Source organism: Besnoitia besnoiti, chromosome VIII, assembly GCF_002563875.1.
Source record: "Besnoitia besnoiti strain Bb-Ger1 chromosome VIII, whole genome shotgun sequence".
NCBI classification, from domain to species: Eukaryota; Apicomplexa; class Conoidasida; order Eucoccidiorida; family Sarcocystidae; genus Besnoitia; species Besnoitia besnoiti.
The window spans coordinates 1,236,785-1,360,582 of NC_042363.1; the positions used below are offsets into that span (position 1 = coordinate 1,236,785).

Sequence of the window (123,798 nt, forward strand, 5' to 3'; positions counted from 1 at the left end):
TCTCCAGCGCTTTTTCAGCCGCCGTTGTCGAAGGCGACGTGTCAAAGGAAACCATTTGTAGCTTGCGCGAAGCAGCTCTCTGCCTCCGTCAGAGCGGATGAACTCAGAAGCGAAGTCGCACTCTAATGTAGGCTGCCTCTGCTATCCTCGTGATTCCCCGCATTTCGCATATTTACGGCGGGGTATGCAAATATATACATATATGCATTTAGATGCTTTTACATGTATGTATATGTGCATGTGTGTTGGTATGTAATGTTCTGCGTCTATCTGGCGAGGGTCTAGGTTCGTTGGAGCGCACTGAATAAGGTGATCGTAGCGCGAGAGTTGCTGGAGCAGACGCTTAACGTTTAGTGTTGGTGGTCTGGAGCTCTTCGAAAAAAGATACGCATGCTGAATGACCCGCTCACAAAAGTGAGCCTTTTATCTGAGCGAAAAATTAACGTTGACAGTCGCACTCCGATTCCTGCCTACCGTGTCACGTTAAAACTCTCCTAGCGACTCTGGGTTAGACTGAACGGCCGCCCCTGTATGACGTCCCGCGAGGCGGTCACTCACTTACGGGGCTGCGTGCTTGACACTGCAGTGCGGCAAGGGTATTTTAAACCCCTAAAGCAGTGCATGCAAAGCCCGCGAGCACCGTGTATCGGGTTTAGGTCTGCTTTCGGTTTCCCTGCAGCAGCAGCTGCGTGACGCGCTGGGGCCCCTGCGTGCTTCGCGGCGTAGCCGCCCGCTACAGACTCGCACGCCCTTCAGTCATCGGCAGGGAAGCCGCGCGGGAGATATGAATCGAACCGAAAAAAGCATTCGAACGGAAAGAGTCCCCCTGCCTTCACGACAGCTGCGCAGAGGCAGGATGGCCATAGAGAGAGGCATTTTGCAGTGACCTGGCGCTCTTCCAGGAGATGCGACGTCGCGAAAGAAGGCGACAGCCGTCAGGAGCCGCCCTGTCACGCCCCCTGGTGTACGACGGTGCGCAGAGCAATAAATATATTACGAGAGAACTAATCATAGACACTAACAGGTTCGGCGGATAGTACTAACGGGTTCGGCGGATAGTACTAACGGGTTCGACGGATACTACTGACGAGTTCGGCGGATAGTGCCGTGAACAACGCCAGGCGCGAGGGCTTGAAAGGGCTCTTCCGCGAGGCTGCAGGTTGCTTCTCGACACAGATGCCTGTGGAAGGGGGGGTCGCCAAACGGCGGTTCGCTTGGCAGAAAAGGCCTGTCTAGCAGAAGAGTATCGCGTGCGCATCCGAGGCCGGATCATCTCCGCAGATCTCGGGTGTCGTCATCCTCAAAGCGCAAGGGCGACAACGGCCGTCGAGGGGCTCTTTGGGGGAGAAGGCGCGCTCTCGAGACTAGCCATCGCCTGCAGAAAAGCACGGTTTTCCTTTGCGCGTGTCTGCTTTGAGAGGCGCTGCTGTGCCTTCCCCTCTCTGCTGCGCCTGCTACCTCGCTGAGGCGGGCTGAGGCGGTCTGAGGCGGCCTGAGGCGGTCTGAGGCGGCCTGAGGCGGGCGCGGCAGAGCGAGGAGGCCCGGGGGAGCGCGAAATGCATCGCTTTTCACTCTGCTGCTCCAGCTGGCAGCCAGCCGCGCCTTCTTCGATTGTGCGTGCTTCTTGCGCAAGTCTGTTCTGCGCAGCGGGTCGTCGACCCCAGCAGCGCGGAGTGATTGGGCGACAGCGAGCCGGGTCACCGTTTTGGTGGCAATGGCATGCGGGAGATTTTTGGGTGCTTGGGGGCGTACCGGTTTTTGGCGACAGCCGCCTCTTCGTTGTGCTTCCACGACTGGAGAAAGGGGATTTTTGAGCGCGTTCGCGTCTCGATTGCGGCGGCGTCTTTCTCTGCATTTCAGGCGGTCTACAGAAAGGTGCTTGTAGATGCTATCGATCGAGTTGTAGGTTGAGACACAACCCCGAGCAGATTTGCCTCCATGTCCACAGTGTCACTTTTTCTTTGCAGCTCGCCGTGAAGGCCGCTGCAATTCGTGTCCCAAATCGTGTTGAAAAAACTGCGTCACCAGATTTTTCTGCGTCGCGCAGAGCGCGTTTCCGCGACCTAAGCGCCCGGTATCCCGCGCCGGCTTTCTAGGGTCACTCAAAAAGCGTTCAAAGCACACCGTCCGTTTTCTCGTCTTGTCTGGACTGGAGACCCACACGACTCAATCTTCTCTCATTTCCACGTCCTGCGGTGTGTTCGCGAGGCCGTTTCAGCCCCAGTTTGCGTTTCTTATGTGACATACGTCTTCTTTGCTACGCGTCCGCGTCCCGCACGTGTCGTGACTCGCTCGGCGTTGTGTCTTCTTTTTTCGCGAGTTTCGAGAAAGGCTCGTCTGCCTTGCAAGCGTCGCTTTTCGCGTCAACCGTCTGCAAATCCGAGGTTTGGTCGGAGGAGCTCTGGCTGAAATCTCATCGTCTTTTCCCTCGTCGCACGCTTTCTTCCGCGGGCACACTGGCGTGTCGCTGGGTGACTGTACAGTTTTTTCTTTGAGGTCGCGGCAGAATTCCAGGGGAATTCCGAGGGCGAAGCCGCTGTCACTCCCGTGCGTTTTTCTCCGCGCCGCGGGGTTCCGCCGTGTTTTCGCGGCGGTCTGCGCATCCATCCCTCTGTTTTCTGAGGCAGCCTGGCGTGGAGAGATGCGTTGTTTCGATACAAAGACGCTGGGACAAAGCGTATCCGTGAAGAAAGTGTATGTAGGTATATACATGGTATCCCAGCTACGCCAGGTCAAGCTTTGTCTACACACACCTCAGCAGCTGCGTGCATAGGCGTCTTCCTGCACTTTTTTTTCACCATTCTCCGCCTGCCTTGTTTCACGCGAACCTGCGGGTTCCGACCTGCGTGGCGATGTCACCTCGAAACGCGTTTTGCATCTTTTTTCTTCACGGTCTGCGCGCGCACACGCTCCACGGGGCGGCCTTCAACGTAGGGCCCCAGTTGTGTTGCCCTTCCGCAAGTGTCTGGCTCGCGCGGCGTCGGCGCGAGGATGCAAACCGTTGCACAGCGTTGACCTCCGCGGAGCCTGCCGGGGTCAGTGCTATGGTGTTTTGGCTCTTCGTAGTGCCGCCGCCCCTCTTTTCGTTTCGCCAATAATGCAGTTCGCTCACGGCTGCTACGCTGCGAAAGAGGCTCGTGTTCTTTCCTCTCCCGTTCTCGAGGGTCCTTCATCCTCCACCCGAGGCTCGCGCAGCGATGAGAGACTCACGCCTTCCTGTCGAGGTCTTCCTTCCTCGCCGCCCAGGGGCGTAGTCATGGCACACGGGCCTGAACGGTCCTCTGCGTCCTGTCCAGTCTTCTGTCCCTGCGTTTCGCCGTTCTTCACCTCTGTCGTGCCTTCTTCGCCGTCGCTGGCCTCTACAGGAGAGAGAGGCGGAGGGATAGCAGACCCGCCAAAGCGAGGCGCTTTCGCCGCACAGGCATCTCCGGAATCGCTGCGTCTATCGGCGGCGGATCGCCCTCCCGGCGCGGCTCCCTTTCCAGCCCCGCAACAGAGCACCAACTACCTCTTTCAGGCTCCGCAGACGGAGCCCCAGCTCCACGCGCAGACGCCCTCTCCGGGCGCGAGTTGGGCTCCAAATCCTCCGGGGTCGGCGTCTGTCGGTGGGGCATCTTGCGGCCCCCAAGGACCCCCGTTCGTCCAGTATTCTCTCTCTTCTGTCGACGGCTCGCCGGGGTGTCTGGCCTCGGCTCCAGAGGCGCTCCCAGTCTCCTTGGCCAGTGGCGTCTCTGTGGGCTCCACGACTACGGGCGGAGGGGCCCTCGGCAACGGGGGCGTAGACCGACACCCTGATCGGGCCGGTCGTCAGTGTCCGTCACAGGGCGACGCCTCAGCTGTGCCCGCGAGTTTGGAGAGCAGCGGGGGTCTGCCCCCGTCATTTTCACCGTTTCTCTCCGCACCTGTGTACCCTTTTCTTCCTCCGCAGCAGCTCCCGCTGGTGGTCGCCCCTGCGGTGTACGGACAGCCGATGAGGGGAGCCGTCGCTTACGATATTTTGCAAGCTGATTCGGCCTACTGGGCGCTTCTGTCCTCACAGAGTCAGGCTTTGTTTCCTGCGTCATACGCGGTGTTGAGTGCTGGGAAGCCTGGCGAGCAGCCTGGCACTGGCTTCTTCCCCCCTTCTGGGTGTGAAGGTTCCGGCGATCCTTCCGCGTTTGCTGGAGGAGACCCACGCTCCTCTGCCTCACAGCCGCTGTGTACCCAAAAGCTTCCGGTTGCCTCTTCTTTTGAAGGTCAGGGCGCATTCGAAGGTACAGGCACGTCGGCGGAGGGAGTCTCTGCGTTTTATGCGCCTTTAGCAGCACACTGTCCTCAGCAGGCCGTTTTTCACCTTGTTTGCGGGTGTGGCGAAAGGGGCCCAAAGGCCCATGGAGGGGCGGCGGGGAAGGATGGAGCGGGCGAGCAAGATGGCCGCTTGACTGTGACGCCTTGTGCGATCACGACGACCGCGGGTGAGCTCGGCGAAGACGAATCGCCTTTCGCGGAGACAGGCGCTCATCTGTATGGCGATAAAGGCGAGTGGAACAGAGGGGGCGGTCAGCAGCGTCAGGACCCGTCGAACCCCTCCTCGCCCGCGCTGTGCTCGTTTCTTTCGGGCCCGCCGGTGTCGAGCCTTTCCACGGCTTCCAGCGGCTCAGCGGAGGACTTGGTGCGCGTGGTGGCTGAAGGCGACAGGTGTGGCGCGAAGCCCGGGGCCCCGGGAGACAGTGGCAGGGGGGCTGAGGGACACGGCCCTCGCCGCGAGCAGCCGGCCCGCAACTCGCAGGGGCCTGCCGCATGGCCCGAGCCTCCTGGAGCATCTGCGGCACCCGAAGGAGACGGTCTTCTCGTGCGAGGGCGTCAACAGGGTCGGGCGACAGGGCTCGCGGAGGGGATCTCTGGGGGCTCGCTGGAAGAGCCGCGGAGCCCAGGGGTCGTAGCGGCGCTTTACCGCGAAGGAGAGGGAATTCAGGGCTCTTTGTCGCCAGAAGAAACTCCGGGCGTTGGCGTCACGCCTACGTCCTCTTTGGATCGAGACTCGCCTGAACAGTCTCGTGTGTCGTCGTGCCCCGTCAGTCTGTGTGAAGGCGCAGAAGATGCCCATGTCTGCGGTCGGGAGGGTGGCATGCGTGGGGGCGACGGGCCCGATGGGTCCCTGTCGGGCCCGTTGGGCGACCGCGCGGCGTGTGAAGAGAACCCGAAGGGAGGCGCAGGTGACGCCTCTGGACCCAGCGCGTATCCGGCTCAGCAGACAGCTTTGCCGTCCTTCTCGCCGGGACTCGACGGAGGGGGGCGGTACTTTTTGCCGAATGGAGTTGACCTGAGTGTCCCAGAGCCCCCGGTTCTGCCAGCAGCTAATTCGTTCGCTGCCACGCCGTCCCCCTCATCGTTTGCATCCCAGGCTTCCTCTCCGTTCGTTTATCCAGGCGTGGGGGCGGGGTCGCCAGCCTTCTCGGCTGCCTATCCTCCGTTCGTCGCGTTCCTGTACCCGTCTTTCGCGCCAGTCGCCTATCCCCCGGGCGCCCCTCTGGACTTCGCCGGCGCGTCGACATACGGGCCCTTCGAGTGTCACGGGACAATGCCGTCGGCTTTCTCCGGAGTTTCGTACTACAATCTGTCTGCCCTTCCTTTCGCTTACTCGCCTTGTGACCCTGCCCCGGAGGCGATCTCGGCGGGCCTCGCGGGCGCGAGCGGCGGGGCGTTCTCCCTCGCCTCCCCTCCTTATTACGGATCGGGGGCCGCGCCGCCAGCCGCGCCTGTCTCTGCAGAGTCGTATGGGACTCTTCCGGTCGCGGAGACCGCTGCAGGGGGCGTGTGCGTACAGGAAGCATCGGAGTTTGCCTTGTCCGCAGGTGCGCCAGAGAGCGGGTCGCCGCCATGTGTGCGGCCTCTGCAGGAACTCACGCCCCTGCTGGAAGGGATAGCAGAGGCGGGGGAGAGGGACGACAGTCTCGAGTCGGAATGTGACGACGGGGGCAGCGAGACGTCGCGGGAGAGTGCCCACAACGCAGAAGAAATACCGCAGCGAGGGGCGGGCGAAGACGCAAGTCGAACGGTAACCGCGGAAGGCGAGCATGCGACAGGTGCGTAGTGCCCACATTCTGATTCAGCGCGGTCCTCTCGCCTCTCCTTGGGCGCGCGAGTGTGCTTTCAGCTCCTTTCCGTGTCCATGGTTTTCACCGTGGAACTCCTATGCTTTTTGCAGCTGTGGAGGAGCCGGGGGGGGGGGGGGGGGGGCGGAGGCGGAAGGGGGTTGGCTCGTGTGGTGCACGTTGATTTGGTTGATTGGTGCGTTGGGGTCTGTCCCTTGCTCGTCGCTTCCCCTTGCGGAGGCAATGCTGCCGCGTAGCTCGCCCGATGTGTGTACTTGCTTCCCCTTTTGCGGCCCGAATCGCTTCGTAATCATGCCTCTTCTCTCATCTCTCCTGCCGTCTGCGTGTCTGTTCATTCAGCAGCGACCCTAGGGCCTGCGGCGGGGGTCACTTCAACTCGTGCGGGGCCTGAGGCTGCGACACCAGGCTCCGAGTACCCAGTAGCGGCCGCCGCACCTGCAGACAGCGAGCCCGCGGCGCCTGCTTCCTCGCTTGCCTGGGCGGCCTCGTCAGAGCCGGTAGCGGGGCCTGGGGACGCAGCCGAGACGCGGCGAGGTGCGCGGAGCCCAGTCTACAGGGGCTTGCAGACAGGCGCTGCGGGTTCGAGTTCTCCTTCGGCGTCTGCGGATGCTACACTCGGCGCGTGGCCAGGGCCTTCTCGGGCGCCGGCGTCTCTGGAGAGTGTTTCGCGTGAATGTGCAGCCGGCATCCCGGCACTCCCGCTCAGTCGCGACCGCGGAGACAGGTGTCTTTTCCAGGGGCCCGCTGCAGACCCCAACGCACGGGCGGCGCCCCTGGACTCGGGTGCGCGGTTCGAGAGGCCCGCTCAGGCTGGCTGGTTGCGTCGTGGCTCTGGCGCTGAGCGGCGCGCCGTTGCGCAGTTCGGTTCAACTCCCTCAGGGCCAGACGGCCGCATGAGGAAAGACACGCGGGATCGAGGCCGCGGGAGCAGCCTGGCGAGTCGGCGCGGCCGCGAGGCGCACTTTGCGCGGGACCGGAGTGGAAGGGGCAGCTTCGGCTCCTTCTCGTCTATGTCGTCCGCAGGCTCGGGGCCGCCGTTTGGGCCCCGTCGCGCCTCCTTCACGCCGCTGAGTCACGAGGGGGAGAGACAGCGAGACCGCAGAGCCCCGCAGAGCCGGCGCGAGCCCAAGGGTCGGTACGTGCCTGTCCTGGCGGCTAGGTCGAGGGCGGGCGAGGCCGAGGGAGGGGGGGATGCGCGAGAGACAACGCGGGACGCGCGTCCCAACCCGGGGGAGGAGACATTGGCAGGCGAAGGACGGCAAGCAGAGACGAACGGACCGACGCGCGCGGAACGAGGAGAGAGCGGCTGCACGGAGTGGAAGGAGAAGAGAGGAGACCCGGGCGCGGACGCGCTCGACTCAAGAAGGGCAGGAGCGCCGCCCGACGAGGCCCTGCTTGCTCCGGCGGATTCAAAAGGGTGCAGCCCGACATCTGGACCACGGCGCTCGGCGTCTCCTGTGGCGAGCCGCCCCCTCGCTGCTCCTGTCGAGAGACACCCCGCTGGCGCTGCAGAGAACCAGGGGGCGCGCGGGTCGCTAGGGGCCGATACGGGTGAGACCCTCGGTCCGCAGAGCTTCGCTGGATCCCCGCCGTCGTTTACACAAGCTTCGTCGAGCTTGCCTGTCGTCGCCGTCGCTCCGCCTTCTCTGTTGGCGCCTCCCGCAGGCGACCCGCCAGGCCCTTCTGCTGCGCCGTCTGGCCCCTCCGCGTCTGCGCCGCTCAGCTCGCCCTCCGCGTCGTCGGCGCCTCCTCCTCTCCCGGTCGCCGCTCGCACGCCGCCGGCCGAGGGAGCGAGTCCGCCCGCCGTGTATTCGGAGAATTCGGTAGGGGGAGGAGCGGCGCTAGTCCACCCGCCGCTGCAGTCCTGCTCGGGGGCCTTGAGGTCTCCGTCTTCGGGCTCGGCGGCCCGAGAGGCCGAGCGCGGGCCCCGCGGCCCGCTGGGGCCTGAGGCGCAGAAGGGCGCGCGGCCGGGAGACCCCGCCCAGGGCGCGAGAGAAGCTGCGCAAGCCAATGCGAAGCAGGACAAGCCCGCGCACTTACGGTGGAGTTCGTGGGACTCCGACGCCAGTGGATGGTCTTCTCTCGGTGCCCTCAACTCGCAGGCGCTTGTCGCGGGGTCGACTCAAGAGCTAGGTCCGGGGGCACGAAAGCAGGAGCCCGACGGCCTCCCGGTTGCGCCTCCGCCGCCTCTTCAGAGCCTTCCGCGCCCGGCTTCGTCCGAGGCGTTTGCAGGCAAAGACGGGGAGAGGGGCCCCTTCGGGCGCCCCCGCGGGGGGGGGGGCGGCGAGGGCAGTTGGCCCGTGACGAGGGGCGACGTGAGCGTCTCGTCGTCAGCGAGTCACCAGAGAGGCAAGAGAGAGAACGAAGCGGCGCGCGACGCCCCACGCGCGGGCGAGGCGAAGCCGGAGAAGTTGCCGCTCGAGCAGGAGGCGCGAGCCAGGAGAGACAAGCAGAAAGAGCAGGAAGTTTGCGGGTTCCAGTCTAAGGGAAAAGCTGGAAAAAACGGCAAGGGTTGGCGGGAGATCAGCCAGGGCCCGGGTCCAGTTGTACCCTGCGCGCCCGCGGAGAGAGGCGCAGGCGAGGCGAAGGAGACTGCGCGACGCGCGGCGCCGAGAGAGCGGAACTTTTTCTCAGCCGCCTCTCAGGGGTCGGTGGGCGTCTCGCAGACGCGGCGTCAAGGCGACGAGGGCGCTCAGGCCTCGCGCGCGGAGGAAAGGGAGAGGGATGGCGAGCGGAACGGCGGCGCGAAGGGCCGCAGCGGCGAGGACAGCTCGACTGAAGCGCGTCAGAGCGAGGCGTCATCTTCTTTCTCGGCCTCTCGCACGGGCGCAGTCGAGAAGACGGCTAGATGGAGGGCGACGGCCGAAGCTGCTGCAGGTGGGTCGGCGCGGGGGGTCTCCACGGGCTCGCTGAACTCGCAGAGGGACCAGGCAACTGGCAGATCGGCGCGAGATGCAAGAAAGCAGGCCACGGACGGAGAGCAGCGGCGCACCGCGCCGGTGGCGGCGTCGAGCGGGGGACGCACGCCCCAGGGGGGCGGGGAGCGGCCAGAGACTTCAAGAGGAGAGGAAACGAAGAAAATCCGATATCGGTTCGTGGAGAGTGAGCGAGGCAAGGCGCAGCCACTGGGCGAGCCTGAGCGGGCGGCTCTGAAGGGAGAGGGTGTCCGTAGAGGCGAGGATGCAGAAGGTGCGGAGATAGCTGCAGTCCCCCCGTCGCGGCAGAAAGAGGAGACCGCTCGTGAGAAGCCGCGTCCGTTCGAGAAACGGAGGAATATCATGTTCCCACTTTTGTCTCGAGCGGTGGGAGAGGCCTGCAAGGACGCCACACGTGGCGGCCGCAGACGCCAGAAACGGAGTTCAGGTGTCAGTCTTTCTTCGTCGCTCGCCTCTAGCCCCGTGTCTTCGTTTTCTTCGTCGGCGTCGTCGTCGTGCTTCTCCTCTGCTGTCTCTGCCGCTTCTTTGTGCGCGTCGTCGGCGTCCTCGTCCCGCGCGTTTTCTGCCACGAGTCCGTTGTCGTCTTTCGCCTCCATTTCTTCCCTGCCGTCGGATATCTCGTTCCACTCTGCGTCTTCGAAGTCGTCTTCTCTCTCCTCCTCGTCCTCCTCCTCCTCCACGTCGTCCCTGGCCTTCTCGTTTCCCTCTGCCTCCTCCCCGTCGGCCGTCTCGCTGCCTGCCTCTGCGCCTCTGGCCGCCTCCGCTTCCGCCTCCGCCTCCGCCTCGGCGCGAGGAGACGGGCCGCGGGGCGCGGCGTGCCCGGTGGCGGCTCGAGTTCTGAACGACGCGTATCATTCGTCCTGTGCGTCCGCGCGCCGCAGCAGCCAGCCGAAAGGCGTCGCATCCTCCTCTTCAGCTCCGTCGGCCTTCTCCGCGTGGTCGCTCTCCACGTCGTCGCTCTCCGCGTCGTCGCTCTCCACGTCGTCGCTCGCGCCCGCCTCCACGCTGCCGGCGTCGAGCCACTCGTCTTCCCTGTCCTCCTCTTCGTCGTCGCTTTCTGAGAAAGCCGAGGCGGAGAGGCCGGGGGCAGGCAGCGGCAGTCTCCGCCGCGAAGCGGAGGAGGACGGCGAGTCTCGACGGCGAAGAGACGCAGCGTGCGAGCGTGGCAAGAGAGAAGCGGCGCACAGCCGGCACCCGCGCGTCGCGCATCCCGAGCGCAGAAGAGACGAAGAAAAGGAAAAGGCCCTCGACGAGAAGATGGCGACGATTCGGGAGCAAAATCGACTCCTAGAGAAGAGACACAGACAGGTGCGAGGCAGCAGCGCGAAGTCGAGATCGCACCAGCGAAGCACGAGCCTCTGCGGCCTCTGCGGGCGAAAAAAGGACTCAGCGATGAAGGCATCTAGGTCTTGCGTACATACATATGCGTATATAGATAGAAATAGATAGATAGATAGATAGATATAGATATGAATCTGTAGACGGAGGCATCATTCATGAACGCGCGTTGCGCGGGATGCGTCATGCTTACGAAAATTGCTAGCACGTTTCGTGTGTTGCGCTTTTTTGCAGATTGAAGAAGAACGCCACCGATCTCCCGGCGACCCCATATAGGCAGGAGGCAACGACAAAAGTCATGCAGAGGGAGAGAGGACGAGAGAAGTCATTGTATAAGGACCGAGGCGTGTGGTGCGGCTGTCGCAGAAGCGTTCTTTCTACGCGGCTAGGCGCATGGGCCGTGAGAGGACGCGGTCGCGGGGAGTAGCGGAGACGCCGGAGAGGGAGAGCGGAGCTGGGGATATAGCCGCAGGATGCGAATGCGTTGACGCACCCCGCGGCACTCCATCTCAGAAGCACACGAAGGGAAACGCGTTTAAACGAGGGATGCGCATGGGCTGCAGAGACGCGCGCGTCGCTCAGGGAGGCAGCAGAGGGCGAGAGAGAGATGTAGAGGGGTCGGAAACAGGACTCTGACGGTTTGTTCATAAGAGAGGGAGATGTCGCGGGCGCGGGAGACAAGGCCTCTTTTTTGTCGAGTATGTGGCTTTTTGTCAAGGCAGAGCACCTCTCCTCGTTTGAGACCTTGTGAGAATCTTAGGTGCCGCCAACGCTTCTGCTTTGCGTGGGAGATTTTGCCCTTTTGTCTCTTTGGGTCGTCGTTCCTGTCCAGTCTCCTCGGGTTGGGCCTGTCTTCTGAATTCTGACACCGCTGAGTGACTGCGAGGCGGGGCTTGCGCGCGTCCGCATCTTTTTCATGAACCTGATCGTACAGCGGGAAGTCACGCACGTCTGTTCGCAGGCCTGCGCGGATTTGTTTTTCATGTCACACATAGAAATGGTGTCTCATAAGTCTTGCCTCTGGCGCTTGCTTTTTTGCGATTCTTCCGCTTTCGTGTCGCAGAGCGGTGAGGGGGTGTCTCTGTGGTATGCCGCGCGAGTCAGGTCACGGGGCCGCGCGCGGAATTGCTCTTATTTTTTCGTCCAGCGCGCGTCTGCTCTTCGATATTGTCAAGTCTAAAGCTCTCAAGAACGCGCGAGCCGCGCAGTCCGGAGAGGGCCGTACAGCCGCCTTTTCCTCCGTACTCAGACATGAATATTTGTATATGGATCTGTATATATTATATTGATAAACGTATTTTTTTAGTATATATTAATATATGCATATTTGTATTTACATACATCTACCAAGGGTTTATGGTATACATATGTATAAACATGTGTATATACTTATCCATATTGCACCTGGCGAGAGTCTTGTCAGTTCGAGAAGTCTCTGCGACCTCATACACGCATAGTATCGATAGATGTTCGTCTGGAGTGAACGCCTGGGCACGCGCGATCGACGTGACTCTAGGCGCAGCTCCGATAAACCTCGATGACCGGCGCTTCATCCGACCTGCACCTGCGCGGCTACAGAAGCCGCGCCTTTTCGAAGCTTAAGGTTCCACGTGCTCAGGCAGCACCGACTGTCGCCGCCTCTGCGGAAAAACATCTCACAGCTGCGCTGCATCACTGGCGGCTTCCAGCCTCCTTCCTAAAGTCACCGTGCGTATGCGAGCGAATTGTTTGTCAACGGGAACGCTGAAGAACGCAGGAAATCTTCTTTCCTCGATTGTAAGCCCCTTGCCTGTGTGTTTGCTTTGAGTCTGTCGCCCCCGCTAGATCACCAGCGCACCGAAAAAGGCCTAAATCGGTAGTACATCCTCTACATCTTCCTGCTTTCCTGACGAAGAAACCCGTCACCCGATGCAGCGCGGAGGCAGCGATCTCCCGAGGCGACGCAAAAAAGAGTTTTGTGTGCGAGCGAGGCAGAGACCAAAAGTGTAGCTCAAACCAGGGCGGTTCGCTACGATATCTCTCGCATCGCGGAGAGGAGTTGAAGCAACGAGCTGTGGGTTTGCCCTGCCGCATCTCTCCTACGACTGCTGCCGTCTTCTCAAGAGACTGCGCCGCGCGGGGGAGCGGGGAACCCGCTGCAATAGACGAAACAGCCCGTGATAAAGCACCCCTTCTTACATCGCAAGTTTAACGACCGAGCGAGTGTGACTCCGAGCACGGCAGTGCCTACACGCTTGCGTGCTGGGAGGCAACAGTGACAGTGTGAAAGTAATCGAAATGAGCTACACCGCAGTTATTGTGTGATTCCTGAATCACAGACGCGTTCGGACTTTCCTGGGATCTGTGTCAGGGCCGCATTCGCGTTTCGCACCAGTGAGCAGCGCGCCCTCTGTATTTATCGCTCGCTTTGTGGAGAAGCCTCATGCGAGACGAACGACTGAAACACCCCAGCGACACGTGGCTCATGTCGAAAAAATCCCCGACACACAAGAGAGGGCAAGAGCCACGCGGAGTGCGAGCAGGGGAAGTCCGTGGAGAGGAAGCCGCAGGTATGAAGAAAGAAGCTCGGGGACTGGGAACGGCAGCGCCTAGGGCACGGCAGAGCTGAACTGGCTGGAGGGAGCCGCTGCGTAGAGGCGAAAACGAGGCAGTAGAGGGCGCCAAGAAGAGGAAAAGGAGGTGAAAAGAAGAATGGCAAGGAGAGATAAGGAGAGAACGAGGCGTGGAAAAGGAATCTTGGCTCAAAAACGAAAAAAATGTCTGCAGCGCGTCATCGAGTGCAATTTCCTCGTCCGTGTCTTCTTGCCCGCCTTGGTGAATGGAAGCGCTCCGCTCGCGGCAAGTCACTCGCGTGAGTTGGCAGTTTTTTCGAGGTTTCCTCCTCTGCTCGATGCTGCTGTTTCTTGCATGACATTTTGAACTTCCTCTTCACGTTTTGGCTCGTTTTTTGTCTTCTCTCAACCCGCGTCCCTAGCGAAAACAGTCCTCCACCGGAAACGCCGGTGGAAACGCCGGTGGAGTCATGCTAGCTGGCTAAGCGAAAAGTAAAGCAGGCGTGCGAGTGCAGGGGAGACCTCGTGGCACCCTCGCGCTTCCCGCGCTCCATAAAAAGGCGATACTGAGGAGGTTTTTTGATTTTCTAGCTCTCTTAGGAGAAGAGCTGAGTAGGTGGTTCACTGCAGCTACCTCCTCGATGAGCCGTTTGTGTCTACGGGGCAAGAGCGCGCTGAAAACAGGCTGCGTCGCCCGTCGATTCTGCTCGCGCATCGATGCCCTCAGTCTTCCCTTTTCTTCTCCACTGTCGTGTTTCTTTCATTCCTCGATAGTATAATTTGTTTGCCGCTTTTTTGCCTTCTTCCGGTGTACCTACACCGCAGGGGGGGGGGGCCCAAGGCTTTAGGTCGAACGGGAGAAAAGACGTCCCTGTGTATGCCGCGTGCGGAGAAGAGCTGTAATTTTCTCGATTTTTTTTCCTAGTTGGCCCCTGCAGGAGGATACTTACCCTATCACTGCCTCTGCTGGCTCAACCTCTTCTTTCCATGTATTCCTCACTTGCTCTGCTGCTGTTTGGTATCGCCATCTTTCTGACCCCATCCCTTCTCTCGGCTTCTCCCGTGGTCTCTCCGTTTCCATTTCACCTGCGCCGGCTGTTCGGAAGACTTGCAAAGCCGCGAAGAGGAAGAAGGCGTGCAGCCTGCCTCAAGCGGCTTCTCTTGAGGAGGGGGCTGACGCCTTCCTCACTCTCTTCTCCTCAGACTCGCTGCTCGGGAACCCAGCGCAGGCGATTGTCGTTTGGCACCTGCCCTGCGGGGGAAGGGGACTTCTCTTCGTCTATCCACTGTTTCTCTCTGCCCCCCTGCTCTCCGGACTCTTCACTCGACGCCGCAAGGGGTCAGACCGCGGTGCTGCTTCCTTCACTCTGCTCGTACTCTTCGTGCGCGTCTACCACTTGTCCCTCCTCCGCTGCGAGGCCCCCCTCCTCTTGCGCGGTCTCATCCGCGTTTCTTTCTATCTCCTTCTTGATTCCTTTCTCTCTCTACCACGTCCTGCGGCGTAGGGCTGACGCGAGCTACTCCCTGTGGCGCTGTCTTTTCGGTGTGTTTCGGTCTCTGCGGAGGCGCCTTCCTTCTCTCTCGCTTGTCGGGGCTCCTTGGCGCGCGACTTCGCTCTTCGTTTCCCTCCGTTCTCTGTCGTCGAGCCTTCTTCTCTCTGCAGACTTTCTTTCACCGCTCCGCGCGCTCGCGGCCTCACCCGTTGGCCTCACCGCAGGCGCCATGGGCTCGAAGAAGCGGGGCCCACAGGCCCGCGCGAAGGCGGCGTCCGCGCGGAAAGGCAAGGGACGCGGCGCCGCCGAGCGAGAGCAGTCGACTTCTGACGATGAGCGCTGGCAGCAGGCTGGCAGCGAGGAGGACGAGAGAGGGGAAGGAGAGAGCGCGGGAGGCAAGATGAGCATCACGCCGTCGTCGTGCGCGTCGTCGTCTTCTTTCGCCTCGCACTTGGAGGCGTACGGGCTCGAGCTGCACCGGATCGTGCCTGACGGCAACTGTCTCTTTCGAGCCTTCGCGGATCAGCACTGCGGCCAGCAGGAGCGGCACCGCGACTACCGCGAGAAGGCCGTCGCGTACATAGAGGCCCGTGCCGACGACTTCAGGTGCTTTCTCTCCGAGGAGGAAGAGAGCTTCAAAAAGTACCTCAGCCGCATGCGCCGCCCGGGCACCTGGGGCAGTCAGATGGAGCTCCAGGCGCTCAGCCAAGTATACAAGGTGAACCTGTTCATCCACGTCTCCTCCGCGCCCGTCGACGAGGACGACGCGAGGCCCTGGAGCGCAGGCCAAGCCGGGGGAAAGTGGGGCGCCGCCGCGAAGACTGCGCGCGGCGAGAAAGGTGGCGGAGGCAGCAAGCTCAGGAAGGGCAAGAAGAAGCACAGAGAAGCCGAGGCGGAGGAGGACGACAGAGACCCCGCCGCGCCCGCCAAAGAGCAAGGGTGGAACATCTGCAAAATGGACAACTTCTCCGAAAAACATCCCTGTCTGCAACTCGCCTTCCACGTCCATCACGAGCACTACAACTCTGTCCGCATGCAAGGTCGCGCCGCAGGCGACATGCTCACGCTCGCGCAGGTGCGGCAGATCTTCGGGCTCAAGGAGCGACGCCACGAGGGCGACGTGTTTGACGAGGACGCCGACCGGAAGCGAGCGTTCACTACGGACGCAGACGAGCCCGGCGAGCCCCCGCGAATCGAGACTGCAAAGGAGAAGAAGCGCAGGCAGAAAGAGGAGCGGCGGAAGAAGAAAGAGCTTGCCAAGGCGAAGGCGAAGGAGGCGCGTCGCTCCGAGATCGCCGGCGAAATCAAGGGAGAAAACGAAGACGACGCGGGCAAACTCTCGCAGGAATCAGACGAAGAACACGCGAACTCCCAAAAGAAGCCGGCTGCCAGCCAGGACGAAAAGGGCGCGGACAACAGCGAAGGAGAGAGACAAGCAGCACAAGAGAGAGAGAAAGTGGAAGAGAGGGAGGGGGAAGTTGGAGACCGGGATCACCAGCCCGACGAGGGCGATCAAGAGAAGGAACAGGGGCCGGGGGGGCGGCGGGAGGGCGAGGAGATAGGCGCTCCCGGCGGCGAGGCACACGAGCCTGAGGCAGCAGACACACATGCCCAGGAAGAGGCCGGAGAAGAGACTCTCGACTCCGTCGGTAGGCAGACTGAAGGCGAAGGAGCTGAGAGGCATGAGCCGCAGACAGCGTGGACGTCCCCGCCCTCTTCGGCATCCCCTTTTGTGTCGTCTCGCGCGGCAGCGGGAGGTCTGCGGGTCTTGCGCGATGCGTCCGTAAGGTCGTCCGCAGGGAGCTCAAGACGCTCTCGCAGCGCAAGCGCCCTGGAGACTCGTCGTGCGTTTGGGAGAGATGATATCGTTTCCCTGCCTGAGTTCTCCTGCCCTCCTTTCGCTCCGCCCTTCTCTCGGGTGCACCTGCTCGCTGCGTTCGCCCCTGGCCTCGCGGAATTCCCCCCCCTACTCGCTTCAGGCACGCGCAACGCGATTTCTGCAGCGCAGGACGCCTTGTCGTCTGCGTCATCTTCCTCACCTGGGTCGTGTTCGCCGTCGTCGAGCGCTGCATGCGATCCGGAGTGCGTCGGCGGCTCTCCTGCTTCCGTCTCGACTCCTTTTCTCCTCCTCGCGCTGCCCAACGCGCAGCGTAGGGGGGCTGGCGAGACGCCGAGACTGCGGCAGCGCATGCAGACGCGGCGAGCCAGCTCGAGCCCGCCGCGCCGTGTGCGTTTGTCGTTGCGCGGCCGCCGCCATGGCTGTGCAAATGCTGTGAAAGTCGCGTGCAGCGGTTCGCGGAGTCTCTCGCCAACGTCCCTCGGTCGCTCGGGCGACCAGGGCCTGATGGGGCGTCCCCTGCGTCTCCCTGCCCTTCTTCTGTAGCAGCTCCTTCCGCGCGACCTTCCTGCGCTGCGGCTCAGAGCTGGCCTGTCGCGGACGAGGCGGAGAGCGGAGAGAAGACAGAGAGGGAGGCGAAGGAGCCAGCGATGGGGGAGCGAGCCCAGTTGGGCGCGCCGAGCGACGACGGCAGCAGCCAGGGCGCCTGTCCGAGCGCGTGCGCGCCGAGACATGCGCACGCAGACGAAGATCCGGAAAACCCCCGGACGGCGAGCAAGCCACAGCTGTCGCCGACGATTCATTCTTCTTCAGGCTCGCCTTCTGCACCTTTCGCGGCTTCTGCGCAACTCTCCGGCTCAACGGTTTCCTCTCCTTCTTCTCAGGCCTCTCCCTGCGTGGGTGGCTCTTTGCCGAGCGCCGACGTAAACGAAAAGCGAAGGCAGGGAGACGTCGAGGGAGACTCGTTCACCTCTGTGCCTGTCTGCGACTTCGTCACAGTCAGCGACCGGCTCGTAGTTGTGTGAGGCACACAAGAGTTTTTCGCCTACGTGTGTTGCTTCGGAATCGCGGCCTCTGCGGCGGAAGCTGAGGAAGGGCGGGTTGAAAGGAACTCGGGAGGTCTGACCAGTCAGTTGCAGCGCCCGCAGAACTGGCTGGCAGCGGTCGACGAAGCGCCACCCTAAAGTGTCTGTTTCAGCATGACGGTTCCAGTCGCGTTCGCGCGCCAGGGGGAGCTAGATGAATGGTCGCCGCTTAGAAGACAATAGGACGCAGAGAGTGAGAACCGCGAGTGATTAGAGAAGCGTCAGCGAACAGGCGGCGCCTTGCGCCAGACGCGATGTCTGCTTCTCGCTTCACGCTTCGTATCTCGACTCTCCTAGAGGCGAAAGGGGGAAGGCAACGCCGAGGGGGTGAGAACTAGGTGCCTTGTTTTCTTCCTAGGCGTTTGCGCCCACAACTCCCGCTGATGCGTATGCGTGAGTCGGCCGTATACGTGCATCTGCGACTGGATAGTTTTGTTTTTTTCGATTTTTTCGTGTGTCGCGCGGTAGAACGGGGACGAGGCCGCGCGGGATGGCACATTGTGCCTCCACAGGCCTCCTCGGCGCCTGCGGCTCCGCCGGCCGCTATTCCGCTTCCGCAGATGAACAGAGCGAGGATCCAAATTCCGCATTTTACACGCAGAGTTCGCTCCCGATGCTGTTTGGCATGTGCGGGATAGCTGTGTCGACGCCGATATTGAGGCAGATCGCTGTGTAGACAAGCGTAAGTATGTTTCTATAGGTATGTGCGTAGGCAAGTTGCTTCCTTTGGCGATGTGAAATAGCATCTGAGAATTAGGAGAGAGAGACTCGCAGGCGATTTGAATTGTCCGCCGCGTGTCTGCGCGGCTGCTCGTATGGGGTGGGCAGGGTGTGCGCTTGCCGCAAAGGCGCACGAAACCCTGAACACGAAGAGAAGGTTCAAGTTTGGGGAGAGACGAAACACGACATCGATGCGGCTTTCCGCGCGTGCTCAGTGCCTTTGGCCTCTTTAAACCTCCCTCTCACATCACGTAGTTGATAGACGTTGCCCGTCTCTTTCTTCTAAAGGGGCCGCCGGTAGAACGCTCGAACTCGAATGCGCGCTGGCGGATTCACGTGTGTGCCGGATTCTGCAAGTGAAAACAGTTGACGTTCTGCGCAACACTCTGAAGCAATGTTTCCGCTCTCAGGTAGGGAATGTGAGCTGCATTGTTGCCGCGGCCCATCGTACAGGCAGCTCGTGCGAGTCTACGGATAGATGCTGACACCGAGGCGCGCTGAGGAAGTTAGGTGAAAGCACTACCTAGTCTTTAGCTCAACTCCCCCGCGCATAGATGTCAGGCCTAGATGCAGGATTTGCTTACGCTTCAGTAGGCGACGGGGCGGGACACATGCTCTAAGCCTGGCAGCAAAGCACAGCGACGGCCTGACCGGAAGTGACGTCGCCCGCGTTTGCGCCCTAGCTACGGCGGGAGAAACGGGGGTCGATATAAGTGGAATGACATGTAGGGCTGTTTCCGCAGACGCAACCGCGTCTAGACAGCCGTCTGTTGCGTGATTCACGGTATCGCGATACGCCAGCCCCCTCCCTACGCACTCTCCGCCCTGCTGTGTAGGTGTCTGCAGTCCGCGGGATTCAGCGAGAAGTCTCTTTGGCAACTTGCTGGAGAGTGCCGGAAGCGCACAAAGAGTGGAATGCAAGCTCAATCTGGAGACGAAACAGCGCCGATCCTGCTGCGCGGGGCCGTGGTTTCGACCTGTCTCGACAGCATGTAGGGTTGTATGGCGCGGCACACAGGGCCTTCGCGAGAAGGCAGTGTTTTTTTTTTTTCTTCGCGACCCGAACTCCGCGTATCTGTGAGGTGTCATTTCTCTTTTTTTCCCCGATTACAGGAGAAAAACACCGCAGCCAACTGTTCGCAGGCGCCGTTTTAGAGGCGCGCGTGCGAGAGCAGGGTGGCCGCCAGTCAGCCTGTCAACGCTGCGATGGGTGAGGCTTCTTGTCTGGCAAGCGATCGGATTTCCTCACGCCGTGGCGACCCGGCTCGCATGGAAATTGGATGACGCTCACTGCTTCGGAAAAACGCGAATGCAAAGCGCAAAAAATGTCTACTCTGTTAAGTAGCAGACTCAGGAACTGCAACTTGCACTTTTTTCTGTGTACGTACGCTCAGCGAACAGCTGCAACTGCCCGGGGGGTCGCTGTTCACGCTGCTGTGTTTTTGTCTTGTTCGTTCTCTCAAAAGCGCAGAAGCTGACTTTTCGCTGCGCGCTTCGAGACAGGAAGGCCACGACGTTTCGCAGGCACACGCGGGACAGAAATGGGTCACGAGACACAGAAAACTCGCTGGTGTGCTCCACCCTTTACGTGGTTCGCCGGAAGTTGCCTTTCTGCAGAAAAAGCGGGCCATTTACACTTCAGCTGTGCAACGACTAGTCTCCCGTCCGCGGCACGTCCCAGTGAGCCAGAATGGCTGTAGAAACGCATGACCGCTCTACTTTTCTTCCTTTCGTTTTCCCTCCCCTGGTCTTCTTTTCTTAGAGATCCACCGAAGCTGCTCGTACCCAAATGGGGCTTTAGAAGCGTCCACCTGTCTAAGTTCTCAGCCTGCTTTTCGCTCCGCCGGTCGTCTTCTGCCGTTTGTTTCTCTCTCCCTTTGTCGCGTGTCTGCGCCAGGCTTCCTCGAGGGTGTGCGCTGAACCCATACGCGCGCCTCTTTGTGTCGCCTCCTCGCGCCCTGCTGGCTGAATTTTGCCGTCCAGTTTTACTCGCAGCATCAACGCAGCCTCGTGCGGCACGTTTCGTTGTCTGCCACATAGGTTTTGTCGGCTTTGTTCCCAGCGGTCGCCCGCTTCTGCCTCGGCGTCCGGTTTCCTCGGCTCTCTCGCCTCACCAGGCTCTTCAGGCACCCCCGCCGGCGCGCCGCGGAGAGTCTTCACGTTGTTAACCCCAGCTGAGAAGCAGAAAAGCCAAGGGAGGCGGCCCCGGGAAAGCGCAGAACTGAGGCCGAGTGAGCCCGGGCGGCAGAGCGCACGGAGGGGAAAAGAGGGGGGAGGCGGGGTAGCGGAAGGGGGGGCTGGAGTCAGGGAGGCGAGTGCACGGAAGGAAGCCAAGCCAGAGGCAGCTGCGATGGAGCCCAAGGACGAGGAGACCTCGGCGGTCGCCAAGAAGGAGAGTGCCCCGCCTCTCCAGCGCGACAAGGCCCCCGAGCATACGGATTCCGAAGAAGAGAGAAGGGGATGGAAGGAGGACGACGCGAAGGCGAGTGTGCGCCTGTCTTCGCATTCCTCTCGCTCGTCTGTCACCGCTTCTCGGCCTTCTCCTCCATCGAGCCGCCTCCTCGCTCATGCCTCCGCTGTCGGATCCGCTTCGCCCTCAGCCTCTGGGGCGTCTGCGCTTCTTGTGTGTTCTGCGTCTTCCGCCTCCTCTTCGGCTTCGCGTCCCCTCTCTGCTTCTTGCCCGTCGCCGTCTCCTTCCGCCGCGCTGCTGCGGTTTCAGCCTTTGACGCTGAGCATTGACATCTCGTTTTGGCAGTCTCTGGGCGAGAAGAAGCTGCGTGAGTGGCGCCTGGAGACGCCGTGGATCCCCGTGGTGGCCTTCGCGCTCTCGAAGCACTATGCCGCGCGCAGCCCCGCGGCCTCCTTCTCCGTCTCGCACAAACCCATCTCTTGCGCGTCTTCCGTGGCGGAGGGACGAGAAGACAAACGGCAGCGCAGTGGAGAGGCGGGTGCCGCCGCCTCCGCGCCCTTCGCGGCGTCGCCCGCGCTCTTTAGGCTCGATGGAAGCGCCTTCGATCTCACGCAGATCGCGGCGCCCACCCCGTCGTCCGCCTCTCTCCCCTTCACGGGCCAAGTTCCTCTGCTGGGCTTTCTGTACAACTGTAACTCTCTCGAACAGTTCAAATCGCTCAACCGCCGAGCCGCCATCTCCCAAGTCCTACAGGCGCCTATCGCGCCGCCTGCGGGAGACGCCTCCTCTTCATCTTCGTTGCCATCTTCATCTTCGTTGCTCTCGTCGTCTTCGCTGCCCTCGTCGTCTTCGCCGCCCTCGTCGTCTTCACCGCCTTCGTTTTTTTTGTCGCCTTCGCCCGGAGGGGAAGGGCTCGCGCCTCAGCAGGGCGGAGACGCTTCGGCGCAGGCGGCGCCTTTGGGTCTCCTTCAGCTGCCGATCTACGACGCGGCTTTCTGGGAATGCTGTGCATCCTCCAGTGCTTTCTGTCATGCGACGCCAGCGGCTTCTTTGCCTCCCTCTGCCGCTGAGTCTTCGTCTGCTGCTGAGTCTTCGTCCGCCGCCTCGCCTCCGTCCCCCGCGTCTCCTGCGCCCGCAGGGTCGCGAACGCCGAGCGTGCCTGCGTGGCTGTGCCGCGCGCTGCCGCCTGTCGCGTTGGCGTGTCGTTTTCTCCTCGTCACGTTCATCGATCTGAAGAATGTTCTCGCCCTCTACTCCGTCGCACTCCCCGTGGTGAGGCCAGGCGTCGACTTTGCGCTATTCCGCTCCAGGCCGGCGAGCGTGCTGTCTCCATCGCCCCTCGGCGCGAGGCGAGGAGGCGAGCCGCCGCACCATGAGCTAGCGGACGACGGCGGGTTTGACAGACAGACACGAGGAGACGAAAGTGCGCGGGTTCGTTCTGCGCCTGCAGAGTCCGCAGACGCGAAGGAGAGGAAGTCCGCGGCAGCTGCGCCCGACGCCGAGGGCGAGCCGGCTCCGACAGCGGCGTGCCCCAATGAAGCGGCGAGGACGACGGGCGGCGCCGTAGAGAGGAGGCCAGCAGAGCGGGCTTCGGTAGCGGAACGACGCGAGCGCGCGACTGGAGAGGACACGAGCGCGGAGGCGCGCGACGGAGACGCTGCTTTCTTCACTCTAGGGGAGATGGCAGATCTGTCGAGGCGCATTTGCTCTCTCGACTCAGACGAAGCCTCGTGGCTGCGAGGCGGGGTGTTTCTGCTTCTGAAAAAGAATAGAGAGATGGCGCGAGACACTCCCGAAGGGGAGCATGCAGCGGACACCCGCCAAGACAAGGGGGACGAGCAAGGAGAGCGCGAAAGAGGAGAGAGGGATGAGGACGCGAAAACGATGCGGTTTTTCCTCCTTCCGCTGGCTGGCCTCGAGTTTTTCTCTCCTCTATTGCCCGGCGTCGGCGACTGCGAAGACACTCGGTCGTCTTCGTTCTTTCTGTCCTCTCTTCTCTTGTCGTCGCTCTCTGACTTCCTCTCCAACTCCTCTTTGCCGGCGTCGTTTTCCTCCGCGCACCCGCTCGCGCAAGTCGCTCAGCTGCGACAGTCGTATCCGGGCTTGTATTCACTCTACCTGTGCTACTTGGATCCAAGTGGGTCCTGCGATGCCCTCGGGTGGCCGCTGCGGAATCTCCTGCTGCTTCTTTGTGTGCGTTTTTCTCTCTATGACAAAGTCCTTTCCATCTTGTCATTCCGCGACATGTTCCTTCATCGCGCATGCCCCCCGTCGGCTCCGCTGGCCTCTTCGCGCTGCGCCTCCGCGCCTGAGGGAGGCGGAAGCGCCGCAGGCGGCGCGGACGGCCTGCCTCCTTCTCTTTCTTATCACGTCCCCTCTCCGCGCTCGGCTTCTTCAGCAACGCCGCTCGCGCAGCAGCGCTGCGCAGAGGCGGGCTCGCGTCTCGCGGAGTCGCGACAGAAGTCAGAGACTCGCTGCTCGCTCGCTTCCGCCGGACCCCAGTCTCTTCTGTTCCACGTCGCGCTTCCGCCGCGGGATGCGTTCGTCGGCGCAGTCGCGGGCGCTTCCCCTCCTGCCGCGCCTCGCGCTTCTGCCACTCCCTCATATCCAGGCGAGCAAGAGCCCACGCGCGCAGATCAAGCAAAGCCCGATGGAGGAAGGCCTGTCCCTGCGGCGTCTTCTGCGAAAATGAAGCGGCCGCCTCACCACGGCGGGCGCCCCACGGTCGTCTCGGGCTGGCTGCGCCACGTCGTTTCTCCTCCGTCTGAACCTGTTGCTGACGCCTCGCAAGTCCCGTCCGGCCGACAACCCGGTGCGCCTCCGGGCTCCGCTGCTCTCTCCCCCTCGTCTCGCGCGCTCTCGTCTTTGTCTTCTGCTTCTGAGAATTCGTCTGCTTCTGGTTCGGATGCTTCTGCGTTCGACTCCTCCGCGTCGCGCCTCTCCGCACCTTCGTCGTCGCCTTCCGCGGTGCCTGAGGGGCCCCCTGCGGTGGCGGCGGCATCGACTGTGTTTGTGGTGGCGCTGCGGCGCTACCTGGACGGCAAGTCCGTCCAGCGCAACGCGGTAGACTTGAATGTCCAGCTGATTCGCTGGCGGCTGCTGCCTGCTTTCGAGCCGCGACGCATCCAAGATCTCCGCGTGTTGCTCCTGGGCGCAGGCACGCTGGGCTGCGGCGTCGCACGCCTCCTCGTCGCCTGGGGAGTCAGGTGAGAAGAGGAATCCAGAAAACCAGAAGAAAGCAAACAAACTCACAGCTCAACCTCCAGGCAGGACGCAGCGTGGGCACGCCGTTTCCCTCCGTTCTGCTTGTCTTGGCTCCGGAGTCTCTTTCTGTTTCGCGCGGTGTCTCTCCTCACTTGGCTGGAGGGCTTGCTGTCGCACCCGCTTTCGATGCGTTTCCCCTTCTCGAGCGTCTGTGCGACGCCTGCGCGCGTCCTGTTTCGCTCGTTGCTTTCTCTCGCCGCGGCGTTTTTTCGGTTTTTTTCCACTCTCGAGTTTGTGGTCGCTGCGCGCCATCCAGGCACTTCACCTTCGTGGACTCGAGCTGCGTCGCGCTCTCGAATCCTGCACGACAGTCTCTGTATACCTACGAGGACGCCGTGCCGCAGGTAACTTGCGGAGGGAGGCGCATTCAGGAGTCGACCCTCAAACTTCGTCTGCGGTGACAGTGGCTCCCCCTGCGCCTTCGCTCTCTCTCCTTCCATTCCGGGCTGTTCCAGCTTCTCCCCCGTCTCTCTGCTTAGGGTCGGCGCCAACTCACCGTTATCGATGGCGTGCTTCGCATAGTGTTTCGGCTTTCTTGCCGTGCGTCTGTCTCCGCGTTTCGTCCTCTCAGGCTGCGAGGGCGTCTCCGACACGTAGATCTGCAGCCGCCATTGCTCTGCTCGCACCGGTTCTTCCCGTCTCTGCTCTTTCCGCTTGTTCCGTTTTTGTGTTTTTTGTTTGCGTGTCTCTACGCGTTTAGGGTCTCTGGGCGGCTCGACGGAGCGTGAGCCTCTTGCGATCGCCAATTCTCTGTCTGTCGGGCATTCTCTCCTCAGGAAGCGTTCAGCGAGAAGGCCGCCGGCGGGTTGGCTGCCGGCGGAGTGAAAAAAGTCGAGGCTGCCTGCAGGCGCCTCCTCGCCATCCGCCCAGACCTGCACTGCCGCGGCGTCGACCTCGAGATCCCGATGCCAGGTGAGCGCGACAATGCTCTCCGATGGCGAAAATCAACAGCAAGCGGTGGAGAAACCACTTAGCAACGCACCTGCACGCATGTTTGTCCTTCCAAGCGCATGTTCACTCTCAAGTATATTTTCATATCTCTTTTCTATACATTTCCATATTTTATATCTCCTTTTGTATTTTCGGGATGTAAGTAGCGAAACAGGGGGGCTGTGTTCTGGCGGCCGCCTCTCCTACTTGCTCACGTGCCGGTGGACTCATGCTTGCGGCTCTGCGCTTGGCTTCGCTAGTGGGTCCCCTGCCTCTCTGGATTGAGTTTGAATCACGCGTTTCGGAGTTGGTTTTCTTTTTCAGGGCATCCGCGCTTCGCAGAGGCGCCTCCGCCTGGCGGCCGCAGTCTCGAAGATGCGCACGGCCTCTTGGCTGCGCTGATCGAGGCGCACGACGTCGTCTTCATGCTGACCGACTCGAAGGAGTCGCGCTGGCTGCCCTCACTCATCGTCGCCGAAAAGTTCGTCGCCGCAAAACGCGCGCATGCAGTTCAAACGCAACCCTCTTGCTCCAGGGTGACCTGGAAAAAGAAAACGATGCAGACGCTTCACATATTCATACGCCTATATACATATATATATATGCACATGTGCAAGGGCAGGTGTCGCTAGATAGATAGGCACATAGATAGACATAGATATAGGGGCACCTTCTGGCTGGTGTCTGTGTTGGTGGATGTCTCCCTGTCTCGAGCTTTGTGATGATGCTGCTGGGTGTTCAACTGGCGAGGGGGAAGGGCTATCAGTATATTTGCATGTGTTTGGGACAAGATGTGATAAGTTTTTTCTGGCGCGGTTGAGGTCAAAGCAGGAATTGTTCTACGTCATTTGCGGCGTGTCTTCTCTTGCAGCTGTACACTCCCATGCAGCGCGTTAACAGACCGCTTTTAGACTTCGGATGTGTGGCTTTCAGGTCTCTGGCGGCGCCAGCGAGGTCGCACGCCCCTCTGGGCTTCGCTGTAGGTCTAGGGTTCGACGCCATGGTGGTCATGCGGCAAGGCTACGGCGGAAACGAGCTCGGTTGCTACTTCTGCAACGCTGTGAGTGCGCCTGCGGACTCTCTTAGCAACCGGTAAGCAAGCAGCGTCTTTCACGCAAACAGCGGAGAGCTTGGGAGAGGGAGTTCGAATCCTCGGCGTGTACCAATGCCTCGATGTTGTTTAAATGGTGCCGTCTCGACACTCGGGTATTCACAGGTCGAATTTTAGAGACGAGAGCTAGGTCAGTGGGAGAGGACATAATTACTGGCACACCCCCGGTTGGGGAAGGGGTAGGTGGAGCCCCGCAGCGTCCGGGTGGATGACAGGGTTCGGCCCGCGCGCTCGCTTGGAATCTCACTTGCTCTGCGGCCGTCTGGGCTCGACGCGTTCGCCTGCTTCTCGGTGAAACTTTTCAATTTTCGCAGCACGCTTGACCAGCAGTGCACGGTGACTCGCCCCGGAGTTGGCAGCTTCGCATGCAGCGTCGCCGTCGAGCTCCTGGCCGCCCTCACCCAGCACCCGCGAGGCTTCGCGGCGCCGCACATTCCAGAAGATCCCCTCGCGCTGGGTCACCACTCGTCGCACACGGCCTCGCCGGGGGGCGGTCAGGCCTCCGCCGCCTCTAGGCGTGAAGGCGACGCCGGCACGCGCCGAAGGAACGAACCCGAGAGCGAAGGCTTCTCCTGCATGGGCGCCACGCCCCACACTGTCCGCGGATACTTTTCCAGTGAGGAGACTCGCAGCGACGCAGAACTGCAGGGAGACGGGGGGGGAGAGGGGGGGCAGCAGGACCGCTCAATCAACCGGGCCCCAGTCCACGGGACGCCTGCACACACGCAAATTTCACACATACATACATACATACATACATACATACATACATACATACAATACATACATACATACATACATACATACATACATACATACATACATACATACATACATACATACATACATACATACATACATACATACATACATACATACATACATACATACATACATACATACATACATACATACATACATACATACATACATACATACATACATACATACATACATACATACATACATACATACATACATACATACATACATACATATATGCATACATACATACATACATACATACATACATACATACATACATACATACATACATACATACATACATACATACATACATATACGCGTATAGACGTATCAACTAGCATCTCTGTGCGTACATAGTCGTACCTTTTTTCCTGGTCCGTGTCAGCACGGCCAGATGCCTGGGTAGGCAGAAGAGGCATGTTCGCGCGGATGCGCCTCGATGCGTGCGCGGACGAGAGCATGTCGCTGAACGGAGGTCAAAGAGTTGGGAAGAACTCTAAATTGGTCTCTCACGCACGTCGGCCCGTTTGGTGTCTTTGGGGTCGGAGCGGAAGTCGCGTCAGAAGCTCTTGGAGTCCTCAGAAGCAAACTCGGTTTTTCGCGGTTGTCTGATTGCTGCTGTGCATTTTTATTCAGGCTTTCGCACGCTGTCCATGGCGTCGGAGCGAAATCCACAGTGCGTCTGCTGCTCGGATGGCATTCTAGCCAAATACCGCCAAGACGGGGTTCGGTTTCTGAGAGAGGTTGTGATCAACTCGTCGCTCCTCGAAAAGTACTCTGGGCTTGAAGAGCTGCAACGCCAAATGGAGGACAAGGGAGAGGACGCGGACGTCATCTGTTTGAGCGATGAAGAAGACGAAGAAAGAGAAACGCCACATGACGCAGACACGAGCGGTGGAGAGGGCAGCCTCACGGCGGGCCTGCATCGCGAGTAGAAGATGTCGGCGTTCGATGCGCTTTCGCGGTGATGGCAATAGGGAGGATTCAGAGAGAAATAGGAAAGGACAAGCGACGAGTGCAAACGAAAGACGGGGAGCGGAGGGACGCACGCGGGAGGTTGCTTCCTTGCAGTTCCCTCACGTCCCTGCCATGGCACCTTGATGTGTTTGGCCCTGCGACGTTCTGGGACTTCTGCCCTCGCTTTTTTCGCGAGTGTTGCTTTCTTTCATGGGCCTTTGGCTGGCGTTGTTCGAGGGATTCTCTCGGTGCTTCGTTGTTGCTTCCTCCGCGCGCGAAACGCTTCTACGGAACTCGTCGTTGTCGGTTGTATCGTGCATTCTCCGTTTTCTTCTTAAGCCGCTACGCCGGTGCGTGTGTATGCATGCACGCGTACCTTGTTTCAGCTAGAGCTAGGGTAAGTGTTCTGCGAAGTAGGAGGTTAAATCTCCTGTGGGCTGGTCGGCGCCGCACGCAAGCTTTGGCTACAGAGCCAGAAGGCACACGCAGTTGCATCGATTGTGTCAGGAATGATGTCTAGCTCGACGCTGCGAGGAGAGTAGTCATCGTGCATATAGTCAGATCCCAGAGTGAAAGGCAGCGTGCCTAAGCGACTCTCGCTGGAAGCACGGCATTTAGTCGTTACGAGTACCTGCGAACTAGCTTTCAGTAGTATACACGGTCAGGCAACTGCCACATTATTCGGCGCCTCGCACCGCGATAATAATCCGCAGGGGACGGTAACTCATCTCATGTCTATCCCGCTCTCGCTTCACTGGGAATGACTACGGTGTACCGGCGGCCGCGCGACGGGAGAGGGCAAACTGAAGCCTCCTTCACAAGCGACACAGTTCCAAAAATGCCGATACCTCTGCGGAGCAGTCGCGTGTTCGAGAAGAGGGCGGCTCTCACGCATTTGTTGACACACACGAGCTGCAGCACTACGAGGTTTTCGTTGCTCGCGAGTGGGATCGTCCACAGGAACGCCAGGAGTGATTCGGCGTCGCTTCCCAAAAAAGAGGAAATTGGGGCAGTGGTGTCAATGTGGCAAACATGGTGCGAAAGAAGCAAGTAGGACGGGGGTAAGAGGCGTCATCTGTGTCTACAGAATCCTAGTGAAACATACAAGTTATTCTTGACGAAGTCCTGAAAAACGTACTCGCGCAGGGCGCGTAGATCCACGCGTGCCGTGCTCTTCACGAGGAAGCTGACTCAAGTGGAAAACATGTTTTGCCTCACCGCTATGGACACGAGCTTGCGAAGGGTCTATTACTTGAACGAAGGAGCGGAAATTCGGGGGATGCATATAAATAACATAGTCATATAACCGGATAGGGTAGCCCCGGTTTGGAGCTGGCGTTCCCTCCGTCCAGTTGCATTTTCTGTGTTTTGCGTTATTTAAGAGCTGACTGAGACGCGAACTCGGCGATGTATGTCGCGGTTCATCGCCGGCTGTCAGAGCTCCGAGAACCCTAACCCCTGAGGTCACATACGTTACGCTACTGTTCTAACCATTTAGATATCATCAAAGTACCCGACGACTGCTTAACATCCATCGACGCCCTCACATTATATCTAAACGACGCGCCCAGCGTTTGCCGCAGCTTCACTATCCACAGAGAAGCGACAGAACAGCGCTGGGCGGCGCATGTACTCAACAGCTCGTGCGGTGGCAGGCCTGTGTAGCGGACAACGGGTGCAGTGAATTTTTCGCATGTCCCTTCCATGCAGCAAGGCAGATAGCTGTGAAGTTCATTGGTACGGTAGCTCTTATCAGTAGCATCGTTCCTCTGCCTCACGTCGCCGTCCGTCGATTGTGGGCAGAAGCGGAGCGCGACCCCGAGGGGTTCCTCTATCGCAAGCAGAGTAGCAGTCTGAAACGATTTCACTCGAGCGTACGACGACGGGATTTTAGGAACGGAGACGAACAACAGAGAAACAGGGCGACATACTTCGCAGTGGCGCCTTTCAGAGAGCAATGCAAGAAGTCGGTTCTACGCATGTGTGACCGTAGGTTCACGTTCAACATGAATGCAGCAGCACACCTCTCAGCACACTGTCTATTCGACGCAAAGTTTGTCGTTTATGCGGTCGTACCAGTCTCACATAAACTCTACGCATTTCTTCACACACAAAAGGAATGGATGAGAAGGCTTAAAGGGGAGGGAAACGGGAGGATCGCCGCTTTCCCGTTAGGTCTTATATTGCTGCGCTGCACGCATCGCAAGCCGTTCCGCAGTCGCATCTCCGTCTAGCCGTATCGAACTCTAGTTTTAACCGTCGGTACTCGGCGTCTTCTCCGTCACGCGAGTTTCGTCGTGAATGCTGCTGAGCAAAACCCTCGGTTTGTCGTGTTTGAGTCTAGTCGCTTCCATGTCTCCATCTCCCGTGCGGAATCTCCCGCGTGTGCTTTTCCAAGACATTCCCAGCGCAGTCCTTCTACTGAAAGCCTTGGTTTCATTCCAGCGAGACGTGAGAAGAATCTCTGACACCACGTCAAGGTCAGAGTCTCTACGTGGGAGTTGAGGAGGAGGGGACAGCGACGCGGAGAATGGCGCAGGACGCCTCAGCTTTTTGCCCTGGCTGCTAACCGGTTCAATTTCGCCGCTATGTGGTGTTGAAGGGGGATCCTTCCACGTTTTGCGCTGTCGTTTGGTTGAATCGCGAGCCACGTTTCGCCCCTGTCGACTTGTAGCCTCCCGCGTCTCCCGGGAGTCAGGGGAGAAGGGCATTTGAGAAGGAAATGGAGTCGAATGTGTTACACAAGTAGCGCAGCTTTAGTTTGAGAGTGAAGTTTCCTCGCGAGCAAGCTCTCCGTAAAACGTGAATCTCTGTCCTCCACCGGAAGCACTTCTCTTGCGAATGGACGCTTGGAGGTCCCTGGCGATCCCCGTTGCGAGTTTTCTCTTGCCGTCTCCTACTCGCGGTTCGTTTTTGTGATGGGATAGCTGGAGAGGCGCCACGCACCGCGAGGGCTAATCAGATATATCACTGGCAGAATCTGTCGTTTCTACTCGTTTGTGGCTGTACGCCCGTGAGTCAGGCCTAGCGGGCTTTTTGGCGAGTCCGTATACAGCGTTTCACAGAGCAGGGTGTTTGTTTTTGTCAGTTCGTCTAGACTGGTTCAAATAGGTGACGCTCTAGTGGAGGAGCGACCTTTCCGCGGCGTAGGCTGCGCAGGGTGGATCCTCTAATCGGCTTCTTGTCTCGTTTCACCGCTGTGGATGTGCTGCCCGAGCTCTGTCGCGTGTTGCTTCCCACACCGCTGTCTCTATCATTCGCTTCTTTCGGGGAGCGACGGCGGACGCGAGAGGGCGTTGGACGGTATTTTTCCCCTTCTGGCGTTCGTCCAGGGACGAGCCCGTCCAGTCGTGTCTCTCTTCGTTACTCGTTCGTCCTGCCTTCATGTCCAATCGGGGTCTCGCTCGGTAGCTCGTCTCCTGTCGCTCTGGTAGCTTCTTACTTCCCTGAAGCTCCGACGGGAGCGAAGATGATCTAATGTGTAACTCCGTTCATGAAAATCGGAAGAGCTTTCACTGCTTGTATTTATGAAACGTGAGCCAGGCGCGCTTGCCTGAGGGGTGTCTCGCTGCGCGCTGGACTGCTTTTGTCGAGCTGAGAGGTTTGCCGCTCTGAGTCGCGCTGCCCTTGTTTGATTTCTGTTTCGCGTGCTGCACGATGCAGGACGACACTTCGTCTCCGGTGCTGGCGGTGGTCACGCGCTGGCTTGGGTTCATTTCTGGCGTGTTTACGATGTCTCTGTGGTGTTTCCTGCTTCCCACGACGAAGGCGTCGATCTCGATTCCCCACAACTTCCTCGACGACGTGAACCGGGAAACATGGCGGCTGCAGCTCTTCTCCTTTTCGCCCGACGTGTTTATTGACATGTGGACGCCGTTCGTCATGGGGCTCGCTGCGGTGCTTTGCCACTTCGAGAACTTCAACTTGTCCTTCATCACGCAGGACTTTATGCGGTTTTTCCTCTGGAACTTCATCCTGGCGCTCTTTGGGAACCTCGGCTACGCGGGCGGCATGGGCGTCGTCGTCGGCTGCGTCACGCTTCTCACAACCTTCTTCTCGCTCATCTGCATCTTCGTCTGCAACGGCTCCGCCAAACTCGACATTCGATTCGGCAAGCGAAGCGATAGCATGAGCTTCTGAGAAGTCGGCCGCCGGCTGTGCGAGTCGGCACACAGACACTGGAGAACGCGAAAAAGGGCGAGGGGCGGCGCGACCAGCCCAACGCGCAACCTCAGGCAGAGAACACAGAGGGGACAAAAGACGAACGAAGTTGCATACGGGCAACTCACAGGGGGGTGGAACAGAGAATCAAGATCATCTTTTTCTCCAGTCCTTGCTTTCCGTCTCGTTGGGGCGCCCGTCGGTGATGCAGCCGGCGAGAAAAGCTGTGCAAGGCTCACACAGCTCAGGTAAAGACGCGCAGAAGAGAAAACAACGCGTACTCTGAAGGGCTCTATGACGATGAGCAGGAGAAGAGGCAAAGCAAAGCGCGTGCGGTTCTACTTCTCGCTCATGTCGACGGCAAGAAACAACTACGCGTCGTACGCGTGTATGACCAGTATCGTCGCACTGGGAGGGATCGCCTTCGAGACAGGATTGTTTATCCGCGTTTTCGGGGTTGTTTTTTGTAGGCGGTGGATGACCCAAGGGATAACGGCGGTGCTTTGTGGCCGCGACGCGCCGGCGAGCTTGCAAAGATATAAGGAAGTCGGTCGCCGCAAAGGAGGCGCATAGACAGTAGCCGTGACGGCTTCGACTCTGCCAACCGGGAGAAGGGGAATGCAGTTCGCGCGAGTGTTCATGGGGATGGATCTCGCTCGCGTGAGCAGGGATGCCTCACCTGTCGCAGGACGCCTGCGGAAAACGGCGAGCTGCGGAGGGAACCATGTTTCGTTTCGTCTCTTCCCTCTGGAGGGGAGAGGACCCAGAGATCATCACAGAGCGCCTCGCAAGATAGGTATCTACGTGTGTTACCTCTCACTATTGACTCTTTTCACGGCGCGGCTGCAGAGGACGCGGGGGTGCGCGGACATTCGACGCGGAGAGACGAAAACGTGTTTTGCTGACGGCAGAAGCCCCTCGTGGGTGCTTCTCTTTTCGGGTCCCTACACAGTACGCATTCGCGTCGTTCTTTTGACTTACCAGTGCGAATGCAAATACGTGCATTCGCGCGCCAATCTTCTAAATATATGTGTGTGTGTGTGTGTAAATCGTGCGGCGGATACCCTGCGGGCTGTTGAAACTGCATGAAGAAGCGTTTTTTGTTCAGGTTATGCTCATCTTTTTCCCGTACCTCCGGAGGTATATCCCCCCGTCTGCGTCTCAACCTGAATCAGCGACTGACCAGGTGTCGTGTTTGCGTGTAACATACTCTTGCGGAGGCCACGAAAAAGGGAAAGAGACGTCAGAGCGCGCAGGATGCTGTGTGCCCTGAATTCTTGCTACTTCTCCAGAGAGCGCGGTGTTCCGCCACTCGTCCAGTTCTTGTTCTGCGTGCGGCACCTGTCTCTCTCCACGGGTTTGAAATTCTTTCTGCGACCGTATCTGCCATTGTGCTTCACATCTGTGTCTGGGGACCTCGTTTTAGCAGAATCCCCTATAATTCTGTTCAGTTAGCAGCCTCCGCCACTCCCAAACTCGCAGCGAATTTGACCTAATGTTCGCGCCTCATAGTACCGTGCGCAGATGACACCTGTAGGCGCCTTGCCACTGCCCACCCGCTTCTTTGCTGCGCTATCTGAAGTCTAGGTCTCTACTTGCGACGACCAAAGAGCGCGCAACCGGGCTGCCCTGCGCCTGCAGAGTGAGGGTTCCCTTTGCCCTAGAATAGGTGGCCTCCACATTTACTTGAAATACACACGCGCAATATATATATATATATATATATATATATATATATATATATAGTGTATGTATATATACCCGTGCATGTGTGTGATACTTCCTGCACAGCGTCACGCACGTGGGTTAGTGGTTGGTGTTTCGTGCGAACCGTAGGGATGCATGCGTCAGGCTTCTGCTACCTAGACTCTAAAACGGGAGAAGTCCGATTTTCTTGAAGCGTGATGAGCCGCTAGGGCTGCGGAGCCGCGCTGGCGAGAGCTCTACAGAGTAGAGACGGTGAGCTCTTTGCTCTGGTGGAGTTTGGCGTCGGGCGTCGAGGTGCCGCGCAAAGTGAGGAAGAGCCAGCGTGCGTAGAAAACGAGAAGTTGGTTTCCCAGTTAGGAGGGAGAGCAGCGGGAGGCAGCCGCGCGGAAGGCGGAGGCGAGGAGAGGGAGGAAACGAAGTCAAACTAAACGACGACCCCAAAGGAATAGTGGTGACTCGCCGCCTCCTCCCCACCTGCCGCGCGCCTGCGCTCCCGACTTTCTCTCCCCGTTACACGACAGAGAGCCTTGGGTGGAGCGCCGCTGGTGGACGCGAACTGCCTGTACCCTGCGCTGCCGCGCGGAAGCCTCGCCCTCGCCTCGCGACGAGCCTTCAGACGCGCGCGCCTGTTCTGTACTACAGCTGAAGAGGGATGGGCGCGCGCCGCGACACGCCCAGCGCGCCCGACACTCTTGCGCACAGCCCTCTTCCGGTTGTCTCCTGGCGCGGGTCAAGCTTTGGAAAGAAAAAGAGATGCCTCGTCCTGATTCGTGAGCTGCTGCACTGCTTACGTGCGGGGCTTCTCCTTCTTCTCCTTGAAGAGCGCGAGCAAGGAAGCACCAGCGACCTTCACGACCTTGAATCGGACACCGGGAATATCACCGACGGCGTGCCCGCTACGACCGAAACCGGCAACCAAAACTTCGTCGTTTTCGTCGATGTAGTTGAGCGAACCATCACGAGGAACGAAGGCCGTGATCTTCTTGCCATTCTTGATCAACTGGACGCGAACGCACTTACGAATGGCAGAGTTGGGCTGCACACGGAAAAGAAGCACACAACAGCCAAACGAATATACGTTCACCTGAGAGCGCGCGCGAGGAAAAAGCGCGACGCAAAGAGCCAACCCGAGGAGACGCCCTTACCACACCGGAAGGAAGGCAGTGCACAACACGCTTCACTCTCTCCTTTTCACGGAAAGAGCTCCAGATGTACGTGGAGTGAAAGAGAGGAACCTTATGAGGAAGGAGAGAGCCCTCCTTTCCCAAACGTCTCTGCATCCCACTCCGTCCAGACTCTCTCCACGACCCGCGTCTTCGCGCGCTCCTTTGCAGGCGACAGAGAGCTGCCACACACCACTCAAAAGCACGCGAGATGCGAGCGGACAGAAAAAGCTGGCGGAATGGGACCTCCACGAGCTCGCAGTGTGCCCCTCCCGTGACACTCTGCGCGCGGAAGGAACAGCGCGAGAGCAACGCCTGTGAAGGGAAGTGGAAATGCCTTGCACGTGCACATCGGGTTGACGTCCGCCAGCGCCGAGCAGCGAGGCGAAGAAGAGTGAGAAGCAAACACTTCGCCGACAGGACGAGCGAGGCACGCATCCTGAACAGGTTCGAGGTATCCAGCTGACATGTCTTGGAAACCGCCAAAAGAAGAGCAGCGCAGAAAGAAGCGCCTTCGGCCCTCAGACTCCCCCAGCGTCCAACGCACCTGTTTAGCCTCAATACCCAGCTTCTCAACGACGATGCCCTTGGCGTGGGAGCTGCCTCCGAACGGGTTGGCCTTCCATCTGTAGACATCCACGCGAAGAAAAATAGGCCGTTGCGTAGGCGAAGGAAAGCAGCCAAGGGACACAGCGTCCGCGGCCATAGCCGCCCTCGTCCCCCCTTGGCAAGGCCCCGTGTCGCGGAACTCGACGCACATTGTCAGAGCAGGGAGCCGCTGACGGTTGAAGAGCCCCTAAACTGCAAGATCTACGAGAAGTTGCAAAACAGTCACCTACCTGGTTCCCAAGTGAGCCTTCTTGTAGGTCTTGTCAGCCCACTTCTGCAGCCTACGGCGGGAGCGAAGCTTGCGGGCGGTACGGATACCGTTAGGCTTTCCTGAGAACAAAGCGCGGAAAGAAAGAAAACAGAATCACTCCACCACCGAGGCAACTTTTTTCCCCAACAGAGTTTAGAGGCACTGCGCACTCCGCTGGCACAATAGAACTCACACCACGCAGGTGTACACACACCCGCAGCTGCCTTCAACGAGCGCAAAAGAACGGCTCGCCTGCACACTTCGTCTCGAACTTTTGCACAGTCCAGTCTTTTCCGTTCTCGAGCTGAGTGCTTTGAGTCAGAGCAGCACAGATAAACGCGGACGGAATGCACAGGGCGACCTGCCAGATTCCTCAGGCGGATGTCACTCGCTGCTACAACGGGACGAGGGTAGCCGGCCTCCCGCCCTCCACAAACCGCTATAGGATACAAGAGCTTTTCGCAAATATCGCCGCAAGGTTCAACGGAAAAGAGGTCTCAAAATAAACTAGGACAGACAGACGCGGAGGAAAGAGCGGGCGCATGCTTTCTGAATTCCAGCCCCACTGCCGACGGAAACGTCTGCCGCACAGAAAGACAACCCGGCAAGTGTACGCCCTGCGGAAAGAGCCTTGATTTCAGACAGCGAATTGCTCCCAATTCCGACCGGCGATGAAGGAACAGACACAGTCGGCGCAGCACTCCCTCCTCGAGTTCTTTCTCTGCGGCGGCCCTGAACCCCCGTCCCCCTCCCTGCCGCAGGAAACATGCGCTCCCTGACGAGCCGCGGTTTCCAGGCAGTGGCGCAGAGCGACCGAACCAGAAAACCCTGACAAATTTTCCAGACAAGTGACGGAACGACGGCAGTTTTGGATGGAGAAAAACGCCGCGAGAGCGGCTTCGGCTGGAGCCCCACGCTTCCTCTGTGCGTTGCAACTTGCGTGTCCGTGTGGGATACAGAGGAAAACGGCGAGGGAGGAAACGCGCAAGTTTCCTGTTGCTCTGCAGACTCACCCATTTTTGCAGAAGTTGATGACGGTGAACACTAGGGACGAGAAGTTCGGGGCATCACGAAAATGAATACACGAGTGAAACCGGCCTCGGGAGCGCCGCTGCCTCCAAGAAACTCCTCCAGGCGACATCCAGTTTTTCCCGCCGTCTCTCCCGCCGTTTCTCCGTTCTTCTTCCTTGGGTGACGCCTTGGGCGCGCGCGCACTCTGCATGCGTCGGGCGCTGCGCGGTCGCATGTTGAAGACGGTGTGCTTCAAACTCTGTACACGCTTTCTAATATACGGCGAGCCACCTACGTACGGCGCCTCTTGGGCAAGCTGTCCCCCTTTTCGAAGTTCTACATGCTCGGCGCGTCTGCCGGGTGTGTGGTTACTGTCTGATGCGGTTTCTGTCTGATGCGCGCGCCTTTTCAGCCGAGTCGCCGGCCTCTCCAGAGTCGGCTCCACTCTCGTTTTCGCAGCTCGTGTTGGTTGCTCTCTCTGTCGGAATCTCTCTGCCAGTTTTTCGTCCCTCCGCCTCTGGTACACTCCCCTCCGCCGACTTCGCTCCCCCGCGGCCCTAGTTGCGAGTAGAGCCCCTCTGAGGGCTGCGTCGCCGCAGCAGCTGCCGCTTCAACGTTCCTGCGCGACGCTCAAGAAAACTGCGGTCCCCGCACAGTGTTTTGGGGAAGGCAAATGAAGAGCTTGCATGAATTCTTGCATAGACGGTGTGTGCAGCGGCCCCATCCACGCTAGCTAGGCGAAAGCCCGCACCGATCTCCACTTCGAAACACAGTCCTCTGGAGACTTCGCTTCCCGTGAGGAGCTCTGAGAAGCCCCGCGACTTGCGCAGCTTTTCTCTACACACGATTACTTGCGCCGATCTATATAGCATCCGCATCGACATCTTGTGTAAAGAAGAGTGTCCGCGGCCAGTCACCAGCTCTAGATCCGGGGTCATCTTGTCTCCGCAGCACTGCAAAAGACTACTAGACCCAGCGGTGAGGAGCTGCTGAGGCTCTCTTCATTTTGCTCCGCCGCGGGAAAGAGGCGGATTTGGCACCCTGGAAGATGCAGTGCGCTTCCTCTTTACTCGGCGTATGAGCTGACCAAATCGCCGAAGGAGGGGCGCGTGGCTGACTCCGACACAGGGCCTCAGGGTATCGAACAGCGGCGGCCTTTGCTGGGCACGCTGACACGCACTGATGGCAAGAGTGAAATTGCTCGCATCTGTAGAAGTTCTGTACGCGTAGTACATGCGCCAAAAATAGTCGCAAACCGCCGTACCCGCTGCATCGGGGCTGAGGAACTCTGCAACTTGTTCGCCCAAGTCACTCCACGGCAAGCTGTGGGAACTGTGAACGGTCCTCTCTGCCGATATTCCGCAGCTTTTTGCGTAAGAGGCAAATATGTGTTGGCCTGCAGCCTGAGCGTGTATATGTAGTGCGATACGCGAACCTTGCTCCAGCAAGAACCAGGCAAATCGACGATCCTGCATCCTTGCAGCAGAAGGCTCCTCCGAACATGTAAATGTGCATACACACATCTACACACATGTATGATATAGATGTATAAAAATATAGAGAGAGACCTGCGTTCACACGGACTCTCCAGCCTTCTGAATGCGCCTCCAGCAAGGGACGGGCGGCCGTCACGCCAGCCGAGACCTTGGTGACTGCGTAAGAAACCACACGTTTTTGTTTTGGCTGGAAAAGCGGCTTATGAATCCCTACATCTATGCATCGCATCTTACCTAGGGCCTTTCTCTTAAGTCTACGGCTCCCTACGGAAGACACACGGATAGTCTGTCAGCTTAGAGCGTGGAGAGCGAAGAGGGGCGGCCTCATGAGAAGACCGTAGCCCCGTACTCTGTCTCTCGAAATGTAGAGTCGTGGAAACAGGCGGCTTCTGCGAGACCACCGTAGCAGAAGCGACGGCGGGGGGATGCGGTATGGGCTTGCCAGCGACTGCCTGCGCGACTCCCAATTCTCGTCGCGTTTCTGCAACTGTTTGGAGGCTCCTGCGCTTGCAAATCTCTCGTTTGACCCATGTGCTTTGGCCTTTCGATCCTTTCGATTGTGCGACAGCCTGCAGGAGCACCGCTCCACACTCTGAAGAAGGGCGCTTCACTCGCGCTGCGTTTTTTTCGAAGCCTTTCTCTCAGGTCTCAGGTGCTTTCGCAGGCACGCACTTCGTGTTTCGACCTGCCTCCTATGCCTCCCTGCAGGCCCTCTACGCCGTGATGATGCAGCCACGACCTATGCCCTGCACTGATTCCTTCCTCTGTAAGTTCTCCTCTCGCGGTTTCTGCTAAATTTGCCGCTTGTCTCATCTCGCGTTGTTTGCTCATCTGTGCCTCCTAGGCTGCTTATCGCGCAAACTCTTCGCGGCGACCCCACTCGCCTCCGTGCGTTTGAACTCCCGCCGTACCGCCCCGCGGTAGGCGCCCGCTATCCCCCCTTTCTGTGGCAGTTGTCACTCCGTTCCCCACGCGTTTCCCTGAGAGCCTTCGTCTGAAGCCAGCCGCTCCTAGGCTCGCTCTCTGCCTCTCCACTCAATTTCCCGTTCTACCCTGACCATCTTCTGGCGATTCTGCGACTCTCGGCTGACCTACCTTCGCGAGCTCCTTCGGCCGACTCTCTCGGCGCGTTTCTGCCGCGTAGCTCTTTCTTCTGACCCTTTGCCGGCAGCCTCCTCTCTTCATTCCGCTTCATGCCGCAGCCCTGCTTGCCCTGCTGCTCACCCAGTCTTTCTCCGCTCGCCGTGCTCGATCTCCCTGCGCGTCGTCGCACCGTTTTCTCTCTGAGTGATTCGAATGCGCCCGCTATCTTTCATCAGAAGACGAATCCTCTTTCCAGCACGTGTGTGAGAGAAACAAGGTGGAAACAGGAGAAGGAGTTTGCGAGTTCTTTTGCGGCCCTCTTTGCAGCTTCCTGCGATCTCTCAACGCCTCCTTTTCTCTGCCGCGCGCCCGCCCTCGACTTCGCGCAGCTCTCCAGCCCGAGAGAGACATCGGGAATGCGCGGCGATTTTTGATTTTTTCAACGGATTTCGTGGCAGACCCTTGGCGCTTTCTTCGCAGGCGTTTCTTTTCAAAGAGACGCGAGTTTGTCCTTCCCATTTCTGCGCGGTCGGCAGCCCTAGGATGCGAGGGATGAACTCGTGACGTTGCTGCGAGAGAGACTAGCTCGGTTTGTCTTCGCCGGCGGGCGCTCGACTCCTCGCTCGAAGGTTGTCTTTTCCGCGGTTTGGCGTGGACTTTCTTCCTCTTCTTTTCTGGTTTTATTCCTCTCTCTTCCCTGCTGTCTGCTTCTGCAATTGTCTTTTTTGCCTCTGGGAGACCGCTGGAGTTGCTCTCTCTCCGATCCTCTAAAACGCACGTCCTTCGCCTTCTCTGTCTTGAAGAGGGCGACGCTCAACGAAGCGGCGACGCGTCGCCTTTTGTTATTTTTTCTCGTTTTTCTTGGATTTCCTGCCGCTCCTCAAGCCTTGGTCTGCCTCCTCCTCTGAAAAAGTGCCGTTTCCTTCACTGCGGTGCGACTTGGTTTCTTCGCAGCAGAAAACAGTCCCCTCGCCTCTCCTCGTGGTTCAGTCCGACTATTTCTACTCCTGGGGCCGTCTTTCCTTCTCGTCTCCGCTCTCGAGGGGTCGGTTCTCTACGCTCCCTCTGCGTCTCCCCTCGCTTTGGCTTTTCTCTTCGTCTTCGCTCTCCAGCGCGTCTCAGCCCGCTGCGCGCATTTCCGCGCGCGTTCTCGAAGGGACTGCCCTGTTTCGTTATCTGTGTCTTGTTCGCCTCTTTTCTCCTTCTCTTGCGTTTCGCGTGGCGCTGCCTTTTCTCTCCTGCGTTCTCCGTGGCGCCAGTTTCCCCCCCTCTCGCTGCTCTCCGCTCCTCGCCCTTGTTTCTGCGACATCCATCGCTTTTCACGGCACGTGTGCGTTCTTTTTGGCGCCGTCCGCCCGTCGTTCGTCTTCGTTCGTCTTGTCTCCACCATGACTGCCGTCCGCCCGCGGGCCTCTGGCGGAGGCGTCGTCTACTGGGAGAAGCAGGGCGCGAATCGCATGTGCGCGCTGCATTGCATCAACTCGCTGCTCCAAGGCCCTGTCTACAACGAGACGGAGATGTGCAAAATCGGCCACGAGTTCGATCGCCGCGAGCGCCAGCTGATGGCGGAGGGTGCGGACGCCTCGGCCTACAACGACTTCTTCGAGGGCGAGTCTGGAAACGTCGCGCATGACGGATTCTTCAACGTCTCCGTCTTGATGGAGTGCCTGCGGAGGCAGCACATTCAGTGCCTCTCCACGTCGAAACCCGAAGTCCGCGAAGTCCTCGCTAACCCTGGAAGGGAGGAAGGTTTCATCTTCAACCTCAACGAACACTGGTTCACGATTCGCAAAGTTGAGGGCACTTGGTACGCAGACGCGCCAGAGAATTCGCAGCAAAACCGGAGCGCATAAATATATTCATACTGCCATCTGCCGCACACATTACCGCAGCAAGAGAAAGAGGAGCGCGAGAGAGAAGAGAGATTCAGGTGTCATGCCTTCGGTTGCATGCCGCTTCCGACCTGTTCACCCACACGTTCTCCCGTCTTTGGTTTCGCATGACGACTCTTCGTAGTCGTTTCCTCTCGCTGCTACGATGTATGAGGACATGCGTTTTCGAGTCAGCATCCTCAGCGAGAAGACCTCCAAATCTGTGGGCGCGCATCTGTATTTTTGCGAGAAAAACTTGTGGTCCCCACGCGGTCCATCTCCGCACCGCTTGCTTCCCACGCTCTTCCCGAGAGGACAGAAATGAGTCTCTTGCAGCGAGAGAGACTGGGCACGAGCGAAGACACTTGGCAGACGACAGAGATGAACGCTGGCTCGCCATTCCCATGAAAAAGGGGGAGGATGAGGCACTAAAGAGAAATAATTGCAGATTTCTCCTTCGTCCGCGTGGATTCTCCGGCTGAGCATGCTCGGGTTGTGTCCAGACGAGCTCGCGCCGCTCTCTGCGTGCCCTCGAGTCGATCTGAAGTGGATTCTTCTCTCTCTCTGCCTCCTTGTCCCCCTCTTCGCCGCATAAATATCCATATCTACGTGCTATATATAAGTAGTGAGCAGCTTCGCGATTTTTTTCCATTTCTGCTTCTGTTTTTATGCGCTGCAGGTACAACTTGGACAGCCTGAAGCCCAGCCCCGTGGCGGTGTCCCCGGAGCAGCTGAAAAATCTTTTGACTTCGCTGACTCTTCAGGGCTACGTTTCCTTCGTTGCGCGGCGAGACGTCGGACCCCTGCCTTCGCCGCAACCCCAACAGGTGCAGATGCATCAGTTCTACTTGACAAGGCGCGACATGGAGGGTAAGGCGCACATGACGCGAAACGAAACGCCGCGGGCAGGAATTATATACGATTATGATCTTCCTCTACAGCTCTACACTTGTATTAGCGGAATCTAATGTTGAAGTGCAACAGACTCACGCATTCAGATTCCACGCCTTTCAGTTTCTAGTCGCTCGCCGGCCTCGGAGGCGCATGCGGCCTTCGTCAGGGCGCGTGGATATACTGGAGTGTGGATGCATGCAGCTTTCCGGAGAAAGAGTCTGCGCGTCCCCGTGCGAGGGGCTTATGACGTGCAATGAGAGGCATCCTATGCGCGTTCTGTCTTTGTTTCGCGTGCTTACATTTGTAGCGTTGCAGGCTCAGGCGAGAGCGAAGGAAGCTGAGGACGCGAAGAAAGCCGCGGCGCATGCAGACGACGTAAGCTGAAGAATTGCCTATCAGTAGAGAGGCACGCGCGAGGGTGATGCTGAGCGCGTTTGAAGAGCACCAAAGGACACGTGAACTCCGTCGCGCCGCATCTTTGCTGAATGATTGCTCCTTTGTCCCCTCTTGCTTGGGCTTGGTCTTTATTGGGTTTCGGCGACGGCGGAGTCAGTGAGAGTTTTGTAGGTTTTTTTCTGCTTCACATTCCATGTTTCCTTAACTAGATATTCTCAGGAGTACCTTTCGTTCGTTTTCTTTTCAGAGCGACTCAGGGCGTTCGTTTCTCGCGTGGGCGCCGCGCGGCAAGCGCGATGAGCACACCTGGCCTTCTGAAGGCGGCTAGTACGTCGACTGCATCTGCTTGTTTCTGCGGGAGGAACTCGCTGAGGCCTTTCCCTTTTCAGCAGCCGCCGACCCTTTCCATTCAGTCCAGGCTCTCGCTTTGACTGTATCTCTCCATGCACGCGGGAAAGAGGCGCATGTGCGTGACCGCGTCTTTGTTGTGAGACTACTTTCCTCCAACTGGATGCTGGGGGGGGGAAGGCCGCGCGCCCGTGCAAACACCTGTTTGCCTCCATGCCTCCAGCCGTGAAGGCAGGTGGAAGAAGTGCATGCGTCCGCGGGTCTCTCACGCTTCATTTGGAGCCTTTCTGGCGTGTTTCTTCCCTGTGCGCCAGCACACGTTTTCTCTGTGCGCCGCCTCTTTCCTCGTTTTTCCTCAGCCGCTTGGACGCGCCCAACGGGAGCGCGGCGGCGGCTCCGGCGGCCGCTCAGAGCAGCCCGGAGCCCAGCGGCATCGGCGGCGACTTCGGCGATCTCGACGACGATCCTGAGCTGCGCGAGGCCCTGCGGCTGTCGCTCGAAACGTACAAGCAGGTACCAGGAAGAAAATCCGAAAAACACAATATCTGTATGCATCTGTATCTACATATACATCTACATATCTGTCAGTATTCAAGCATGCATGTGTATGACTTGTCTGGGATAGTGCGTTGAGTCCAGTGCGTTGATCGAGTACTGCGCACATGTGTGTACAGATATGGAACATATACGTATATATATGTATATTTGTATGCATCTACATGTGTGGCTGTGTATGCGGGCTTTCGGGTTTGCAGGAAATGCAGGCGCCCCCGGAGGAGCCCCCCGAGGACGCTCAGGATATCTGTACCCTCGTGATTCGACTGCGAAACGGCGAAAGAGTCACTCGCCGCTTCCGCAAGGCAGACACGATGGAGGTATGTGACGCCACGGGTGTCGCGCCTGAGTTGGATGCCTTCTCTGCTCTTCAGCACTTTCGTCTTTTTCAGAGTTTCTGCGGCCTTCCTGTGCCGGGGAGATTCGCGCGAGACGTCGGCGTTCCCGAGAGATCTGTTGTGACTTTGGCGTTCACGGCTGTCTCTGCGTCGCGCGACTGGAGCGATGTCTCTCTGTCGAAAAATCGTCTCCGTGTCCGCGAGTCCGCAGAGTCGAGAAGGCCGCCACGCGTGCGCAGCTTTTCAGTGTCTCAGAGACAAGCCTTTCCGTATTGCTTCGCATTTGCAGATGGGTGGTCCGTGTTTGTTGCCGCGTGCCTTTCTCTGTACAGCACGTCTTCCAGTGGGCGGAGTACGAGGCCTCGCGGCGGAGCCCGACGCCTGGCGCGTCCTGCGTGCTTGTTCAGACGGTGCCTCGGTGAGAGTTTCAGCTGGCGCAGATGCAGGCGATTGCTCTCTAGAACAAGCCATTCACGTAATCTGAAAAATAAGCAATTTTATGAAAAACTAACATCTGCGAAAAGAGGTTTTGATGTCGATGTCCCGATGGAGACGCCGCCACAGCGGCTTCCGAGGCATCCAGACTTGTCAACCTCGCGTCTGGTCAACGCCGCAGTCCAGCTCCCATGTCAAGCCGACCCGCGGGGTCAAGATCTAGAGGAGTCGTATTATCGAGGCTTACCAGGCGTGAAAAGCGTTCACCCAGTCGCGAAGCAGACGCTACGCCAACAAGAATCCGACCCATGTATTCCGTCCAAACTTGTATGATCAGTTCGTTGCCGTGGTATTTGCTCAGTCAACACTGAAACATATCCAATGTAAAGTTTGAACATAATACAGTTTTTCCTTTTATGTTGTTAATGCACGCATGCCCCTGATTTCGAGACATACATAGAGCTCTAGATGAGCACGCTTTCGTTTGCGTAGACGAATGCTCGGGGGGGATTCACAGGCGCGCCTTTTCGCGGCGTTGCGTGTTTCAGGAGGAAATTCTGTAAACTGAGCGGCCAGATCTCTCTCTGCGAAGCGGATGCCGAGGTGAGATATCTCGGCTGGAGTCCGCACAGCCTAGGCTCCGCGTCTGAAAGCGTGTTTTCGGCGTCTGTTTGATGCGCGTCCCTGCCGGCAGGCTGTGCAGACTCCCGTCGCGACTTTCTTCTTTTTCTCGCCCTAACCGATTTTTACGCACGTCGATCTGAATTTAAATGTGCGCTGTTGGTTACGCGACCTCGCACATACCGCCGCGCGCGACCTGCTTCGTGTTTGTGGTGGAGTTGAAGCTTTCTCTGCTTGCTCAGCGGGTCGTGTGCGCTTTGAATAAATGGGCTGGCGTGCAGGTGAGGAGATGTTCACCGCTTTTTCTGCTAGCACGGATGCACGTTTCCGTTTTTTTCAGGGCGTTTCGGTCAAGGGCCGCGATCTGCAGGACTTGGGCTTCCAGCGACGCGAGCAGCTCATGATGATGCAGCTGTAACCCCTTTTCTCTGCGTGACGCAGTGGATTTCATTTGAAGCATGGAGGAAGGACGCGCGGGCGCGCGAGGAGCCACAACAGCAGAAGGCTCCGCCGTCTCGCGGGCTCCAGTCACTCTCTTTAGAATCTGCATAATTGCAGGGCCGCGAGTCTCGAAGGCGACGCGCACGCCTGTTTGAAAACAAAGATTTATGCGTGCTTAGCGCGTGCATGTCAGCCTAGGGGGACCCGCTTGTTCGTTGAGCAATGCAGCAGGGTCTGGTGTGTCGGAGTTTCGTGGAGAGGCCGTGGAGGGGGGGGAGGACGGGGAGCGAATTGTTTTCTTCTCTCTCAGGAGCGAGGGCGATGCGTGGCTAGCGTCGCGTGGTGCGATGCAGCTTCGCGGTTCGCCAGTCTTCAGCGGCAGGGCAACTACATGTGAATGTATATTTTTACGTTTCGCGTGCACACGTTTCTTCGCGGGATGAGGCGCTCACGGCGGCAATTCCTTCAAGGGACGCGTTGCCGTTGCGAGGCAGATTCCCCTTTTTTAAAGGATTTCAAAGCGCCGTTCCTACCGCGTCAGGCGGTGACTTTCTACTCAGCAAACAAACAATATCCGTCTTTCGCAGCCCGACATCTTCTCGCTCCCGAGCTGCATGCGCTAAACCAGGCGCGCGTAGAGAGAGTCCCAGCTCGACCGCTCCAGGAGCCTCTTCCTACACGTGCCCCTGCGATTACGCATATATATATATATATATATATATATATATATATATATATATATATATATATATGATACATATAGACGCGATTACGAATCTATCTATCTATCTATCTATCTATCTATCTATCTATATATATATATATATATATATATATATATATATATATATATATATATATATATATACGCTGATGTGTAGCGGTTCGTCTACAGGCGGGAATATAGGCTCAAAAAAGCTAAAAGCGTAGGACTTCAGTATCACGGAAATAATATTTGCTTGGAAGCTGCAGCCAATATAACTGTTGACTTGGTAGTAGCGAACCTTAAATCCGGTAGTCAGATATACGATAGTAGATAACCCTAAACCCTATGATAATAGCGCAGACCGCGCGACGCGGGCTGCGCGCCGACGCCTGGGGGGCACGTGAAGCCGTTTGCCTTCGCGGCTGGTGCATGTGAAGCTGTGCTCTCAGTGGGATGAAGCACATGAGACTCGAGACAATATTGTCGCAGAAATATGGGAGGGAGCGTTCAAAAGGAGACTTCGCGGTGCACAACGGTACTGGTTGCCCCGTAGATCTAAAGCAGCGACGGAAAATGCGGAGATGAAACAAACATATACACGCAAACGTACGGAAAACGAGGACTCCAGCGTGGACACAAACAACAGGAGAACGCCGAACGCAAACCCCACAAAGCCCTCTCTTCCGCCCCGCCAGCAAATTCCGACAAATGACTCCACGCCTCCTACGAGCGAGGCGGGCGACGGTCCCGGTGCGAGGCCGCACCACCACCTGCGGATGAGCAGATGATCTGCGCGGTCGCGCGCGCATGCAGGCAGACCTTATGGACGCTTGCGCACGTTCTTTACAGTGCTGTTTGCTAGAAAAAAATGTCACGAGTATGCACACGACTCTCGTTCCTGAGGAGCGACGAGCCTCTAGGCGCTGCAGGCGCATATAGTGCGCCACATATACACACGATTCTCTCGTGTGTGTCAGACGGAAAGGTAAACAAACATGAGCAGCTGCGCGCGTCCCTCGCGCCGGTCGCCGCCTCGACGTTTCTCCACACTTTACGGCTCTGCACCGCCAATTCTTCAAGTGCCGTCGGCGCCTGGGCTTTAAACCCACCCGCCGTCAAATAGGGCTGCGTTCCCACGGCCGGCCGCGCGCGACGCGGCAGAGGAGCGTGAGATTTCCGCAGCGCTCGCCTGTCCCTCCAGAGTTTGTTTGTTTTCGGCGCCGCCGTCAGCCCCCAGGTGTGGGCGGCGCGGCGCGCGAGCGACTGGACGCGGCACTCACCCATTCTGCACATCCACAGACAGGCGTGTCTGTTCCCGATGCCGTGGCGTCCGATCCTCGCTCTGGGAGAAACGAGAGGCACTGCGTGCTTCTCGCCTCAAAGTCCGGTACTTTTTAGCTAACGGAAGGCCCTGTTGCCGAGCGCACTCTCTCGCCCCGTTTGCGTCTTTCACCATTCACTTCTTCGCGCACGGGTTTGTCGGCCTGCAGCACCACCCCCCGGTAGAGATGCGCGACGTGTCCAGTCCACGCGCCGCGGGGTCGCTCTCCTCAGGCACGCTCGGCAGACTTGCGGCGGTGAGGATGGCGTACTGCGTCGGGTACGAGGAGGGCACGAAGGCCGCCACTTTTCCTGCGTCCTCTGCGAGTCTCGCCTCTTCCGCAGTGAACTCCGCGTAGACCCTCTCTCCCGCGGCGCCCGCAGAGTCCATCTTGCTCTCGTCGTCCCCCGCCCCCGCCCCCGCCGCCGTGGAGCCCAAGCGGGCGCCGGGCAAGTCATTCTCCTTCACTTCGCGGTAGCACACAGGCGCGAGCGTCGCCGGGAAGGCATTCGCGGCCTTCACCGTCGCGGCGAGGTGCACATGCGCGCTGCCCTCCGCGCCCTCGGCCGCGAAGCCGTAAAACCTCGCACTTCCACTCGGCGCGAGTGGCGCGCCGGTGGGGACTTCGTTTGCGTACGAAGGAACGTACGCAAACGAAGTCCCCACGGGGTAGCAGTAGGCGACGGCCTGAGCGGCCGTCGCCTGGCTCACTGTCATCTGCTGCACGCGACCTGCCGTTTGACTGACGTGGGCGGACTCCGAGGCGCCAGCAGCGCTCGCGGTCTGCGTCGCCTCGGAGCTGGCGACAAGCGGCGCGGCGGCCGAGACGCCGGGGGCAGGCGAGTAGGCGACGGTCGCGACGCCCTGCGGGGGGAGGGCCAGCGCGGAGACGGGCACCGCGTACGGCGCGTAGGAGACCTCTTCGCACGGGACGGAGACAACGGCGACGGGGCTGGGCAGCCGCGAGTGGCGGACTTGGATGCGCGACGGGTAGCGGAGCTGCTTCACCCGCGCGATGCGCCCACCTGACTCGACCTCGTATCTGCTCACGGTCTGGGTGACCGACTTGGTCGCGCGGGCATCAGACGCCGCCACGTGCGTCACCGCGCTCGTCACCGCTTTCGACACCGCGCCCTGGATGCTCGCCTTACCCACGGAGTCCCCACGCACATGCGAAGACGAGGCCGCGCGATCGGGAACAGCTTCGGCCGACAGCTTCTTACCCGTCAACTCCGCCTCGCCTTCTTTCGGGTCGCCCTCATCGGCGACCAGGGACTCGAACGCACACACAGACGGCACGGTTGCTTGCGGCGCCGCTGCGGGCGCCGCGTGCCGCTCTGTGCCGTCTCCTTGTGCGTCTCCTGAGGGGGTCGCGGCCGCGACTGGGGACGAGAGGCCTCTGAGGGAGCCCGCGGCAGAGCTTGGTAGAGGCGCCGCGACCTGTCTCAGCTCTGCCCGCTCCACGCCCCCGCTGCGCTGGGAGGCCACTTTCTTCTCGACTGTGGTCGTCACTTGCACCTGCGCGGTCTTGACTTCGTGTTCCTTCCTCTGAATCTGCTCGAGGGCCAGCATCGCCTTATATGCGGCGACGAGGTCGATTGCCTCGCGTCCGCGCGCCGGCTCTTCGCCCGCTGCCGACTGCGAGCTGCGCACGCTGTCACTGCCATCTCGGATGACCGGCGCCTCGTCCGCCCCGCCCCGCGCACTCACACGCGAAGGCTGGGGAGTGAGCAAACTGCCGTCGAAGGACGCGCTGGACCTCCGGGTCCCGACTGACCCCTCCGGCGCGGCGACGTAGCCCGACCAACTCGAGCACCAGGGCAGCCCGCAGGGACCAGAAGGAAACTGGTCGACGCGGCTCACTACCGGAGTTCGGCACTGACCGAGGCCGTCCACGCTGTCTCCGAGCGACCGGCGACTGTAAATGGAGGCCAGGCCGCGGTCTTCGTTCACGGGGCGCTTGCTTGTCTTCTCGTTCGCGTCGCTTTCGCCGTCGCTGGAGCCTCCGGTCCCGAAGCCGTCTCTGGGGACGTCGGTTCGGGTCGCGGCGCGCGCGAGGATGAAACTCAAGGTATTCTCGAAAGACCCGTTGTGCGTCGGCAGCGGCGTGGGCGGGATGGAGTAGAACGACCGCGTCGTGCCCTGGCCGTCGGCGGAGCCTCTGGCGCCCGCGCCCTCAGGCTCGAAGCCAATGACCTCGCCAAGCGCCCTGCGCACCTCCGCGAGCGACACTGAGACGGAGTTCGCGCGCCGCAGCAACTCTGTGACAAACGTCGTCGTCGTCTCGCTGGTCTCCGGCAGACCGCACGACGCAGCTGATCCGCCGCGCACGGGCGTGTGGTGCTCGCCGGCATTTCCGAGCTTCCCCGCGGCGCTTTTCGTCTCGAGCGGGCGGACTTGCGGCGACTGGCGCAAGACTTCGATGCACTCCCGGATGTCCTTCTGAGTCGACGAGAGCGCTTCCCTGTTGTGCGAAAGAAGGCCTTCGAACGACGCACTCGCCTGCTGGTCAGCCGACGACACCCGCTGACCCTCCACCACCGGCACCACCCACGGCTCCCCAGACCACGGGCCTTCGCCGCGGGCAGGCTGCGGTTTCTGTACAGTCTCCGCCTCGCGGGCGTCGCGCTTCAGGGTCGCCTTGCTCAACGTGCTCGCCTCGACGCCTTCGCCACCGTCCGGCAAGACGCCCGGCGCCGCGGCGGTCTCCGCAGCCAAGAACGCGGGCGAACAGTCGACTGGGGCCAACGGGCAATTCTCCCTGACTGGACCCCTCAACTGCGACGTGGCTTCGGGCAGCAGCACGGGCGTGTGCTCCTCCCGCGGCGCCGGCGCCCGCGCCGCGACCGCAAACTGAGCCGCCAGGGAAAAGGCGCCTGGAGACGCGCACGCACAGCAAGCAACAGACCCACAGCGCTCGTATGCATCCGCCAAGCTTTCCTCCTCTGAGGTGTTGGAAACGGAGAGCAAAAGAGCTCACGCCCGACACACACGTGCAGCGGCGCCATCCTCAACCTTTCTGTCGATCGTTCCACAGACGCTCGGCGCTTCGCTTGCTCCTACGACCCTGTCGACGCACCCTGCATTTCTACAGAGCTCGACTAAGGCCGGGCTTCGCACACCCCTCTCGTCTCGTGTTGCGTCGGCTTTGGTCTCCCCCCCCCCCTCCCCCCTGACACACCTTACTCCCCCCTCCCCTTTCCCGGCTCCACGTTGGCGCTGGCTCGCGTCCTGTTCACGGGGGCCCGCGCTGGGGTGCACCCCCCGCGGATCGCCGCTCCGTGCGCGTCCTTACCGTCTCCTACGGCCGTCGCGCTGAGTCGCCTCGCCGAGCGCTCGAGGGCGGGACCGTGGACGACGAGGGAGCCGTCGCTATCTGCTCTGTGGGGGGGAGGCGCGAGTTCGAGTCGAGCGGTGTGTCTGGGCATCTCGGACTGGCGTCGCCCGTTCTTGATGGTGCTGCCTGCTTCGCCCACGGCGGGCGTGGTCAGGAGCGCAGTCATGGCTGCCTGCTTCGCCTTCGCGCGCTGCTCTCTCAGGCTTCGTTCGAGCTCCTCCGCCGACGCGTCCAGCTCAGCAGCCTTCGCCCCAGCCGCAGTCTCTGCTTCGCCCTGCGCCTTCTCCCCCACGCGCGAATGCTCGACTGTCTCGATCGCGCGCCGCTGCACAATGGAGCTCTCCGTGTGCGTCTCCATGACGCGAAGCAAAACGCCACAGGCCGACCTGCTGCATCTCTCCTCTCGCCGCTTCTCTGCGCCCGCGGACGCGTCGGACGTGCCTGCATTCCTCGGCGTGTGCTCAATGATATTGCGGAGGCTCCTGTAGCACTCAGACAGGAGCGACTCCGGATGGGAGGAAACCTTCAGCGTCTCCAACTCTTGCCGCAAAGTCAGAAGCACGGCGTCAACTGAAAAACACGCACCGCAGAAAAGCACGTCTTCATCCAAACACCGCATGCACGCGCCACGAAGAGACCCTAAACCCTAAAGAAAAAGGGGGGGGGGGGGGTGGAGGGGTAGCGCGGAGGGGGACGCGGTCCTTGTCAACCCGCGGGTGAGCGCCACTGCATGCAAACGTGGATGCACATCAGAATTTCTGCGAACACTTGGTCCACCACGCGAGCATCCCATCGGCGGGGCGGCCTGCAGAGGCGCATCATCACCTCTGGAAGCCCTGACTGTGGCTGTGCGTCAGCTTCTGAACTCCGTGGAGATGTGCCTCTTGGCCTACCGCTCTTTTTTTCCACGAGCGCGTCGAGCAACAAGCGGACGACCGTGACAATGAACTGCATTAGAACCACATTTGTGTTGACTTCGACCCGCTCCCTCTCCTGTGAACAGTCGTGCACACAGCGTCAGATTTCAAGTCTCAACAAACTCACGCGCACACAAGACACAGCGGGCCCTTATCCGCCTCCAGCTACCAGGAGGGCGAACCGGAGGAAAAAAGGCACCACAGACCTGAACCAACATGCACATCTAGCCCCAAAAAAAACTGCCTGCTCTGCTACACGAGAAAGAGGATGTCATATTGCAGCAGGGACGTGTCCAGTGTCCCAGCGCACACAGACGCAAAAGGAACAGGCAAGGGGCGCGCTGCAGCGGGAGAGGCGTACCTTCAACTCTTCAATCTCCTTGAGAATCAGTTGCAGGCTGACGTCCAGCTTCTTGTGTTCGCTGAACAGTCTGAAGCAGGAGGAACCACACACGCGCACTTCTGCAAGTTCACTTTGCGCTCGCTACGCAGCCCCAGCGGCAACGCACACTAGGCGCGCTCAAACGTTGGAGGAACCGGAATGGGGGGAGGAAAATCAAACGATTCGCACATAGCAGGCCGTAGCTGCACTAAGCGACAATTCTGCCGAGACATCCAGAATCGCAGCCGCAACCCGGCCGTGTTGCGCATGTGAACAGTGCAGTTGGTTAAGACGACGCGACGCGGAAGGAGAGAGTGAACTTCACGGTCCTTCAACGCGCTAAAAACCCGAACCTGACGCGACTGAATGGAGACTCGGCGGATGCATTGCTAAGTGACTCGCGTGTCTTCACAAAGGCACCGCGTTGAGGAAGCATACGCGGCAATGCCAGGAGGCGAGGCACCCAACGTGTGGACGCGCCCACTGGCGAGATTACGCGGCATCTGTCCCCGTACTCTGCATGCTGCTTCTTCAACAGCGAGCGCTCTTCCTTCAGCGACTTGAAGTCGATGTCCATGACCTTCAGGTTTTCCCTGTACATCTGAAGGATAAAAAAAGGGACGGAACGGCCCCGATTTGACACTACGGATTGACCTCCGGCGCGATCTACCCCGAGCACCGAGTCGCGGCGCCAAGAAATCGCTCTAAAGGTGGCGTGTATGAGACTCCGTGACGGACACACTATGCACGCAAGTCGCTCAAGGAAAGCATCGCGGCGGCGCGCTGCCCGCCGAGCGCCCAATCCAGACTGCGATAAATGCCCGCGAATCAATGGTGTATGGATACCTATAATGACGTAAAAAGAAGAAGACACAGGGCATATGTCCGCACAAGGTGGCGCCGCAGACGAGCAGGGCAGCCGCAACCGCTTCCAGGGCGAACGCTACCGTAGGCGCTCGCAGAGTCGCAGAGATCGACCGGGAGACGCTTCCTCACCCGCAGAAGAGAGCCCGGAGACTGCGGCGTTTGCGGATACGATGAATCCTCGCCTTTCTCTCCGTCTTTAGGCCTGAAGACATGCGCACGCACGCCAAAGCTCTGAGACCCCGCGCGCCCATGCGACACCCCTCTCTGCCCGTGATAAGACCGAACACTCAGGACCACCGCGGCAGCTCAACACACAGATGGACAGACGAAGAAACGCACACTTGTTCTCGCAGGATTCATCCCAGTTCCACATCGTTGTCCCCCCAAGTGAAGTTGAGAATCACAGGGCCGTTATCAGCACGTAGACGCACGAACTGCGCTGCGCAGGAATACGCCAACTACCATACAGCCGAAGGGCTACCCGCATATATCGCTCCTCATCAGCTGAAAAAACCCGTTTCGCGCATCTTTGCAGGCATGCGTCCCCATGAGAGCACCGCAGATGCACACGCCGAGCGGTGAGTTTAGTCCGGAGCTTATCAGACGGCCGCAATGGCGAACACGACTGTCGAGATCTCTTCTTTCTAAACGGCTGCTCACGCTCAACGCCCTCATCCAGGCCTGCGTTGTTTGGGATACGGAGAAGCGAGTCGACGGCTCCACCGCCGGCGCTTCGTAGAAAAAGGCAGATACACTCAGCTCTACGGTTGAGAGGGGCGATGACCCCCTAGTCACGTGCGCGAAAAGCGTGAGGCGCGTGCATACACACGCATACATAGATGTATATATCAGTACTTTTCAAAAGCGCCTGCGCCTGTGGCGGTTGCCTCATGCGAGCCTTCGCGCTGTGCTTGCAGGAGCGCCTGCATCTCGCAAATCAATCGGTCTTTTTGGGGGTCCCCGGCAGGGGAGCTGCCGCCATTTCCGCCGTTCTGCTGCAGCTTGAGCAGCGCCTTGAGCAGGAGAACTTTGAGGTTGTCCGTCGTGGAGACGCCGCGGGCGCAGTCCCAGCCGAGTGACCCGTAATCGCGCGAGAGAGACGCGCTGAGCGACCTCCCTGCTGCAGTCCCTGGGCTGAACTCCTGCGACCCTGCCACCTCGGAGCCCGCCGCAGAGGCTGGAAGGGGGGTGGTGACATCCTCTCCGCGCGCCGCAGGCGCTGCGGCGAACGCAGAGGCCGACATGCCGACAGGGCAGCAGAAACGGGCGGAAGGGGCGCTCAAGGAAAGAAGACGCAAGACGTGAACGACGACCTTCGTCTGGAAACAGCGCGTCGAGCGGTTGCAGGATAGTGGAGGGAGAGCGAGCGAAGAGCGAGGGCAACGTCGCTAAGAGGCGGGCCGACAGAGCGACAGACAGAGTGTCTGGCTTCAAGTCGAAGTCGATGGCGTCGAGGTCTCTGCCGTCCAGGACTCTGGAGTTCAGGGTGTAGACTCAAACATTGTGGTCGCGGCGAACCGCTCTCCAGACAATCGACGACGGTGAAGCGGCCAGCGACAGCGGCGAGCAACGCGGGACGCGAAACGCGGCGCAGAACAGCCAAAAAAAGCCCCGCCTCGAGTGAGAAGAAGCGGTGCGCGCGGCGCTAGCGGCGTCTTTTGCGTCGATGAAGCGACATGAAGTCAGCAGCGGGCGACCGAGTCGAATGCGCGTTTCAGGCAGCAGAGACTTGGACCCTTCCGTCCGCTGACCGAGCTGGAAAGATCCGAAATCGAGAATACTTCGAGGCCGGGCGCGAGCTACCCGTGGGCTGCATTATTAGGTCGACGCAGATCGAATCGAACTTGTTCGCCGTCAACCCCACCGCGACAGGCGTGCAGATGTTTCCGGCGCGCAGCGGCAGGACTCGAAGCGTGGCGGAAACGAAGAGAGAGACAGGTTCTTTACATACGATGGAGAGACAAGGCATCGTTGAACAACGACACGAAAAATCGCGCAAAGAGAAGGGGAAGAACGACCAGCCCTCTGTCGCGCGGGAAGAGCGGCAGTTGTGCAGTGCGCAACGGCCGTAGCAGCAGGCGTTAAGCAAGCGTTGTTGAATTCCTGCGGGCAGCGAGCGCGCGGAATCATCTGCGACGGGAACGCACAAAAACTTCGTGACCAATGCGCCAAGTCAGCTGCAGGCGAGAGTCTTCCCCCCGGCCGCGAAACGCGCGGAACAAAATTCACCCGCGCAGACCACACACGAAGAAAAACGCGACAGGCAGCTTTTCACGGGGAGATGATAGCTCTCCGCGGGGCTGGCTTCCAGCCACATCGTGACTGCGCATGGAAGCGCGAAGCGAGGGCGAACCCAGCGACACACGACGTCTGCGGCGCGGCGCCTCGACAGGCAGAGAGGCGCCCGCGCCGCGCTCAGCGAGAAGGCAATAGAGAGAGCGCAGCGTGCAGAGCGTGCAGGGCGGAGGCGAAAAGCAAAAAGTGTGCAAAAGCCAGACAAAGTTGACGGGCAGACGGGCAGGGGATCTGCGTGGCGAGGAATGCGTCCGAACAAGGCCACTGCATTCGTGAGCAGCAACTGCCAAAGGCCGCCGACGTGTCCACAGGTGGACGGTCTTTCGAAACGAGGGCCTCGACCAACAACAGTGTGCTTGGCAGCTGCGGTTCAGGCCGCCCGCAGAGTCGGGAGACGCAGGGAAATGCCACTTTCCCCTGAGCATTTCCTTTCTGTGGCGGGGAGGAAGACAAGTCCCCATATCCTATGTGGAGAACCTGTTTTCACTGCATTTCGAACCCTATCCTTTCCTGGCCGCAGCTTTCCAGAGACAGTGGGACATTGAAGGGTTTCGCGAAGATACCGCTCGTAGAGTGTGTGGCAGCAGTGCCCGTGAACACGCTTCAAACAGTGCGCAGGACGATCTATGCGGACTTTCAGTCGTTCGTAGGCGTCCTGCTCGCCGTGACATAGCAAAGCCGTCATTTTTTGTAGAACTCGAGCGCGTAATCAGCAAACGGCAGCAAATAGATACCACGCCTGTGTTCCACAGGGTGACACCGCTGGTTTTAGAGCAGAACGCCCTCGACTCAACGGACAGCCTAAGTGTAGTATGGATCAGACGGCAGAGTCGCCCGGCAAGACTGGGGCGTCATCTTGCTAACTTGGGCAGTGTCCTGAAGACCCCCCAGAGACAACTCTCGACTGCGACAAATCTCTGAGGAGCCTTGCGTCGATGGCGAGCGGAGGGGCAGGCGGGAACTCTCCGTTTCGAGAGAAGAGCCAAAACAGAACGGAAGGGTTGTGGCGCGGCACTCAAACATGCCCGCACACAGCTGGAAACATCTGATTCGTGAGATCTCTCCAAAGTTGGGTTGACAGTCACTCTGCACTCATTCTTCGCACTGCATCGCTCCCATTGAAACGTCACAGTCAGCGCCATAGTGTCTGGTATGCCTAACTCGTGTACGACGAAGGTATCCGTTGCTGATGGAGGAGGCTTCTTGGTGCGGCGACGCTCGAAGAACACACCTTCCTCGTCCTGCATCAGCCGTTCTGAAGCGGCAACTCCGGCGCGCTAGAAATGACGTGACACTGCCAGAGCTGCATTCCGCTTGAGCGCTCCAGCTCCCGCGATGGGGTGCTCGGGCTTTGGGACGACGAATCTAATACAATTTCGGTTCCCTGGAGAACCCAACGTTACCAGCGCAGTCCGTGTTCGTACTGAAAAGGGGAGTACACACTACGACTAATGGTTAGATCTCCGTTTACCGGATCCAAGTTGCCCCGTGCTCTTCATGACCATCATGGTAAGTGCAGACTCGCATGGAACTTGAACGATCCACGGCATCTCGTGTTTCGCCAACAGTAGCTGCATCTCACGGAGGGTATTCTGCGAACAGGGGCACGGCCAGAATAACTGTCGGTGTGCAGCGGTGCCCTCCGACTTTCATGTTCGCCACCTGCAGCGTGCGACTCTAGAGAACTTGACTACCGCATTGCTACGACCAGGCCGCTCGATGCACGCGCGACCTGTCCAAGGCATTCCGAATCATGAAAGATCTCGCAGCGATGTCACTCGCAAAGTGACTTCCCAATGAATGCCCTAACGTAGTCTCGCAGCCATGTCACTCGCGAAGTGACTTCCCAGTGAATGACCTACCGTAAAGGACAGCTTGTGGATCGTGGCGGGAGTCTGCTGAAACGCAAACGCCTCTTCTTTCATTGTGACTGCGGAGCTGCGCGCGCAAGGCTGACCGCCCTGTCGTCACCGAGACGCTCCCCTCTACCGCAGATGCTAGAGTCATCATTCGAGCAGATGCCGACTTCAACATTTATGAGCGGTCCGCCTTGCTCTCAAACGAGTGCGCGGGCGCCGCGCGAATGGCGAAGACGCGCTGCCGAGCGCAGCCTCTCAGCCCCGAAGCCGGGAGTTGGAATTATTTCATTACGCACGTATACTCGTACAGCATAGGAAAAGCTAAGTTGTCTTCTCTCCCATATGAAGGGGAGGACTCCATTATCAAACAGTCGGGTAGTCGACACGAAGACGAGTGCGAGACAGCGCAGACAGTGCTTCACATCTCAGTATGCACGTGCTGTGGGTGCTGCGTATTCAGCGAGTCTTTGACGCCGCACTCGTGTCTGGGCACTGGAAGGAGCTCAGCCTCGTCTTTTTCTCCCGAGTTTCATGAGTCGCAGCTCTGTGAGACAACACGAGCGCGACGCTCGCCCTCTCTTCGCTGCTTCCTAGAATGCGCGATGCGCCCCCCAGGCTTGCGCACCGGCTCCACCCCTCGAACCGGAACCACTCGTGCAGCCGTTCGCTTTCTCTCCATTTCGACGTCCCTTTTGCCAACACCACTCCACAAACCGACACGCTCCCTCGCTCTGTGCTTCTCGACGCGCACAGCTCGATTCCGTCGAGGCCCCACAAGCAGCTCTCGACTCCAGAACACAAATGGATGCAGCAATCCAGCAAAAGTCTAACTGGGAGGATCCCCTCCACCCTCGAGTCCGCAAGTGTCCACGGCAGCCAAAACGGAATTCTCACGTGCGCAACTCAGGCACAAGCACAACGGCCGCGTGCGCGCCCGCAGTCGGGGGCCGGGGGGGGGGGGGGGGGGGGGAGGGGGGGCATGTTTTCGGTGCGCGCCCTACATGCATGCGTAGAAACGTATGCGCGTAAAGAGAGAGAGGCGGGGGTCGCCGGCTTTTCAGAGCGATACCTTCAGCGTGAGTATGGACAGCAAGCTACTTTGAATCGAATATCTGGAGAGCGGAAACCCCCGCGATCCAAATACCCCAGCAAAACACTTCCTAGCGGTATCTTCCTCTCTGAGACAAGCCCGACGCCTCCAACTCAAAATACATCCCAGGCGCCTCGCGTGGAGGGCGCTCACTACCCGCCCAGCCGAGCGAACCCGCTCCAAGCGGCGCGACTCCGACAAATACGCTGGTAGACGTAAGCAAGCGACTAGAACAAAATAGCTCGGAACGGATCGTATAAAACAATACAAACATCACGTCGGCAGCGACAGACTCGCTCGTCTACGTAGATGCTGTGCGACAGGAGGCAGACACGCTGCGATCTTTTTTTCTTTTTTTTCGCCTCAGCGCCTACACTTCGTGCGGCGCCTTGCCACCCGAAAATATGATTCGAAGTCGGATCCAGCGCGCAGCCTCCACCCGGGCGAGTGCTCATGAGACGCCCAGAGTGAACGTTTGCACTCGTACAGCATACACGCGTGCCCAGATCTAATTCCAAGCAACTGCATGCGGGGGGAATACACTTGTGGGAAAAGCGGAAGAGGAGAACGGCCGCAAGGACTGTCAAAAATCATGAAGGAAAAACCTCGTTAAAGTCACATCACACCCGCGCCCGGGCCTCCTCCCTTGTCTCTACGTCTCCACGCTCTCCTCTCTCAAAGGGGCTCTCGAGAGACAAAGAAAACACGTCCCGCGCGACAGAAGGCGAGCCTACTCCAGGGGAGAAGATGCGGCGTTGTCGAGAGGAAGCGCCATGGTTGAGGGGCCGCAGACTGGAGACGGCGACGTCAACGAAAACGACGACGACACGCCGAGCTGCGGAGACGTCGGGTCGGTGTAGACCAGCATGCCGCGCTCGTGGTGAAGGTCTGCCGCAGGGGAAGAAAGCAGCATCTTGGCTTGTTTCAAAACCTGAAAAGAACACAAATCGAGACACTCTCGAGCTTCACACGGATCGACCCAAAACGACGTAGGGGAGCCCAAGAAATCCACGGGATGTGTTGGAGTGCACGTCTATAACGTGGCGTCAGGCAAGCAGCTACAGCCGCACCCGCACAGCGCCTGTGGCTGAGCCTGCTTGCAAAAGCGACGGCGAAACAGAGAGGCGAGTAAAAACGCATGCCCTCGACATCATTCGCGCTCAACAACATTCAATCCGAGACTCCTCTGCGCAGCACCGCACGCCCACGTGTTGACGCGGAGTGAGTCCACGCGGCGCCTCTCTGTGCGGCGAAACTCAGGGCTCACCGCATAAGCTGAAGGGCGGTGCTGAGGCTCCGGCTGCGCCATCTCCTTCATTAGCAAATACCACGGATGCAAATGCAAGCGAATGTGCTCGGGAACCTGCAGAAAGACGCATCCAGTGAAACCGACAGATGCAACTTAGGCAGAGGCCGCCATACGAAGCAAGCGCCACTCACCACCAGTTGTCGCCCATACAAACTTACATATAAATATAAGTTTTTTGGCAGCCTTCGCGCGTGCTCCACACGCATTTCGCTTCCCTTTGAGGCCGAAGTCCCCATACGCGAATCGCTCGGATCACCCCCCGCAGTAGTGCACAGACTCAAAGATGCACGAACCTATGGGCATGCATCGTGATCACGGGGGTCGCCTGCAATTTTTTATCTATTCCCCCGACACACCCACACTCCGGAACCAGCGATGCACTCGCGACAGACACAGGAGTAAAGGCGTAGAGTCTTTCAGCACTCGAGACTTACCGCGTAGTTTGTTTTGAAGTCCTCGAGCGTCTTCACTCTCTCCATGACCGTTGTGAAGCGCGGGCAGAGGAGCTCCAAGAGAATCAGCGCGCTGGAATAAATGTCAGCTTTCTCGTCGCACAGGCCGCCGCCTTCAGGCGCTGCGTACGCCGGCGTTCCAATGACTTCGCCTTTGTATGACTGCAGAAGAGACACCACGCGCGCAGACATACTCGACTAAAGAGAGGGCCTCGCTGCTTCTGTCTCCTCGCTCCAGAAAACGCCGACGCAAGAAACGTACAATCGACACAGAGCGGTGCGCATCCCGGAGTCGTCTCGCGGGGCTTGAGTGTTCCGGTGAGCGCTGCCCGCAAGCCTCCGCTCCAGTTGAGCACACACACCTGCACTGTAAGTGCTGCTGGCCTCGTGTCGACTTCATGGTCATGTCTACGCACATGTGGATCTATCTATCTAAACAAATATATATGCATATATAGGTAGATAGATAGATGTATCCATGTTTCCGGATGTGTCTGCTTGGCGCATGTGGACCTCTTCAGCGGTTGGTGTGCGTCTTTCTTCGGTTCGCGTTTCATGTGGGTGAGCGAGGTCTTTGCGCGCCTGAACCCCGCGAAGCGGCAAAACATCTGAAACTTTTCGCGCTCACCATTTCCATGTTTTTTCCCATTCGCCTCGCTTTCGCGAGCAGGCCCTTGATTTTCTGCTTCTGCTTCTCGCGGTTTCGCTCGCCGTCTGCGCCATCGCCCCCCCCGCCCTCTGCGTTTCCGGAGGCGCCTGCCTGTCCCGCCGCCGCTCCGCTCGTGTTGCTGTTTTCTCTCTGAATGAACTTCGCGAGGCCGAAGTCGACAATTTTCAGCACGAGCGTGTTGGGGTCGACGAAAATGTTTTCTGGCTTCAGATCTCGATGCACAATGCCCCTGAAAGGACACGACGCGCAGACATGAAGCATGCAATTTGAAAACAAGGCCCCGCCGCCAGTGCAGTCCAACCTCTCTACAGCTGCGCACTCCGCACTCCATCCCCCCCGAGAGCGTGTCTCCCCTCTCCGGAAGCGAGGATCGGTCTCGAGTTGCTCCCCCCTGACGCCCCCCCTTTTGAGCTCCTCTGGGCTGCTCAGTTGCCGCGTCGTACCTCTCGTGGATGTCTCGAATGCCTTTCATGAGCTGCTTGAACAACTCCAACTCGAGCGAGTTCCAGCGATTCTTGCTGCTCGGTACAAAGCCCATTGCGACGGTGCCTCGGTCGGTCCTGAAAAGAAAACACACGAACAGCAAGGCGCTGATTAGGGTTTAAAGTTTACGACTCAGCAGGTCGACAGGGGCGCGCGTCTAGGCAAACGCAGAGAAAAAGCGATCACGTCGCACGCAGAAAAGCCGCCGTGGACAGCCCAACTACGAGAAGACGGGAGGGCACATAAACGAGTCCACAGAGGCTTCCAGAGACGATGCTCAATCGACACGCGCTACAGCCGCGGGGCGACGAGGTAATCCGGGTCACGACAGACAGTCGCAAGCACAACACACAGCGGAAGCGGGGAAAGAAAAACAGGGCCTGGGGTGGATTCCTGCTTACCGGTCGAGCCACTCGCGAAGAGTGACGCCGTTGCACATTTCCATCTGGATGAGAAGAACGACAGGATACAGCGTCTCCTTAGCAGGAGGCTCTCTGGCGTTCCGCTTGTCCGCCACTCGCTCCGCGCGCGCAGTCGCCACCAGATCTCGGCCTGTTCTCTGCACAGCCAGGGCGTGGGCTCGCCCCGCGCACTGCATGGCTGCCGCCAGCGACTTTGCGTCTCCGCAAGAGGCCTCGCCCCTCTCGCGGCCGCTGGGCGACAGCCGCGCGAGCCGCGCGGCAGTCGCGCCCCTAGTCTCGCCGCCCTTCGGCCCCGGTCGGGCTTCGCCGGCGCTGCGCGGCGACGCAGAGACGACGGCGTCGGCAGCATTGTTGACGCTGGTTTCCTCAAAGACAATCATGTCTCGTTCCTGCGTGTTAAGGTAGCAGTTCAGGTCGAAGCTGACGTCCGAGACGCTCCAGTTTGCAGGACTGCCAAGCACGTGCTCCTTGGCCTTGCCCGTCTTCGCAGCACCCCTCTCGCCCTCCTTGTTGCCCGCGTCGCCTCCCCAGGCCGCCGCTCTGTCTTTCTCCGCATTTGCGCTCTGCGCGCCTGCGGTCGCCTGTCTGGTCTTGTCTCTACTTTCTGCGTCTCCGCGTGCGCTTCTACCGCACATGCACGCGGCGCGAGACGCCCGACAGCCGTCTGCGCCGCACCGCGTGTGGGAGACGCCGTTGGTGTAGAGGCACTCGGCGTCGGAGACCGCGTCGCAAGCCGCCCCATGCGGTCTGCGGGCCTTCGCGCGTTTTCCGCCTCCCACTGCATCCTGGCGGCGCGCCGCGTCGCCGCCCTCAGAGACTGCGCGCAGCTTCGTACTCAAGAGCCCCCGCCTTTGATAGACTTCACAGAGCGGGAGCGCTTCGCTGTCTACACTGGACGCGAGGGCTGCGCCGCGGCGTCCACGAGCCGCTCCATCTCCTGCGCTGGCGCCCGTCGCGGGCCTCCCGGGCTGGTGGCAGGACGGCGACTGCGACGGGGAGCAGGCGCGCCGGCGCAGCCCCGCCTCGCGAACCAGCCGCCGCCCCTCTGGACAGCCGGCGCGCCCCCGCTGAGAGACAGACGAAGCGCCAGGCAGTGAAGACTGGCGACTGCGTCCTCCGCGGTGCTCCTCCTCTCGCCGCGACAGAAACGCGTCCGCGGAAGTGCTGCGCGCGAGACGTGAACAGTCGAGGGAGTTTGCGCCCTCCTCTGTGGAGCCCCGGAGATCCTCGGGGCCCAGGCCTGAAGAGAGCGACGCGCGGCTGCGCCAAGAGAAAATGACGCCTGGAAAGGAGCCGCGGCGGCGCCCATCCCGCAGCGCGCCGGTGTCCAACCCCTCTTCACTGTCCTGCTGCTCGAGAGCCTGAAAAAAAGGCAACACGGCGAAACCGGAGGAGACGTCAACGAACGGCTGCGAGGCTTCCCCCAGTCTACACCTTCTGGTCACAACACGGGAGACGCTGTGAACAAAAAGACGCATCCAGAAAACTAGTCTGCGACTGCGTGGCCCCCGAGAAACACACGGCGACAGAGCAAGAGCGGCGCGCGAGCTGAGCTGCCGGGGTTGCGAGATCCGTGTGAGGTCTCCAGAAAACTTCTCCCGCGGACTTCCCACCCGACTTACCCGTTGCTTGGCTATGGATTCATCGCCCTCAGCCGTTCCGCGCCGCGACCTGCGCCAGGGTCTGCGCCCCGAGACCCCTTCTTGGCTCTCCCAGCTGCTGAGACTCGAGTCTTCCGCCCACTGCGACGGAGACGGCAGACAGAGGGCCCGGGCGCCCCCTCCGCCTCCTCGCGTCCTCCCCCTTTTTGTATGCTTGTGCGCCGCGGACGACCGCGCGCGCCGACGCCGCGCACCGTCTCCCCCGTCGCCCTCTGCGTCTTGGCTAGCGTCGCTGTCTCCGAGGAAGGTTTCATCGAGGAAAGCGGGGCGCTCAGCCCCGCCCTCGCGGGCCTTCGCCCCCCTGCGCTCCACCGCCGCGCCGGCGCGGGGCTTGAGGGGCCTTGGGCTCGGAGAGAGGCAGTGCGAGCTCTCCAGCGGCGCCGGAGACGAACTGGAGACCGTCGGGCCCCGAGAGGGCAAGATCGCGCTGCATTCGCCGACTGCGGAGGAGCTGATCTCCTCGGCGCATTTGCGGTCGGTTAAGACGCCGCGGGCGCTGCCGAGCGAGTCCACAGGCAAGAAACGCGGCTCCTCGCACCACCACGTGTAGTACCTGAGAGGGGGGCAACCGGCAGCGACACACGATTCACCGCATTGCGTGCGCTGCCCCTCAAGTTTGGGTTTAGGGTTTAGAAGCGTCTTTGGCGGACACGACTGGCACAGGCGGACCCCGGAAAAACGGCGAGAGAGTGAGAGAAGAGACGCGAGGAGAAAACAGAGGCCGAGCGAGGAAGGCACGGGACACGCACGTCGCTCTGCCGCCGGATTACAGCACGCCCCAAACACAGCAGACAGAGATTATCAGAGCGAGACGAGCGGCGGTAAGCGCGCAGAAACGCGAGTCGAGAGAGGCCGCTACATAGACACTCGAGCGACGAAGTCTCACACCAGTTCGTCCGCGAGACAGACGCGCTGGCGTGGAATCGCAGGCGGAATCGCCCCAGCAACACACGCACCGAAAGGCTGAGCGGAGGATGCAGACTTACCGGACGACGTGCTTGGAGTAGAGATCGCGGTTGGCGGCGACTTCTCGAAAATCCCTGCGGAGAGAGATATCCTCGCTCAGGGAGAGACGCAAGAGAATGAGCTTCACGGCGTAGATGGGATGACCTGGCTCCAACAGATGGCGCACCTACAAAGAACAGCAGAGCGACAGCAGGGCAAGAGCTGGAAGGCGAGCGTTTCCCCCTGCAGTCATTCTCATGGCACTGCTGCCCTTCTCCGCCCCCAGACAGCGGGCGGAAGTCTCCATCGCCGCACCAGAGATTCGCCTCCAGCTGCACGCGCATTTCACGCCCTCCTCGCTCGACGCCGCACGTCTCTGATGTGCGCCCAAACTCAATGTGACTTTTCGCTGACCCTCGCCGCAGATGCAACAGGTATCGAAACCAGAATCATGAAAGCTACGCGGATGCCCTGGCGGTCTGGGTGCCGCCTTGCGTGGTTTCCTCTTCTCCGTACCTGGTACACAACGCCGAATCCGCCCTGTCCCACGAGCTTTTGTATGCCGAACGTGCGTTCGAAGCGGCCGTTCTCAAGGAGCTTCGCGAGACTCGAGTCCGGAGGGATGCCGCGGTCGACCTTCGCCGGCATCGCGGCAGGCGGCGCCGCGACAATTGCCACTTCCGACACGTCGAGTCCCCCCGGGACGACCGCCGCGCCGCCGAGCTTCCCATCGGCGAGTCCGACTGGAGGCGACGCCGGCGGTGGCAGCGCCGCGGGCGTGCTGCCGGGCGTCCCGCCCTCGCCTTCCCCTTCGTCTTGCATGCCGTGGACTCTCTCTTGTCTGTCGCTCTTCGCTCCTGCGCCTCCGCCTGCGGCGGCCTGCGCGCCGGCCTCTCCGCGACCCTCTCCCTCCCCCCACGCCGCGGCGAGCCCGCCGTCCGTGGGCGCCCCATCGGCGCCCTCCTGTCTCCGCTCGCCGCCGACCTCCGCGAGAAGTCGCGCGGCCGGCGACAATGCTTGCGTGGCTGCGAGGCCCTGCAGCGCAGCGGTGCCGGCGCTGCTGCTGGTCGCGGAGAGCACGGAGCCCCCTGCGGCGGTCGGCGAAACCGACGAGGCCGCGCCCGCAGCACTTCCCAGGTAGGTAGTTGTGACCCCCGACAGCGTCCCGCGCGCGTCGATCTTGGCGTGCTTCAGCACGTCCACCTCCCCATCGGGCGCCGAGACCCCTCCAGCGGGAGGTGGCTGCAGAGCACCTGCTGCGCTGTCCGCCGGGGCGCGGCCGTTCTCGCTCGCGCCAGGAGCAGGAGGCCCGCCGTCCCCCTGTGCACGGTCGCCAGCAGGGAGCGGCGAGGGCAGCGGCAGCGGCTCGCACGACGGAGAGGAGGCGTCGCCGAGCATCGGGGTCGTTACCTCCGCTGGAGCCGCAGTTTCTTGAAGCGAGCTGCCGCGGCGCGCGTCCGCCACCTCGGGAACCCCCGCCGCACTCGGCCCACTGTCTTTGCGGTCGTCGACGTCCGCGCCCACTGCGGACTGGGCGACGGCCGAGGAAACGGGCGCGTCGCTCTGCGGCGTCGCCACATCCTCCGCAGGCGACGACAGGGCTGGAGGGGGAAGCGCGGGCGCTGCGAACGGGTTCGGCAGGCCCGGTCGACTGCCGGCGCCGCTGGCGCCGAGGCTCGTGTCGGAGCCGCCCCCGTAGAGGGTCAACTGACCCACAGAGTTGCAGCGCCGCCCCGCGCGCCGGAACATCAGGCGCTGCCACTCCTCGGTGCTGAAACTCTCCCCAGCGGGACCGCCTCCCATGCGACCGCCAGGGAGGTAGACGGGGGGGCACTGGCGATTGTCGCGGTCTGCTTGCTCGCCTTCTTCGCCGGCAGATCTCTCGCGGCCGAGCGCCTCGTCGCCAAACCGCGCGCGAGGTCCTCCGACCCCCTGCACCCCCCCTCTGTCTCCTGGGCGGCGTCCGGCGCGGTCGGTCTCGCACGCAGCCTCCAGCAGTCCCGCCGCCCGCTGCCAGCCGGCTTCCGCGGCCGCGCCCGACAGCCCCGGCTTTCGCGCCACCGAAGCGGGCTCCGGGGGCGGAGCCGCAGACGGCGGCAGCAGCGCCGCCGCGTCGGCGAGGTCGCCGGAGTCCCCGCTACCCCACGAGGGCGCGCCCCTGCGCTCCGGGCGCACCCATGGGGAGGACGGAGCCCGAAGAAGGTCGGCGGCATCATGCGCCGGGAACGCGGAAGGCAGCAGGGGAACGGAGAGCGGAACGCATCGCCGCTCGCCGAGGCGCGGGCTCGCAGACGGCGACCGCCCGCGCGGGCGCAGAGCCGCCTCCGCGGGGGAGAGGAGGGGCGAGCGAGGCGGAGAAAGCGAGAGAGACTGGGAGGCGAGGCAGTGCGACGATTCCTCCGACGCTGTTGGGCGCTGGCGCGCCCCTGCAGACGAATGGCGAGCGGACGCTGCTCCGTCCACAGAGCTCCCCCCGCCCGTCACATCCGCAAGGGAGTGACCTCGGCGATACACCCAGAGGGCGTCTCGCTTCGGCAACGTGTACAGAGAGGAAGTCGAATACACAGAGGAACTGTCTGAGTTCCGCCGGCCCCGGCGCTCCCCCCCCTGCGCCCAAAGCAACCGCGGGGCCGCGGCAGCGGCGGTCGCGTCGCCGCGGTCGGAGCTCGGCGAGGGGAGCACGGGGACCGCCGCACTCGGGGTCAAGAAGCCGCCTGGAGGCCCCCGTGGCAACAGCCGCTCGGGCTCGCCCCGCCTGTTTCCAGGCCGCCTCTCCTTGCCGAGCCCGAAGGCGCGCGCCGTCTCCAGCGTTGCAAGCGCCGCGTCCTCCTCAGTCGACGCTCCCGGCTTCTCGAGTTCTGTCTCCGAAGGTAGCGAATCTGAGGATGTCGTGCGGCAGCTAAACATCGGTGTGAGGTCTCCCACGCTTTCACGACTCTCCGTGTCTTCCGCGTTGAGGCTCTCTCGCCAACTCCAGGGCATCCTCGATGAATCAGACAGCGGGGGGCGGCTGGGGCTGACCGCGAAAGTTCCCTTCTCCTGTCGCTTCGCGCGCTCTTCCAGCACGATGCCAAAGATCTTCCTCAGGTCCGCGCCGCTCAAGTTCTTGTCTGCCGTCGTCGCCACGCTTCTGCTGCCCGTCTCCTGCTCCCCCTCGGGGGCTGCCTCAGGCGCCCAACCCGTGCTGCGGTTGCGGGTCGCGCGGGCACGGAGCGCCAGCGCTGTCGGCGAGAGAAGGAGACTCTGCGCGCCCCCCGCGGGCGGGTGGACTTCTGTTTGCGCTGAAAACGACCCCGGCAGCGCGAGCTGCCCAAAAGCCTTCGCATCCGGAGTCGTCGGGGAGCTCTTTGGCGTCCTCCAGCCTGGTGACAACCACAGACACGACGGCGACGAGGCTCGGTCGGGCGACAGCGACATCGCCGACTTGCGTCTGTGATGGAGACTGTCACTCTGCAGCCTGCGTGTCTCTTCATCGCTCTCCCCCAACCCCCCTCCACCGCCTCCGCGCCGCGGCGCCCAGAGAGCGCGCGCCCGTTTTCTGCGCGGTGTACAGATGAAATTGGAAGTGTCAGCGTGGGGCGCCCGGAGCGCGAGCCGCCGCGTCCCGTCTGCGGCCGAAGGCGCCCCGCCTCGTCGTCTTCAGGCTCCTCGGACTCGAGGAGCGACCTCTCTCCACGGCCGTCTGGTCCCTGCGCAGAGAGGTACCGAAGCACCGGCAACAGAAGCGGCAGCGAGCGCCACGACCGCCACCAGGGTCGGTCGCCGCCTGCCGAAGGCGCCGCGGCGAATGCGCTGGCGAGGGCGCCAAAAACGAAGCCTCGAAAGCGAAGGAAAACCATGACAGACGACGCCGCAGCAAAGACAAGCAAGAGCCGCGCCAGCCAGCCGGTCGCGAGCGACCCTTCTACATCCCACGGGAGAAGGCCGGCAGAGTCCGCCGCGTGGGCAGGGGCCTCCGACGTGGAGGCGGCGCCCGCGCCCCTCCCACGATCCACCCGGCAGCTGCGCCTGTCGCCTCTCCCGCCTGTGAACTGGCGCAGAGACACCGCGTAGTTGGGCGCCGCCGCAGGGGGCTCGTGAGGCCTGAACCAGCTGTGCGAAGACGCGGAGAACGGCAGAGAGGAGGAAGACGGGAAGAACAACGCCGAGCTTCGCGGAGCCTCAGACTCGAGGCCCTCCGCCTCGCACCCCACCGCCTGGCGTCTCTCGGCATCGAGCTCCAGATGCCGCCGCCCGACAGCGGGGGGGGGCGTAGCGTCGGCGCCAGAAGTGTCCAGGTCGCTCCCCAGCGGAGGGGGAGAAAAGAAGCGAGAAGACGACGAGCGCGTCAGTCGCCCAATCCAGCGCCGCAGAACCGAAAGCACAGGTGAGAGGACAGGATTAAAAGACAACGGGGCCTGCTGGGGAGCCCCATACAACTCAGACCAGTCGCTTGGAAGGATGCCGTAGGGCGGAGACTCAGGAGACGCGTAGCCCTGAGAGGCTGCGGCTCCTGCGCCGCCCCCTCCTGCGTGAGGCAGGGTCTCGTTGTGAGAAGAAGCGACCGCCCGCCGCCGCTCCCTCGTCCCGTCGTCTCCGCCCCCGCTGCGGTCTCGTCCCTCTTCTGCTGCCCCCCTCGTGGTAAGACGCCCCTTGTGCCAGTTTTCCTCGCGCTTCGGTTCCTCCTCCGCAGAGTCCCCGTCACGCACAGCCGAATACGGGACGTGCGTCCCTCTGTCGTTCTCCAGGCCGTCACTGTCTCTCGCGTGTCTGGGGCCGGAGTCGTCGCCGCCTTCCTCCTCTTCCTCTTCTTCCTCCTCCTTTCTCGCGCCGTAGTCCCTTCCATCCGCCTCGACCTGCCCCGGCCGTGTCCTCTGCGGGCGCCTGTCGCCGGCTGCTTCGCCGGTCGCTTCGTCTGTCCGCGTTCTGTCCCCCTGACTCCGCTGCGCGGGCGTGCTCTGCAGAAGCAGGTCACGGTGCGGGAAGTCCCCGAAGAAGCCCGCGTCGCTCTGGCGCGCCATGTGCGACGACAGCGCAGAGGGGTGGGGGAAGCGAATCGGCTTCACCGGCGCAGGCGCGCGGAAGTTGTGAAGAGAGAACGGCGGCGGCACAGCGCTCTGCCCCCCCCCTCCTGGCGCATGCAGCGAGGCAGCCCCCGCGGCAGAAGATAAAGGAAAAAACGGAGATGCACCCGGCTCGCCTGCAGGCAACAGGTACGCCGGCGGCGCGAGCGGCAGAACCGCGTGAGCGGCCGGGAGCAGGTCGTAGGTCGCGGCCTCGCCGCCCCGTTGCCGCGGGGGCGCCGCGCTCCCTCGGGTGGCTTCGTCGTCGCCGCCGTCCTGCTTCTGGCGCGCGTCTCTCCCGAGCTCGGCGTCCTCAGCTCTTGCGTCACCAGCCTTCGCGTCTTCCAGACAGTTCGCGAGCGGCGGCGCGCCGGCGAAGGCGGAAGAATGCAGCGCGATCTGGTCTTCGCGTCGCCGCAGGACTAGCGAGTCGGAGGGCGCCTGAGAAGAGAAAGAAGAAGAAGCGAGGGGGAGGAGCGCGCCGACCGCTCCGGGAGGGCTCGCCGCAGGCGACGCAGGCGAGACGGAGCCCGGAGGCGCTGCGCCGAGTCCGCGCATCGCAGGCAGGAGCAGGGTCGCGTAGGAGTGGTGTGCCGCAGGCGGCGGCGGATACGGCAGAGAGAACGAGGAGGAAAACGGAGAGGAAAAGACATCTGTCCCGCGCCCGCGAACGGGGTGATGCTGCGCGGAGGGCACATACGCAAAAGGCAGCGCCGCGGTGCTGCCGCCCCACTGGCGCACGATGCACTCGAGCGTGACGGGCGCGACGACTTCGGTACGCTGCGCCTTGCCAGCGAACTTCTTGCCGCGGCCTGTCGCGTGTGATTTCTTGGCGCCCGAGGCCCGCGCAAGAGCCTCGTCGCCCAGACCCCGCGACCGCCGGCCGTTGGGCTCCTCCTCGCCCTCTGACAACACGAAGAGGCGCTCGTCGTCGTCTTCGTCGCCGTCTGCGGCTCGGCGCCGTCCGCGCCCACCCGCCGCCTTCGCGAGACTCGTCTCTTCGCCGCCGGACGGCCCCACGACGTAGACTGCCGCGATCGGCGCGGGGAACTTGAGGAAGAGCGGCGCGGCTGCTGCCGCCTGCCCCGGGGCTCCAGGCGAGAAGGAGGGCGACGAAAAGGAGGAAGCGAACGAAGAAGGCGGCGAGGACGACGCAGGCAGCGACGACAGCGACTGGCGCGCGGCGAGGGACTCCTCCTCCGCGCGCGGGGTTGCCGCGCCGCCAGCCGACGGCGTGGGCGCCTCCGACGCCGAGACTGGAGACCCCGGCTCTGTCGCAGAGGCCTCGGGCACGCGCGAGAAGCCCGCGGCAGGCGAGAAGGACGGCGAGGGCAGCAGGTAGAGCTTGTCATCGTCCACGCGAATAAGGTTCCGCAGATAAGCCGCTCGCGAGCTCGAGGCTGGCCCCGCGGCTGGCGCCGACAGCGACCCCAGGGCGTCCACCTCGACCCACTTGAGACCCCATCTGCGACACAAACGAGACGCAGCAGACCTTCGAGGAGCGTCACACACCTGCCCTCACTTGGACACACATGATCTGCTGAAAAACATCTTGCACGGGGAGGGGGGAGGGGGGTGAACCCGAGCGGCTGAGCTCGGGCACGCTCCCGCGTCACGAACAGGGAGTCGAAGGGCTGCTTTTCTTTGAAAAGATGCAGAAAGGTGGTGCGCTGCGGACCTCCTAGCCGCAGGAGTCCCGTCCACGAAAACGTTCGAACTACGCGACTTTGAAAGAACTTACTGTGTGGTGTGCGTCCTGTTGTCTACAGCCCACAGCTTCCAGACTGTGACGCCGAACTGGAGCTGACGGGGTTCCTCTTCGTCTTCTTCTTCTTCCTCTTCAGTCTCGCTGCTTTCCGCGGCTTCTTCCTCCCGCGAGGAGGACGAGAGCGTCGCCTCGCGGTCTGCCCTGTCGCCCGCAGCGGTGAGCGACAGACTCTCGACGACGAATTCTTTCGCGCGGCCTTTGTCCTTCCTGATCTTCCACGAGCCGGCGCCGAAGGTCTCCGCCTCGGCTTGGTCCCCGCCCTCGCCGTAGCTTCGCCCCCGCCCAGTCGCGATCCAGTTTCGGCCTTTTTCGCGGCGGCGCGGCGCCTTGTCTCCTCCTCAGCTGACCCCGGGCGCTTGTTCGCGATCCACGCGCGCCGCTTCTCGCGCTCGCGGCGCCGGCGCCCCCTGTCTCTTCGCTTTCGGCTCAGGCCCTGCCCCGTGGCGATCGGGTGCCCAGTCTCTAAGGCGAGCGCGGTGACGCGCACTTCGCGTTCGCCCGCAAAATACACGTGCGGGAAGAGCGGCGCCTGGAATGGGAGGTGGTTCACCACCTCGGGAATGCTCACGTGGAGCGCCGTCAGCGAGCCGTCGTCGTCGAGGAAGAAGAGACTTCCGTCGTGCGCAGGGAGCAGCCTTCGCCCCAGGCCTGTCTGCGCGAGCTCGTTGCGCCTCCGTCTCTCCTCAACTTGCTCCTCACTCTCGCGACCTCCCCCGCGCCCTTCCTCCTCGCTCTCGGCATCCCCTCCTACGCGGCCGCCGCCACGTCTCGGCGCCCGCGCTTCCTCGCTGCGGCCTCCTCCCTTGCTGCTTCGCTCCGCCGCGACCTGGCGCCCAAGACTCGCCTCCTCGTCCTCTGAAGAAGACGGCTCCAGGTCGAAGGCGGTCGCCAGCGAAGAGCCCAGGCTGCGCTGCCACACAAACGAGCCGTTTGTCGTCACGTGGTATAGGTCGCCCGTGACTGACAGCACGATGAGACTCTGCATGTCTGTGCGCTTCTCTTCTTCCCTCCTCCGCCCCTCTCGTTCGCCCTCGCTCAGGAGAGAAGACGGCGCGCGAGAGGACGACAACTGGTCGCCGCGCTCATCGCCGCGCCCTCTCCCCCCCCCTTCAACACCTCCGCGGACGCCCGCCGGCGACGGCGAGCCCGCTGGCGGGGTATGGTGCGGCACGATGGAAGAAGAAGAAGCGGAGACCGACGCCATGGGCACGGAGACAGAATCCGAGGCGGAAGATCGCCCCGCAGAAGAAAACGCCTCCTCGAGGCCCCTCTTCGCCCTCGGACTCGTGTGCGGCTCTCGCGCGGCCCAAAAGAGAGAGTCGTCGGACCCGGGGAGCTCGGAGAGAGACTCCCGCAAATTGCCGTTCTTTTTCCCGTCCTGCGACTGAGAAGAAGCTTCGCGACGAAGAAAGTCTGATTCCTGCGTCTCACTCTCTCCTTCCTCCTCGCTGCTTGCGGATGGCTCCACAGAGGGGCGGGGAGTCTCCACGGGCGCTTCGGCGCCAGGAGACTCGGGGCGCGCGCGGCCGTCCGCTGCGTCCTCGGATGCGTCCGAGGCGTGAGCAGCTGAGGCGTTCAAGAAGCTCGGCAGCGACTCACGCGCAGCGAAGGCAGCTGCAGCAGCGGCCGCCGCTGCGAGGCGCGGAGACCGAGCCAAGGCAGAAGACGCCGGAGACGATGAGGAGGGCGACGCAGAGGTTAACGAAGAAGGCCCCGGAGACGGCGAAGGCGCCGCACCGGGGCCCGCAGGCGCAGACGACAGAGGAGAACTGAGAGTGGACTGCGCACTCACTCCCGACGAAATCAAAGAAGAAGGGCGCGAGAGAGGAGACGAGAGGGAGGGCGAAGATGCCGTCGCGAGGGGCTCGCCATCCTGACCTCCGGTAGTAGATCGTTTGGTGAAACTGGAGCCGAGCTGGCTCGGGCGTGAGCTGCCTTTCAGCGCCTCGTCGCCGCCACGCTTGCCCAGCGAAAGGTCTCTTTGGGCTCCTTCGCTGTCGGTTTCTCGCTGCGTGGGTCGCGAGCGGCCTGAAGCCGCTCTGGAGGGCGAGGGCATCCTCCCTGGCGAATTTTCACGTGTTCGCGCAGGCCCCGACCTGCGCGGGCCTCTCCTGTCCCTACCGTCTCCTCCGAGGCCCGCACACTCGCCGTCGGTCGAAGCGCGGCACCTGCCGCGACTCCCTGCCCTCTGCCAGCGCGCGCGCGGAGGGTTTGGTGAACAAGATATCACAAATTCTCCACATTCCTCCGCGCAGAGGACGCGCGTTCTCTGCGTTTCGCCGTCGGTCTCCAGAGCGAAAGGCCCGCGTGCCTCAGGCCGTGACGCCCGTGACGAAAGGCGCCGCGGCGGCACGAGACGCGCACTGCTATCCGGCGGCTCAGTGGAGCGACGCCGCGCAGGGGGCTGCAGAGGCCCGATGTGCAAGGCCCCCTCGAGGGCCGGGTCGCGCGACCCGTCTTCTTCGCTGTCTTCTTCTCGCGGGCGCCTGCGCGGTCGCTCGGGCGGTCTGCGTTTCCGCTCGAGAGAGAACGACGCGGGGCGCCGGCTGGCGCGACAATAAGCCTTCCCGCCTGTCGCTCCTCCCTCGTCTCGCTCGCTCTCACTCGAGTCAGGAGACGCACATGCGAGCGACAGCGAGGAAAGGTGAAACTGAGGAGCTTCGGACACTTGCGGGCACTCCTCGCGGTGACAGAGAGCCGTGGACGTCGCGGCCGCGGCGCCAGCGCCTATGGGGGCCGCCTGAGGAAGCGAAGCGTCGTCCCCTAGGCTTCCGCGGCGACTCCGCGGCTGCGAGGCAAACGAGCTGGTGTTGGACGAAGAGAAAGACAGCACTGACCGCTCGTCGTCTTCCCTGTCGCCTTCCTCCGCAGACCGCCACGACTCATGCAGGGAGGCTTGAGAGAGAGACTCGCACCTGGTCGGTGCGGGCGACGCGGTGACCCAAGACAGAGAGCGCGCCAGCCCGCCAGGGCCTCTCTGCTGGCTCTCCGCCTCCCGCGCGGGCGCAGAGGCGTCTGAAGAAACCCCACTACTCGAGGCAGACGTGCGCCCTGCGTGTCGCGGGCCTTTGGCTTCTTGGCCGCGCTGGCGCCTGCTGTCCAGGGCGAGTGGGAACGAGCGCGAGGGCCGCGCGAACGCGAGGGCCTTCGCGGACGTCGGATCTGGCTGATCCTCCGTAGGCCGCAGCCGCGGCTTTCCGGTGGAGAAAGACGGGCAGGAGGGCGACGGCGTGAGGAGAAAGGGCGACTGAGGCGGCGACGCCGTGAGCGACGTCCGCCAGGAAGCGGAAGAAGAGAGGAAGGGAGGAAGCGGTCGCTCGCCTTGGGAGAGAGCAAAAGAGAGCAACGCGTCTCGTGACACGCCTCGGTCTCCTGCCGCGGTGCGTCGAGGCCGGGCGAGCGGCCGAACGGTCTCGCTGCAGGCCATGCTCCTTCTCAGGTCTGCAAAAGTCCTTCGCTCGCGATCTGCGACGGAAATCCGCGAAGCAGCACCCAGCGGCGCGTGGCGCTCGAACAAAGCACAGGAAGAAGTCGCTGCGGTCTCCAGCGGCCTTCTCTGAAAAGATGCAGTCACTGCGTGACGAGACAGCAGCTCATCTTCCTCCTGGAGGCCAGCTCCCAGAACGTGAGCGAACGCCTCCTCCACGGCAGCCACACACCCCGGCGGGGCAGCCGCGACCTCGTTCACACGCGGCGACGCAGATAGGCTCCTCTGCGCCCACCGGTCGCGTGGCTCTGCGCCGAGAGGGCAGCGCACGCGTCTCTCACGGCCTCCGCGTCCCTGCGGACCCCCGCCAGTCGCGGAGGAGACAGTCGCCGGCGCGTCTGCCGCCCAACCCCCCGCGCGGGTCTCCGGGCCTTTCGCGAAGCCTGTCGCGCCCAGCCAGAGAAAGAAGAAGACGCAAACCGTGGAAAGGAAAAGGAAAAACGCCTTGCCTGACGCGAGCAAGGCTGTTGGCTGGCCGCCTGGCTCCGTCGAGGAAGAAGGGGGACTCGCGCGAGTCTGCGACCGCCCCTCGCATGCACCAGCTCGAGCCGAACGAGGCGATGAGGACGACGAAGGCCCGCAGGCCAGCGGAGCGGAAGGAGGTGGCGAAGCGACTGCGCCAGTATCCGCGTCCAGCTGGCGCTTCGTCGTGGAGGACTGGAGACGGACTTCGAGAAGTGGAGTTTGAGCAGGAGACACCCAAGCGAGACGTGGATCACCGCCGTCAACCGGACGAAGGGCCGACGCCGGGAGACAGAGAGGCGGCGCGAGGCCAGAGCGCGGCGGCGGCGTTCGCCTGGACTGTTCCTTAGCCGACCAAGCGTCCTTCATTCGCCTCTCTCGTTCGCAGGCGGAGACATCTCCCGCAGAAGACAGCGAGCATCGGCCTCCGCACCCGCCTGCGCCAATCGCCGCGAGCCGCGACGTCAAACGAGAAACGCTGGGCACAATCCGCACGGCGGGGTGTGAAGCGAACGCAGCGGAGGCGGCAGAGAGCTGAGGAAAGCAGGCAGCGGCCGACGGCGAAGCACAGCGCAAGGTGTGACTTGCTGCCGAGAGGGAGACTACTTGCAAGGTTGTCGCGCGGCCTCTACAAGACCTGATCCCAGAGACCGACAGAAGGCGCGCCACGGAGGGCGGATGCGCATGGAGAGAAGAAGGCGCGCGGCGGGATGGTAAACGTTCCTCCACTCTACGAAAAGACTGTAGACAAACAGAGCGACCACCAGCACCGAGTGCCTGTACAGCCACCAAAATCAGTGCCCATACAGCCACGAGCCGCGAAACAAAGCCACCGAACCCTGACCTCGTGGAAAATAGTGCCTTCTCTAAAACTGGAGCGACAGAGAAGCGGAAATGAGCGAATGGAAAAACGAAAGAAACGAGGGCAGCAGAGCACACCAAGCGCAGGGGAAGAGAAGAGGCGGAGTCACCTTCATTCACGTGTTTAGAGAAAGAAAGTGACTCTTCTCCTGCGGCGCTTCCTTGACATCTGTTAGAGAGACGAGTTTCACAGAAAGCAGAAGAGAGCTCTGTGGAGTTAACGCCTCCGTCAGGCCGAGGTAGCTCGCACCCTGGAAACCGCCCAGGCGTTCCCTCCCAAGGCGGAAGACTCGAGCGCTCAAAAAAGGGAGTGACGACTGCGAAAACGCCTTGGGGCGATGCGCGACGCGAGACGAAAAAAGAGGCCTCGCAACTTACAGCTCCCCCCTGCGTTTCTTCTTCTGCAAGAGGGAAGGCTGTCACAACACAGAGAATGACCTGGGCGCCACGCGCAGCCACTCTGTCGCGCGTTCTTCGAGACCGACACGGGCGGCGACGTGCCGAAACAGAAGAGGAAAAGAACGATGCGGAGAAGGAGCGTGCGCTGAAAACGCCGATGCGACCCGTGAGCCAGGCTGAAGACGAATATGCCAGCAAAGTGTGGAGACTCGCGCTCTTTCTCGAGTCCAGATGTCGCGCAAGATGCTTCAGGAGAAACGTCTTCGTTTCCCTCTCCGTGCCTGCGATGCAGCGTCGCGAAAAGGACTCCAGCGTCCGCCTTTCTCTCAAAAAAAGGAATTCTTTCTGGCGCCTCCCGTTTTGAGCCTCCCGTGCCAGCGGCGCGCAGATGCTAACTACGAAGCCGCGCTTTGAGGCAGAAAGACTGCAGAGGCGAACAACGAGACAAGCTTTCACTTCGAGATTTTCACAGCCAGCCCCAGAAGAGTAACGCCCCTCGGTGGACTCGCGCCTCGATGCAGAAGGCGAAACGACTAAAGCGACGAGACAGTCCCGCGACTTCAGCCGTCGGAGAAAGACGGAAACACGCTCAGAACTGGGCAACGAACACCGAGAGCAGACACACGCAGCTTCGGAGCAAGTGATCATGATTCGCCGGCGGGGGGGGGTTCGTGCGGCGGCAACTCGACGCGCTCTACACTCTTGAGTCTCGAACGCGCCGAGAAATAAACGAAAAATCGGAGTTTGACGCCAAGAGTAACGCAGACAAGACGTTTGGGACGAACGAGGCAGAGTCGGGAGGATCCGTCGCACGACGGTCGACGGCGCCTGAAATGCAATGAGCGAGGAATTCCGGCAGCCACACGCACGCCGCTGTCGGGAGAGGCAGCCAAAATCGCAACACGAAAAACAGAAGCGTAGGGCACGGTGCGAGTCACTGACGAGTATGGGCGAGGGGAAAAAAAGACGAAAAACGATACCGACAGGTCGAAACACAACTGGGGAGAAACGTGCTGTCAGGCGACGTCCGCACGACGCGGCATGCCGCGGTGGACGTCTCCCTGCAGAGGGCGACTCAAACGCACCAACGAAAAAACGACGGCGGTCACACGGCGGAAAACAAAAGAGACGGGGATTCGGGAAGGGGCAAAGCAGGAGGGAAGACGAGCCACACGTGACGATGCAGCGAAGTCGGCAAGCGCAAGGGCTCAGAAGACTGCATGCAGGGGACCCTTTAAGTTCCAAGAGGATGTATAGCGTTACAGACGCCAAAAAGGGCGCGAAAAGAGTGGAAGGGGGCACGTCTCAACAGTTGACAGTCGCGGAAACAAAAAAATGCGGAACGGGGGCGAAGATCGCAGGCGAGGAAAAGACAAAACCAAGAAAACCCTCTTCAGCAGAGACGAGGCAAAGTATCGAAGGAAGAGAGGAGGGCACTGAGAGACGAACAGAACTCGTGCGAAAGGAAGGTGAAAATGGAAGCAGCGCAAAACTGAAACAAAATCGACTGTGAGGTCTGGAGGGTCTCGCCGATCGAACGCGAGTCGGCGAAAAGACGCACATGTGCCTTTATAAAAAACGCTCAGCCCCCCGTGAGACAAAAAACACGGGGATGGGAAGAGTACCCGAAAACGGCGCGCTTGCTGTGATTCGCACACGCTTCCCGGTGCTCACCGCGCCGCGAGCGCACACTTTTTTCCGCAGCGCTGGGGCCTGTTGGACTCGAAAACTCGCCCTTCCCCGACTCTCTGAAGCCGACTCCGCTCAAAAATGCAGCCCTTCGTCTACAGCCAAACATGCTTTTTTTCCGCTGGCACACGAAGACCGCTGAAAGCACACAGCAGGGGGCGTAGATGGGATCCAACCACACTACCGGTTCCGGCGCTACGAGACAAGGCAACGGGCGAAACTGTCCTCTTCAGCCCTGCGCGTTCCTTGAAGCTCGTCAGATGCATAAATCCCTTACTAGCGATGAAAGTAGGACTTATGTAGAAAGAAGCTCTCCACATGCACAAAGCGTATGCGCATACGAGGTGAAAGTCTGCGCGCGGCTGACCCCGGCGTCTGTCGGAGGCCGCGAGGGCTCGTAGCGGAATGGGTTACACAGAAGCGTTGGCGGCACGGCAGAAGGACTATTCTGTCCATCTAGGGAGCTCTTTCTGCTCGATGGGTGTTCAGGTTCTACGGTTTTTAGAAACGCAGCGCGCCGAGCGAGCCGCGCACGTGAATGCTGCCTGGACTAACAGTAGCCAGCGTTGCGCGAAAAAGGGGAAGCGAGGTGTGTGTTGCAGAAGGGTAAGACGTACTCTGGAGAGAGTTGAAGGGGGAAGTGGAGGAATAGCGGTCGAGAGGAAGAGTCCCGTGCGCGTGAGAGCGCGCGTGGAATCCGCGGACGATGCGGGCGGGGGGGGGGGGGGGGGGGGGACGGAGGGGGGGGGATATACCGATTCATCAATAGTGGCGATTCACGCTTCCGCACCAACAAGGAAACTCTTTGCTTGCATGTGGACGAGTCGTACTATGATTCACTGAGCTGGCGCCAGTAGCCAAGAGGCAGGAAGGGGTTTGATAGATTCGTGCAAGCTCGTTCGTACGTGGCGGTACTGAGGTAACGAATATCTAGTCCTCGAATGCCCTGTCTTTCCGCTATTACGACCAACCTGAAGCCGTTGAAACCCGCACGCGTGCTCACGGAAACAACACTGTTTCCCGGAGAGTGCGAAATTTGCGCTCTGTCGAGATACAATGAGGCGTCAACGTCACTTAGCACAGTAGTAGTCCGTCTAGGACGGTATCGCATGCCTACGTCGTGCCTTCTCCGTTCTTCCAAGATTGGAGATTCTAAAAGACTGGTGGTGAAATACCGCAGAGCTCGAGTGGACGCCGCGTGAGGAAAGCGACTTTGTTTTTCCCCGCAGAGCGGATGCTGCCTGAGCAGGTTGCAACCGGTGCGCACGTCGTCAGATGCGACCTATCATATCTGTGAATTTGACAAAACATGCTCTTGGGGATCTGTCGCTTCGGCTACCTTTTACTCTGGGGAGTCTCGCGTCAAAGGGGGCCTCGTGTAGGGAAGACTTGTTCCCGCCACCGAACGTGGGCTTCTTTGCTAGCAAGAGCTGTGTTGCTGCGAATGTAGAGAGGAAATGAGAAAGATAGGTGGCTTGGCGCGCTGTGTCAATCGATCGTGGAGGCAGTGAGGTCAAACAGATGCAGCAGCAAGGTCCGCCTCCGCACTCGCAACCGGCCGCAGCACGTTGGTGGCATGTGACGACAAATTCCCTCTTGTATCGGCTCAAAATGGTTCAGAAGTGACGGGCGCAGTAAGTGTGATTCGTAAGAATGCAAACGGAGCCCTGTGATTCCGAGCGATCACGAAGTACAAGTCTTGCCTGTGGCCTGTAACTCCGATGACCGCGCGGGAACTAGCTCCATTCTGTGCAGGCAAGAAGTTTGCAAAATTTGGCAGCGGCAGCTCGACTGCGGCTGACGAAACGGCGCTGAAAGCAATTCGGTGCCACTTCCAGCCCCTACGAAGCCTAGGTAGATGCAGCAGTTTGCCCTCGCAGGGGTGTGTGTCACCTGGACAGCGGCGGGAACGACGAAGCAATGCTTCAGCGGAACGCACGCTGTCGTGGTGAGGCACGCAGTATCCCCGACGCGCTCCGCTTCTCAGGCTAGGCTGGATATGAAGGAGAACTCCACTACACAGAGATGATGCTGCTTCCCAAAACGCCGTACTGCCGTCATTTCTGCTTCTAGGCTCGTGACGCTTCGTCCACTGCATTGCCCGGCATACCGTAGTGACCGGAGTACAGTGCGAAGATCCGTAAATTCGTAGCGCTCGTCTAGCGATCCTCCGTATGCAGTTGCAGTCGCCCGTTTTTAGCCACTGTTTAGAAAAGCTGACTCACAAATATGTCTCAGGAAACGAGCTCAGTCACTCGAATGTGTAAGACTGCCCTCGAGACACAGGGACTTCTGCGGCCTCTCGCGTTGCCGCGCCGCTTGCCGCGTGCGTTTCGCGGGCGCATGCCTTGTCCGCGTTTTCTTGTTAATCCTTTCGTACCTGCAGCTGGCTCCTATTTTCCTCAGCTACGGCTGTCCCGTGGAAACTGAAAGTCTCTCTATCGACCTGCGTGGCCGTTTTCTGCTGCGACTTCGTGCCGCCCTTCGTTTCCGTCTCTTTTCTGCCGACGGTCCCGTTGTTTCGCGGCGCTGCATGCGCCGCCTCAGCGGAAGCCCCGCACACAGCTGCGGCACTGGCTTCGAGTATCGCGTTTACCTTTTTTAGAGCTGATGTCCAGGTAGATCCTTGAACAGTCTTTGTCTGCGCCGCGTGGATATGCAAGTGTGCGGATGTGGGAGCCCGCTACGCTCTCCAACGGTGCTTCGAGGCAGCAGCTCTCGAGAGGACGTGAAGAGACAGCGGAAGGGCAACGGCGCCAACGAAGGCGTGGCGAGACGATCTCGTGTACGCCTCGGTAGGGCAACGAAGAGGCCTTCGCATGAACTTCCACGGGTTCAGAGGTGCTGCGACGACGCCCCCTCTGTGACTACCAGCGGGACTCTCTGGCGTCGCTGCCCTTCTCTATCTCCTTCAGCGTGGCGTAGAATACTCGCGTCCGTCTGGCTATCTTAGATATCGTTTTTCTGCAAATCCCGCACAGTCCGAAGCCGCCGCACGAAGCATTCGCTCTACGTCCCTCGGGCTGTCGCGCCATGAAGCTTGTCTTCCTGACCCGAACCCGCGGCTGGGCTCGCAGGAGACCTGTCAAGGGGTCTTCGAGGGCCGCTTCCGATCTCCTCGCCCCTCCCCTCCTGCGAGGCCGGTTCCCGAGAGGAGGGCGGCAAGACCAGAGAGCGAAGTTGGAGGCAATGGACGCGAGGGGGATTGCCGAGCGCTGCCTGAGGCGGAGACACGCGCCAGCCAGCTCTCCTCTGTCTTTCTCGGCGGAATCGGAAGCCACGCGGCGTGGCGTCAGACTGATATACTGCGAAGAGGCCCCCCATAAGATGGAGGTTGGAAGCAGAGAGCCCACTCTTTTGCCTCTGCGTCCTCCCTGTGAACTTTGCCCTCCCCCTTCTTCACGGGGCGCCTCCTCGGCCGCGCCTCGCTCTCAGGTTGAGTTCGCTATCTCCACTTCTTCTCTCTTCCCACCTCGTCAGTCACCTGGCACGACTTTTGCACTGTCGAGCCCCATCGCCCACGCCTCCCCTCAAGCTTCGCACGTGTGCGCGGTTCGCGCCTACTCCTCTGTCTGCTTCTCCTCTCCCAAGTTCCGGTGCGCGGGCTCAGGGCGCTGCGCGGGCTTAGGGCGCTGCGCGTCTCTTTCGTCCCTCTATTCTTCTTCGTCCGCGGTTTCGTCGCGCGTCTCAAACTGCCTCACTGTTCGCTTGCCTCAGTCGCTGTCTGCCGGCGCAGCCGCGCGTCCTCTGCAGCCCGCGGCTGCGAGAGGGGCGGGTCGCCTGTCTCTTTTCCACGCCGCTGCGCTTCATTCGCTCGCGCCTCGAGGCGCGACGCGCCTCCACTCTTCGTCCACGAGGAGCGCCACTTCGTCGGGCTCTTCCGGCGAGCACTCAAACCCGCGACCCGCGAGCCCGCCGCCTCTCCATGACTCTCTCGCGCTGTGTCGCGGCCGTCGGGTGGAGGAAGTTACCTCGCTCTCATCCCGCTTCCTTCCGCGGCCGTCTGTGCACTCCGGGCTGCTTGTGCGCGCCGGCAGTTCGTCGTCGCTGAATCCGCCTCGCTCCTCTTCCTCTCCCCTCGCTTCGCCCTCGCTGCCTCTGGGTCGCACAGCCGCTCTTCCTTTGAATGCGGGTCAGGGTCCAGCGCTTTTCGAATCTCGGGTGAGTTTGCGCCCTGCTTCCGTATCGCGAGGAGACGGTGACGTGTTGTGCGTCGGGCTTCCTACGATTCGCGGAGGTCTGCTGCCTCGCAACTGGCTTGGTTGTTTGCCGATAAGAAAGCTCCGCCCGGCTGCGCACGCAGTCTCGATGCATCGACCGCCGGCGCTGAGCGCCTGAGAGCGCCCACGCGGCGTTGCTCAGGGCTCTCGCTGTGGTCAGCGGCTTCCTTCCATCGTACGTGAAATGTTTGTCTCAGTTCAAACCCATCAAGGCTCGACGAGTCTTGGAGCACACTCAGTAGCACAGGGCACTCTCCCCCGCGCTGCGGCAGACACGCGCGACGGTGCCTTGTTTGCTTCTCAGTTTCCCTTAAACCCTAAACCCAGGCTTGCCTACCGCTTGTCTCCTAGGAGGGGGCATGGCATCGGTAACGAGAAGTCTTTGAAGTCGCCAGAGCAATCTGCCTGTCATCAGGGGGGTTCGGCAGCGTGTTGCAGTCTCGACCCGTTCTGCGCGTGGCGGTGTGTGCGTGTGGCGTTTCAGCGATTCTTCTACTACCGTTTCCACAAGCACATCGGCAAAGGCAACTTCAACAGGTACCTGGAGTTCTATCAGAAGCCGCGCGGGATCGAAAACACGCTGAGACTTCGGTACAACTACTCGGCAACGTTCACGGCGAAGAAACGCAGCGAGATGTGGAAAGTCAACCTTTTGAAGAAGATCGCGCATGCAACCGACGCAAAACAGGTCCTCGACGTGTGGACCTACTACAGGTAAATCTTGCCGCGGCGACGTCGTCTAGGCGCGTTGGCAGTCACTGGCTGCCGTCTTTTTCGCATGAGAAACTCTTTTTCGATCTCACATTGGGTGGCGCTGCTCATGCTCGCCGTACGCGATGCCGACTGGCCCTTGAGCTTCTTCAAAGAAGGCTGCGGTGCTGTAGGCTGCAGCTGAGGCGACGCCAAGAGCAAGAGCCATGGCGGCGCGCCGTCATGGGCGAGGACGGCGCGCCTCGCACCACGCTGGCGGTTTCACGCGCCTTCTGTCGCCCGTTTCCTCGCTCACGCGCTGCAGTGCCTGCTACCTCTGCTTCCCTGTCGTCTTGCTGGGCTCCGAAGGATGTACGGCGGCCTGGTTTCTCTGTTGCCATGTCTCCCTCTGGTCGCTCCCTGTCTCTTGTCGATAGTCTTTCATCTCGCGCGCGTCTTGATCTGTTTTTTCGCAGGCACCGCCGTAGCAAGCGCCCGTATCACTATCTGTGCGCCCTGCAGCGTCTCGTAGAAGTCGGCGGATGCGACCCTACGGACTTCCGCTTCCGCCTCATCGCCAATGGCGTCTATCGGAGCGCCAAACGCTTCATCAGTAAGATGCCTTTCGAGATGACGCGAGGCGAAGACACGCCGCATACGCGTCTCTCATAGCTTTGAGTGAATGACGCATATCGACTCATTCGTGACTGCGTCCGGTCTGTTCAGGCACAGTGTAGGCATATCCTGTGTGCCCCGACAGGCGTTGTCGAGAGGCGCTCTCCAAGCGCGCATCTACAGACGTGCATGCGCCTCCACTGGCAGGCAGGCGTGACGCCACGGGGACCGTTCCCATTGTCTGGGGATTCTTTGTGTTTTCAAAGCTCCATCAATTTACATTTAAACCATTCTCGTCTGCGGGCGAGGCCGTCGGAGCTGTTGAGGCGGCGTGATGTCCGCGCCTTGGGCTGTTTTCCTTTCTCGATGTTCGCAGATTTGCCGCGCGTCTGCGTTTATCTAGCCAAGTTGAATGCGACGGGAGATCTGCAGGAACTGGCTCGGTTCCTGACTCCACAAGTTGGCGCCTACTTCCCTCATCAGCTCTGTCTCCTCGCGCATGCCTACGGCTCTGTTCGCCTGCAAGACAAAGTCCTGTTCGCCGCCGTCGACGAAGCGCTGCGGCCGCAGCTCTCTGGTCTCTCCGCGGCGATGCTTCTCAAACTCACGCAGGTGAGCCTCGCATGTGACGGCAAAACGATCTTGAACGCATCAGGACAAGACTTTGCGTGTCGCCAGACTTCAAACTGCGATGCCTGGTTTTCTCTCTCGCAGTGGCTTCGTGTTTCTCGTTTCTGCTCTCCCTTTCGGAGGGTCTGTCACCTCCGCGTGACAGACGTGGACGCTGAGGGCAAGGAAGGTCGACAGCGAGCAGCAGCATACGCGAGATTCGTCTGTCTCCGCATCCCTCTCCAGCCTTTTTGAGACTTTTCGTGGCGTTCCGCCGGTCGCTCGCTTTCTCTCTCTGCTACTCGTGTCTTCGCGATGGAGGCGCATGGATGTCTGGAAAGAGCGTCGCTCGCTTCTTCAACCGCTTTGGTGTGACCCCGTGGCGTCGCGACTCCGACGCCTCGTGCGCCACGTTCTTGTGGGCAGTAATTCTTCCTTTCACGTTGTTTCTGGGCTCGTTGGGTTTTTCGCTTGCGCTTCAGGGCTACGCAGGAGCGCTGATTCATAACTACGGCCTCTTGGCGCGAGTCTCGCTCATCCTGCAGCAGCGCGTTTGGAGAGCCGCGGTCGGCGAAGAGGACGAGGGAGAGCGTGAGAGAAGCGAGCACGAGGCGGTGGAAAGATCCAAAAAACGCGGCGTGAGAGACGACGACGAGAAAGGTCGCGACGAAGAAGACGATCTGGAGGCGTGCTCCAGGCAGACCCGCGCAAAACGCCACGTCGGACCCCGCTGCCCGAGCCTCGAGCAACTTTTTGCTTTCGGTGAGAATGCGCGGCGACACAAGAGGGCAGCTGCCAGCGTCTCCGGGCGCAAGGCGGTGCTTCAGGCTTTGGGAGTGAAACCGCGAAGGAGCTCGCGAAGCTGATGTGACGCGAAGGCGTGTTTTGGTGAACTCTGGAAGCTCGCGTCTACTCTGCTTCGCTGCCGCAGGCCGTGTCTTCGCCGAGTTGAAGTACCAAGACTTTAGCTATTTCGAGACGCTCTCGCTGCAAATGCAAGCTGCGCTCCGCGCCGACCTCGCAGCATCGCCAGGTAACCAGGTCTCAGCATCCATGTCAGAGCTCAAGCGCCTTACCTCTTTGTGTCCTCTGCGTGTGGCTTCTGAGGCGGCGCGCGCCCTCCACATTTCGCGATGGGGGTGGCTGCCTCAACGAACGTCCGCGGGGCTGGCGCGCACATTCTTGCGCTGTAGTAAGTCGTTACGGAGCCGCAGAGTGCAGCGCACACGTGAAGCAGCTGAGAGCGACAAAGAAAAGAGGACGCGGAGCTAACACCACCGTCGCTGACTTACGAGCAGCGACGGAGGGGTTACGAGTCTTCCGCATGCGCCCTGAGGCCTCTTTCCCCCTGCTTCGTGTGTCTCCCTTGTCCTCACTTGTCGTCCCAATCTCTTCTCGTGCTCGGATTTTGTTCAATTCTACACACCGCATCTTTTTTTGTCTACGCGTTGCTCTGCTATCTTTTGCATCCGCCTCCGCGTCTGAGTGTTTTTCTTCGTTCCTTCGGGTTTTGTTGTTTTCGCAGGTCGGGAGAGATTTCAGAGATTCTCGCCGCAGTCAGTCCAGGAGCTAACCGAGGTTCTCCATCGCCTCAAAGTCAACGACGTGACGCTTCTGCAGGCGATCTTGAATCACGTCCACAAGCGGCTTTACGACTACCCGCCTTCCTGGTAAGTGGAAAAATGCTTTTTTCAACTGATACCCAGTGCCTGCATTCACTCAGAGATGTAGCGCAGATCAGTTCGCACCGAATGCGCCACCGCAGTACCCGCCGCATACCTAGTAAGCGTTTATCGCTTCTGTAAGACAACGTGGGACTATGTCTGGCTGCTCAGGATACATTGCATTTGTGCGTGTTTATGTAGATATTGATATTGATGTAGATCCGCATATAGATAGATAGATCGATAGATAGATAGGTTTGTGTGTATGTTCACCCCCGCGTGCCCTGGTAGCTGCATGTGTGGGGAGACCCTGTTCTGTCGCGTTGTGCTTCCCGTCTGCGTAGCAGCTTTTTTTGATCGTCTTGAAGTGGCGACTTTTCGCCGCAGCTTCGCGGGATCTTTGCGTGGTCATGAGCTCCAGGCCCCTTCTATCTCCCGATACGCACTTTCTTCTCTTTCGCTTCGCTCGCTTGCATCACAATTGGTGCTGCTCATTGCTTCCTCCACACTGTTTTTGCCTTCCTCAGCCTCGCCGCGATCGGTCTCTACACTGCGCAGATGCTTCCGTGCGAGGAGCCCTTCATCCGTCAGGTAGGCGCGCGGCGACTCCGGAGGAAGCTGAGGAAACAGAAGCGCTTGAAGAGAGAAAAGTCGAAACTCATACGAAACAGCGGCGCAAGGAGTCGCCGCTTAGCTCGTTGTTGTCGTGCGAAGTGAAACAAACTGGACAGCAGCAGATCCGACGAGGCGCGGAGGTCGAGGAAGGCAGGAGACACCGCGCAACAACGCGCGCGGCTGCGAAACACTAAACCCTAAAAGCCCTTGCTTTGCCTCGCTATGAGCGCGCTCACGCGCTGCCGTCAAAGAAAAAGCGAAAACACAGACAGCGAGGACAGAAGTAGATAGACAGGCAGGTATATGGATACATAGATAGATATCTGTATTTTCATGCGTCTGTGGGGAATGTTGTGTTTGGTATGCTGTTTATAGGTGCACACGGAAATGCTGGAGATCCTCCAAGAGGCGATCTCCGTGCTGGACTTGCGCAGTGTAAGCGAACTCGAATTTCTTCCTCTTTTCGCTGACGTGGAACTCTTGCGCGAGCCGCAGTTTCGCGGTAGCTGCGCGGCAGCCGAAGATATCTCTTTTTGCGCGTAGCGGCGTGTGTAGGTCGAGGCGCGTCCTTCTCATCTGGAGGGCTTGCTCTGCGTTGTCTCTTCTCTGTGCGTCTGCAGCTGGATCAACTGGCTGCGTTTGCGAAGAAGGCGAAACCCAAGCGGAACCGATCGGCGATCCGCGCGACCATCCTGGCGGTGCGGGCGTCTTCCGTTCTTCTGTTTGCTCGCCCCTCGTCCCGTCTCAGCTGGCGTGAATCGAAATGCAGAGGCAGTTGAAAAGTGCCCGCACGCTTGCTAGCTATCGGGTAGCCACAGAGGCTGTGCAGCTGCTGGCGCCCGCCTTAGACCGTCTACGGCATTGCAAGGTCGTGCGACAACTTGCCTTCTTCGCATGTCCGCGCACGTTCGTCTTTTGAGATGCAACTCCTCTGGATTCAAGTGGTGTCTTTTCTTTTTCGTTTTTCTTCAGGCGGTCGAAGCACGCGTCCTAGAGCTTCAGGGCGACGGGCACACAATCTTCGATGTCGGGAGGCTCCTCGAGGTGCGCCACGCGCCTCGGCTTCCAAGGTTCTCCCCCCTCCCCCGCGGACCACCGCCTTTCTATGCCGGCAGTCTCTCTTTCTCTCTAGATGTCGCATGTGCAGCGTGTCACTCTCGCTGGTAGTGACGTCTGCGTGTCCGCCACGCACAACGCGCACAGATGAGTGTTCGTATGTCTCTGTAGACGTCCGTCGCGCGTCACTCAGACGCGAGAGCTGCGTGTATGAAAGGAGATGTCTCTGACTCAGTGTCTGGTTCCTTGAGGGCTTTGAAATGCGCACCTCATTCTCGCAGCTGTCTTCGATTTCGCAGCTCCTCTCCCTCAACGGACGGCAAATCAGCGAAGAGGCCTTCCAGGTGCTGTGCCGGCAGGCCCATCGGCATCTAGATCTCTTCGAGCCTCAGGACTTCTGTCGCCTCTCGCGCGCTCTGGTAGGGCTGACGCTCGCCATCCGTCTCGGTTTTGCCTTCCTGACAAAACTAGGCAGTCCGAGCTGCTGGGGTGCCCAACGACCCCCCTATATATGTCCATGGATGTATACATGGAAATAAGCTTGTATCGAGGCGTATGTCTCAGCGTGTTCATATATATACACATATATATGTATATATATGGATATATGGTCGCTCCGCGCCAAGGGCTAGTTATGGGCTACGAGGGCGGTGTGTGTTTTTCCCTCTGAAGTGCCTCCGCAGTCCGCGGGAGGGAGCGCACGCAGGATGTGGAGGCCTGCTGGTGTGGGTGAGCGTGCGTTAACACGGGATAGCTCCTGTCTGACTGTGTGTCTGTTTTTCTGGTTTGTCTGGTGTCTCGACGAACACGCAGGCGCGTGTGAAGACTCAAGCCGGCGCCGCGGGCAAGGCTGAGGGCGCATTCTGTTCGCCGTCTCTAGTCAATGCATTGGCGCGGCGCGCGCTTCGGCAGCAGGACGAATTCTCTCCAAGAGATTTTCTCAATCTCATGCGTTCGCTGTGGCTCGCGGGCCCCCCAGACCGCGTGTATGCAGTTCCCCTGGGAGAGAAGCTAAGGTAGGATGCCCAAGCTTGGAGAGCAAAACGAAACGAAGATGGTGGTGGATTTTAGATTGAACCCGTCGCCAAGAGAGGGTTCAGGGTTTAGTTGAAGACGTAAAGCTGAGCGGCGGGCGACACCGGGAGACGTGGAAACGGTTTGCCGAGAAGGGAGGCGGAGGAAGGACTGCAACGAGCCCTGTTTTCTCTTTTTTGTCCGTGTTCAGGAAGAAACAAGTTATTCACGACTACTTTCCGCCGAGCGACAGACAGACAGAGAGTCCAGGCGACGAGGAGAGCGAGCTGTCGGTCTCCGACTTGCCGGTGGCGTCTCGCCAAACGCCGGCGCTGAGCCCAGGCCGCCTGCTGCTTGGGCGACACGCGGTTGACAAGCAAAAGGCAGCTCATGACCCCCGCGGCGCGTCATCGGAGGAGTCAACCGGAGTGGAAGCCGGTGCCGAAGAGCAAGGTGTCCCAGAGGGCGCGGACGATGCGAGGAACGAATGCACTCTTGTAGAGGGCGCCCGCAGAAGACTCCGCCGCAAACGCCTGGAGGAAAAACTCAGAATCGCCGAAGAAGAAGGCTGGGACCTCCTTCACAGGCGCGTTGCCTCTCTGCGCGAGCTCAGAGGGTGGATGTGAGGCTCTGAAGCTGTGGGGTTCCGCATCTGCGGAATGTGAAGTTCTCTTGGAAGGAAGTCTTGGTCGATATTCGTGTGTGATGCACGCTTTGACCATGTCTCCGTTCGCTGCTGCGTAAGCGTAGGGCAATCGCTGCTGGAGGGGAGTACAGGCGCAGACGCGACACCGTTCTTGCTGTAGTGTTCAATCTTTTCTTGTTCCACAACGCCTGTCGTCTATTCTTTCGGGCGGGCGATCTCGATGCTGAGTCATCGAGGGCAGGCTCCTGTCGAGATTACGACTCTGCGAGACGCCTGCGCTGCAGCAGACCGCTCTCCGCATGCATCAGGTTATCTGTATATGCGTTGCGTGTCCGCGCCTCCGTGCGCACTCATCCAATCTATAGCTATCAGGGTTCGATCGAGTCTGCCAAAAACAGATCCTCCCACAGGGGGCAACCGCGGCCGTAAACCTCAGGAAGATATTTGTTTTCCCAAGCGTCTGCGTGTTGCTAGCTACGGTTGAAGGAGACTTGCACGCCTCATTGTGATTATAATAAAGCTATCCTGCACGCGGCGGTGCCTGTCGGCACAGCGCGACACGCAGAAGTTTGAGGGGGAGCAGCGCGCAGGGCTAGTGGCGCAAGTGGATTAGCGGCCTCTGTCTTCGTTCAGCTTGTAGGGCTTCCTATTGCTACATAGAAACCTAAACCGCAGAGGGACGCAGAAGAAAGCCCCGGGGAGAGCCTGTGTCGCCAGGCGTGCTGCAAGGGGAGGCAAGGGAATGCAATTAAAACAAGCAGGAAGTTCTGGATCCCCCAGGTAGGGCGTTTGGACATTTTGAACAGGCTTCAGTCAGCGCAGCTCGAGCTCAGGGTCCTCCACAACCTCAAACACAGACAGCCGCACTTCAAATGGTTGTCTGTTGGTTTTTCGGCGTCGCAAGGGCGCGACTTCACCGAGGAGCCACGAAATACCCCGTCTCGCCGCCCCTTTAATCGTGCGGAGGGTCTCACTGGTGCCTTCGCGTAAGAAAGCGCGATCGCTGGAGAGATCCCATGTGTCAAGAATGCTAGCCGACAAGGTTTTCTCTTGTCCCCTCTGCTAAGCAGCCTACAGGAAAGAACGCAGACCGCCGCGAAGGTGTGTCTGACCTAGTCTACACATAGTGTGTTCTACTATCCTGGCGACAAAACGAAACTAAAAAGAGGGCGCGCGCCTGGCAAATCCAGGCGCGCGGCGCATGGCCTGTCCTGCTCTCGGCCTCCTATGTGTGCGGCAAGGGACGCCGATGCCTGAACGAGTTGCCACCGTGGGCCCAGTGCCTAGACTCTTTGAATACCCCCCTTTCGCGCTCCATATCGACCTCCTGTGATTCGCCCTTTTCGTTGCCGCACTGCCCGCGCTGGCTTTGAAGCTCTCCTCAGTTTGAGTTATGGCGCCATTGGTTTACATCAGAATGTCAAGCTCGAGATGCCTGCTGAGCGGACTTTGGTGCCGTTTTGCGGATGCGCTGTAAGCACCATTCTCGTCTCAGCAGTGCGCCACAGGCTCTGCCGACATGGCGCCGCTTCATATTTTTTCGTCATTTCTCATCGCGGCCTCTGAGGTTGCGCCTTCTGCCGCGTCTTTCTTCGCGTCGTCTCCCCACCGGTATCCGTCGTCTCTCTCGCCTCCGCCTAGCCGCATACCTTCGCCGGCGAAGGGGACGAAGGCGCTTGAGCGAGAGGGCTGCAGAAGAGCTTCGCCCTCCGCGACGACGCCAGTCGTCGGGTGCCCCGGTGTGAAGAGGCCCGGAGAAGGCGACGTTCCCGTCGCCCCGTATTCGGGCTCTCCCGCAGGCAGGAAAAATGCTACCTCGGTGGCCTGGATCTCCAAGATATTTCGCTTGTAGATTCGCCACGCCAGCCAGGCAGTCAAAAGGCTGAACACGCACAAGGAAGCAAAAAACCCTAGTTATTCCCGAGGAAAATGTCGCGGTAGGGCCTTTCAAAAGACGCACACAGCACACTGGACAAAAATGGCTACAAGGGTAGCAGAGACAACGCACTAGGAACGCGGCGCCTGGGCAGCTGTAAGGCCTCATATGCAAGGGACTCAGCACTTCGAAACAGATCTAGAGGGATCCGAGGAGTTCACAGAAGCGGGGAAAGACGGAAAAAACAGAGCATATCTGTAGAAGAAATCAACTGCGTGTGGCTAGGGGGCGAGATACTCGGGTCAACAAACGGAAGGAACGCGTCGCTACCGCTTGACACGCTCAGCTGCAATCTCATCTGGGAAGGCACAGCGGCGTCGGCAAGCGGTTCCACGCATCACCGTCTGCCACCCACGCTCCTGCGCGGTTTGTGCGACTGACCTACAAGGCGGCTATGAAGGAGGAAGAGATGCTTTTTTCTGCCTGAACATCATCCGCATCCCTCCCCGCCCCTCCCTCCTCTGCCCTCTTTGTCCCCAACTCACCAGACCAGAGGGCTGACGCAGAAGCAGACGAGTTCGACGTAGATTTGCCAGACAGCGGGCGGTCGCTCCGGCGGGTACATGCGCGGCAGAGGCGGCGGAGCGCCTGCCTGCGTCTCGTTTCTCCCAGGACCTGCGTGTTCAGGTTTGTCCTGGTAGGGCGACTGGGAGGCGGGGGGCAGCAGATAGGGCCGGTCGTAGACAGAAGGGTACAGCGGGCGCCAGTAGTACTGCGGGTCGAGCCAGGCTGTCCCGAAGGGCCCCGTGAATTTCATCACCAGCCAAAAGAGATCCGAGAGGCCGAGGATGAGCGCAAAGAAGGAGAGAAAGAAGAGGCGAATGACGGCGGGCGTCGCGGTGACGTTGAACCCGAGGAACACGAGAAAAAAATTTGAGACGGCAACTAGAGGACGGGGCGTAAGCAGTCGCGCAGTCCCCACAAGGGCCTGGAGCCCCACGGCGAGACGGAGCCAGCCTTCAGACTTGAACATCCAGCCGCAAACCGCTGAAAAACAAGTCGGCCCTCCAGGCGCGCGCGGCGCCCCGGAGGGCGCCGGGGGAGTCCCCGTCTGGGTGATCATCGCTCGTCAAAATTCTGGCGCTTTGGCGCCGTTCAGCGCCGTTCCCGCCCTTGCGCTGCGGAGACGCGTGTCCACGCTCAGCCTTTCGCTGCAACACTCACGTGAAGGGGGAAAGGCCGCTGCGCTGCGGCATTTCAGAGGCGCTGGAACAGCCCACGGCATCCGACGAGTCTGAAGTCCGCAGAAAAACTGAGGGCAGCCCCCCAGCATGGCGACGCTCGCGGCGCCGCGGCGCGCCCTAGTAAAGCTTCCAGCCACGCGCCTCCGCAAACAGGGAGAGGCGACGAAAAAGCTGCGAAAGGAGGCGTAGGTATACCTTAAAACAGCCCACAGGGGGGGAGAGCCAGAAGGCAAAGAAGCGTGCGGCAGTCTCCGCTTGACTCGCACGGATGACAGACAAACGAAACGGGCGCCGAGAATGGCCTGTTCCCTTAAAACGCAGACATACTGGGATTCAAAGGGGGAAACTCGAGGGGAGAGAGACGACCAAAGTTGCTCGGCGAGAATGGACTCCTGAGCATGGTAGGGTCGCGATCTTTGCACCGCGGCGTACCGGCATTGACGCGCAATTTAAGAAAGGGTTATCACACACAAAGACGTCTGCTTACGGCTGCAGCGGCCTCAGACTCACCTCTCAGGACGAAGGTGAACGCCACAGACGACGGACTCAGTTCCAGGGTTGTAGGAAGAGAGCCAAAACAACTCCCCAAGGTCTCCAACTGCGGATGTGTGCTCAGGACTAAGAGCAGGCGCCCAGCGGAGAGGAGTCAAATTGATGCAAGATGACTGTTTGGGAACAGATTCTGTAAAGGCTGACTTTGTTGGCCTATGCAAAAGGTTTGGCGCCACCAGCTAACGCCTAAGAAGACACTCGCAGCGTAGGCTCCTCCAGACCCCTTTTCGGACAAAAGTCCTTCAGATGATGAAGCAGTGACGAAAATCTTCACTTTCCGGAAGCCACCGGATGCAGGGACGAAGGAAAGGAACCGAGAGACGGACATTCCGCAGGATGAGTCGCCGCCCTCTAGCATCTCCTCCTCCTATGGCGTCAACAAGATACAAGACAAGCGCGCACGCGCGAGTCCGATGAGCCGCCTCTCCGCAAAGATGCACTCCTGGCAAGTCGAAAATCGAGGAAGGAAACTCCGAAAGTGTCTCGACAGAAGAAGCAACATGTGGAAAAAGTCGTCTTTTCACCGGAGACCGGCCGCCCGTCGGAAAAAACCGCGGATGTCTGCTTGGGGCCGGCAACAGCCGAAGCGAAGCATGGCTAGTTGCATGCGGACACAATTGCCGCTGGGTGTTTCTGAGGCACTCCAATTTGCCACAGAGACGCGAGCAAGTCCTGCATGCCGGTCACGATTGACTTCTCCACGGCCATGACGGTTTCCCCTAAAAAATACAGGTTGTTTGCTGCACTGAAATGCCGCTTTATAGGTGTCTGTCTCTTGGTGTTAGCGCGACCCGCACTAAGCCGTACGCACGATGGCAGCCCGACGAGTTCTAAGCTCCGGCATTCCGCAACCAGACACGTTGTCGGGGACTCGTGGCTCTCGCAGAATGCCGACGATATCGTTGGATAACTGGTTCGATTGAAACATGCTGGCGGTTGAGGCCGGCGGCGTCTCGCGCGAGCGACGAAATGCAAGATACGGTGGCGCCCGCGGATCACCCTTTGCCTCTGTGCGTGTTCTCTCGCAGAGGAGGGAGAGAGCTTCGCTTCGGTCTGGAGCTCTGAGCCACGCGGGGACGCCTGCTTGATGCTGAGTGACGTGCATCAACTCAGTTCGGCCGACAGGCGCGCAGCGGAGACGTACCGCTACCGACAGCAGCCACATGGGATGAACGCCACCAGCGTAGAGCCGTGAGAATTCGGCTCGCCTCAGCTGCAGAGACTGACTCACGCCACGATGCTTGCGCAGCTCAGGACTGTGGTGCTGCGCACGCCCACGCATACTTCCGCATTCGCGCGCGATATGTTGACTGGCTGTGTTCATCAGACCGCACACTCTCCTCCAAGTGCTTTGGCTACGCCAGTTTGCTGCTGCCGCCAAGTTGCCTGCACGCCCTTCTCACGCGCTTCCGCGTCAACGGGCGGAAAAGCTCGTGTGAAGACGACGCGCTGTGGGGCCAGGCAGAGAGCCTGAGCAATTGGCGACCTGAGCAGAGACGGCAGCGCGTCTCCCCAGACCGACGCATTCCTCTGGGCGTCATGTATGGATTTCTCAGTCCTCTTAACGACGAGAGAAACCTACTACTTAGCTGCTAGTCTGATCAGTAGCGTCGTACACGGAGTGATAATCTCTGAGGCGATGAGTTAGCAGCTTTTTCTGGGGAAGTGTCCGCCCCGCACGAACGGCAGCGCTTCACGGACGAGTAGAAAACATGGGGTTGGTGCCGCCACGCCTCCCACTCGGGCATCTGTATCGCCGCCCCGCGATGACTGCGTAAGGGCTTCGCTTACTCACAGGCCGTTTGAGGCTGCAATCTAAGCGCGAGTCAAATCGCCCGTAAACGCTGAGCCGTCTGGCGCAACTTGGTGCGTGTACGTGGGACAAGTGACAGCCCGAAGAGTAGCGGCGGGGATGTGTAAGCATATTGACTACGATGTGAGAAAAGTGCACGAAAAGCTCGTTGTCACGGAACACAAACGCGAGCAGTTCGCTCGGGCCTACAGGCCGGTCAGCATTTTTGTGCGTTCGCTGCCAGCCACGCGCATGCGCGCGAGTCAGTGCCCGCCTCCGGCAGAGTCCCCCAGCCATCCGTCTGTCTCCTTCTCTCTGTCTGTGTCTCTCTCTCTGCGCGCTCCGCGATGCGTTGCGCGGAGGGCACTCTTCACTCTGCGCCTTGTGTGCGCGGCCTCGCCGCAGCGGCGCGCACCAGTTCGCCGCGCGTTGGCCCGGACTCCTCGGTGTCTCTGCTAAGGGGGGACCGCCGCCCGACAGCCCAACTCCGCGCTCCCCTACGAGCACCACTGGCGCATCACGGAGTCGTAGGTGGGGTCCTCGTGGAGCTCGACGCTTCTCCTTCGCGAGCCGAGGCCGCGATTCCCCGGCGACACGTGCCCTCGGAGGCCGGCGGGTTGTCTGTGGGCAGACTCGGCGGATTCGCGCGTCCCCGCCGCCTCTAAGGCATCACTCTCCTCGCTGCCCGACGCCTCTTGGTAATCCAAAAGGGCACCGCTGCCCCCCCACTCTCGCGCGTCCTCTTCTTCGGAGTCGGAGTCCTGGTGCTCCCTGCCTCGCCCTGCGCTCTCTGTCGGGCGGTTCGGCCGGCGACGGGGGGACCCGGCGCCGCGCCTGCCCTGGCGCCGTCCCGCTTTCGCGCCGCCGCGGCTGGAGTCGAGGAAGAACACCAGCGCGGCGACAGCAAGGCAGAGTAGAGTCGTCCCGCCCGCCACGACGACTGCGACGTTGGCGACGCTGTCCAGTGCAGACTGCGCGGCGTCTTTCTCTCCGCTCTCAGGGGGCGGACTTCGAGCGCGTGCCTCTCTCGGCGCAGACTCGCCCGCCTGGGCACACAGGCCCGCGTCGCAGTCCGCACGGAAGGACTCCGACGCGAACGGCGGCTCGGCAGGGCGGGAGCGCGCTCCCGCCCTGCCGCTGAAACCGCCAGCTAGCGCGATGAGGAACCCGACAAAGGCGACGAGGAAGGCACTAGCGATCACGCACAGCACCTGAACCGGGACGGGTCCGAAGCTCTCGGCGATTGACGCCGGCTGCGAGGACTCCTCCCCCCTCCCCCCCTCGGGAGACAGCTCGTCGTCTGAGAAGGCGTCCTCTCTCGAGCTCCGCCCTGAGGAGACGGTGGGAGAGGACGCGACCGAAGAGGCGCGCCCGTCGGAATCGCCCCCGGCCTCCGCGATCTTCCGCTCCAGTGCCTTCCGCAAGGTCTGCTGCTTCTCTTTGAGCAGCCGCAGTAGCCTCTCGTGGACTTGCTTCTTCTGCTGTAGCAGCGCCCGCGCGTCCAGCCTCTGCGCCGCCTGCACCACTCGCCTGTCGGCCTCCTCCACAGACGCGACTTCGAAGCTCACCGACCGCTGCAGGCGGCAGAGGTCTTCGCGGGGGGTCTCAGGCTGCCGCGGTCGCTCGAACGCCTCTCCGGGTCTGGAGCGCGTGCCCGATCGGGAAGCACCCCCCGCAGACCGCGTCTCGCGAACGATGCTTGCAGACTCAGACGCGGGTAGACAGCTCTCTTCGGCGATGTCGCCCCCCTTCCCCGACTCAACCCATGCAGGCCCGCTGCTGGCAACGCCTCTCTTCGTCGCCTGCCGGGTCTCTCCGCACCGGCCGCGCAGCGCATGTCGCTCGGTGCTTCGCCGACCCCCGGCCTCCGCCTCGGCGCGTTTCCCGATGCTCAGATCTTCCTTGGAGCCAGACGGTGTACGTACGCCGCCACCCTTCCTCGCAGCCTGGTCGGCACCGGAGTCCTCTCGCCCGCGAGGCGGGGACGTTTCCCTCGTGGGCATCTCTTCGGCGTCGCTTTTGGAGTCCGCTGCGCAGCACGATGAGCCGCTCCGCTTCGGACTCCGCCCCGGCGAGGCCTCTGAGCGTGCAGAGGGCGTCTCTTCTGGCGCTCTATCCTCGGCCTGCGCGGCGGCATCTCTGTCGCGCGGCGCGGCTTTGCAGCTGCTGCAGGGCGTGTGCGAGGCAGAATCTTTCCTCGAGTGTTCTTGATTTCCGGACAGGGCCTTGGAGGCTGCACCGAGCTCTGCGGGCTCTCCGCGCGACGCAGCAGACGCCGCGACTGCCTTAGGCGTTTCCTCGCGCTCGTCGCTCCGCAGCATGGCTTTGTAAGTCTTCGCAGAGCGACGCTTGTAGCGCTGAATCTGCAGGAAAACAAAGGGCACCGCCACGGGCTCGGTCAATAAAAGCGATGCACGCGTGTGCAAAACGCTAGATATACGCAAAATGCGAGTCCCGCGAGTCAAAGGACATGGAAATCCCAGCCCCGCCGCGGAGACGACGTCGAATGAACGAGGCATGGCGCGGTAGCGGGCTCGCTGGGGGGGGGGGGGGGGCTCTGAGCTGCTGCGCAGCAGAGAGAAAAACTTCGATCTTCAGCGGCCTGCCTAACATACACGGCAGTCTGCTGATCGGCTCCCGGGGCGTCGCGAGGTGTCCACGCGAGAGCGTTTGCAGCTGGAAAAACGCGGAAGGCGGCCGAACGCGCCGAGCCAGGATCTGAGCCCCTCGCCGAACGGGCGGAAGAGAGAGATATCGCAGCGCGGCGTACCTTTTCGCGGAGAAGCAGCAAGGCGTCTCGCACTTCTCGGTTGCCTGGCTCCTGCTCGTGGGCCTTCATCAGATCCTGCAGGGAAAAAACAGACACACACGCAGATATCTGCAGGCGCCCCTGACGCTGGGAACCCAGACAAGTAGAGACATATCATCTGCGCGTGTCTGCGACAGCGTTTGTCGTTCGACTCAGTTTCACGGGGCTTCAGGCTCCTGCCCGTCTCCTTCCCCTGAGCTGACTCCAATAGTGAAGCGTTGTGAAAATGTATGTTTTCGTCTGCCTTGCAACGTCGCAAGTGTCTGCGCGAAGCGCTGCGTGCGCAGATGAAGCGTAGACGAGTCTCCTCTGCTTCCCAGAAGACCCGAGACTTTGTTCCCGCTGCCTCGCGAGCTTGTGCGGCTGGAGCCACCCAACAGCAGCCTCACTTCCTTCGCCTCGACGAAGTGATCCTGCTGCAAATACGCCAGGCCGCGACGGTAGTGAGCCTTGACGTTGGTGGGATCCATCTCGAGAGCCTAAAGGCAGCAAAACACGTCTCAAAAAAGCTATCAAAATGGCATAAAGGCGCCCTGCCTGAGACGAAACACGCGCGACGAAAGCGGCCTGCGCCTCAGAGGAAGAAGGCACTCCAGAGAACCAGTGCGGAAAGAAAACAGACAAAGAGAAACAACGGAGACGTTGAAAGCAAAGGCGGCCGCCCGGTACACTCGGCAGGCCAGCTCTGTGCACTTCTCACGCGCGCGGAAACCTCCACGCGTCTGCATACTTCCGCGCGCCAGTGGCTCGTCTAGGTGCCCATGCTTCTGAAAACTCCGCGCCCGCGCCCATGCGAGGTGAGCCTGCGGAAGGCAGAAAACTGCGAGAAGAGGCAGCTTTTCTCGCCGAGGCACTTGAGTGCCCCTTGAACTCGCGCTCACAAGGCGGCACTGGATGTAGACCTCGTCGAAGTCCTGCTGTTGAAGTTTGCACGCCGCGAGGTTGAGATGGCAAGGCAGCTTCACTGAGTCCATCCGCTTCTGCTCTTCGTCCGTGTCAGGAAACGTGTAGTCGAACTGCAGCAGCGCCTGAGGGGAAGCCAAAAACGCAGACATCTCCAGAAATGCTGTAAAAGATATGTAAGCAGGTTTCCAGATTCGCGCGTGACAGACGGAGATGCGAAACCGCGAGTAACCGCGCGTGTTTGACAGGTGAGGCTCGGCTCGGGAGGGGGGGCAGCCGCCAGGTAAGGAACACGTACCTTACGATAGTTGACAGCGGCGAGGCCGTAATTCTTCTCCCTGAACGCCGCGTTTCCTTCTTGCCGGAATCTGAAAGACCACCAGCAAAGGAATGGATTCAGAGTGCGCGCGCAAAAGAGCGGATACAGAAAACGAGACGAAACAGCAAAAGAGGCGCCGACCTGCAGGTGTCTCTCGAGACGGCGCCACAACGAGGGACGACAACAAAGAGAAATCTCCACGTTCAGAGAGAGCTGGCCGCGTCGTCCTCAACGCGGAAAATAGAAAACCCCGGTTTCCACGAGCGAAAACCCGCGAAACGAGGAGGGCGGCGCAGAGCCTGAGAACAGGAGGCGAGGGTCCCCTTTCTGGTCAGCCCCACGAGGAGAAACACACGCAGGTAGGCAGGCGCTCCTCTGCGGCAAATAACATGAAAGTCGAGCGCAAAGGAGAGTGTTCGTCGCCTCACCGATCCGCCGCGACGATCTTCTCTCCCGTGGGCTTCTCGTAGATTTGCCGCTCCTGCGGAAAAAAGAGAAGCGCACACAGAGGCCTACTCGGTTACCAGCAAATAGATGAACACAGATAGGTATAGACAGACAGACACACAAATGTAGGTCCTCATATAGATAGAAATAGATATAGCGAGGCAGACAGAGAGATGCAGACTGCCGTTGTATGCACTGTGCACATAACGTCCTCTGTTTGCGCTTGAAGAATCGGCGCGGCTGGTTCGAGTCTGGAAGCGCCTATTCGCGCAAAAGAAGCAATTAGCATATGCAAGGGATCCGGTCGCAGGAACGACACAGCCGCTTCGTAGTCGAGCGGCTTGTCGGGAAAAAACTTTTTTAAAAAATTCGCCTGCGAGAGCGTGTACACGGCGGAGGCGCGCCACGATCCGCGCGCCTCCTTTTTCTGCGACAACGATCAGCAACATAGTCCAGCCCTTTCTGAGTGAGGAAATGTCTCTCCTCTGAAGCCTCCTCTTTGTCGCGTGAACGACAAAGAACGCCAATTTCTCACCTTGGAGTGGTCGTGTGAGCAGCCCTGCATCATCTCCCTCGCTGCCGCCGCTTGCGCTTCCTCCTGCCTTCGCCGCCTCTCCTCTTCTTCGTCCAGCTTCTTGCTTAGCCGCTCGTATTTGCCTGCAGCGCAGAGACGCCCCACGCGAAACAAAGATGGTAAAAAACAGACGCCAGCGCGTGCCGCATCTGCACACACGTATCCGCACGACGCGCATGCAAAGTCGCATCTACTAGTCTTGAAGGCATGATAGCAGGCGACTTACCGTAGTCAGTGTTGCTCATCACCTGGAGCGGTGATGACTTGGCGGCCTGCAAACATGAAAGAAACCGCGATTCCACATGCAGGAGAAAGAGCGATAGGCGATATATAGCTCGAAGAGGTATTTGAAGCGCAAGCTGAATTCACGCGATGTCTCTGCGCCTAGACGTGCATCCGCATATCTCAAGATCTGTGAATATGTGTGCTCTTGACTATGCTCATACACAAGACATCCACAGGCGAAGCGGCGCCTTCCCCACCCTCTGCGAGCTGAAGTCTCACAGGCTGGAACGCGCGTAGCAGCGCCTCCGTTCGCCGCGTCGGTGGACCCCAAAACGCCTCCGGGGGACACATCATGGTTCCTCTTTGTTCTCTCTAAGGATACTTCGGCAACTAATCATGCAAGCGTGGGTGAGTGCCTCTGCGCATAGCGGATCACGGCTGCACTATATATATATATATATATATATATATACTTGTACAAATCTGACTGCAGAAGACAGACACACGCAGCCCCGCCGAAGCAGAGAGGGAACAGCGACGACACCGCGAGGCCGAGCCCTGCTTTTCCACACAATTATCGCTACTGCAAAGACACCAACGTCTCCTGGCAGCTCCAGCCACGCACCTCTGCGCTCGTTTCGTGTCGGTTGGAGGCGGAGAGGCCCACAGGCTCCTCTTCGGCTGCGTTGATCTCCGCCTGAAGCCTTTTTCGTTCAAGCTCATCGTCGAGGAAGCGCCGCGCGAAGCTAAGCGCCTTTTCGGAGCTCCGCGTCTGGCCTCTTTCCTTCTTCATCGTTCCGCAGACTTGATGAAAAAGCGGGATGGAAGGTCACAAAAAGAAACACTCCGCGGCACCGGAGACGTGACCGGCTGCCGGGTTGCGGCGCCAACAAAGCGTGAGGCAAGAGGACAAACACAAGACAGCAGCAGACGCCAGGAAGGAGGGAAAAAGAGCCGAAGCGCAGGCAAGAGTTTGAGAAGACGTTTTTTTCGCTGCGGCTCTCCGTTTGATCAAGAAAAGTGCCAATAGTGAGACGATGATAATGCGTATGGCCACGACGGAAACATCCGAAACGGCAGCTTCCTGCTGCTCTCCGCCGTTCTTGAGATCCCGGCCTTGCCAATCCCTAGGTCTCTCAGGGCATCCGACGCTGCAAAGGGGAGCAAGAGTTCATTCTTGTCGCACCGAAGTTTCCCCTCACAAGGTGGCGTCGGCCGAGAGGCGGCGCTTCTTTCCTTCCGGCGGGATCACCTGTGTTTTTCCGCTAGGCAGAAAAAAGACTCCTTTGCTCTCGCCTACGCTCTGGGGAGACCGGGCGCTTGGAAAGCGTGTCGCAGACGAGATTCGTTCAAAGAAGCGCCTCTCAAACTTACACGGCTGATTGCCAGGACAAGGACGCTGTCGCGAAGGCGCGGCGAAGGGACGTCCCCCCTGCACAAGGCGGATCAGGCATCGCGTCACTCGCCGGAAAAACAGGGGGAATACACTTCACGAGTCACGAAGGACCGTGCCAAACAAATCGAGAGCGGCTTCAGGGCGCAGTGCAGGTGTACCACTGCAGCCAGCCGCATGCGCGCAGTGAGAAATATGCGAAAGCGGCTTCACGTGAACAGTTGAAGGAGCCGAATGGCCTTCAAAGCCGTCAGCGCATAGACTAGCGGCCGAAACATGTAACAAGGGCTAAAGTTTGGAACGAGTTCCACAGCACGCGCACGCAGCACCTGTCCACTGGGTCTGCGGCTCTCTCCGGCGAAAAAGCCAAGAACAGACAGAGCTAGTTCTCCATATCAAGGAGGGAGGCTACAGAAGGACATCACTAGCGAAAGAAGCGAGTGAAACGAGCGAAGACCAGCGAGCACCCAGCAAGGCACCTAGGGGAGGGCAACCTTTTCGAGACAGGAGTCGCGCTCGCTGCGGTGTCTCACCAGACACTCCGAATCGTGTGACCCCGGAAAACGAAAGCGGGGACTAAAAATGGAGGAAAACCGGCATCTCGCGAGAAGCGGATGCTGTTCACAAGAGCTCCTCAAGACAACGGCGACAGACGCGCATGCTGATCAGTTCGCTCGCGAAAAAGAAGACATCCCTTTTCCCCTTGCCGTTGCAGTTTGCACACGTCAGGAGCGCGGCAGCGTCCACTGCCACGCAGCCACGCGCACGCGACTGCACTCGGACGGAAACACTGAAAAAAAACTGGAGCCTGTCTGTCCTCAGCCGCTCGTAGAGGGCGCCTCTGTCGATGATTCAAGGAGAGACCACGCTTGCTGCTTCGCCCTGGCATCGGAAGGCATTCAGTTCCACGCCATGGCATCTGCGCTGCTCACGCTGAATGGGCATGTGTCAGGAGTCTGCATCAGGGCGCTTGCTTCCGCTCGCGCGCTCCTCTCTGTGTCCTTCTTTCTCTAATCCGCCAAGAAGAGGATGCCACAGGAGTTGCATCGTCGATCCAGGCGGGTTTCCTTCGGAATCCGTCGGCTCACAGCACCTCCTGCAACGATCTACGTTCATCGATCGCGCTGGTCTGCGGCACATCTTTGCTCGAGATGCGCACAGCGCACCCTCCGGCCGGGACGAGCAGTGGCTGCCGGCTCTTCAAAGCAGTTCCTCCAACATGATTGTGAAAGTCTGACCCCACCTCTCTGGTTTCGGTCCCGCGCCCGTCGCCCTTCTTGGTGCCTCCTTACTGCTCCAGCGTCCACAAACCGTGCCTACACATCTGCCGCCGCTGCTTCGTCTTCGCCGTGCATCGACGCGGCTCTCTGTGCAGCGTTTTGTCTCTGTGGACCTGAAAAACAGCACAGTCTTCCTCTGAAATCCTTCTCCTTCGCTGCTCCCGACGGTCGTGCGACGCAGCTCTCAGCGAGGCCGTTCTGCTCCCGTTGGTCCGCCACGTCCTGCCTCCAACAGTTTTCTCTTGTTCGCCACTAGATCTCCTCATCGTCACCCGCATGCGTGGAGTGCGCTTCAGGATTTGAACTTCCCTCTGATGTCCGCAGGTCTGCCTGGCCCCCGAGTCTTCCAAGCACCTTCCTCGTTTTCGTTCTCCCTGCTTTCCTTTTCTTTCGTCAGTTCGGCGGCGAAGAGCCGCCATAGCCCGTTCGCGTCGAGTGGATCTCGTCTCCATTTGAGAATCGAGCCCTTTCCTCTCGTCGAGGCCGCAGAGAAACAGACAGCTGCGCATTTTTTCTTCCGGCGCCGTCGCATGGGGCCCCAGCATCTTCTGCCGCGCTTCCCGGAGGGAAAGACCGCGCGGGACTTCCCCTTTCTCTCTTTCTCATTCGCGCTCCTTCAAGCACGGGACTCGCTCCCGCATTATGCAGTCCCTCAAAGGGCCTCATCGATTTCTCTTGTTCTGAGCTCCTCTGGGGCCCTGTCGAGCCAATCGCAGCCGTCGAGGCTTCCTCTTCTTCCCTTCGCAGTTGGAAGTTCGCTTCTCTCTGTTGTTCCCGTCGTCTCGCCTTCCTGGTATCCCCCGCCGCCCCACAGTCTTTTCTCTTGCTTTTCGCCTCTTGGCGCCGACGCGTGAGCGTCTCTCCGCATGGATTGTGGTCTGAGAGGCTGAGCGCGCGGCAGACGCCTGCGCCCGTGCTGTCGAAAGTCGTTCTCTCCTCGGCGTTGGTTTTGCCGCGGATGTCCCACACGCCTCCTGCTTTCCGGAACTCGGCAGCCAGTGGATGGTCCCTGAGAAGGGGTGTCTGTTTTTCGGTTTTTCGTCCCTTCTCCAACTAGTTCTTGTTCTCTCCTCCTGCCTCAACGTCTCCTGTCCTCTCTGTTGGACTGCCTGGACGGAGCGGGCTTACGCCGCGGAGGCCCGGGCCTCCTGCCCCCGGGGTCGAGATGCATGGGGCCTGTCGCCCGCTGGCGCGGCTGCCTCTGGATGCGGACGCCGCGCGCGTCCTCTGAAAGACCCTCCCGTTCGCCCTCTCGCGTGCATCTTTCGGCGCTGACCGTTTCACGAAGGACAGGCGAGTGCCTCCGCCGATGCGCTCGCGGCAGTCTCCGCTCCTCCGCTCCCTCTCAGCTAGCTGGGCGAGGGGGGTCCCCTGCGGGCGCCTGTGTGTCGCCTGCAGCCGCTAGCGAGAGCAGGTGCTCGCTCTCGCGTCGCTGAGCAAGCCGGGAGGAGCGCCATGAGAAGGGAGTGCGCCGCCGCTGCCGCCGCCCGGTCCTTCTCTTCCTCTGGGAGTTTGGAGCTGCACGCGGAGGCAGGCGGCGGCGGGGAGGGCGGAGCCTGCAAGCGCGAGCGCGTCGTGTCTTCCGTGGAGGAAAGGTTCTCGTCGCAGGCGTCGCCGTCGTCCCTCGGTCTGCGGCAGTCTCATCTGCCTCCCGCCGTCCTCGCTCGAGCGTCGAGGCCAGCGCCTCGCCCGACCGGCCCTCCGGCGCTCCCCGGTCGCCCCGCGAGGAGTCCGCTCGCCGCCTCGACGTCGCGGATGTCTTCGGGGCCACCCTCCTCTCCGTCCTCCGGCTCTCTGTCCGCGTCCGTGGCTAGGAATCTCTCAGAGGATGCGGCTCCGCGCTCGTCGGCGTCGCGCGTGCCTCCTCTTGAGGCGCTTCCGGTGCCAGTTCTGCCTGAGCACGCCTGCGTGACTTCTCTCGTCTACTGCGCGACTCGCAGCGACCACGTTGTGGGGTTGTGCGACTCCACGAAAGTCGCTCTGCAGCGGGGACACGCTATCCTCGCGCCGACGTTCCCAGGCCCCCCCGCCGTGGGCAGCGACGACGGAGAGCCGGGTCTCTTCAACCCCGAGACAGCCGCGCACAGGCGACGCGGCAGGCCGCCGAAGAGGCGGAAGCTGAGACGCGCAGCCACGGCCGCGCCTCACCTCGTCGCGGACGACGCCCTCGCCGCCAAACACGTCAACTCAGCAGACGCCGCGCCCGGTGACCCCCCCGTCCACCCCGCAGGTCCCCCTTCTCCCGCCTCCGTCTGGGCCTCGTGCCCAGTCGCTCCGCGCGGTCTGCTATCGACTTCCTGCGTTCCTCCGCCTCCAAGACTCGTCACGTGGGGCCTGGTTGAGCGAGCCGACATTCACTGGATCTCGTTGGGCGACGCGCAGCGATTCTACGCGCGCGCTCTCCTCGACTTCCTCCTCAGTCAGCTGCACTACGACGCAAACAGCGGGCCTGCGAACGCCCTACCCCGGAGAAAGGGACCTCAGGGGGGAGCGCCTGCCGCCTCCGCGTCCTCTTCTCCGTCGACATTGTCGGCTGAGTCCTCTCTCGCGTCTGTCGCAGCCTCGCCGGGCGCAGAGAGGCAGGGTCGCTCGCAGGCTGTCTCCCCCGCGTCGGTAGCATCGCCGCCTGCTCCCTCCGAGCCTGCATCTGCGGCTGCTCCCCCCCGCTCTTACTCGCCTCCGCTCTCTTGTTCTTCCCCTCTTGCGACGTCGTCTCCTTCCCTGTGGCGTCCCCAGCAGGCGGGATCGCCTCCTGAGCTCGCGGCGAGTGCCAGCGCGTCTGCTGAGCTGCTCAAAGAAGCAGAGGCACTGCCTGCGGCGGCGGGAAGTGCCCAGCCAGTCGCAGAGAGCCCAGGGTCCCCGCAGACTCGGAGGCCGGAATGGCGGACGCTGAGGAGCTCCAACGAGCCTTTTCGCCTTTCGACGGAAGCTCGCGACACGAGCTGACACCAGAAAACCTCCCTGAAAACAACCCCGTGGAAAACAGAGAGGCGTCTGCAGCCCTGCGGGCGCCAGGCTCAGGCGTAGAGGACAACACGGACAGCGATTCCGACGTGACCATTGAAGGCACATCGACGCCTGAGGGGCCTGCGGCGCCCGCGAATGTGCCGAGCGCTCAAAGGCGCCGGCGATCAGCAGGCAGTTGGAAGAAGTAGGGTGGAGGAGGACAGGAGCGGCGAGGCAGGTGGCAGTCTTCGGGGGAATCGACTCAAAGCGCACAGGAAGAAACCGTGAACGCGGCGCTCTGCCGAGCGCAGAGGCGTCTCAGCTGCCGAGGCGCTGGCGCTGCCGAACGGTGAAAAGGCTGTGTGGAGGTCGTCGCCTCGCTTGAGCACAGGGGCGGAGGTTCCGTGAGAAAGAGGATAAGAAAGGGCTGGCGTGGGAGGAAACGTGCTCAGAAATTAAGCAAAGACGATCACTTGGAGCAGCCAGTAGAGAGGCGAAGAGCCAGAGATGTCCGCTGTGGAAGTCTTGTCCCTGCACACGTCAAAAACACCGCCTAGCAAGTGATGCGAGAGACTACGATGTCAAATACCTGTCTCTTTTCAAGGTACAGGATCCTCTGTCGCGGAGGCGGCATGCCTCCTGCGTCGCAGGCAACGCAGCGCCTACACTGGTTCTCGATAAAAATATATATATATGTGTTTATATATATTTATATACTGATATGTGCGCTGCTCACGCTAGCCGTACACGAAGGGTGGAGGCCGCACATTTTCTTCTACTTAAATTCAGAAACGTATATATTCGGTTTTTAGAGATAAAGAAAACTTTAAACAAAGGTAGCGCTCGTAGCGGGGCATGCGTGGTGAGAGTTTTTCAACTAAACAACACTACTATAAAGGAGATCGATTTTTCATTATAAATTTCATATTTAGTTAGTGTTTTGGAATCTGAGTTCGAGAAAGCTGGCCGTGGCGCACCTCATCAAACTCGGAGACAGCGCGGGGAGGGGTGTGGGGGGGTGGGGTGAACCCTAAACCCTGCCAGCATGGGTTCCTTTATGAATGTATCCAACAAACTCGGATTCACGCGGAAGGATCGGGCGTGCGTATGTACGCCTGCAGGTACCTGAGAGAAGTGCAGTGAAGTGCGCTGCTAGCGCACCCCTCACTACACAGTGAAACACAGATACGCCTGTATGCGAAACCGTATATGTATATATAATACGCCTGTATGAGAGATCATGTATATATGTATGGGATCATGTTGCGCTCGTGCCGTAAAGACAGAGCGATTCCCCCGCGGCTGGCGGTGTGTAAGGGGTCTATTGGGCGTAGAATGCATCTCATCACAGCGTGCACAGAGGCTGTTGAAAATTCTACGCGGTCTTAGCCAACAAGACGCGACAGGGTGTGCCTCGAGGCTCGCCTGTCGTCTCGTTGCGCTGACTTCAGCCTCCCGTTTTGCCCTCGTCGTCTTGGGTGTGTGCGAGAGTCAGCTTCCAGCTACACGAGCAATACCAATGCGTCCTTGAGCCACATTCGTTGCGCACACTTGCAACGGAGAGCCTCTAGCCTTCTTGAGTTTCCTAGTTAGTTGGGAGAAGACCGCTGGATCATCGCCCGTGCGCCGCTTGGCCTCATCAGCGGTAGAGACGGGTGTCTCTCTCCTGCAATGAAGGAGAAAGAGAGGTGAGTTCCGGATGCGACACTGCAAACATGAGGCAGCCGTCGGCTTCCTGTTCCTTTGTAGGGGCGAGCGTGGCGCGTTCTTTCCTCTGCAGATCTCGGGCAAAAGAAATGCTGCCTGCTGGCTGTGTCAGCCGAAGACACGTCCCCTCGATTCTCGATGCCCGCGGAGAGCCCACAGACACTACCACCTCGGCCTGTTCCCCCGTGAGCACATCTGCAGACAGCCGCGTCTGCGTCTAAGAATGCATCAGTAACAAAAAAGGCATGAATGCGCCGGAACGGAAGCCGTTTGACTTTGTAGCGTTCCACGGCAGCTCTTCACGTCGTTTTCGCCGGACGGAACTCGGGATGACGGCTGACACGCTCGAGGCGCTCGCCCTCGTCCCGCGTGGGAGAGGCGCGTTGGACTGCGAGGGGAGACGGCGACGCGCGCGCGTGACGTACAGAGACGGGCAGCGTTTTTGGTTGTTTCGTCGTCTTCTCCCATCCCCTCCCCCGTCCCCTGTCGCCTGCGCTGCTCGCGCGCGTCGAAAGAGCGTGTTTTTCGTGCGCGTCGGAAGAGCGTGGTTTTTTCGTGCGGGAGCATTCCTGTCTATTTTCGTTCAGCCTCCTCGTTGTGTCGAAGGTTTTCTCCAGTGTCTGTACGCTGCTGCGCTCTCAACTGTTTTCGTTCCCGGTCGCTGGAGCACACCACGGTACTGTGTTTCTTTGTGTTTGCGAAACTGAACGGCGGAAGACCTTGTTGTCGCTGTCTCTTCGTTTCTAGCCACTCGTTTTTCAGGGCGTTGCCGCAGTTTCCCCCGCTTCTTCGCGTCTTTCAGTTTCCGCATGTGCGTTTCCCGCCCGGCTTTCCCCAGGGACCTCGACACCATGGCTTCGTCTGCGCCAAAGGCCGGTTTCACGCCCTCCTTTTCGTCCAGGGGCAGCGCCTTGGGCAAGAAGACCTCGTTCGCCCTTCTCGCGGCTTTCTCCTGCGACTTTCTCCTCAGTCTCCTTTCTTCGCCGTCCGCCTCGTCTTTCTCCTCCCAGGCATCAGCTGTGTCTGCTTGGTCCGCGCTTGGTGCGGCCGCCGCGCCGCCCAAGTTGTCGGGAGAGAAGCTCGCGGAGCTGATGCAAATGGATTTGAAGGACATCAAGGAGCGCATGCTCGCCCTCTTCGACATGATCGACGCCAACAAAGACAACGAAATCGACACGGAAGAAGCGAGAGCATGGAGCACCAAGCTGAAGAACGCGATGCATCACCACCAGGTGCGCATGGAGTTCCAAGCCATCGACAAAGACAACGACGGCCGGGTCTCCCTCGCCGAACTTGAGGCCACTTACGTCGACGGCCAGGACCAGAAGCAACTGGAGCAACACAAGGTAGGCGCGACAAAAAAGCAGCCTGCAAAAAGGTTCCTTTCGAGTCCGTCGGCGAGGCCGCGGACACGCAAGCACGCCGACGCCGGAAGAAAGGAGTCGCGCGACTGCAGAGATTTAGGTCGTAGACAGCAGGGGGGGAAGGAGGGAAACCGCGATCACAAGGAGAAGGGCGCGGGCGCGGCTCAGCGGAAATGACCGTGAACATTTGAGCAGCAAGGGTTGGTTGGGCTTCTGTGTAACAAGGGTTGGGTAGAGCAACATGGAGCGAGGACGATCGGAGAGCAAATTATCGGACGCGCGGGTTCGCTAGCGCTTCCAGCCTTTTTCGTTTTGGTCTTTGCCGCAGCGTCTTCAGCTCCCTGGCTGCCGTCGAAGCTCAATCGTCCAAATTCTTTGTGTCTGTGTTTCAGAAGGAAGTGGAGCAGAGGTTCAAGGCTGTCGACAAGGACGGCGACGGCCTCCTGGATATGACTGAAATCATGATTCTCATGGACCCTGGCAAAGATGAAGTCCTCATGAGCATCGAAGTCGAAGAAATCCTCACTGTAAGTTTGCTCTACACATAGTTATGCTATACATATATATACCTATATCTGTGGAACAGATAGGAGCTCTCGTTCTCAGCTGTGCGCGTGCGCACGAGCGCGTGTTGTTTGTGGGGATTTTCTTTGTCCTCTTCGTTGAGTGCCCTCAGAATGGGTACCTGTGTGGGTGGCTTGCATCGACTTGCAGTACTGCTGCGTATGTACGCGTCGGAATGCTTCCTGAACCCTCTCTTTCTCAGCCAGCTGGCTGTTTTTTGATGCTGCGTTGCCTGAGTATGCACCGCTGTCCTTTGACAGGCTCAAGACAAGGACGGAGACAGAAAGATCAGCCTCAAGGAGTTCATCGACACGGAAGGCGGTAAGCGCGAAGAAACTCTAGGAAGCATACGGATGTCGTATTAAATAAACTCTTGAATAAAAAGGTTCAACAAACTAGCAACACTTTTTTAAATGTGAAAAAAAAGCGATCAAGTGCGTCGCCGGGGAGGAGGAGTGTCGCGGAGGAGTTGACAAACTGCGCCTCTTGATGGCCGCGTCAGTTTGCGAGTTTTTCGAAACCGGACTTGTAGTCACAGCCCTCGGGAGAGGACGCGAGACTCGAAACAACTGGCTGCGCTTCTTCGATTTTCTGCTTTTGTCCTCGAGGGACTCTTGTTGAGAATGACACTGGTAGCTGTCCGTTTTTCGGTTCCTTCTTCCGCGATCGTTTTTCGCTACCGTCCTGCGCCTTCGTAGAGGGAGTGGAGAGACACCTTCGCTTTGCCGCGGTGTGCCTTCGCGTCGGCTGCGTTACCGTCACCACAGCCCGTGCGCGGGGTTGAGCAAAGAGGAAGCCTCTATTTTGTTTTTCTGCAGCGAGCGGCGCTCTCAGCGAGAGCGACAAGGCGGAGCTGCAGAAGGAGTTCGGGAGCTACGACATGAACGCTGACGGGTTCATCGATGAGGAGGAGCTGAAGCAAGTAAGCAACGCGCGAGGTGTCTTCTGTGTGTATGTGCTGCCTTGGAAGCGACGCCTCTGCGACGAAAGCTGCCTCCGGTCTCCCTTTTGCGTGTGCGGGCGTCTTTTCCCTCGTTGCTGCGGAGGGTGACCGCATGGGGCGGCTTCTCCGCTTGAGTTCATGTGAAGGGTTTCTTCGCTTCCCAGGGCTGTCCCTCTTCTTTCTCTGCGGGCCGCGGCAGCCGCGACCGCATGCAAGCGTCTCACACTCCCACATGCATGCGTCGTCTCTGGCTTCTCTTCTTCGTCTTGTTTCCGGTGTGGAGACTTGCGGGACTGCGTCGATGTCGTGTTGCGCTCTGTAGATTATCAAGGATCCCCACGCACACGAGATCCGCGTGTTGCTCGAGGAGTTTGTGAAGGATTTGAAGGACGGCAAAGTCGGCCGGGAGCAGTGGGAGAAGGACTTTGAGGCCTTCGCTGTCTCGATGTTGACCGACAACGGCGAAGTTCTGCGCTTCCCAGAAGACTACAAGGGCCTGGACTTCCCGTTCAAAACTATCGTCCCAAAGATTCAGGAGACTGAGGACAAACACGACGAGCTCTAGGTGCCTCGCGTCGTTCGGCTTCGTGGCGCTGCCTCGGCGCAGCTCTTTTCAGTGCGATCTTTCTCCAAGCTCAAGCCTGTCGCGGGCGTCTGGGATGCAGGGGCAGCAGCCGCGCGCTTCAGGCTCTCGGCGCAGGCGCTCCGCACGTACAAGCTCTGGGGCTGCGAGCCGACACGCACGTGGCCGTATATATAGTTTATATATGCCGTTTTTTCTGCGGCGCGCGACTCTTTGCGAACGTGCACAGGCGCGGGAGACGGGGCGCGGGAGACACCTGTTCGAGACTCTTGAGAGCGAAAGTGGGGTCTGAAGCGGATGTGCAGTTGACTTTGGCGAACGCGGAACGTCCGCAGTCTACGGCAAAGCGTCTACGAACCCATTTCCGCGCAAAGGACTCCATGGCGCGCAGGGGTGGAGAGGCGCGAGCGTCCCTAACGGACGCAGGACTCTCCGCACACGGGCACGACCCCATCCGAGCGAACGGCCTATATATATCTACACATATGTATATGAGGTATACACGTTTTTTTATGTGAGGCGTGGCTCCCGGCTGGATATGCGCGGCGCGCGAGCCGCGTTCAAAGCCCGCTCCGCGTGGCTCAGTTGCTAGGGCGCCGCAGTCGCGTTCGTGCACACGAATGCATGCATTTGGCTGTCTGGACGCGGAGGCGCATGGGGGTTGTGGCCGCGAAATAAGAGGGTCCTCAGTGGACCTGTTGCAGGGGCGACTTCGCCTAAGTGCTGCGTGATTTGCACCGTGGGTAGAGGGCTACCCCCTCGAGGCTCGCGGTGCGTCCAGTCGCCCAGTTTTGCCGAAGAAACCTGGGCGTGTGAGGGCGACGCGTCTCTGTCGCAGGGCGAGGTACCTCCGTCAATACGTGCGCTACGCAGCGCCTTCGTGAGCGGAACTCCACCACAAAGATATGCACTTTTAGCCGCAGCCGTGAGCAGCGGGGACTCCGACTATACACCGGTGCGCTCGGCGGCACGCGTCGCAGGGCTGCGCGTCTCGTCCGCCGCAGCTGTCCAGGGAAGGGAATCCAGAACGCATGCTGCTGGCCTTCTGTGCAATAGGGAGCGAGGCGAGGAAGCAGCAGGACTGAAACAGAATGCTTCAGCTGGGCATTTGTCCGACACGCAAGCTGCTTCTCTTCTGCGCACTAGCGAGCGAGCAGGGGAAGCAGTACTGATACAGAATGCTTCTTCAGCGAGGCGTTGCCTGATGCGACGCCTGCGTACTTAAAGCGAGAAGAAGCGCAGAGCAACCAGCACAAGAACTGCTTATTTCTGTTTCGAGTTCTGTTCATCGCCTCTTGACGATTCGCAATCCATCAGGGGGCCGCCGTTGGAAAGTTGAAGCCCCTTCTCATTATAGCGCATGTCTAGGCACCTCTAAGCTCACATATCCATTGCGTATCCGCCAATGATGCAATATCTGTGGCCTCATCACTCCTCCGGCGCACGAGGTTCCCACCTGTGCGCCCTCCTCCTGTGACAGATTCCTCAGCACCCACACGCAACGCTGAGAGCCAACCAAGACTTCTAAAGACTTCCAGTGTTTCGAAGAGGCCTCTGCACCTGCGCGTTTTTCTGCAACGCGCGGCGATACCGTTCAGCTGCTGACATGCTGCCGTGTGCATATACGATTATTTGTCCGCAGAAGATTCTTCTTGGGGTGTCCGCGAATCGCCGCCAGGCCTCGCAGCGCAGCAGAGAAAAGCAATTGAAGTGTCTGTGTCTGCCCATGGAAACGCGCATCATCCGGCGAGGCGAGGGCGGCACCTGGGGCTACATGCGCGGCACTGAAATGCGACACGAGAACGCAGAAAACGCTGCGCGCGGCCAGACATACCTAGAGAATACAGTCTACATTGTACGCGGCTCCTCTCCCCTAAATTCTTCAGCGAATGACACGATTGCATAAAAAACACAAACGATACGTTGACCTTATGTGCGCTCCGCAAGTCATAGGTATGTCCCTAGATACACACGCTCATGCAATTATATGTCCATACTCACATGTAGCATGCATATGCATTAAAACGCGCAGCCTCTCTTCCCTAGCTCTTCTAAAAAAACGTCAGCTGGGGGTTTCCTTCGCATCTTCGCAAAACATCTCGCAGGTCAGTTCAAAGAGCTCTTCCGCGAAGGAGCCTCCCCCCCTGCAATCTTCTCAAGAGTCTCCGAAGCGCGCGACAGAAAGATTCAGGACGAAGCTCGTGTGCGTCGCTGCGAAGTTTTGGCCTTCTCCGGTACCAAAAACAGGCGAAGAGCATATAAAAAAGCGCCTTCCACCGTTCTGCTCACGGGAGCAACCCCAAAAAACGACTTTTCTCATCTCGCTTCTTTTTCTCTCTTAATCCTCTTCTCCGCTCCTTGGCTTCGTCGGATCTCTCCACGTCCAAGTCCGCTGCCTGCCGAAGGAGTTCTCAGTCGACGTGAAGCTGTGTTCACCTCTCTTTCCGTCACCTTCATCGGCTTGTCTCGGAGTTCTTCCCGAGTTCCCCTCATGGCAGTATTTCGCCTCTCGTTTCGCTTCTTCATTATCCCGTCTCTCCACCGCGGCCTCCTCTCGCTCTCGCGCTCCCGTCTCTCTGTTTCGTTCACTGATTCTCCACGCCCGCTCCCTCTCTCCTCTTTGCATCGGTCTGCCCGCCTCAGTCCGCCAGCACCCGCACTCGCCTCCGCTCTCGCCGTCTTCGATTCAGAACCCGCCCGACGCGCAGCGAAACACGGACAATCGAAGGAAGGACCCAACGTCCCAAGGAGAAAAACACGGAGGGTGACACGTCATTTGGGCACAGAGAAAGAGAGAAAGAGGCCAGCGAAGGCGCACGCCGCGCGAACGCTGAATCAACAAGACCGGCGCGGAGTACCTCGGCGCCACCCCACCGCAGCGCGAGGCTCCGCTGAACCCGACGTATCTCCTACACTTTCGCCGGAGCAAACTCTCCTCCTCACAAAGTTGACAGAACTCTTTCACCAGAGACGCAGAGAGAAAAAACAGCTTGGTCCCCGTCTCCGCTGCCTCCCGGGGTCTTGCTCTTCGCGCGCCGTCAGCCGCATCTCAGCCCCAGGCTGTGCATTTCGCAGTGCCTTCCCCGATCGCAGAAAAACCGAAAATGCCAGCACCAGAAGTCTCCAGATTAGAGGTTCTACACCATCGCATCCGCTTCCGTGAAACGGAAAACAGACCTCGCCTTCCCCGCAACCGCAGCGCGAAAAGCCGTACCCGGCGCCCACCTTACGCACCTACATATAAATATATATATATATATATATATATGTAGATAGATATATGTAATTATGTGAATGTAGATGTTGATATGTATCTGCATAGGGCAACGAGCGGTGTTTTTCCTCTCGGGCAAATTCTTCTCGTGCAGGGCTTTTCGAGCGCACCGGCCTCACTTTCGCAGCGCGACGCACACCGACAGAGCTAAAACTCGTCTTGCTCCCATGCCGACGCACTTCTGCAAACATCTTGCCCTCGCGACCTCAGCTTGACGCCTTCAGGCCCTCAGGTGCTCACTTGGGCTGCCGCCGCCAGGCCTCTATCCGCGCGCACCGCCCAACCAGTCCGTGCGCCTCCGCGCCGACCTCGGCTTCCTCGAAAGGGCCTGAGACGCAGAAAAAAACCTCAAAAATTCGGCCGCGGATGCAAAAAAGACGCCCGCACCATCACGCACGCCAATATCCCTACTCCGCGTTCATAGTCAAGACGCGCGACACAGTCTCCATAAATCTCATATATATATATATATATATATATATATATATATATATATATATATATATATATATATACATGTATAGTCGATATAGTGACGCGAGAGAGTCGCGCATGCGTGCGCTCCCTCTTGGTCTGCCTCAGGGGACTGGGACGGGCGTTCGTCTGCATGGAAACTGAGATCCATTTCACACCGCGAAGTATTGATATCGAAATTTCTTGTTCTTGGAAGATCTCGAGACGCCAACAGAGGCCGCGTTTTGTGAGGGGAAACATGGGGCGGCGGCAGACACCGAGGAAGGGATCTGAATCGCGCATGCGCCTACCGATCAACGGCGCCGCGCGGCCCCCTCGGTCTTTCGGCGCTGGCTTGAGGCAGCTGCTCCGGCTCACTCGCCGCGCGCGTCTCCGCGGAGCCCTTCACGACATACGTCGGCGCCTCTGTGCCGCGAGGGCGCTCGCCTCTGCGGCCTCGCCGGCCCCCGCGTCCTCCGCGACGCGTACTGAAAGTGCCCTCTGCAGCCACGCAGCAAGAAGAACGCGAACGAGTCGAAAAGTCGTGAACACACGCACGAACCAAGAACAGTCGAGGCTCCTCACACACACATCCGTCCTAGCGGCAGGGATGAGAAGGAAAGAAACGAAAAATTAGATATACATGTAGTTTGTCTCTCGCTCACGCAGACGGACGCACAAGCACGAATACACGACCGCGCGTTTTGTCTTTCTCTCTCTCGCCATCAATATATATATATATATATATATATATATATATATATATATATTAGCACATAGCACACACACGCGTAGAGGCTTCGCCTACACTCACACGCTTTCACGCATGCTTTGCAAGAACCTCAGCTTGATATCCCCCCGATACACGTCTTGCTTGCGACCTCGAGCCGGCAGCTGCGCCTGCGTCGCAACTTCTCCGACGCGCTGCGGCCCCCGGCCGCGCCGCCTCAGACCCGTCTCTCACCTTGTCCGCCGTCTCCTTCGCCTGCCCCCGCAGGCGGTTTCGCCGCGACCCAGGTTTTCTCCGCACCTTCGTCAACTCCCTCGTGTGCGCCGTCTGCCAGTCTCCTCTCTGTCTCCCTCCAACGGCTGCTGCTGCGGCGGTGGACGCGTCCCACACCGCGGCTTCGGCGGCCGCCGAAGCGTCTGTCGCTGTCCTCAGCGAACTCCGCCGCGCCTCCTACGCCGCGCCCAGACGGCCCGAACTGGTCTCGCGGCTCGCCCTCGCGATCGACCGCGTCTCCGCCCGGCGCCTCGCCGCCCCGTGGAGCCCAACGAGCTCGGCGCCCGCCGCGCCCGCCTCCGAAGGGCCTGCGCTGGTAGTCGAATGCCGGCGGACTCGAGCGCGCGAAGAAGCGCCGACCCCGCCCCCGGGAGAAGCCACCGTTTCCGCGCGGCTCGGTCTCAGTCAGCAGAGTCTCGAAACGATCATGCAGCCACTTCCCTCCGTCGCCCTTCTCGCGCTCCTCTGGGCTCCAGAGCTTGCGCGACCTGCCTACTCTGGGGACAGAAACAAACCAAGCGAATGCAAAAGAACCTGGAGACGAAGGAAAGGGCGACACGACGCTCCTGAAAAAGTGAAACCGAAACGCGTTCCGCAGCTCATCTCGGAGGGACGCAGAGCGGGAGGGCCGCTCCCGATGAAAAAAGACGAACGAACACGAGGACCCACGCGGCATAAACAGCAGCGACTGCACATCGCTCAACAGCGCCGTTTTTGCAAGCAGAAAGGAAGAGCGACAGGAAGACACGACGATGAGTGAGGCATCCGAGCCGTCGCCGCGTGCTCTCGTGGCGAACTGACACAACACGAAATAAAGCGACACGAGAGAGGACTACTAGAAAACACTCGAACGCGTCTCCTCCTTCTCCAAGTAACACGCCCTGACAGGGGAACCTCCACATACGCACTCCACACACAAATCAGTCAATCAGTCCATCTATTTGTCTATCTACCTACGTATCTGTATCTATCGATCTATCTATATCTTACATGCATATACATATATATGCATATATATGTACATATATGCGTCTATACATACAGGTACTTGTAGCTATATATTTGTCGTCGTTGGTACCTGGTTTGTGTGCTGCGCGGGATGTCATCGTTGCGCGTTTCTTCTTCGCTTTCTTCGTCCGCGAAAGCTCGCGTCGTGCCGCGGCGGACCTCGTCTTCGCTGCCAGGCTCCTCTCCGGAGAGTTCGCCTTCGCCGCGGTCGTCGTGGAGGAAGTAGGAGCTCCCGCGCGGCACGAAGGAAGGATCTTCCTTAATCAGCTGCGATACTCCACCGATTCCACATGCCGGTCGAAACGCCCGATGCGACCCAGGGAGCAACAAAGAAGTCACGTTGCACTCTGAACCCCCCTGAAAACAGGCGGTCGCGTTAATCCTTGTGAAACCGGGTTCGGAATCAACTCTCAGGGTTTAGGGTTGATATGTCACAGATATCATCAGAAAAAAGCGATACGCAGTCTCGTCATCCCGAGAAATGAGTCTCTTGGTATCTCCTCGCAGGCCCTCGCGCGGCACCTGAACTGACCTGCCAGGTCGACTTCCCCCGGAGCTGCCTGTTGAAGTGTTCATCTCCTCCCTTCCCGTTCGCGCCCTCCCCCAGGTTGTTCTCCGCGTCGCATTCGCCGTTCTCCGCTTCACGCGAGAGGGCGCGCCCGTCGTCAACTTCGCCCTGCTCCGTGGAGAAGTCTCCGCCGGTCTCCTCTTCGCCTCCAGGGGACCGCTGTCCCGCTTTGGCGTCAGGCGCCGGCGCGGCGCCGTTCTGCGCGGCACCGTCTCTGCGGACGTCGGCTTCTTCGTCGCTCGACTCGCTGCCTGAGAGTAAGAGACACGAGAGCGCCGAAAACAGTCACAAGGCACCGAACGCGGGGAATAGATTGTGAGCAGCGCAGAGAGCGGACGCGGCGCACGCAGAAGGCGCCGGGTCGCGGAATGCCGCCACTGCCGCGAACGCGCCAGCTGAGCTCTGCAAGACCACAAAACGCAGCCGTTCACATATACCGAAAAGGAGCAAACAGACGCTAAGACAAGAGGGAACGAAGCACAACGCGGAAGTAAATTCCAGGCAGACTGAGGCCCTGCGGGGGTCGACGCTCGCCCACGTAGGGTCACGCGAATAAGGAAAATGTAGTCCTCGCGCGAGAGACGCTGCTCAACAGAAGAAGATTGGCGCGACTAGAGAGCCATGTGGATACATCAGGCACCTCGTGCGAGAAAAAGAGAATGCACTCATCCCGAGACACCGAAATCACTTTCATACGAATTTCACGCGAGGGAAAAAAATAACAGGATTCCCATCCAGACTGGCGCTCTCCCGACGGGGTGAAGTCCTCGGAGAAGAAAAGCTGTCTGTTGCGTACCCGCAGAGAGATCATCATCAAAGACATCCTTGTCGTCCTCGTCGCCTGAGGCGTCTCGGCGGAGATTCTTCGAACGCTCCATGTTTCTGCCTCTGCAGAGAATGAAGAAAGAAGATAGAATGACTCTTACTCCCCCGAAAAGGCAGCCGAAGCGAGAGGCTTTGGAAAGAGCGAAAAGTCGAAAGGAGAGACACACACGCCGCAGACTTGTTTAGTAAGGCGGCTGCGGATGCCCAAAGAGCGACCGCAACAGGAAACTCCACACTTAAGCGGGGATGCTCCACACCACCTCCAGACGCGACGCAGACACCGAGACCGACTACGGGCTTCTGCATAGGGCAGTTCCTTCAAAACCTGGAGCTGCAGCACGCAGAGACTCCATCGCATCCGCGAACACCCCACTCTGGTCGTGGTTTGGAGACCTCACTGAGTCACTTCCTCAAAACGCACGACTACGCACCTGTGGCGCACCCATGGAGCGCCAGCTCGCACGCGCAGAACACAACATGCAGGCCAGCAGGTCTCTCTGCGCCTGCCCTAACATGCACATATCTTGCCTGCCGAAACAACGCACATACACGTACTCAGACGAGTATATATATTCAGGATATATAATATATGTGTACGTGCTGTCGCATCACTGTAAGTTTCCACAATGACTCTGGTAGCCCTCTCTCATCGGCCCCCTGCGTCTGTCCATCCAGCATTTCGCTCCGTCGTTAGTCTAGGCGGGAGACAGATTCCCGCGAGGAGGGGAAAGCCCCTGGACTTTTGCGAGCGCTTACGTCATGGTTGCGGAGAGGACGGCCTGAGAAATAGGAATCTGATACAACAGACACGCGGGATACTGCCAGAAATCCTCGAAAACGCTCCACAGCGCTCCTCCGGTTGGACGAACTCAAAGAAGTGCTGAAAGATTCAGATCATGTGATGGAACGCAGTCGTCGGCGCGAAGATTGGCGACAACCGGAAGAACAAGAGGAGCGGAACTGGAGACAAAACGCGCCGGAGAAGAACGGAGCGCTCTGCAGATAAGGTGATCAGAAAATCGCGCCGAGCGAGAAAAAAAGAAAGGGGGGGACAGCGGGAGAAAAAAACAACGGACAAGTAGAGCCGACGAAACGAGATGATAGGAGGAAGACGCTGACGGGAGACAAACACGTGCTCACAAAACGCGAGGACGGGTCTTGAGGGGGCGAAGCGAAGCTCGGTAACTTAGGCCTCCCCTTCAGCTCAGCTTGGCTACAAAAAATGAAAAAAGTGGCTTTCCTTCACTCCAGAAAAGAAGAAATCACTCGCGGATGTCGCCCAGAGACAGTCAGAGCCTAAACGGTCGCCGCGAAAAGGAAGGCAACGCTGAGAGGGGACGACGAAAAGATGGGAAGCACGATCTGGCACGAGACGAGCGGAAAGGGGTAGGAGGAAATATGGAGAAAAGGCTCCGCCGGTCAAAAAGAAAGGAGAAAATCTTTGTCCTGAGGCTGGAAAAAAGGACGGTTGGCCAGAGCGGATGATTTTCCGGCTGCCGCGAACAGAAGCGCGGGCGTCTCTCCCCCCTCGCTGCGTGATAGAGAACCCTAAGCTCACATTGCGGATAGCGCCGCTGCACGAGGCCACGATTGACTCACGACGCGGACGACGGGATGTAAGGCAAGAGCAACAGTCCGATCCCCCTCCGAACGTCTGCACAAATCAAGCGCAAAAGTGCTTGTTTTTTGCTTGGTTTCTGTTCCTCGAACTCGCACACCACAAACAGAACGGTACACATACACTCCAGCGCGCGCACGCGAATTCCACTCCGTTGTTTGTGTATGCCCCTCGGATTTCGCGGCTGTCAGCGAACGAGGAGGCAGGACGACAGACTCAAGCTTTGCGGTGCAGCTAGAGGCGGGGACGTGGGGTGGGAACGGGCAAAGCAAGGCAGACAAGAAAGCAGAATGCGAATAGACAAATAGTGCTTCATGGCGGTCATGCACGCGCGAACCGCCGGATATAGCCGCTGCCGAAGAGAGCTAGACTCTCTCGATCCCCGCCGGAGATGTGCGCTATACCGAGCCACGCCAAAGCGAAGCGCGGGGCAAGAGAGTCCTCATGTTTTCAGCTTGCAGTTTCAAAGCACAAGAAGAGAACTGCCGCCTGCAGGACAGACGCTGCAGTGTGACGACGTGGGTATTTTCGCCCTTGTCAGCTGCCTTGTCTGTAAGGGAACGAGCTCTGGAGGATCTCCGAAAAAAAAAAAAACGGCTTTTTTGTTGTAGACAGCCTTTCCGCTCCATGTACTTGAGAAGCTGTAACGCTGGAGTGAGAGCGAAAAACTCAAGCACCGTGGATCCTTTCAGAAGTTCTTCAGACGCTGCCGCGCTCCCATCACGCGCTTCTGCATGAGAGAAGTGAGAATCATCTGGCCGCGTTCGCTTCCCGTATGCGACAAATGATGTACATATCGAAGTTCGTGCACTCACTAAATGTAAATATGTATACATATATATATGCGCCGGTATATAGTGTTTGTTTTGATGTATATGTATCCATGTACGAATACTACAGCAGAAGCGCACAGAACGTTGGTTGCCGCACGGTTTGTTTTCTCCTTCTTCGGTGCTTGCTGCACGGGTGTTTTTTTCTTCTACTTCGATGCGTAGGTTGATGGCGTTCTTCTCCTTACAGTTGCACTGCGGTCTGGCCTCATACACAGATACTTTATATGTGTGCTTATTGACAGAGACACAAACTGGAAATGGCATGAGTCCGCTGTTAGCGTCCTCTACAAATGGCAGTGCCGCAAAATATGCTCTTAGAAAAAATATGTGCCTCAGCGGGAATCGCGACAGACATCCGAAAGAGTGCAACACCGCACAGCCAATGCAGCGGCAGCTGGAGGAGGAGGATGCGGGCATGAGCCTTTCCGCTGCGCTGTTGGCAGGTTTTCTCTCACGCCTATGCGGAAGAAGACACAAACTCTCGCGTCCGCATCCGGCTAAAGAAGGAAGGCACCCCTGAGCGGCTCTGGGACGCCTCAACAGTCAAGAACGCGTGGAGTTGTCAGTTCCCTCACTCCACTAGGGCGCGAAACGTCATGCGGCATCTCTTACTGTTGCAAAGGCTCTCGAGTCGCCGCCAGCTTCTGTATGGCGAGAATTTCTTTGCGTCCCCGTACATACGATCCGCGATCCAGAACTGCATCACTCAAATCGAATACACAAAGCTTATAGCTTCTATAATACAAGAACCTGTTCGAGCGATGCTATTTCCACACACAGGCCGCGCTGTTTTTCGAATCTACTTTCACAGACAAGCAACTCCAGAGAAAGCCAGGTCCTCCGCGAAAGGCGAAGCCTTCAGCGCCCTGAACTGCTATCCGTCAGCCCCTCGTACCTCCGTGACACATTACCGGCAGTGAACTGAGCAGAGTCTGGATCTGCATTAGGGTTTATTACATATATATACATATTCATTATTATTTATTATTATTGTTTTACTTTTTACATAATCTACAGAGTCGATCGGCGTTTAGCCGCCAATACAGCACTGTCCGCGATACATGCATCTACGGCCGATGCAACCCCCCTCTCTTCGTGGCCTCTTCTTGTGAAGTTTTAACAGACATAAGCGAATCTCTGTACGACTTTGAATGCATGTACCGGGCCTCCAACTATGTAGAGGCATGCTGACATTATGCGCCCTAGCGAGTCTCAACATCCTCACCGCCGCCCCCCCCCCCGCCCGCCCCGACGGCGAAAACCTCCGGCTTTCAGCGAGCTCGCTTCGCTTCTACGCCCGCCGGCAAAGCGGCACATCTCTGACGACTCCGTGAAGCCGGAAACTGTACGCCGCTCCAGTTGAAAACCCAAAGCAGGCGCAGACAAAAGGGACGGGGGCTGCGCACCCCGCCGGCGCCCACTTTCACACACGCGCCTACCGCCCCCCCCACCCCCCCCCTCGCCGAAGCTCTCCCGGTTCTCAGTGCAGCCCCCGTCCTCTACAGGCCGATGAACAAAGAGGCACTCACGCAGACAGGTACCGGGTACCAAATTTCGATGTAAAAAGACGTTTCACATGCACATATCTGAAAATACGGACTGCATCGGAAGCCACAAGGCGCCAGAAAGGCGCTAACGCTGCTTTTCTTCGCGCGGCGGCGCTCGTGTCAGCTCCGCGCCTCCGTGACTTCAGTTTCGGACTCCCCTCCTGGCAACACACTCAGCGAGTCCTGCAGACAAAAAGACCAAACAGAGACAAGGAATACCGCGGGAAAGACCTACACCCCGCCGACGCCCCCCCTGCTCAAGCGCGTCGAGCCCAAACAAATGACTCCGCCCCTGCGCTGTCTGATGACTCAAAGCGAAAAAAACTCGACACTGAGCACGTTTCGCTGCGGCGGAGCAACCTCCTATCACCTGAAGAATCGCGGCCTGCAGCAAGTCGCTGTTGCCACCGAAGGCGACATCCAGGTCGAGCTTGGCTTGGCAGCACTGCGAGACAAATAAAAATAAAAAAACAAAGACACGCAGCCTCGAAATCCACTCCCGAGTGCTATGCCATAGAACCGCGAAAGAAGGGAAGACAATCGAGAAAAACATGTAGCAAGGAAACTCTCGCAGGTTGGGACTTAGGTTGTGAGAGCGCATCCCTATGAGGCTGAGCAAAAATGACCAACGTTTCACATTTCGGCCTAAAACGAAAACGCAGGCAGCAAAATACGCCCACCCGCATTGCATATCCATATTAAGCACATGTATATATATATATATATGTTTGCAAATGCAACCAAGCAAATACATATATATCCAAACCTATAGTAGGTACATGCATGTGTGAGACTCTGCGTACGCCATTTGCGTCCACAAAAACACAGCTCCCTTGTAACACAGAATCAGCGATTCTACTTTTTGCTTTCGATGCACGCGCAATCGTATGCAACAAAGCGCATGCCGCAGTCCGCTAAACGCCTCGCCACGCGTGTATCTACGCGCTCTGCAGGCCAACACGGACCTCCACGTCAGGCGGCACTTGCCTTACGAAGTCATCCAGCCGCGCCTCACGACTACAAGCCCCAGTTACACAAGCGCATACCACCCTGCGCATACACTCATACATATACATACACGCATATACATTCATACGCACATACATACGTACATATATACATATATAGATTCGTGAGCGGCAGCCGATGCGTGTGACACGTACTTTGAGGATCGATTCCTCCACGGTGCCTCTGCAGCAGAGCCGGTAGATGGTCACGTCCCGCGTCTGCCCCAAGCGGTGCACGCGGTCCTCCGCCTGGCGGTCGTTCTGCGGATTCCAATCCTGAAAAAGCGAAAAAAAAAGGCGTCCGCGTCCGCAATTGTGAGCGTCCGCGTGTGTGAGCGTCCGCGGCTCGGCGTGCGGGGCGACGGGCGACCCCCAGCTGCTGAACCCCAGCATCGCCGCGCCTCTCCCGCCGGCCTCCGTCTGCTGCCGGCGGCGTCATCGGCTCGCGCGTATTCCCGGCAGGCTCGCGTCTGCTCCTGCTCCACCCCGTCTGCTTGTGAAGAAAGTCGACGGAGGGACTGACGCCTACCTGATCCATGAGGATCACCGTTCGGGCTGCCGTCAGGTTCAGGCCTTGGCCGCCAGCCTTGGTGGAGAGGAGAAAGAGAGTCAAGTCGGGGTCGGCGTTGAAGTCGTCCACGAGGCTCTGTCGCTCCTCGACAGCAGTGGAGCCGTCGAGCCGGCACTTTCGGATCTCGGGACAGAACTCAGAGAGACACGCCTCCACGACGTCCAGGTAAGTGGTGTACTGGCTGAACACCAGCGCCTTCTCGCCCTTCTTCTTGAGCTCCGAAACGATCTCAATCATCTTCCTAACACGCCGCGCGACACGCGCACGAAAACAACCTATCGAGACACCTCTACATGAAAAGCAGCCAAGCGCGCAACGCCAGGGGGCAGGGAGACGCACGCGAATCCCGACGCTGCGCCTTTGCATGCATGCGGGAGGCTGTACGACGAGACGCCGCAGGCAGACGAGAGTGGAGGAACTCTGTGCGACAGCAGCACGCACTTGGCCATGAAACTCGAGATGCGCAACCTGCATATGCAAGCGGAACTTTTATCCACGCGCAAAAGGAGTGCAGCAGAGCGAGGACTCGCGTGATCAGACGGTGAGCGACAGCCAGAAATCCCAACGCCACATGTCGCGCGTTTCGCCTCACCGCATCTTTGCGCTGTCGATTAGCCGCTCTTTCGACAGAAGAAGATGCTCGAGGCGTGTGTCGCCTTGGAAGATCTGCTGCTGGATCGCCTGCGGGGAGGACATTGCAGAGGCTTTACGAAGAGGATTCAAAAAAATCCAGACAAGTCTAGTGGCAGCGAAAAAAAGCACTCTACTACACACTTCACGCGACAGTCCTACACAGTGTTATGCTTCCTCGGGCTCTTGGTCACGATTTTTTCGCGGTCCACACCTGATGAATTTCAAAGTCACTCCATTTGCGGATCTCCACGTCCACCTTCTCGCGCGGATTGCCTTTAAATCCGTCGACGCGAAGCCAAAAATGATGAACAACTTCCTGCAAATCAAAAAAAAAAAGCCACGCAGACGATGAAACAGTGACAAGCGACACCAGCGTCAACGCACACCCGTGTATCCGCCTGCAACTCTATCTACTGACATATGTATGTCTGCTGCGGAAGGGGAAATATAGATAGATAGATAGATAGATAGATAGAAAGTGTAAGAGGAGCAACACCAATAGATATACC

General features: G+C 59.8%; 14 protein-coding genes across 14 annotated transcripts in view; 7 read left to right on the top strand and 7 right to left on the bottom strand.

Annotated features, from left to right (window-relative positions):
* Positions 1-3,097: 3,097 nt before the first annotated feature.
* BESB_083070 (uncharacterized protein) lies at positions 3,098-10,480 on the top strand (the record flags this gene model as incomplete). Its single annotated transcript, XM_029366657.1, has 2 exons — positions 3,098-6,065; positions 6,435-10,480. The coding sequence occupies 2 exons, from the start codon at positions 3,098-3,100 to the stop codon at positions 10,478-10,480; spliced, it is 7,014 nt and encodes a 2,337-aa protein (XP_029217117.1).
* Positions 10,481-14,643: 4,163 nt separating this feature from the next.
* Positions 14,644-27,474, top strand: BESB_083080 (uncharacterized protein; the record flags this gene model as incomplete). The annotated part of the gene is made up of 11 exons (XM_029366658.1): positions 14,644-16,197; positions 16,704-17,272; positions 17,805-17,963; positions 19,170-19,266; positions 20,119-23,672; positions 23,987-24,074; positions 24,507-24,642; positions 24,985-25,141; positions 25,594-25,752; positions 26,086-26,387; positions 27,176-27,474. The coding sequence occupies 11 exons, from the start codon at positions 14,644-14,646 to the stop codon at positions 27,472-27,474; spliced, it is 7,074 nt and encodes a 2,357-aa protein (XP_029217118.1).
* A 3,679-nt stretch (positions 27,475-31,153) lies between these two features.
* Positions 31,154-31,636, top strand: BESB_083090 (uncharacterized protein; the record flags this gene model as incomplete). Its single annotated transcript, XM_029366659.1, has 1 exon — positions 31,154-31,636. The coding sequence occupies one exon, from the start codon at positions 31,154-31,156 to the stop codon at positions 31,634-31,636; it is 483 nt and encodes a 160-aa protein (XP_029217119.1).
* Positions 31,637-34,151: 2,515 nt separating this feature from the next.
* BESB_083100 (ribosomal protein RPS23) lies at positions 34,152-36,403 on the bottom strand (the record flags this gene model as incomplete). Its single annotated transcript, XM_029366660.1, has 4 exons — positions 34,152-34,400; positions 35,075-35,153; positions 35,367-35,466; positions 36,400-36,403. 4 exons carry the CDS (start codon positions 36,401-36,403, stop codon positions 34,152-34,154), a joined length of 432 nt encoding a protein of 143 aa, XP_029217120.1.
* A 3,961-nt stretch (positions 36,404-40,364) lies between these two features.
* Positions 40,365-44,852, top strand: BESB_083110 (josephin protein; the record flags this gene model as incomplete). Its single annotated transcript, XM_029366661.1, has 9 exons — positions 40,365-40,783; positions 41,527-41,717; positions 42,049-42,116; positions 42,385-42,464; positions 42,845-42,998; positions 43,241-43,360; positions 43,711-43,796; positions 44,362-44,416; positions 44,775-44,852. The coding sequence occupies 9 exons, from the start codon at positions 40,365-40,367 to the stop codon at positions 44,850-44,852; spliced, it is 1,251 nt and encodes a 416-aa protein (XP_029217121.1).
* Positions 44,853-47,037: 2,185 nt separating this feature from the next.
* On the bottom strand, positions 47,038-53,649 carry BESB_083120 (uncharacterized protein; the record flags this gene model as incomplete). The annotated part of the gene is made up of 7 exons (XM_029366662.1): positions 47,038-49,778; positions 50,198-50,809; positions 51,133-51,232; positions 51,518-51,587; positions 52,054-52,139; positions 52,535-52,607; positions 53,261-53,649. 7 exons carry the CDS (start codon positions 53,647-53,649, stop codon positions 47,038-47,040), a joined length of 4,071 nt encoding a protein of 1,356 aa, XP_029217122.1.
* A 4,730-nt stretch (positions 53,650-58,379) lies between these two features.
* On the bottom strand, positions 58,380-74,719 carry BESB_083130 (eIF2 kinase IF2K-A (incomplete catalytic triad); the record flags this gene model as incomplete). Its single annotated transcript, XM_029366663.1, has 12 exons — positions 58,380-58,580; positions 58,917-59,012; positions 59,393-59,572; positions 60,039-60,309; positions 60,524-60,640; positions 60,965-62,346; positions 62,608-63,199; positions 63,633-63,778; positions 64,108-66,953; positions 67,016-70,098; positions 70,375-70,542; positions 70,749-74,719. The coding sequence occupies 12 exons, from the start codon at positions 74,717-74,719 to the stop codon at positions 58,380-58,382; spliced, it is 13,053 nt and encodes a 4,350-aa protein (XP_029217123.1).
* A 5,613-nt stretch (positions 74,720-80,332) lies between these two features.
* BESB_083140 (uncharacterized protein) lies at positions 80,333-88,408 on the top strand (the record flags this gene model as incomplete). The annotated part of the gene is made up of 14 exons (XM_029366664.1): positions 80,333-81,460; positions 82,004-82,233; positions 82,686-82,822; positions 83,201-83,436; positions 83,916-84,195; positions 84,365-84,466; positions 84,959-85,103; positions 85,625-85,688; positions 86,088-86,147; positions 86,333-86,410; positions 86,685-86,756; positions 87,068-87,187; positions 87,582-87,784; positions 87,994-88,408. The coding sequence occupies 14 exons, from the start codon at positions 80,333-80,335 to the stop codon at positions 88,406-88,408; spliced, it is 3,270 nt and encodes a 1,089-aa protein (XP_029217124.1).
* A 1,550-nt stretch (positions 88,409-89,958) lies between these two features.
* Positions 89,959-91,427, bottom strand: BESB_083150 (uncharacterized protein; the record flags this gene model as incomplete). The annotated part of the gene is made up of 2 exons (XM_029366665.1): positions 89,959-90,310; positions 90,850-91,427. 2 exons carry the CDS (start codon positions 91,425-91,427, stop codon positions 89,959-89,961), a joined length of 930 nt encoding a protein of 309 aa, XP_029217125.1.
* Positions 91,428-94,389: 2,962 nt separating this feature from the next.
* On the bottom strand, positions 94,390-99,962 carry BESB_083160 (tetratricopeptide repeat-containing protein; the record flags this gene model as incomplete). The annotated part of the gene is made up of 9 exons (XM_029366666.1): positions 94,390-96,255; positions 96,663-96,737; positions 97,091-97,180; positions 97,583-97,729; positions 97,903-97,972; positions 98,352-98,404; positions 98,906-99,027; positions 99,171-99,216; positions 99,795-99,962. 9 exons carry the CDS (start codon positions 99,960-99,962, stop codon positions 94,390-94,392), a joined length of 2,637 nt encoding a protein of 878 aa, XP_029217126.1.
* Positions 99,963-103,297: 3,335 nt separating this feature from the next.
* On the top strand, positions 103,298-104,788 carry BESB_083170 (uncharacterized protein; the record flags this gene model as incomplete). Its single annotated transcript, XM_029366667.1, has 1 exon — positions 103,298-104,788. One exon carries the CDS (start codon positions 103,298-103,300, stop codon positions 104,786-104,788), a length of 1,491 nt encoding a protein of 496 aa, XP_029217127.1.
* A 2,516-nt stretch (positions 104,789-107,304) lies between these two features.
* Positions 107,305-109,931, top strand: BESB_083180 (putative calcium binding protein precursor; the record flags this gene model as incomplete). Its single annotated transcript, XM_029366668.1, has 5 exons — positions 107,305-107,841; positions 108,252-108,386; positions 108,684-108,744; positions 109,242-109,345; positions 109,689-109,931. 5 exons carry the CDS (start codon positions 107,305-107,307, stop codon positions 109,929-109,931), a joined length of 1,080 nt encoding a protein of 359 aa, XP_029217128.1.
* A 3,520-nt stretch (positions 109,932-113,451) lies between these two features.
* Positions 113,452-117,133, bottom strand: BESB_083190 (uncharacterized protein; the record flags this gene model as incomplete). The annotated part of the gene is made up of 6 exons (XM_029366669.1): positions 113,452-113,551; positions 113,988-114,177; positions 114,641-115,176; positions 115,758-115,954; positions 116,220-116,506; positions 117,052-117,133. The coding sequence occupies 6 exons, from the start codon at positions 117,131-117,133 to the stop codon at positions 113,452-113,454; spliced, it is 1,392 nt and encodes a 463-aa protein (XP_029217129.1).
* A 4,065-nt stretch (positions 117,134-121,198) lies between these two features.
* BESB_083200 (SWI2/SNF2-containing protein) overlaps positions 121,199-123,798 on the bottom strand; it is a gene marked incomplete at both ends in the record, with an annotated part of 6,974 nt that continues 4,374 nt past the window's right edge. The window contains 6 exons of the mRNA XM_029366670.1: positions 121,199-121,261; positions 121,449-121,523; positions 122,242-122,361; positions 122,615-122,897; positions 123,249-123,337; positions 123,501-123,605. Of these exons, the coding sequence (XP_029217130.1) occupies positions 121,199-121,261; positions 121,449-121,523; positions 122,242-122,361; positions 122,615-122,897; positions 123,249-123,337; positions 123,501-123,605 (735 nt within the window). The remainder of the gene's footprint in view (positions 121,262-121,448; positions 121,524-122,241; positions 122,362-122,614; positions 122,898-123,248; positions 123,338-123,500; positions 123,606-123,798) is intronic.